Below are 118,210 nucleotides of genomic sequence, written 5' to 3'. Positions count from 1 at the left end.
GGGTTAAAGAGGTTCTGTCCCGTCTCCGTGTCAATCATCTCTATTGCAAATTAGAAAAATGCGTCTTTGAAGTCAAGTCCATTCCGTTTCTAGGGTACATTGTGTCCGGTTCCGGACTAGAGATGGATCCTGAGAAACTACAAGCAATCCAAAATTGGCCGGTACCCTTAACCCTCAAAGGGGTCCAGAGGTTCTTAGGGTTCGCCAACTATTACCGAAAGTTTATACGAGACTTTTCCACCATTGTGGCGCCTATTACTGCTTTCACTAAGAAGGGTGCTAACCCGTCCAAGTGGTCTGAAGAAGCCATGCAAGCATTTCATCTTTTAAAACAAAGGTTCATCTCTGCGCCTGTTCTGAAACAGCCTGACATCGACTCTCCTTTCATCTTAGAGGTGGATGCCTCCTCCGTTGGAGTAGGAGCGGTGTTATCTCAGAGGGCTAAAGATGGCCATTTACACCCTTGCAGTTTCTTTTCCCGGAAGTTCTCCCCAGCTGAGCGCAACTATGCCATTGGCGACCAGGAGTTGCTAGCCATCAAGCTCGCTCTAGAAGAGTGGAGGTATCTGTTGGAGGGAGCTTCTCATTCAATCACCATACTTACAGACCACAAGAACCTTTTATACCTGAAGGGCGCACAATGTCTCAACCCTCGTCAGGCCAGATGGGCACTTTTCTTTTCCAGGTTCGACTTTAAACTCCAGTTCTGTCCGGGCTCTCAGAATCGCAAGGCCGATGCCCTTTCCCGCTCATGGGAGCAAGAAAATGAGTCAGAGTCTTCAGACAAGCATCCTATTATAAATCCGTTGGCATTCTCCACGGTAGGGATGGACTCTACGCCCCCATCAGGGAAAAGTTTTGTGAAGCCGATGCTAAGGAAGAAGCTCATGCATTGGGCCCATGCTTCCCGTTTTGCCGGACATACAGGTATCCAAAAAACCCTGGAGTTTATCTCTAGGTCCTATTGGTGGCCAACTCTGAAAAAGGACGTCTTGGAGTTTATTGCATCTTGCCCAAAGTGTGCCCAACATAAAGTATCCCGCCAGTCGCCTGCGGGGCAACTGGTTCCACTATCCGTTCCCCGTCGACCATGGACCCACTTGTCGATGGATTTCATTACAGACTTACCCATGTGCAACAAGTTCAATACCATCTGGGTGGTAGTTGACCGGTTCACCAAGATGGCACACTTCATTCCTCTCACCGGTCTTCCGTCAGCTTCCAAGTTGGCTCAAGTATTCATACAAGAGATCTTCCGACTCCACGGTCTTCCTGAAGAAATTATCTCAGATCGAGGAGTTCAATTCACAGCCAAATTCTGGCGAAGTTTATGTCAAGTCCTCCAAGTCAAGCTAAAGTTTTCCACGGCTTACCATCCTCAGACCAATGGTCAAACCGAGAGGGTGAATCAGGACTTGGAGGCCTTCCTCCGCATCTATGTGTCCTCCTCTCAAGATGACTGGGTTCAATTACTTCCCTGGGCCGAGTTCTGTCATAACAACCAGTATCATTCTTCATCTGCTTCAACACCTTTCTTCACTAACTTTGGATTCCACCCTAAAGTCCCTGAGTTCCAACCGCTTCCAGCAACTTCTGTTCCCGCAGTGGATATCACCTTGCATCAGTTTGCCAATATCTGGAAGAGCGTACGATCAGCTCTGCTCAAGGCATCGTTCAGGTACAAGAAGTTTGCGGATAAGAAGCGTCGAGCAGTTCCTGCTCTCAAGGTGGGTGATCGGGTATGGTTATCCACGAAGAATTTGAGGTTAAGAGTTCCCAGTATGAAGTTTGCACCTCGCTATATCGGTCCTTTCAAGATTGAACAAGTCATCAATCCTGTTGCTTACAGACTCCAGTTGCCTCCCTTCTTAAAAATACCCAGGACATTCCATGTTTCCCTGTTGAAACCGCTGATCTTGAATCGGTTTCATTCCTCACTTCCTCCAACTCCGAAAGTCCAAACTCAACGAGGCGTTGAGTATGAAGTGGCCAAGATCCTGGACTCACGTCACCGTTACGGTCAACTACAATATCTTATTGACTGGAAGGGTTATGGTCCTGAGGAACGTTCATGGACCAATGCTTCTGATGTCCATGCTCCTGCCTTGGTCCGGAGATTCCATTCCAAGTTTCCTCAAAAGCCAAAGAAGTGTCCTGGGGCCACTCCTAAAGGGGGGGGTGCTGTCACGATCCGGGTATCTGGACGCCATTTCTTACCCATCAGATGCCTCCTAAGGCTGGCTCAGCGCTCCAGGACCGGATCCCATCTGTTATCCTGATGTGTACATTCCTGTATCCTCTCCTGTCACTCTGGGACGCTGTCACAGTAAACGCCATATTACACCTGGCATGGCGTCTCCCGCGGCCTCCGCCGCCGTCCCTGAACTTCTGCATGCAGAGTGTCTGAGTGGCGATTACGTCAGCCGCGGCCTCCGCTGTGTCCGCATGGTTGGATGTGCATCTGTCAGCCTGGCGCCTCCTGTCTCCGGTGGCCGGCGCCGCCATTACTGTTTTCATTACCACATGGATTACAAACCAAACTTCCCTCCAAGTGTCTGCATGGGCGCAGCCATCTTGGATTCTGTCAGCTGATCATTTCCACCAATCTGTTCTCAGTATTGATAATCTGCATAATTGCCTAGCCAATCCCTTCCTTGCTGCAGGTATAAATACACTGTGCCTGAGCAAGGAAGGCGTCAGTGCTTTGGTTGTCAAACCTAGTTCCTGTTTGTCTCTCTCCTGTGATTGTCTTCCAGGTTCCAGCTCCTGTTTCAAGACTTCCACCATAGAGACCCGCACCAGCATTCCACCTGCGGTGTAGCCTGACTCTCCAATCCATTGTGGATTCATCTGTTTCCAGCTACAACATTACCTGCTTCCAGCTCAGCTTCCAGCAGAGTACAGCTTCCCTTAAAGGGCCGGTGTCCTTTCTACACTTTACCACTCTCCACCGGTATTATTATTTCTCCGCTCTCAAATTCTACATTTCAGTTCATATTTCATCGCTCCCAAGTTCATCTATTATTTAACTGGTTCCAGCCAGTATCCACTCCGTGCTAACAACAGTCTGATTCCAGCCAGTATCCACAGCAGCTGTTTTACCTTCAGCAACCCAGCTTTTCCTGGAACACCAGCTGGCGCAATCCTGGGTTATCTCCATTGCTACAGTCGGGCCTGGTAAGGACTTTCCATCTAGAAGATCATAAGAACTATCTCACACTACCAGTGCCCTGTGGCTCCTGCCATCCTGTAGTACCCAGGAACTGTATTTATTATTTGCTGACTTTTACGTTTTCTTTTACTGCTGCTGTGTTGCGGAGTTGTCATAATAAACATCATTGACTTTTATCCAAGTTGTCGTGGTCACACCTTCGGGCAGTTATTATTTATGTTACTTACATGTCCAGGGGTCTGATACAACCTCCCAGGTTCCGGTACATCTCAGCCCCTACAACTGAGGCTGCCTCCCGTCAGCTCAGGCCCTCAGTTGTGACACCTTGGCTTCGGCTAGGCCTGTGTCAGAGTTGGCGGCTTTGTCACATAAAAGCCCCTATCTGGTTTTCCATGCGGATAGAGCAGAATTGCGGACCCGTCCACAATTTCTGCCGAAAGTGGTTTCATCCTTTCATATAAACCAACCTATTGTGGTGCCTGTGGCTACTACTGACTTGGAGGATTCTGAGTTACTTGATGTGGTCAGGGCTTGGAAGGTTTATGTAGCCAGAACGGCTAGGGTCAGGAAAACAGAGTCTTTGTTTATCCTGTATGCTTCCAACAAGCTTGGTGCTCCTGCTTCAAAGCAAAGTATTGCTCGCTGGATCTGTAACACGATTCAGCAGGCTCATTCTGCGGCTGGATTGCCGCTGCCAAAATCAGTTAAGGCCCATTCCACAAGGAAGGTGGGCTCTTCTTGGGCGGCTGCCCGAGGGGTCTCGGCATTACAGCTTTGCCGAACGGCTACTTGGTCAGGTTCAAACACTTTTGCAAAGTTCTACAAGTTTGATACCCTGGCTGAGGAGGACCTTGTGTTTGCTCAATCGGTGCTACAGAGTCATCCGCACTCTCCTGCCCGTTTGGGAGCTTTGGTATAATCCCCATGGTCCTTACGGAGTCCCCAGCATCCACTAGGACGTTAGAGAAAATAAGATTTTACTTACCGGTAAATCTATTTCTTGTAGTCCGTAGTGGATGCTGGGCGCCCGTCCCAAGTGCGGAATTCTTCTGCAATACTTGTATATAGTTATTGCTTCAATAAGGGTTATGTTATTGTTTCATCAGGGTTGACCTGATGCTCTGTTGCTTATCATACTGTTAACTGGTTGTTTTCACTTGTTATACGGTGTGATTGGTGTGGCTGGTATGAATCTTGCCCTGGATTACCAAAATCCTTTCCTTGTACTGTCAGCTCTTCTAGGCACAGTTTCTCTAACTGAGGTCTGGAGGAGGGGCATAGAGGGAGGAGCCAGTGCACACCAGAACCTAAATTCTTTCTTAAAGTGCCCATGTCTCCTGCGGAGCCCGTCTATCCCCATGGTCCTTACGGAGTCCCCAGCATCCACTACGGACTACGAGAAATAGATTTACCGGTAAGTAAAATCTTATTTTTTTTAATTGTATTCAGCCCCATCGGCCCATGTGTTCAGCAATGGCTTTTTATCTGATGTCTTTTCTATATCTTATGGAACTAGGCAAGGCTGCCCCTTGTCCCCTTTAATTTTTGTTCTGGCTATTGAACCACTAGCAGTTAGGATCTGCAATGATAGTAGTTTTCCAGGAGTTGTGATAGGTGATTTATAGATGACATTCTTTTATTTGTCTCGAACCCTTCTTCTACCCTACCACATCTTCTTTTATTATTGGATGACTATAGTAAGGCTTCTTACTATAAGTTGAATACAACTAAAACGGGCGCCCTCCCTATAAATCTCACCAGTGTCTTGCCCTCCTTACAAGCCCGCTACTCGTATAATTGGCAGTCTGATTCAATAAAATATTTCGCCATTAATATTCCGGCAGTTACCTCCAAAGCTTTTGTGGCAAATTTCCCATCTCTTATCATGACCCTCCCTGACTAAATCCTGGGTAAATTATGAGATTTCCTGGTTGGGCCGCATGGCGGCATTCAAGATGTCCATATTACCAAAGTTAATGTACTTGTTCCGCACGATTCCGTACTCTGTCCCCACTACATACTTAACTGAGTGTAACCGTATTTTAGCTAAATACATCTGGCCGACTGGGCTCCGCAAACTTGCAAAATCTAAAATGATTCTACCCAAGGCTAAAGGAGGTCTCAATCTCCCAGATCTGACCTTGTACCATGAAGCCTGTATTCTGGCTCAACTTAAGTTCTACTATGCTACAGATTCGGGTGTAGGTTGGGTTATTCTGGAAAAAGCAGCATGCATAAACTTTCCGCTAACAGATGCTAAGCGCATACCTAGATCTTTAAGACCGTCCTCCTCTTCTTTACTGCCTTCTACACAGTTATCGTTAAAGATTTGGGATAAATTAGCTGAAAAAATTACATATTTTATTGCTGACTCTTTCACACATCACTTTGAAGTTTCTATCTAAACTTATGCCTAACTTGAGCCTTGTGAAGTGGGTCTCCTGTGGTGTGAAAATGCTTGCCGATCTGTTAAACGGCCCATCATTGTTACCGTTCTCCACGTTACAACATATATTTCGAATCCCTGTCACAGAATTACTGACTTATTTCCAAATTCACCATTGATGGAAAAATTTACTTAAACCGTTTAGTTCTACTAATTCTTTGACACCCTCAATTTTAGCACGTATTTCTCAGTCCCAATCCAAGGGTGATATCTCTTTTTGGTTAAGATTCTTATAGATTTAGCTCCTATTCCTGAATATAAAGTTCAAAAATAGTGGAAGGAGGATTTAGGAACGGCATTGTCTGAGGCTCAATGGAGTAAAATTTTTGCTTCTTTTTAAAATTTCCAGGTGTTTGAATCACACTGAGATGCATGTAAAACTGCTTTACAGGTTGTATCTAACATCAGATAGGCTACATACTATTTGGCCCACCTGTTTTAAGTATTGCAAATATAGGACATATTTTTCATTTATTCTGGTCAGGGGTGTATCTAGGGGTCTAAACACCCCTGGCAAAGTAAGGGACTGGCGCCCCCTCCCTTTATATTTGAAATAGGAAAGAAGCGCGTGTAAAAAAAAAGGGGTGTAGCCAAATGGGCATGGCCACACAATAGTACCCCTAATGCAAATAACGGCATACAGTAGTGCCCCTTATTAATGTTACGCTATACAGTAGTGCCCCTTAGGGACATTAGGAAACACAGTAATGCCCCTTACACATTATGCCACACAGTACTGGTGCTTCTTACATATTTTGCCCACACACAGTAGTAGTGCTCCAACCTAATTTTGCCCACACACAGTAGAAGTGCTCCTTACATATTATGCCAACAGTGGCAGTGCCTCTTACACATTATGCCCACACAGTAGTAGTGGGCCTAACACATTATGTCCACAGTAGTAGTTCCCCTAACACATTATGTCCACACAGTAGTAGTGTCATGATGTATCACTCTGCAAACACTGCAGGAGCCAGGGGGAAGTGGAGCACAAGACAATCACGGCCTGCTGCAATGCATATCAATACTAGTGGTGCGACAGGCAGATTAGGAGCTGGGCGCACTGTTATTAATATGCTTGTAGCGGGTGATAGGCAGTTAGAAATTGTGGCAGCAGCTGGTTCCACCCATAGGGCATCTGTGCTCTGTGTGACATCACAGGCCACACCACCCTAGTTAAGGCCCTGATCTGGCTGCTCAGCCTGAATTGAAGAGAAATTTCACCATCCATCCTATGAAAATGGGAGTAAGCCCAGAAGTATTTATAGCAAGTTACAGAAACAAACATATAGCCTGTTTGTAATAGAGTAAGTTATGTTTTATACATAAACATATACCATATATATGAAATAACACTACACAGCTGCCCCCTGTATATATAACAATACATAGCAGCCCCTTCCCTGTACATATAACACTACACAGGTGCCCCCCCTGTACATATACCACTACACAGCTAACCCCCTCTGTACATATAACACTATACACCTGTCTTCACCCCCCATACATATAACACTATACACCTGTCTTCACCCCCATACATATAACACTATACACCTGTCTTCACCCCCTCCCCCATACATTTAACACTATACACCTGTCTTCACCCCCCCCCCATACATGTAACACTATACACCTGTCTTCACCCCCCCATACATATAACACTATACACCTGTCTTCACCCCCCCATACATATAACACTATACACGTGTCTTCACACCCCAATACATATAACACTATACACCTGTCTTCACACCCCAATACATATAACACTATACATCTGTCTTCACCCCCCCATACATATAACACTATACACCTGTCTTCACACCCCATACATATAACACTATACACCTGTCTTCACCCCACTCCCATCTGTTATGCACACCAGTGCCAGCAGGAATGTACTGGTGTCTGAAAGGTGAGGGATGCAAAACAAATGAACTCACAGACAGACTGGGGAATATGACATTACATACACAGAAGATGATAGGGTAACAAAATAAACACAAAATGAACAGAGAAGCCCAAAGGCTAAGAAACTGGGTGTCTCCCTAGTATTAGGAATGCTCAGATGGAAAGAAGCGAGATGTAGTGATTTAATACGTAGAGAACCCGAAATGCTGTTGCTAAGGGCAACAGCAAAAACCCTAAAGGGTTACCAACGGGTGTGGCAGTAAACTCCTTGGTCAGAGATGAAATAATAGACACAAGGAGAGTCTCCACAATCCTAGTCCTCACTTGCAGTGCACTGGTTCAGCTTACTGCCACTAAACTGACACCTGAACACCTTGCACAGTGAGAAAGGATTTTGGCAGGCAAGTCTGAGAATACAGCCGCAAACTTGCTAGGTTCACAGAGTAGCAAAAGAACCCCAGCAGGTTAAACGACTGACTCCAGTCTTACTGCTAGGTCTGGATTGGCAGAGTGTAATACCAAATCCCAAGGCCTATTTGCAGTAAGCAACAAACAAATACAAAGTTTACACAGTACTAGCTAGCTTTCAGGAACTGACTAACCAACAAAGATTCAGCAGCATCTGCCTAACCTGAGAAGAGGGTTTATATAGCAGATGCTGTCCACGCCCCACTCAGACCTCACAGACTGTGAGCACAAAAACCAGCACCGGATCCCCTGCCGTGCACAGAGCCTGTAACCACTGCACAGCAAAAGAACCGAACCGGAGTATCAGCTACGCTCAGGTTACTCCGCTAGCACTTATCTCCCGGTTGCCATGACGACGTGGCAGCACAGAGCAGGAGACCCTAACAGTACCCCCCCTCTGACGAGGGGTCAAAGAACCCCTACCACCGGGTTTATCGGGGAACTGCGAGAAGAAAGAGCGTAACAGTCTGGGGGCATGAAGATCACAACTGCGCACCCACGACTGCTCCTCCGGGCCATACCCCTTCCAGTGCACCAAAAATGACAGCCGACCCCGAACCATCTTGGAGTCAAGAATCCTTTCAACAACAAACTCCCTCTGGCCACGTATCAGAAGAGGGGAAGGTCTTCCACTGGAAGAAGGATTACTAATCGCCCGTTTTAAAAGGGAACAATGAAATGTTTTATTGATACCCAAAGAACGGGGTAGATCTAACTGAAATGCCACCGGATTGATAACCCTAGTGATCTTATAAGGACCGATGAACCGGGGGCCTAACTTATGAGATGGCTGTCTCAACTTCAAATTCTTGGTAGACAACCAGACGAAGTCTCCTAATTTGAAGCTGCAGGGTCTTTTCCGCTTATCAAAAACCCTTTTGGTCACTAATGACACAGACACAAGGGCTTTCTTCACTTTCCTCCAAATACCTCTAAGGACCGAAACCACAGAGGAACCACCAGGCGTGGAGTCCAGGGGGTCAAAAGAATTGGCCTTAGGATGATGCCCATACACACAAAGGAAGGGAGAGATCCCTGTAGCAGAGTGAGCCGCGTTGTTATAGGCAAACTCCGCCATGGACAGATGAGCCACCCAGTCAGTCTGACACTTGGAGACATAACACCTGAGGAACTGCTCCAAGGACTGGTTCACCCTTTCAGTCTGCCCATTAGACTGCGGATGGTAGCCTGACGACAAGCTGACAGAAATCTGGAGATCGGAACAAAATGCCCTCCAGAATTTGGCCACAAACTGGGATCCGCAGTCAGAGACCACATCAAGTGGCAACCCGTGGAGGCGCACAACATGCAGCATAAATAATTCAGACAGGCGTCTGGCCGATGGCAGCCCAAGCAATGGAACGAAGTGCGCCATCTTCGAAAACCTGTCAACGACAACCCAGATGGCTGTCATCCCCGAGGATTTGGGCAAGTCCACCACAAAATCCATTGAAATGTGGATCCATGGCTTAGATGGAATAGAGAGTGGATGTAATGGGCCAACAGGAACCCCTCTAGGAGTCTTATTTCGGGCACAGATGTCACATGCCCGAACCCACTGATCCACATCCCTAGCCACCGAGGGCCACCACACCGCTCTAGATAGCAACTCCCGAGTTCTGGCAATACCCGGGTGACCTGCCGACTTCTTGGCATGGAATTCCAGGAACACTCGCTGTCTTAACCTAGGAGGCACAAACAAAAGACCTACCGGAAGGTCTGGAGGAGCCTGCTCCTGTGCTCTAAGGACTAATGACAAGAGGTCCTGGGTAATGCCCACTTTAATACATGATGGGGACACAATGGGCAATGGCTCCTCGGTGGTCTCCTGGATTGGAGCAAAACTCAGCGAGAGCGCATCAGCCTTGATGTTTTTTGACCCAGGGCGATATGTTATCAAAAAATTAAAGCGAGAAAAAAACAAAGCCCATCGTGCCTGCCTGGCATTGAGGCGCTTCGCTGACTCTAAATATGCCAAATTCTTATGGTCGGTGAGAATTGAGACCACAAACTTAGCCCCCTCAAGCCAGTGTCTCCACTCCTCGAGTGCATCCTTAATAGCCAACAATTCCCGGATACACACGTCATAATTCATCTCGGCAGGCGAAAATTTACGGGAAAAGTAAGTACAGGGATGAAGGCGATTATCAGACACCCCCATCTGAGAGAGCACTGCCCCAATACCCATCTCAGAGGCATCCACCTCCACCACAAAAGGACGCTCTGGATCTGGGTGACGCAGCACCTTGGCTGAGACAAATGCCCTTTTGAGACGGGCAAAAGCCGCTTTGGCCTCACAAGACCAGTGAGCAACATCCGCCCCTTTCTTAGTGAGTGCCACCAAGGGCGCCACTATAGACGAAAATCCAGCGATAAATCGTCTATAAAAATTCGCAAAGCCCAGAAAACGCTGAAGCGCCTTCAAACTAGTGGGCTGCACCCAATCCAAGACTGCCTGTACCTTGGAACCCTCCATTTAGAAACCTTCTGGGGAGATAATATATCCTAGAAATGCGATTTGCTGAACTTCAAATTCGCACTTCTCCAGCTTCGCCCCCAGCCGGTGGTCTCTGAGTTTCTGGAGGACTAAGCGTACATGCTTCCGATGTTCCTCCAGGGAATGGGAGAAGATTAGGATGTCATCTAAGTATACAACTAAGAATCTATCCAAATATTCCCTGAGCACATCGTTCATGAAGTCCTGGAAGACTGCCGAGGCATTACAGAGCCCAAAAGGCATCACCAAATATTCATAATGCCCTGAGTGGGTATTAAAGGCAGTCTTCCATTCATCCCCCTCTCTTATTCGGATTAGATTGTACGCGTAGGTCAATCTTAGAAAAAATGGTGGCATTACGAAGCTGGTCAAACAAGACCGAAATTAGAGGCAGTGGGTATGAGTTTTTAATCGTGATACGGTTCAATTCCCTGAAGTCGATGCAGGGTCGCAACGAACCGTCCTTTTTACCCACGAAGAAGAACCCCGACCCAACTGGAGACTGTGAAGGTCTGATAAATCCCTTAGCCAAGTTCTGCTGAATGTACTCTGCCATAGCCTGAGTCTCAGGACGTGACAGGGAGTACAACCTGCTCTTGGGAAGCTTAGCATTCGGCAACAAATCAATGGCACAGTCATAGGGGCGATGGGGAGGTAGTACCTCTGCAACTCTTTTGGAGAACACGTCCGCAAAATCTGCATAACATCCTGGCAATCCTGGCAAACTTAGCTGCGAAAGCCTGACTGGAAGGCTCAAGCAACTCCTGAAACAATCAGTACCCCAACTAAGAATCTCCCCAGAGACCCAGTCAAATTGAGGATTGTGGGCCCTTAACCAGGGTAACCCCAACACCAATGGGGCAAAAGTACAGACAGTCACATAAAAGGACAATTTTTCAGAGTGTGTGGCTCCAATAAACAAAGAAATCTGGCTAGTGCAAGAGGTAATTTTACCCTGGGATAATGGTTCCCCGTTTAACCCACAAATCTCAATTTCCGATGCCAAGGGTACTAAGGGAACAGAGTGTTTCAGGGCGAATTGGCGGTCCATAAAAACCCCGTCGGCCCCACTGTCCACAAAGGCCTCAGTCTTGACAGTTTGACCGAGGATCTTCAAGGTCACCGGAATGATAAAAGTCTTCTTGGGAAATTCTGACTTCTGGCCTGACAGGATATTTCCCATCACCCTCAGGCCCTGAAGTTTTCCGGCTTTTCTGGGCATGATACTACCACATGACCTTTATTCCCACAGTACAAACATAACCCCTGCTGTCTCCTCCACGTCTTCTCACGCGAGGAGAGGCGGGTAGCCCCAATCTGCATAGGCTCCTCGGAAAATTCCTCAGAGTCTGAGGTTCCCTTGGGAAAGAAGGAAACCTCGGTCTCCCTTTCAAGCCTGCGCTCTCTCAGCCGTCTATCCACCCGAATGGATAACTGCATGAGCTTATCCAAGCTATCAGGCAAGGGATATTGTACCAGTTGGTCTTTTAACTGGTTAGAAAGACCTCTTCAGTACTGGTGTCTCAGGGCTGGGTCATTCCACTGGGTATCATGGGCCAACCTCCGAAACTCCGTACAATAAACCTCAACTGGCCTTCGCCCTTGCTTAAGGATCGAAATCTGAGCCTCGGCTGAGGCCGTCTTGTCAGGGTCATCATACAACATGCCCAGTGCCGTAAAAAAAGCATCAACACTTTTAAGCGACGGACAGTCAGGCTGCAACCCATATGCCCAGACCTGTGGGTCTCCTTGTAGCAAGGAAATCACTATGCCCACCCGCTGAATCTCCGACCCAGAAGACTGAGGCCTAAGCTGGAAATATAGCTTGCAGCTCTCCTTGAAACAAAAGAACTGCGAGTGATCTCCAGAAAAACGATCCGGGAGATTTACTTTCGGCTCCTTAACCCCTGAAGGTACTGCTGCTGCGGGAGCTCCGCCAGCGGCCTGTGAGGTGTGCATTTTAATGGACAAATCATTAAATTGTCGAGTCAGGACCTGCACCTGATCGACCACCTGTTGCAAAGTATTTTGAGGGGTATGCTCCATATTCCCACAAAATTTCAACAGGAGTATTGGGCTGCTGAATATGTTATGCACACCAGTGCCAGCAGGAATGTACTGGTGTCTGAACGGTGAGGGATGCAAAACAAATGAACTCACAGACAGACTGGGGAATATGACATTACATACACAGAAGGTGATAGGGTAACAAAATAAACACAAAGTGAACAGAGAAGCCCAAAGGCTAAGAAACTGGGTGTCTCCCTAGTATTAGGAATGCTCAGATGGAAAGAAGCGAGATGTAGTGATTTAATACGTAGAGAACCCGAAATGCTGTTGCTAAGGGCAACAGCAAAACCCTAAAGGGTTACCAACGGGTGTGGCAGTAAACTCCTTGGTCAGAGATGGAATAATAGACACAAGGAGAGTCTCCACAATCCTAGTCCTCACTTGCAGTGCACTGGTTCAGCTTACTGCCACTAAACTGACACCTGAACACCTTGCACAGTGAGAAAGGATTTTGGCAGGCAAGTCTGAGAATACAGCCGCAAACTTGCTAGGTTCACAGAGTAGCAAAAGAACCCCAGCAGGTTAAACGACTGACTCCAGTCTTACTGCTAGGTCTGGATTGGCAGAGTGTAATACCAAATCCCAAGGCCTATTTGCAGTAAGCAACAAACAAATACAAAGTTTACACAGTACTAGCTAGCTTTCAGGAACTGACTAACCAACAAAGATTCAGCAGCATCTGCCTAACCTGAGAAGAGGGTTTATATAGCAGGTGCTGTCCACGCCCCACTCAGACCTCACAGACTGTGAGCACAAAAAACAGCACCGGATCCCCTGCCGTGCACAGAGCCTGTAACCACTGCACAGCAAAAGACCCGAACCGGAGTATCAGCTACGCTCAGGTTACTCCGCTAGCACTTGTCTCCCGGTTGTCATGACGACGTGGCAGCACAGAGCAGGAGACCCTAACACACACAGCCAGCAGGAGATTCCGAATATGGGATTGGATTGTTCTGATGACAGATGCCAGCCTTAGAGGTTGGGGTGCAGTGGTATTGGATTTGCAGTTTCAGGGTTGTTGTTCGACTCAGGAATTTCAGTTACCGATAAATGTCGAGCAGCAATGCAGGAAGTTGCACGGATTCTACGCTGGGCCAAATGCAATGGTGTCATTCTTTCTGCTGTGTTTATTGCGGGCGTGGACAACTGGGAAGCCGACTACTTCAGTCACCAGGATCTTCATCCGGGAGAATAGTCTCTACACCCAGAAGTTTTCGGATCTCTAGTGCGACCGTCTGGTTGCCAGCAGGTGGACCTCATGGCGTCCAGACTGAATCTTCAACTTCCACGGTACGTGTCCGGAACAAGGGATCCTCAGGCAGAAGCCGCAGACGCTCTAATGGTTCCTTGGCCATACGACCTTGTTTACTTGTTTCCTCCATTTTCACTGCTTCCTCGAGTTCTCAAGAAGATCAAGCGAGAATTGGCCATGGTGATTCTGGTGGCACTAGATTGACCTCAGAGGGCTTGGTTCTCCGACCTGCGCTCCCATCTGGTGGACGATCTGTGACCACTGCCTCAATGTCAAGATCTGTTACAACAGGGTCCTTTCGTTCACCCCGATTTACCGTCACTGCGTTTAACGGGGTGGCTATTGAGGCTGATATCTTCAACTGTCATGGGATTCCGGATGCTGTGACTCCCACAATGTTGTGGGCTAGAAAACCAGTTACAGCAGCCCAGTACCATTACATATGGTGTGCTTATGTGGCTTGGTGCAAACATAACAGTTTTCTAACTGGGTCCTTTCGTCTGTCCCGGTTTTTGTTTTTTCTTCAAGCAGGATTAGATTCCGGCCTCCGTCTGGGATCTCTGAAGGTTCAAGTTTCTACTTTGTCAATATTCTTCCAGCGCAGATTGGCGCTCCTCCCAGAAGTTTAGACTTTTTTGCAAGGAGTTCTAAGGGTACAGTCTCCGTTTGTGCCGCCCATGGCACCGTGGGACTTGAATCTCATGCTTGATTTCCTCCAATCTAGTTTCTTTAAGCCTCTAGAAGAGGTGGACCTGAAATACCTAATATGAAAGACATTCTTTTTACTAGCAGCTCAGAGAGTTTCCGAGTTGAGTGCTTTGTCATGCAAACCACCTTCCACAAGGACAGAGCTGAATTGAGGACACATTTGTCTTTTCTTCCAAAGGTCATTTCAGCTTTCCATATTAATCAGCCAATTGTGGTACCATCATTACGGGATGATTCTGGTACACCTTTAACTCTGGATGTGGCCCGGACAGCACCCTTAGGGAAGTCGGATGCTTTGTTTATTCTTTTTGATGCACCCTGCCGAGGGTGGCCTGCTACGAAGCAGACTTTGGCACGATGGATTCATATGACGATTCATCAGGCTTATCTTCACAAGGCTCAACGGCCTCTGGTGTCCATTTCTGCTCACTCCACACGTTCTGTAGGGGTGTAATGGGCTGCTAGTCGTGGAGCCACCACAACTCAACTCTGCCGGGTGGCAACTTGGTCTCATATTCATAAAATGGGATTTTGGTACTTACTGATAAATCCTTTTCTCTGAAGCCACAGAGGACACTGGACGGGGGATAGAGGGGGAGGAGCTTTCACACTTGTTAAAAAAAAATGAAAGTGCCAGGTTCCCTAAGCCACCCATCTATACCCCAGTGTCAGCATGTTCCAGTGTCCCCTGTGGCTTTAGAGAAAAGGATTTATTGGTAAGTACCAAAATCCCATTTTAAATTACCTGCTTGTTGCCAGGGATTTCATGCTCTGGGTTCCATGTTTGTTGCCAGGGGTTTTTTCATGTTGTCAGTGGCATGCTCATTGTCAGGGGTGTGTAATGCTCGTTGTCGGGGATTTTCATGCTTAGTGTCATGCTCGTTGTCAGGGGTGTAAGGCTGCCGCCAGGGGCATAACTAGAAAATAAGAATTTACTTACCGATAATTCTATTTCTCATAGTCCGTAGTGGATGCTGGGGACTCCGAAAGGACCATGGGGAATAGCGGCTCCGCAGGAGACTGGGCACAAAGTAAAAGCTTTAGGACTAGCTGGTGTGCACTGGCTCCTCCCCCTATGACCCTCCTCCAAGCCTCAGTTAGGATACTGTGCCCGGACGAGCGTACACAATAAGGAAGGATTTTGAATCCCGGGTAAGACTCATACCAGCCACACCAATCACACCGTACAACTTGTGATCTGAACCCAGTTAACAGCATGATAACAGAAGGAGCCTCTGAAAAGATGGCTCACAACAACAATAACCCGATTTTTGTAACAATAACTATGTACAAGTAATGCAGACAATCCGCACTTGGGATGGGCGCCCAGCATCCACTACGGACTATGAGAAATAGAATTATCGGTAAGTAAATTCTTATTTTCTCTAACGTCCTAGTGGATGCTGGGGACTCCGAAAGGACCATGGGGATTATACCAAAGCTCCCAAACGGGCGGGAGAGTGCGGATGACTCTGCAGCACCGAATGAGAGAACACCAGGTCCTCCTCAGCCAGGGTATCAAATTTGTAGAATTTAGCAAACGTGTTTGCCCCTGACCAAGTAGCTGCTCGGCAAAGTTGTAAAGCCGAGACCCCTCGGGCAGCCGCCCAAGATGAGCCCACTTTCCGTGTGGAATGGGCTTTTACAGATTTTGGCTGTGGCAGGCCTGCCACAGAATGTGCAAGCTGAATTGTACTACAAATCCAACGAGCAATCGTCTGCTTAGAAGCAGGAGCACCCAGCTTGCTGGGTGCATACAGGATAAACAGCGAATCAGATTTTCTGACTCCAGCCGTCCTGGAAACATATATTTTCAGGGCCCTGACTACGTCCAGCAACTTGGAATCCTCCAAGTCCCTAGTAGCCGCAGGCACCACAATAGGCTGGTTTAAGTGAAATGCTGAAACCACCTTAGGAAGAAATTGAGGACGAGTCCTCAATTCTGCCCTGTCCGTATGAAAAATTAGGTAAGGGCTTTTATAGGATAAAGCCGCCAATTCTGAGACACGCCTGGCTGAAGCCAGGGCTAACAGCATTACCACTTTCCATGTGAGATATTTTAAGTCCACAGTGGTGAGTGGTTCAAACCAATGTGATTTTAGGAATCCCAAAACTACATTGAGATCCCAAGGTGCCACTGGAGGCACAAAAGGAGGCTGTATATGCAGTACTCCCTTGACAAACGTCTGAACTTCAGGAACAGAAGCCAGTTCTTTTTGGAAGAATATTGACAGGGCCGAAATTTGAACCTTAATGGACCCTAATTTGAGGCCCATAGACAGTCCTGTTTGCAGGAAGTGCAGGAAACGACCCAGTTGAAATTCCTCTGTAGGGGCCTTCCTGGCCTCGCACCACGCAACATATTTACGCCAAATACGGTGATAATGTTGTATGGTTACATCCTTCCTGGCTTTGATCAGGGTAGGGATGACTTCATCCGGAATGCCTTTTTCCTTCAGGATCCGGCGTTCAACCGCCATGCCGTCAAACGCAGCCGCGGTAAGTCTTGGAACAGACATGGTCCCTGCTGGAGCAGGTCCTTTCTTAGAGGTAGAGGCCACGGGTTTTCCGTGAGCATCTCTTGAATTTCCGGGTACCAAGTCCTTCTTGGCCAATCCGGAGCCACGAGTATAGTCTTTACTCCTCTCCTTCTTATGATTCTCAGTACTTTTGGTATGAGAGGAAGAGGAGGGAACACATACACTGACTGGTACACCCACGGTGTTACCAGAGCGTCCACAGCTATTGCCTGAGGGTCCCTTGACCTGGCGCAATATCTGTCCAGTTTTTTGTTGAGGCGGGACGCCATCATGTCCACCTTTGGTTTTTCCCAACGGTTCACAATCATGTGGAAGACTTCTGGGTGAAGTCCCCACTCCCCTGGGTGAAGATCGTGTCTGCTGAGGAAGTCTGCTTCCCAGTTGTCCACTCCCGGAATGAACACTGCTGACAGTGCTATCACATGATTCTCCGCCCAGCGAAGAATCCTTGCCACTTCCATCATTGCCCTCCTGCTTCTTGTGCCGCCCTGTCTGTTTACGTGGGCGACTGCCGTGATGTTGTCCGACTGGATCAACACCGGCTGACCCTGAAGCAGAGGTCTTGCCTGACTTAGGGCATTGTAAATGGCCCTTAGTTCCAGGATATTTATGTGAAGTGACGTTTCCATGCTTGACCACAAGCCCTGGAAATTTCTTCCCTGTGTGACTGCTCCCCAGCCTCTCAGGCTGGCATCCGTGGTCACCAGGACCCAATCCTGAATGCCGAATCTGCGGCCCTCTAGGAGATGAGCACTCTGTAACCACCACAGGAGAGACACCCTTGTCCTTGGAGACAGGGTTATCCGCTGATGCATTTGAAGATGCGATCCGGACCATTTGTCCAGCAGATCCCACTGAAAAGTTCCTGCGTGGAATCTGCCGAATGGAATCGCTTCGTAAGAAGCCACCATCTTTCCCAGGACCCTTGTGCATTGATGTACTGACACTTGGCCTGGTCTTAGGAGGTTCCTGACTAGGTCGGATAACTCCTTGGCTTTCTCCTCCGGGAGAAACACCTTTTTCTGTACTGTGTCCAGAATCATCCCTAGGAACAGCAGACGTGTCGTCGGAATCAGCTGCGATTTTGGAATATTTAGAATCCATCCGTGCTGTCGTAGTACTACTTGAGATAGTGCTACTCCGACCTCTAACTGTTCTCTGGACCTTGCCCTTATCAGGAGATCGTCCAAGTAAGGGATAATTAAGACGCCTTTTCTTCGAAGAAGAATCATAATTTCGGCCATTACCTTGGTAAAGACCCGGGGTGCCGTGGACAATCCAAACGGCAGCGTCTGAAACTGATAGTGACAGTTCTGTACCACAAACCTGAGGTACCCTTGGTGAGAAGGGCAAATTGGGACATGGAGGTAAGCATCCTTGATGTCCAGAGACACCATATAGTCCCCTTCTTCCAGGTTCGCTATCACTGCTCTGAGTGACTCCATCTTGAACTTGAACCTTTTTATGTAAGTGTTCAAGGATTTCAGATTTAAAATGGGTCTCACCGAGCCATCCGGCTTCGGTACCACAAACAGCGTGGAATAATACCCCTTTCCCTGTTGTAGGAGGGGTACCTTGATTATCACCTGCTGGGAATACAGCTTGTGAATGGCTTCCAATACCGCCTCCCTGTCGGGGGGAGACGTTGGTAAAGCAGACTTCAGGAACCGGCGAGGGGGAGACGTCTCGAATTCCAATTTGTACCCCTGAGATACTACCTGCAGGATCCAGGGGTCCACTTGCGAGTGTGCCCACTGCGCGCTGAAATTCTTGAGACGGGCCCCCACCGTGCCTGAGTCCGCTTGTAAGGCCCCAGCGTCATGCTGAGGACTTGGCAGAAGCGGGGGAGGGCTTCTGTTCGTGGGAAGAGGCTGTTTGCTGCAGTCTTTTTCCCCTTCCTCTGCCCCGGGGCAGATATGAGTGGCCTTTTGCCCGCTTGCCCTTATGGGGACGAAAGGACTGAGCCTGAAAAGACGGTATATTTTTCTGCTGCGAGGTGACTTGGGGTAAAAAGGTGGATTTTCCAGCTGTTGCCGTGGCCACCAGGTCCGATAGACCGACCCCAAATAACTCCTCCCCTTTATACGGCAATACTTCCATATGTCGTTTGGAATCCGCATCCCCTGACCACTGTCGCGTCCATAATCCTCTTCTGGCAGAAATGGACATCGCACTTACTCTTGATGCCAGAGTGCAAATATCCCTCTGTGCATCTCGCATATATAGAAATGCATCCTTTAAATGCTCTATAGTCAATAATATATTCTCCCTGTCCAGGGTATCAATATTTTCAGTCAGGGAATCCGACCAAGCCACCCCAGCACTGCACATCCAGGCTGAGGCGATTGCTGGTCGCAGTATAATACCAGTATGTGTGTATATACTTTTAAGGATATTTTCCAGCTTCCTATCAGCTGGTTCCTTGAGGGCGGCCGTATCAGGAGACGGTAACGCCACTTGTTTTGATAAGCGTGTGAGCGCCTTATCTACGCTAGGGGGTGTTTCCCAACGCGCCCTAACCTCTGGCGGGAAAGGGTATAATGCCAATAATTTTTTAGAAATTAGCAGTTTTTTATCGGGGGAAACCCACGCTTCATCACACACCTCATTTAATTCATCTGATTCAGGAAAAACTACGGGTAGTTTTTTCACACCCCACATAATACCCTTTTTTGTGGTACTTGTAGTATCAGAAATGTTCAAAACCTCCTTCATTGCCGTGATCATGTAACGTGTGGCCCTACTGGAAAATACGTTTGTTTCCTCACCGTCGACACTGGAGTCAGTGTCAGTGTCTGTATCGACCTGAGGTAACGGGCGTTTTATAGCCCCTGACGGTGTTTGAGACGCCTGTACAGGTATTAACTGATTTGCCGGCTGTCTCATGTCGTCAACAGTCTTTTGTAAAGTGCCGACACTATCACGTAATTCTTTCCATAAGACCATCCAGTCAGGTGTCGACTCCCTAGGGGGTGACATCACTAACACAGGCAATTGCTCTGCCTCCACACCATTTTCCTCCTCATACATGTCGACACAGCGTACCGACACACAGCACACACACAGGGAATGCTCTGATAGAGGACAGGACCCCACTAGCCCTTTGGGGAGACAGAGGGAGAGTTTGCCAGCACACACCAGAGCGCTATATATATATATAGGGATAACCTTATATAAGTGTTTTTCCCTAATATAGCTGCTGTATATATTAATATGCCAATTTAGTGCCCCCCCTCTCTTGTTTTACCCTGTTTCTGTAGTGCAGGACTGCAGGGGAGAGTCAGGGAGCCTTCCTCCAACGGAGCTGTGAGGAAAAAATGGCGCTTGTGTGCTGAGGAGATAGGCTCCGCCCCTTTTTCGGCAGCCTTTCTCCCGCTTTTTTGTGGAAAACTGGCAGGGGTTAAATACATCCATATAGCCCAGGAGCTATATGTGATGTATTTTTAGCCATTTAAGGTATTTTCATTGCGTCCCAGGGCGCCCCCCCCCAGCGCCCTGCACCCTCAGTGACCGGAGTGTGAAGTGTGCTGAGAGCAATGGCGCACAGCTGCGGTGCTGTGCGCTACCTTATTGAAGACAGGACGTCTTCTGCCGCCGATTTTCCGGACCTCTTCACTCTTCTGGCTCTGTAAGGGGGCCGGCGGCGCGGCTCCGGGACCCATCCATGGCTGGGCCTGTGATCGTCCCTCTGGAGCTAATGTCCAGTAGCCTAAGAAGCCCAATCCACTCTGCACGCAGGTGAGTTCGCTTCTTCTCCCCTTAGTCCCTCGATGCAGTGAGCCTGTTGCCAGCAGGTCTCACTGAAAATAAAAAAAACTATTTAAACTTTTACTCTAAGCAGCTCAGGAGAGCCACCTAGATTGCACCCTTCTCGTTCGGGCACAAAATCTTAACTGAGGCTTGGAGGAGGGTCATAGGGGGAGGAGCCAGTGCACACCAGCTAGTCCTAAAGCTTTTACTTTGTGCCCAGTCTCCTGCGGAGCCGCTATTCCCCATGGTCCTTTCGGAGTCCCCAGCATCCACTAGGACGTTAGAGAAATTTGTAGGCCCCATAGCAAAATGTTGAAAGGGCATTCCCCATGTTCCAGAAATGAACGTAGAGAGGTCTATATGTTTCCATTTGTGCCTAGACCGGTATGATTTTGAAGGCCGCTGTGTTACAGTACCTCCTGTAGATTCTGGCAGCCTAGCCAAGTTGATAACATTACTCACTGCAGAGACCAGGGCTGCCAGCCAAAGTCTCCAGAAAAGGTAGCTGATAACTCTGTAAGCATGGGGGCAGGAGAGGGGAATGCTGAGTAATGCACGCACAGCTGCACTCATAATTACATACCACCCCACCATCTGACACACTGCTCCCCTAAACACATAATTACAAACCACCCCACCCCGTACCCACTGCTGTCCAGCGAGCATTAGTATTACATACCATTTCTTTTCCATGCATATACTGTACATTAATAAACATAAAATGATCAATATATGAACTATACATATAATGTACTAGCTGAATACCCGTGCTTCGCTACGGGATGAGGATGGTAAATTAGAATTATAGTTGTTCGTTAATTGACGTTGGTTGTAGATCTAGTTTATAGGCATATCTTGCTTCCCTGACCAACTTTGTGTAGCGGCCGAACCCCTTTTTGATCCCCCAAGGGACCCTGCTCTTCCCACTGTACAACTCTCAGTCTGTGGCTTCTTGCTGCCTCCATTCCCCTCCTCACATGTCAGTGTCCCTGTGAAATTTATTTATTTAGTTTTTATATAGCGCAGCACATTATGCATCTCCTGATATACTGTGTGCTGCTTGGGGACCCTGCTACTTCCACTATATAACTCAGTGTGTGGGTTCGTGCTACCTCCATTCCCCTCCTGACATCAAGTCACTGCCCCTGTCACATGCAGCCCTGTCCTACCTGACATATCATGCATCTCCTAATATACTCTTGTGCTGCTGGGGACCCTGCTCTTCCCACTACATGACTTGCAGCATGTGGCTTCCTGCTAACTCCATTCCCCTCCCCACATCATGTCACTGCCATTGTCACATGAAGCCCTGTCATCACTGACATATCATGCTTGTCCTGATATAGTCTGTGCTGCTGGCCTACCCCTAGGGGTGCTAGAGGTGTGTTACTACCCCCACAGTGTTTGTTCACAGATTGTAAGTCATATGTGTACCAAGTTTGGTGTAAATTGCACCAGGCATTCCAGAGTTATGCTGTCGGCTGAAATACTCTCTGCTGCCGCCTCACCCCTAGGGGTGTCTTACCCACACAGTGTTTATTCCCCGGTTGTAAGTCATATGTGTAGCAAGTTTGTTGTAAATTGGTCCAGGCATTCTGGAGTTATGCTGTTTCCTGAAATACTCTGTGCTGCTGCCTCACCCCTAGGGGTGCCAGGGGTGTGTTACCCCCACAGTGTTTGTTCCCAGATTGTAAGTCATATGTGTACCAAGTTTGGTGTAAATTGCTGCAGGCATTCCAGAGTTATGCTGTTTACTGAAGTACTGTGCTGCTGCCTCACCCCTAGGGCTGCCAGGGGTGTGTTACCCCCCACAGTGTTTGTTCCCAGAGTGTAAGTCATATATGTACCAAGTTTGGTGTAAATTGCACCAGGCATTCCAGAGTTATGCTGTCTGCTGAAATACTCTGTGCTGCTGCCTCACCCCTAGGGGTGTCTTACACACACAGTGTTTATTCCCCCGGTTGTTTCCTGAAATACTCTGTGCTGCTGCCTCACCCCTAGGGGTGCCAGGGGTGTGTTACCCCCACAGTGTTTGTTCCCAGATTGTAAGTCATATGTGTACCAAGTTTGGTGTAAATTGCTGCAGGCATTCCAGAGTTATGCTGTCGGCTGAAATACTCTGTGTTGCTGCCACACCCCTAGGGGTGCTAGAGGTGTGTTACCCGCACAATGTTTGTTCCCAGATTGTAAGTCATATATGTACCAAGTTTGGTATAAATTGCTCCAGGCATTCCAGAGTTATGCTGTCTGCAGAAATACTCTGTGCTGCTGCCTCACCCCTAGGGGTGCCAGGGGTGTGTTACCCCCCACAGTATCTGTTCCCAGATTGTAAGTCATATGTGTACTAAGGCCCTCATTCCGAGTTGTTCGCTCTGTAAAAATCTTCGCATCGCAGCGATTTTCCGCTTAATGCGCATGCGCAATGTTCGCACTGCGACTGCGCCAAGTAAATTTGCTATGCACTTAGTAATTTTACTCACGGCTTTTTCATCGTTCTGGCGATCGTACTGTGATTGACAGGAAATGGGTGTTACTGGGCGGAAACAGGCCGTTTTATGGGCGTGTGGGAAAAAACGCTACCGTTTCCGGAAAAAACGCAGGAGTGGCCGGAGAAACGGAGGAGTGTCTGGGCGAACGCTGGGTGTGTTTGTGACGTCAAACCAGGAACGACAAGCAGTGAAATGATCGCAGATGCCGAGTAAGTCTGGAGCTACTCAGAAACTGCTACGAGGTGTGTAATCGCAATATTGCGAATACATCGTTCGCAATTTTAAGATGCTAAGATTCACTCCCAGTAGGCGGCGGCTTAGCATGAGCAAATCTGCTAAAATCCGCTTGCGAGCGAACAACTCGGAATGACCTCCTAAGTTTGGTGTAAATTGCTGCCGGCATTCCAGAGTTATGCTGGAACATACATATACACATACATACATACATACATACATACATACACACATCCATTTTTGGCGTTTTCTTTGGCTGGGCAGTGACATTGGTAAAACCGGTTCTTAGCAAGCAACTGGGACCTAAGGAGAAGCTACCTGCCAAGTTTCAAGATTGTAGGCCTTGTGGTTTAAGAGATTTCGTGATGAGTCAATTAGTGAGTCAATCTCCTTTTTTGCCTTTTATATATAAAGATGTGTGTACACACACTTCATTATATGATAGGGTAACACACACACAAACACACTTCTTACTTTATTGCCATATGCTCCCCCTCTCACTATGCCCCCTCTGTCTCTTCCCATGCCCCTCTCTCTCCTCCGTTGCCCCTCTCCCCATATGCCTCTCTTGCTCTCTCCTCATGCTCCTCTCTCTTTCCCCGTGGCTCTCTCTAACTCTCCCTATGCCCCTCAATCCTCCCTTTCCTCTCTCTCACCATACCCCCTCTCTACCCCAATGCCTCCCTCTCTCTCCACCATGCCTCCATCTCCCCCCCCCCATATCTCTATCCATACCCCCGCGCCTCTCTCGCTCTGATATAGATATAGATATATATATATATATATATAGATGCACACATATATTTATATATCTACGTACACATATATATGTGTGTATGTGTGCGTATGTATATATCTATATATATATATACACACACACACACACACACACACACAGGGTGATTCAAAAGTCGCAGTTACACCCTTTTGTTTCAAAAGCTGTGCAGGAAATGGGAAAACTGAATACTCCAGTAAGCTATGGGTGAGGTGGGCTATCTTTTAGGGTATGTGCCAGACATGGGTGGCATCTTGAATCTAAGTCAGTTTTCCCATTTTCTGCACAGTTTTTGAAACAAAAAGGTGTACTGCGACTTTTGAATCACCCTATATATACGTGTGTGTGTATGTGTGAGAGAGAGAGACATATGGGGTCAGTAGACTGTGCATGCACACGACTGCTCATGTGCTCTTCACTCCAAATGTGGTCTTGGTCGGTAATATTGCGCCTAGATCGCACTGAAAAAGTGACTATTCATAAATGAGCCCCTAAAGGCCGTGAAAGGCATATATATATATATATATATATATATATATATATATATATATATATAAAAATATGTATATTTTTGCCTCAGTTATACAAATTCACAAGAAGGAATAACCTTGAATAATATGGGGTATATGCAATTGCGGTCGAATCCCGGCTGGAATTCGACCGTTTTTAAATTCAACAAAATTCGACAGTCACATACCCTCCCGCCGGGACCCGAATTCGACATATTCAATAAAAAATGGATTCGACAGTCCCGCTGTCGAAAAACGGACCAATTGACGGATATGTGCGTCCTGGATTCGACTTTTTGGACGGCACAAAAATTATTAAAAAACCCAGAAAAAAATAGCGTGGGGTCCCCCCTCCTAAGCATAACCAGCCTCGGGCTCTTTGAGCCGGTCCTGGTTGTAAAAATACGGGGAAAAATTGACAGGGGATCCCCCGTATTTTCACAACCAGCACCGGGCTCTGCGTCCGGTCCTGGTGCAAAAAATACGGGGCACAAAAAGCGTAGGGGTCCCCCGTATTTTTAACACCAGCACCGGGCTCCACTAATCAGAGAGATAATGCCACAGCCGGGGGACACTTTTATATCAGTCCCTGCGGCCGTGGCATTAAATCACTAACTAGTCACCCCTGGCCGGGGTACCCTGGAGGAGTGGGGACCCCTTAAATCAAGGGGTCCCCCCCCTCCAGCCACCCAAGGGCCAGGGGTGAAGCCCGAGGCTGTCCCCCCCATCCAATGGCTGCGGATGGGGGGCTGATAGCCAAGTGACAAAATAAAGAGTATTGTTTTTTTGTAGCAGAACTACAAATCCCAGCAAGCCTCCCCCGCAAGCTGGTACTTGGAGAACCACAAGTACCAGCATGCGGGGGGGAAACGGGCCTGCTGGTACCTGTAGTTCTACTACAAAAAAATACCCAAATAAAAACAGTACACGCACACCGTGAAAGTAAAACTGTATTACATACATGCCGACACACACATACTTACCTATGTTGACACGAGGTTCGGTCCACTTCTCCAAGTAGAATCCACGGTGTACCTGAAAATAAAATTATACTCACCAAAATCCAGTGTAGATCGGTCCTCTTCTGTTTTGTAATCCACGTACTTGGCAAAAAAACAACCCGCATTTACCCGGACCACGCACTGAAAGGGGTCCCATGTGGACCCCCTGTGACTCCTGTCACAGAGGGTCCCTTCAGCCAATCAGGGAGCGCCACGTCAGCGGTGAGGTTACTCGCGGTCAGTAACCTCACCGCTGACCGCAAAGTTCCCACCATTGAAGATAATGTAGCGGCTGTGCGATGTGCCGTCTGACAGCTCAGACGCGCACAGCCAATCAGGAGAGTGCCACGACGTGGCGCTCCCTGATTGGCTGAAGGGACCCTCTGTGACAGGAGTCACAGGGGGTCTCGGCAGTCGGGGAAAGGGGTCCCATGTGTAAACATGGGGCCCCTTTCAGTGCGTGGATCGGGTAATGCGGTTTGTTTTTTTGCCAAGTACGTGGATTACAAAACAGAAGAGGACAGATCTACACTGGATTTTGGTGAGTATAATTTTATTTTCAGGTACACCGTGGATTCTACATGGAGAAGTGGACCGAACCTCGTGTCAACATAGGTAAGTATGTGTGTGTCGGCATGTATGTAATAAAGTTTTACTTTCACGGTGTGCGTGTACTGTTTTTATTTGGGTATTTTTTTTGTAGTAGAACTACAGGTACCAGCGGGCCCGTCCCCCCCCCCCCCCCCCGCATGCTGGTACTTGTGGTTCTCCAAGTACCAGCTTTCTGGGGAGGCTTGCTGGGACTTGTAGTTCTGCTACAAAAAAAAAAATTCTTTCTTTGTGTCACTTGGCTATCAGCCTCCCATCCGCAGCCCATGGATGGGGGGGGGGGAGACAGCCTCGGGCTTCACCCCTGGCCCTTGGGTGGCTGGAGGGGGGGGTCCCCACTCCTCCAGGGTACCTCGGCCAGGGGTGACTAGTTAGTGATTTAATGCCACGGCCGCAGGGACCGATATAAAAGTGTCTCCCGGCTGTGGCATTATCTCTCTGACTAGTGGAGCCCGCTGCTGGTGTTAAAAATATGAGGGACCCCTACGCATTTTGTCCCCCGTATTTTTGGCACCAGGACCGGACGCAGAGCCCGATGCTGGTTGTGAAAATACGGGGGATCCCCTGTCATTCCCCCCCCCCCCCCCGTATTTTTATAACCAGGACCGGCTCAAAGAGCCCGAGGCTGGTTATGCTTAGGAGGAGGGACCCCACACATTTTTTTTTCTGGATTTTAACCCATTCCCACAAGTGGCGTGCGGTGAGATCCGTGGCTGGTGAGGCACTACAGCCATAATGTCCGCCGAATCTGCCGATGACCCCTACCGCCACCGAGCCAATGCCCGCTACTGCCCCTGAGTCGATGCCCGCTGCCACCGCCACCGGCTTACAAACTCGGCCACCATAAACTGACCCATCCCTCCGCCACTAATTTGTATCTCACTCCGATGCCGCCAATGCCCGCTGCCTGCCTGCTCATCATACTTGTAATATATTGTACATTTTGTTTGGGACTGGGAAGGGAGTGGGAGGAGGACATGAATGCAATTCTGTTGTCCAGGGCTTCCATTAACTTAATGGAGAAGGGTCTGAATGGGTTAAAAAAATGTAAAAAAAAAATGCGTGAGGTCCCCCCTCCTAAGTATAACCAGCCTCGGGCTCTTTGAGCCGGTCCTGGTTGTTTAAATACTGGGGAAAAATTGGACAGGGGTTCCCCGTATTTAGACAACCAGCACCGGGCTCTTAGTCCGGTCCTGGTTCCAAAAATACGGGGGACAAAAGATGTAGGGGTCCCCCGTATTTTTAAAACCAGCACCGGGCTCCACTAGCCAGGGACATAATGCCACAGCCGGGGGACACATTTACGTAGGTCCCTGCGGCCGTGGCATTACCCCCCCAACTAGTCACCCCTGGCCGGGCACCCCCTCCAGGCACCCAAGGGCCAGGGGTGAAGCCCGAGGCTGTCCCCAGCACCCCTGGGCAGTGGGTGCCAGGCTGATAGTCATGAGTGTTAAAAAAAGAATATTGTTTTTTGTCGTGAAACTACAAGGCCCAGAAAGCCTCCCCTGCTTGCTGGTACTTGGAGAACCTCAAGTACCAGCATTCGGGGAAATAACGGGCTCGCTGGTACTTGTAGTTCTACAACAACAAAAATACCCAAATAAAAACACAACACACACACCGTGAAAGTAAAATTTTATTATAACACACTTACACACTCACACATACTTACCTACATCCCACGCTGAGAATCACGTCCACTTGTCCAGTAGAATCCTATAGCGGACCTGTAAAAATGAGAGATTACTTACCTACATCCCACGCCGAGAATCACGTCCACTTGTCCAGTAGAATCCAATAGTGGGACCTGTAAAAGTGAATGAAAATAAGGAGTTACAGAGGGGGAAAAGGAGAGAGAGAGAGAGAGAGAGACAGAAAAAAAAATACCTGCGTGCTGTTGTATGCGGACGGAGCAGCCGCCCGGAGAGAGCCGCACAGAGTACAAGCAGTCAGCGGGAGGGGAGGACGGAGCCGACGGACTCTGGCAGCTGTCAGCTGCCCACAGGAAAGACGTCTGGTGCCTGTGTGCGGGAGGGGGGGACGGAGCCAGCGGAGCATGACAGGGGAGAGCAGCAGTCACTGCAGACCCACCGCTGCTGCTGCTCCCGTCCCAACTTCTGCCTCCCGCCGCGTCTTGGTGATTGGACAGCGGATCCAGTGCTGGATCCGCAGTCCAATCACAGCTGCCTCGCTGACATGGGGGTGGTGTCCCTGTCAGCGAGGCACTTTTTTCAGTGCCGCTTTGCCACTGTATTTCAATGGGCTTTTACAGCCCGATGCTAGGCTCCGCCCCCCGCTCTCTCCCCGTTCCTATTCTGTATGGGAGGCACTGCTAACAGTGCCTCCCAAAGTAATTTCACCCCCAAAAAAATATGCCATTACATAAGGAAGATACTTATGACATAGAATATGTGTCATAAGTATCTTCTATGTATTCTTTTACTAATTAATCACAGGGGAGGCACTGCCTCCACTGACTGCACGTCCCTGATTCCCACCCCTTCCCACTGAAAACCATGCTCTGATCTCTCCATATTATTTTAGTCAGTTAAAAAAATAATATTCTTTTAAAAAATATATAAATAATACTTGTGTCTCCTAATAGACAAACCAAGTAGATAATCCCTTCTAATATAAATAGATATGCTATTAGCAATAACAAAACACTAAAAAAAAACATGTTTTTAAAATTTTGTATTAGATTCCGCCAGCAAAGTGAGGCGGAATGAAATTGACGAAATTACTGTCGAAAAGCACTGTTGTCGAATCGACATTCTTCAATTGAATATACTTTTGTCGAAAAGCCGCATTTTGACCATTGCAGACATGTCGAATTTTGAAAATGTCGATTTGAAAAAAGTCGAATCTGAAACGGCAGGTATTTTGACGAAAAGTACTGTATTGCATTGTCGAATCCAATTCGACAGATTTTTTTTGTCGAAAATGCCCCGTTTTTCGACTTTTGCGGCAATTCGACCGCAATTGCATATACCCCTATGTCCAGTTACATTTACTATTTACTTTTGTTTCCTATTCAGGGTGTTACAATTTTGAAACTGCATTTATTTTTATTTTTACTTGAATTACATGTATACTTTAATGCAGTGATTCAAATTAGAACCTAATTTAAGGTTCTTTTCACTATGTAGGTGTGGGCATATAAATGTATATATATATATATATATATATATATATCTATCTCTATCTATAGAGAAATATATATATATATATATATATATATATATATATATATATATATGTATAGTTTTGATAGTTCATTACATATTTTTCTAACCACATATCTGTTAAAAGCTATTTTTTAATACTATAGACTGCCCCCACCAAGGGTTTTCGTTCCTCCTCTTTTATCTCTTACACAAAATATTATTTTTTAATATTTCACCCAGTCCACCATGGCAAGGGGGCCAGTGCTGAGAAGACGGGTAGGGACCCCCATCTTAAGTGCCCCGGGCCCACCGAAGTCTTAATTTAGCCTTGGCTGGACCCTTATACTTATTTTGCTAAGGACCCAGTAATGCAAATAAACAAAAATAAACAAAAAAACTGATCTAGGTGACTAGTGCTGTAAGGAACTAGGTGACTAGTACTGTAAGGAACCCTTTATAAAAATTGCTTTTTATTATGTACTGTATTTGTGCCTATTTATTTTTAATGTAACTACTTTTACACTTTCAAAAAAATGTCTCTTCATCATTTGTCCTTATGGATAGAAAGGGCAGAAAAACAAGAGGACTCTAGACAAGGAAGCCCAAGCACCAAAGAGTCAGCAGCGTCGCAGTGAGATGCAAGAGCAGAGTTGTAGTAGTGAGGTGTGTGAGCAGCGCTGTAGTAGTGATTTCAGGAGCAACGCTGTAGTAGTGAGGTGCAGGAGCAGCGCTGTAGTAGTGAGGCGCAGGAGCAGCGCTGTAGTAGTGAGGTGTATGAGCAGCGCTGTAGTAGTGAGGTGCAGGAGCAACGATGTAGTAGTGGGGTTAATGAGCAGCTCTGTAGTAGTGAAGTGCAGAAGCAGTGCTGTAGTAGTGAGGTGTATGAGTTGCGTTAAGGTGCAAGAGCAGCACTAGTAGTGAGGTTCAGTAGCAGCGATCATAGGCAAACACAGGGGGGGTTTCTGGTTGCCAGAAACCCCCTTCCTCTTGGCAAGTGGCTCAAATTATGACAACAATAGCAATGGTATATAACAGGATTACTAGAGCTGCCGCCACATCAAGCCGTTTAAGAGACATAGCAGAGCTGCTGCACATGCCCAGTGGTATCAGATTCTTCTACCAAGTTTGCTGTGTGTGTGGTTCGGAGCCCTCAATCAGTGCTCTGGACCAGAGAGTAGCTGCCAGGAAGAAGAGACAGGAGCCTTACCATGAGGTGGGGGAATGTGTGCTAGGGGTGGCCATCGACCATCGATGATTCCTAATCATTGATGGTTTATGTCCAATGTCGAATAGTTTTGCCATCGATGGGAGAGAACCAGATGGTTTCTCTCAATCGATGGCTTTGCCTAAACGATTAGTTTTTCTTTTTTTTAAATGCTGGGACACGGAGCATAGCTCTGCCCCCAGCACCCGTGAAGCCACGCCCCGAGCCTGTGATTGGCCCACGGGTCATTCACAGAACTAACAAGAGTGGCCATCGATGAGTGAAACCATTGATGGTCTTCCATAGCATAGTTAGTGACCATCGATGGTCACTCACAGTTTCGCCATTGATGGGAACCATTGATGGTGAACACACTGATAGCCACCCTTAATGTGTGCTTAGAAAGTGCGGTACTGGTTCTATTCGTTTTTGTATTTATAATAGTATGTTTAATCTTTTCCTGACCACTTATTTATGTTATGTAAATATGTTTAATATAGCATATACCAGGCATGTCCAAACTGCGGCCCTCCAGCTGTTGTGAAACTACACATCCCAGCATGACCTGACACAGCTTTAGCATTTTCTGACAGCAAAACTGTGTCAGGGCATGCTGGGATATGTAGTTTCACAACAGCTGGAGGTCCACAGTTTGGACATGCCTGGCCTATACCATAGACCATTTGTAGTGCTAAATATTAATACTGCATTCCATACAGTACCCAGTATATAAAAAGACAATATTTACATTAATGTCCAGGGTCGTTACTAGGTTCTTCTACCGCTCCCCAGACTCCAGCACTTCCTCCAATGTTCTGCAGAGTGGAAAGTTGTGGACTGCATTTGGAAACCCCCCTCTAGAAATCCTGCGTTTGTCACTGGCAGCGCTGTAGTAGTGAGGTGCAGGAGCAGCGCTTTAGTAGTGAGGTGCAGGAGCAGCGTTGTACAGTGAGGTGCAGGAGCAGCGTTGGAGCAATGAGGTGTATGAGTAGTGCTGTAGAAGTGAGGTGCAGGAGCAGCGCTCTAGTAGTGAGGTGCAGGAGCAGCGTTTTAGTAGTGAGGTGCAGGAGCAGCATTGTAGAGTGAGGTGCAGGAGCAGCGTTGGAGCAGTGAGGTGTATGAGTAGCGCTGTAGAAGTGAGGTGCAGGAGCAGCGTGGTAGTAGTGAGGTGCAGGAGCAGCGCTCTAGTAGTGAGGTGCAGGAGCAGCGCTTTAGTAGTGAGGTGCAGGAACAGCATTGTAGCAGTGAGGTGCAGGAGCAGCGTTGGAGCAGTGAGGTGTATGAGTAGCGCTATAGAAGTGAGGTGCAGGAGCAGCGTGGTAGTAGTGAGGTGCAGGAGCAGCGTTGCAGATGCAGTAGTGAGGTGTATAAGTAGCTCTGTAGCAGTGAGGTGCAAGAGCAGCCTTGTAGTAGTGAGGTGTATGAGTAGTGCCGGAGCAGCGCTGTAGTAGTGAGGTGTAGTAGGCTGCTCCTGCACCTCACTCCTACAGAGCTACTTATACACCTCACTACAGCAACGCTGCTCCTGCACCTCACGTGCAGGAGCAGCGTTGCAGGAGTGAGGTGTATAAGTAGCTCTGTAGGAGTGAGGTGCATAAGTAGCTCTGTAGGAGTGAGGTGCATAAGTAGCTCTGCCTCTGTAGGAGTGAGGTGCAGGAGCAGCCTTTTAGTAGTGAGGTGTATGAGTAGCGTTGAACGTTACTCATACACCTTCCTACTACAACGCTGCTCATACATCTCACTACCACACCCTCTGCTCTTGCACCTCACTACTACAAGCCCAGTCCCGGGATGCATGGCCCCGCCCACTTCCCGGGAGCAGCAGCGCCTCCTCCCCACCCTCACCCTGTTCCCAGGTCGGACTCCGAGTGACGTCTGCTCGCGGCCAGTGATCTTTGTTGGAGCAGCCAGGTGAGAGACGGGAGCGCAGTGAGCTCACACATACAGCACTGCAGCAGCATGTTACCCTCCGTGCTGAGAAGGTGGCTGAATAGACCAAAGGTAGGAAGCTTCGTACACCTGGCTGCCCAGTACACCACCCTATGCTTCAGCCACATACTGCTCATCTCTCGCATTAGTTTCCCTTCACTTTATGACTGCTGTGCTCCTGTATATCCTGCCCACCTGGTGACCTGAGGTGTTGCCCATGTTACTGTATAAGTTGTAGGGTTAGAGATGTGATGTGTGTTGCGGTGGTATGGAATAGGAAGTGTTAATGTAGTACCTGATAAACCTGTTCAAGGGCTGTGAGCCTGTGTGGAAATACACCCATGGAGAAGAATAACAGAGGGCTGGCTCAGCAGCAGGTATGTGCCCTGCCAGTCTTGCTTTGTTCCCCTTCACATCACCCGGGTGTGGAGGAATCTCTCCAGAAATAAAGGCTTCTATCCACAGCTCTGTAGCCTGTGTGATTTCTATGTAGAGAGTGCTCCATGAGTAAAGTGTCTTTTCTTTAGTGCATTAAGTAATAATACTGACAAATTCTTCACCTGAGTAAACTTGTAAAGTTTGTCAAAACTGTGAAAACCAACAGTAACCTGTAAATACATAGGGGTCTGTTCGTGAAGCGGTGAACAGTGTGGAGAAGTGAGCCTGTGGAGAAGTTGCCTATGACAACCAATCAGCTGATACGTACAATTTTATAGAAGACGCTTTATACATGTTACCTCAACACTGGTTGTTATGGGAAACTTCTCCACTCCTTTTACTGCTCCGTGAATAGACCCCAGAGTATTGCTCCTGAATATAAATCTTGTTGTTTCACCTTAAGGCTACTTGGGTGGGATCAGTACAAGAACCCGGCGGTCTGAATGCCGACACCGGGATACCGACAGGTGGTGAGCACAACGCACACTAATTTATTCTCCCTCTATGGGTGTCGTGGACACCCACAGAGGGAGAATATGTCTGGATTGTACCGGTCGGGATTCTGACCGGCGGGATCTTGACCGGATCCCACTTGGGTACATCATGTGGTCTCCATGTGTGAGACTGCACCACCTACATCCCATATTCTGTGTTTTATTCCTCATCGTTTATTCTATGGGGTATGTTCAGTCATACGCAAGGCTTCATTCGTTCTCATATTCAGGAAGTACAGCTTTGCTTCCTTTTGCTTGTGCGCCATAGAGCTGCAAATTATGCAGTGTGTTTCCCCTCAGAATGGTGCGCAGCCATGCATTATTTGGACATCTTGCAGATAGTTGAATCTGCCCCATGTTTTGTAATTAAACAGTATAAAAGTTGGGGGAACCCAGGTGGCAAATCCACTTCAGTTGTGTGACATTGGTGTACATATAATTCTAACATCTTTTAAAACATAAGATCAAATATATATTGTAAAGAGAACATCTACAGCAGGCCTGGCCAACCGGTGGCTCTTCAGCTGTTGTGGAACTACCCGTCCCAGCATGCCCTGCCACAGTTTTAGCATTCCCTAATAACAAAACTGTGGTAGGGCATGCTGGGATTTGTGGTTTCACAGCAGCTGGAGAGCCACAGATTGGCCAGGCCTGATCTACAGTATGCTCATGGGTATTGGGGGATGTGTGTTATCACTATTATTTGGTTTCATAGCCTGTCCTTTGTTGTACTTAATTACATATTCATATTATGCTGGTTGTCATTTAGATGGGTGTGGATCATTGGGTCGACCAGTAAAAGGTCAACAGTGTATGTCGATATGCACAAGGTTGACACAGGAAAAGGTCAACATGAGGTTTTTCTTTTGTGTTTACTCCGTAAAATGATTGGGAACCCCAATTAGTGCACCCCTTCCCCTGCATGGGTCACTTCGCTTGCCATGCTGCGAGCAACGTGCCTTGCTCCGCTACTGCTGCACTCGGCGTAGGTTACTATAACCAATCGTAGTCCACGTGGATGGTCAAGTATGAAAAAGTTGAAAATGGGGAAAAATAAATTGTAATAAAAACTCATATCGACCATATGCTATATGCTTTTGACAAGGTCTACCTTTTGACCATATTGACCTAATGCATGCCGACCAATAGTGGTCGACCTATTGACTGTCGACCTATTATCCGGATACCATTTAGATATATTTGAATCGGATAGCATTGTAGATGGTAGCATTTGGGGCAACATCCCCTCCTTTCCTTTATATTTGATCCACCCCTACAAAGTAGTTGTGGTCTCCCACTCCTAGGTATCTGTGCCACACTGTTTAAAGGGCAGTAGAGGACATGTTTTCTAATGCTTGGTGACACTTTGACATTCAGGATATTTAAACTTCCTGGGTGGAATTCAAATGTTTTGTCCGCTGGCAGCCACTAGATGGCACTCAGCGGAGCTATTCATTTGTAGCTCCGTTCGGGCGCAAATTATAGGCGCAATGGCTGCCGGCATCTGTATTTCATTTAGCACCCCCCAGGGGTGGCAAGCTGAAATGCGTGAAAACTGACCTGTTTGGGCACCCAAATGGCACTTTTTGCGATCGCGCCCAGCACTTTGGTCGTGTTTAGCTGCTTTATGCGGCTAAACCTGACCTCTACCTACTCGTGGTCTTATTTAGGTTGGAACGCGTAACAGTTTCCATGTGCAGAACGGGTCCTGTGATCGCATCTCAGATATGCCATCGCCTCTGCCTGATTGATGGGGCAGGGATGGCTTGGAAACAGGAGCATGTCGCCCCCATTTTCAGGTATTGGCAAGGCCATGGATAGTATTTCGGTGATGCAGTTTCCTTGGCCTCGCAAGCTGCCCTGAGATGGCAATGCTGCGCAATCTCAGGCTTATTCAGCCTGCAGTTGAAGATGAACATCATGACCGATGTTAATCCAGAAACGCGATGCTGTCGCATTTGCATTGCTAAGGATTGCCTTTGAAAAGTTGCTGCAAATTTCGATTGAATGATTCCATAAACTTGCAACCAAACACCTGCGTTACGCTAATGGTTTAATCACACAAACGGATTCTCAAGCAGGACTCCATCCCCCCCCCCCCCCCCCCCCAAGAAAAAAAACAAAACACCAAAAACCCAAAACATATGTAGACATAGAAATGCAGCTGTAGGTGTGTTGACCTTTCTACCCTCCTTCCACATGAACAATTTGTTTTATGCCGCTGCCTCTAAACCATGGGTCTTCAACCTGTGACCCTCCAGCTGCTGTGGAACTACACATCCCAGCATGCCCTGCCACAGTTTTGCTATTGAGGCATGCTAAAACTGAGCAGGGCATGCTGGGATGTGTAGTTCCACAACTGCTGGAGGGCCACAGGTTTTTTAAGACCCATGCTCTAAACCAGGGGTGGCCAACGAGTCAGAAACAAAGAGCCAAAAAATCTTGTTAGGCACATCAAAGAGCCGACATCAAGCCACAGGCGCACATGCAAAAATGGGGTGTGGCCTTGTGCCTGTTAGGCCACGCCTCTGGTATAAAATACATTTAAAAAGCCAGATCCATATAAAATAAATTTTTAAAGCCAGAACCAACATAAAATGCATTTAAAAAGCCACTTCCACATACGCTACTGTTTCACTTCAGCCAGCTACCTCATGTGTCACTCCTGCTAGCACACTCCTACAGTATATCACTACAGCCAGCTCCCCCATGAGTCACTCCTGCCAGCACTCTCCTGTGTCACTCCTGCCGGGACCCTCATGTGTCACTACAGCCCCCCCCTACCCCCCCCCCCCCCCTCCAAAAATACACCTTGTGCCATTGCAGCAGCCCCTTATGTGTCCTCTGTTTGCCAGTGGGTGTCTCACCTCTAGTATCTGGCTCTCTCTCAGTTCTCAGTCTCTGTAGTGCTGCTGCTGCCTGTCTGGCTGGAGTGCATCAGTTTCCGGATCTGTTGTGGTCACGTGACTGAGTGTCGGGAGCCACATTTGAATAAAGAAAGAGCCGCATGAGGCTCAAGAGCCACAGGTTGGCCACCGCTGCTCTAAACCATATTCAGCACTGATCATGTGGTAAACAGAGATTGTGCTGTGTTACTGTGGTCAGTGTTTCCAGAATTCATATTCTTTATCAGGTAGATTTCTAAAATTTCTCTCTACACTTGAGAATATTAAATGACACCCTAACTCATATTTACTGTAGGTGGAAACAAAATATATATTTTTTTTCTTGTCTCTCACTAATCCTTCAACTTGCTCCCTCTCATGTGCAAACATGTACTGTAGACACGGCATGTCATCAGCTTTTTTTCTTATTTGGCTCCATATGCCTGTTGTGCCAAAAGTACATAGATATGTGTACCCGAATAGTAATGCCTGAAAGTAGTATATCTTATACAAGAGGATCAGTGAGTTTTTACCTAATGTGGGCTGGATGCCCTTGTGCTATTGGTGTTCTACCCATATGCAAAAATAGGATTTGTTAGATGAGAAATGTAATGAAATACATTGTATATGCTAGGGGTACTTTTACTGGGGTGTTACATGGTTAGTTGTGTGGCGGGCTGAGAACATTTCTCCCTGTAATAGGATTTGGTTGTTGTACTTCCCTAGAGGTGATGCCTCAAATCACAGCATTTTTCAGAGAGGTTATAGCTTTGTATCTTGCAGAAAGTATCTTTCAAACTCCATCCACAAATATGAAAAAAAAAAAAAAAAATAACATTAAAATGACAATTAAAATTAAAATTCAATTAAAATTAAAATTGAGGACTGAGTACATTTCTTGTAAGAGCTGTTACATATCCCGTGTAACTATTTAAAAAGTGTTACATTAGAAATTACAATATATAATGTTTGCAATACTTTATGGGCTGAACGTGATGGCTTTGTATTTTATAATGGAGTTTCTTTATCTTTTATAAATTTGACAATATTTGGTCAATACGTTTTTTATACTTAAATAAAATCAAATCAGAAAACAGCCAAGCACTTTGGCCTTCCCAATAAAGGAGTTTCCATCTAAATAGTTTCCCATGTGACTATTTGCAGAACAACAGAGGAACTTTATAGTACACATGGAAGTGGTGGATGGAAGCAAACACTGGAAAAGTGGCAACATTTGAATCGTTTCATCCATTTATAGGCGATCTTGAACTTTGTGACAGCTGCAAACTATGGACGTTCTTGTTATGGCTACTGACCCTATGAACCATGTAAATTAGCACAGCAGTAAAGATTGCCCATAGAGGGGGCATGAGTCCATGTGTTAGCCAATACACAGATCTAAACTCTATATTTCTATTTGTACTTTGATAATATTTGCAGCCTGCTGATTAGGACTGTGTTCTGATCTCCTTTTGATCCTGGATTTTAAACTTTGGTCACATAACAGAAGTTTGCTCACTGCTCACAAAATCTAATCTGCAATGGAGGTTACTGGTCTGGCTAGAATGTTATAATATCATATTTCTCTGACGTCCTAGTGGATGCTGGGAACTCCGTAAGGACCATGGGGATAGCGGGCTCCGAAGGAGGCTGGGCACTCTAGAAAGATTTATGACTACCTGGTGTGCACTGGCTCCTCCCACTATGACCCTCCTCCAAGCCTCAGTTAGATTTTGTGCCCGGCCGAGGTTGGATGCACACTAGGGGCTCTCCTGAGCCTTTAGAAAGAAAGATAGAAATTAGGTTTTTTATTTTCAGTGAGACCTGCTGGCAACAGGCTCACTGCAGCGAGGGACTAAGGGGAGAAGAAGCGAACCTGCCTGCTTGCAGCCAGCTTGGGCTTCTTAGGCTACTGGACACCATTAGCTCCAGAGGGATCGACCGCAGGCCCAGTCCTTGGTGTTCGGTCACGGAGCCGCGCCGCCGTCCCCCTTACAGAGCCAGAAGCAAGAAGAGGTCCGGAAAATCGGCGGCAGAAGACATCAGTCTTCACCAAGGTAGCGCACAGCACTGCAGCTGTGCGCCATTGCTCCTCACACACACTTCACACTCCGGTCACTGAGGGTGCAGGGCGCTGGGGGGGGGGGCGCCCTGAGAAGCAATAATAACACCTTGGCTGGCAAAAATACCACAATATATAGCCCCAGAGGCTATATATGTGGAAAATACCCCTGCCAGAATATAGGAAAAAGCGGGAGAATAGTCCGCGGAAAAGGGGCGGAGCTATCTCCCTCAGCACACTGGCGCCATTTCTCCATCACAGATCCGCTGGAAGGAAGCTCCCTGGCTCTCCCCTGCAGTCTACACTACAGAAAAGGGTAAAAAAGAGATGGGGGGGCACTAAATTTAGGCGCAGTATACAATTATATAGAAAAAGCAGCTATAGGGGACATAACTCAGTTAGTCCCTGCATTATATAGCGATCTGGTGTGTGCTGGCATACTCTCACTCTGTCCCCCCAAAGGGCTTTTGTGGGTCCTGTCCTCTGTTGGAGCATTCCCTGTGTGTGTGCGGTGTGTCGGTACGGCTGTGTCGACATGTTTGATGAGGATAATGATGTGGAGACGGAGCAGATGCCTTTAGAAGGGATGTCACCCCCTGCGGGGCAGACACCTGAGTGGTTGAGCTTATGGAAAGAAATGAGTGCACGTATAGACTCCTTACATAAGAAATTTGACGACATGCCAAATGTGGGACAGCCGACTTCTCAGCTCGTGCCTGTCCAGGCGTCGCACAGGTCATCAGGGGCTCTAAAACGCCCGCTACCTCAGACCGCAGACCCAGATGTCGACACTGATACTGACACCAGTGTCGACGACGATGAGTCTAACCTGATGCCCACTAAGGCCATTCACTGCATGATTGAGGCAATGAAAGAGGTGTTACACATTTCTGATATAAATACAGGTACCACTAAAAAGGGTATTATGTTTGGGGAGAAAAAACTACCCGTAGTTTTCCCCCCATCAGATGAATTAAATGAAGTATGTGAAGAAGCGTGGGCTTTCCCTGATAAAAAAAAAATTGGTAATTCCTAAGAAGGTACTAATGGCGTTCCCTTTCCCGCCAGAGGATAGGTCACGTTGGGAAACACCTCCTAAGGTGGATAAAGCGCTCACACGTTTGTCTAAAAAGGTGGCACTACCATCTCCGGATACGGCCGCCCTCAAGGAACCTGCTGATAGAAAGCAGGAGGCGATCCTGAAGTCTGTATATACACACTCAGGCATTATACTTAGGCCAGCTATTGCGTCAGCTTGGATGTGCAGTGCTGTCGCTGCGTGGTTAGATAAACTGTCAGAAAATATTGACACATTAGACAGGGACACGATCCTGCTAACCATAGACCATATCAAAGACTCAGTCTTATATATGAGAGATGCACAGAGGGAAATCTGCCGACTGGCATCTAAAGTAAGTGCATTGTCCATTTCTGCTAGGAGAGGCTTATGGACTCGCCAGTGGACAGGAGATGCAGATTCTAAAAGGCACATGGAAGTGTTGCCATATAAGGGTGAGGAATTATTTGGGGATGGTCTCTCGGACCTAGTTTCCACAGCAACGTCTGGTAAGTCAGCATTTTTACCCCATGTCCCCTCACAGCATAAGAAGGCGCCGTTTTATCAGGTTCAGTCCTTTCGGACCCAGAAAAACAGGCGTGGAAAAGGCGGGTCTTTTCTGTCCAGAGGCAGAGGTAGGGGGAAAAAGGCTGCAACAAACAGCAGGTTCCCAGGAGCAAAAGTCCTCCCCCGCTCTTCTTCCAAGTCCGCCGCATGACGGTGGGGCTCCACAGGCGGAGCCAGGTACGGTGGGGGGCCGCCTCAAGAATTTCAGCGATCAGTGGGCTCGCTCACAGGTGGATCCCTGGATCCTTCAAATAGTATCTCAGGGGTACAAACTGGAATTCGAGGCGTCTCCACCCCACCGGTTCCTAAAATCTGCCTTGCCGATTGCTCCCTCAGACAGGGAGGCGGTGCTAGCGGCAATTCACAAGCTGTATTCCCAGCAGGTGATAATCAAGGTACCCCTACTTCAACAAGGCCGGGGTTACTATTCCACACTATTTGTGGTACCGAAACCGGACGGTTCGGTGAGACCCATTTTAAATTTTAAATCCTTGAGCACATACAGAAAAAAATTCAAGTTCAAGATGGAATCGCTCAGGGCGGTTATTGCAAGCCTGGACGAGGGGGATTACATGGTATCCCTGGACATCAAGGATGCTTACTTGCATGTCCCCATTTACCATCCTCACCAGGAGTACCTCAGATTTGTGGTACAGGATTGCCATTACCAATTCCAGACGCTGCCGTTTGGACTGTCCACGGCACTGAGGGTATTTACCAAGGTTATGGCGGAAATGATGATACTCCTTCGAAAAAAGGGAGTTTTAATTATCCCGTACTTGGACGATCTCCTAATTAAAGCGAGGTCCAAGGAACAGTTGTTGGTGGGAGTAGCACTATCTCAGGAGGTGCTGCACCAGCACGGCTGGATTCTGAATATCCCAAAGTCACAGCTGGTTCCGACGACACGGCTACTGTTCCTGGGTATGATTCTGGATACAGTCCAGAAAAAAGTGTTTCTCCCGGAGGAGAAAGCCAGGGAGTTGTCATCTCTAGTCAGAGACCTCCTGAAACCAAAACAGGTATCAGTGCATCGCTGCACGCGGGTCCTGGGAAAGATGGTGGCTGTTTACGAAGCAATTCCCTTCGGCAGGTTCCATGCCAGAATCTTTCAGTGGGACCTGTTGGACCAGTGGTCCGGATCGCATCTTCAGATGCATCGCTTAATAACCCTGTCTCCAAGAACCAGGGTGTCTCTACTGTGGTGGCTGCAGAGTGCCCATCTTCTATAGGGCCGCAGGTTCGGCATACAGGACTGGGTCCCGGTGACCACGGATGCCAGCCTTCGAGGCTGGGGGGCAGTCACAAAGGGAAGAAACTTCCAAGGACTATGGTCGAGTCAGGAGACTTCCCTTCACATAAATATTCTGGAACTAAGGGCCATCTACAATGCCCTAAGTCAAGCAAAATCCCTGCTCCTACACCAGCCGGTGCTGATCCAGTCAGACAACATCACGGCAGTCGCCCATGTAAATCGACAGGGCGGCACAAGAAGCAGCATGGCGATGGCAGAAGCCACAAGAATTCTCCGATGGGCGGAGAATCATGTACTAGCACTGTCAGCAGTGTTCATTCCGGGAGTGGACAACTGGGAAGCAGACTTCCTCAGCAGACACGACCTCCACCCGGGAGAGTGGGGACTTCATCCAGAAGTCTTCCAGATGCTGGTAAACCGTTGGGAAAAACCACAGGTGGACATGATGGCGTCCCGCCTCAACAAAAAGTTAAAAAGATATTGCGCCAGGTCAAGGGACCCTCAGGCGATAGCTGTGGACGCTCTAGTGACACCGTGGGTGTACCAGTCGGTTTATGTGTTCCCTCCTCTGCCTCTCATACCAAAGGTATTGAGAATAATAAGAAAGCGAGGAGTAAACACAATTCTCGTGGTTCCGGATTGGCCAAGACGAGCGTGGTACCCGGAACTTCAAGAGATGCTCTCAGAGGACCCGTGGCCTCTACCGCTCAGACAGGACCTGCTACAGCAGGGGCCCTGTCTGTTCCAAGACTTACCGCGGCTGCGTTTGACGGCATGGCGGTTGAACACCGGATCCTGAAGGAAAAGGGTATTCCGGAAGAAGTCATTCCTACGCTTATTAAGGCCAGGAAAGATGTTACGGCAAAGCATTATCACCGCATATGGCGGAAATATGTTGCATGGTGCGAGGCAAAAAAGGCCCCAACAGAGGAATTTCAGCTGGGTCGATTTCTGCATTTCCTGCAAGCAGGAGTGAATATGGGCCTAAAGCTAGGCTCCATTAAAGTACAGATCTCGGCTCTGTCGATTTTCTTTCAAAAAGAACTAGCTTCAGTACCTGAAGTTCAGACATTTGTGAAAGGAGTGCTGCATATTCAGCCCCCGTTTGTGCCCCCTGTGGCACCTTGGGATCTCAACGTGGTGTTGAGTTTCTTAAAATCACATTGGTTTGAGCCACTTAAAACCGTGGATCTAAAATATCTCACGTGGAAAGTGGTCATGTTATTGGCCTTGGCTTCAGCCAGGCGAGTGTCAGAATTGGCAGCTTTATCATGTAAAAGCCCTTATCTGATTTTCCATATGGATAGGGCAGAATTGAGGACTCGTCCCCAGTTTCTACCTAAGGTGGTGTCAGCGTTTCACCTGAACCAGCCTATTGTGGTGCCTGCGGCTACTAAGGATTTGGAGGACTCCAAGTTGCTAGACGTTGTCAGGGCCCTGAAAATATATGTTTCTCTATCGTCCTAGTGGATGCTGGGGTTCCTGAAAGGACCATGGGGATAGCGGCTCCGCAGGAGACAGGGCACAAAAAGTAAAGCTTTAGGATCAGGTGGTGTGCACTGGCTCCTCCCCCTATGACCCTCCTCCAAGCCAGTTAGATTTTGTGCCCGGCCGAGAAGGGTGCAATCTAGGTGGCTCTCCTAAAGAGCTGCTTAGGAAAGTTTAGCTTAGGTTTTTTATTTTACAGTGAGTCCTGCTGGCAACAGGATCACTGCAACGAGGGACTTAGGGGAGAAGAAGTGAACTCACCTGCGTGCAGGATGGATTGGCTTCTTGGCTACTGGACATCAGCTCCAGAGGGACGATCACAGGTACAGCCTGGATGGTCACCGGAGCCTTGCCGCCGGCCCCCTTGCAGATGCTGAAGTAAGAAGAGGTCCAGAATCGGCGGCAGAAGACTCCTCAGTCTTCTAAAGGTAGCGCACAGCACTGCAGCTGTGCGCCATTTTCCTCTCAGCACACTTCACACGGCAGTCACTGAGGGTGCAGGGCGCTGGGAGGGGGGCGCCCTGGGAGGCAAATGAATACCTATTTTGGCTAAAAATACCTCACATATAGCCTCCGGAGGCTATATGGAGATATTTAACCCCTGCCAGAATCCGTTAAGAGCGGGAGACGAGGCCGACGAAAAAGGGGCGGGGCCTATCTCCTCAGCACACAGCGCCATTTTCCCTCACAGAAAGGCTGGAGGGAAGGCTCCCAGGCTCTCCCCTGCACTGCACTACAGAAACAGGGTTAAAACAGAGAGGAGGGGCACTAATTTGGCGATATGCTTATATATATATTAAGATGCTATAAGGGAAAACACTTATATAAGGTTGTCCCTATATAATTATAGCGTTTTTGGTGTGTGCTGGCAAACTCTCCCTCTGTCTCTCCAAAGGGCTAGTGGGTCCTGTCCTCTATCAGAGCATTCCCTGTGTGTGTGCTGTGTGTCGGTACGTGTGTGTCGACAGGTAGGAGGACGATGTTGGTGAGGAGGCGGAGCAATTGCCTGTAATGGTGATGTCACTCTCTAGGGAGTCGACACCGGAATGGATGGCTTATTTAGGAAATTACGTGATAATGTCAACACGCTGCAAGGTCGGTTGACGACATGAGACGGCCGACAAACAATTAGTACGGTCCAGACGTCTCAAAAACACCGTCAAGGGTTTTAAAACGCCCGTTTACTTTAGTCGGTCGACACAGACACAGACAGGGACACTGAATCCAGTGTCGACGGTGAATAAACAAACGTATTCCTTATTAGGGCCACACGTTAAAGGCAATGAAGGAGGTGTTACGTATTTCTGATACTACAAGTACCACAAAAGAGGGTATTATGTGGGATGTGAAAAAACTACCATAGTTTTTCCTGAATCAGATAAATTAAATAAAGTGTGTGATGATGCGTGGGTTCCCCCCGATAGAAAATTATGGGCGGTATACCCTTTCCCGCCAGAAGTTAGGGCGCGTTGGGAAACACCCCTTAAGGTGGATAAGGCGCTCACACGCTTATCAAAACAAGTGGCGGTACCGTCTATAGATAGGGCCGTCCTCAAGGACCAGCTGACAAGGCTGGAAAATATAATAAAAAGTATATACACACATACTGGTGTTATACTGCGGCCAGCGATCGCCTCAGCCTGGATGTGCAGAGCTAGGGTGGCTTGGTCGGATTCCCTGACTAAAAATATTGATACCCTTGACAGGGACAGTATTTTATTGACTATAGAGCATTTCTATATATGCGAGATGCACAGAGGGATATTTGCACTCTGGCATCATGAATAAACGCGATGTCCATAACTGCCAGAAGATGTTATGGACACGACAGTGGTCAGGTGATGCAGATTCCAAACGGCACAGTATGGCCGTATAAAGGAAGAGGACTTGTTTGGGGTCGGTCCATCGGACCTGGTGGTCACGGCAACTGCTGGAAGATCCACCGTTTTTTACCCTAAGTCACATCTCTGCAGAAAAAGACACCGTCTTTTCAGCCTCAGTCCTCTCGTCCCTATAAGATCATATCTGCCCAGGGATAGAGGAAAGGGAAGAAGACTGCAACAGGCAGCCTATTCCCAGGAACAGAAGCGTTCCACCGCGTCTGACAAGTTCTCAGCATGGCGCTGAGACCGTACAGGACCCCTGGATCCTACAAGTAGTATCCCGGGGGTACAGATGGGAATGTCGAGACGTTTCCGCTTCGCAGTCTCCTGAAGTCTGCTTTACCAAGTCTCCCTCCGACAAGGAGGTAGTATGGGAAAAAATTCACAAGCTGTGTTCCCAGCAGGTGACAATTAAATTACCCCTCCTACTACAGAAAAGGGGTATTATTCCACACTATATTGTGGTACTGAAGCCAGAAGGCTAGGTGAGACTTATTCTAAAAAAAAAAAAAAAATTTTTTTTGAACACTTACAAAGGTTCAAATTAAGATGAAGTCACTCAGAGCAGTGATAACGAACCAGGAAGAAGGGGACTATATAGTGTCCCGGGACATCAGGGATGCTTACCTCTATGTCCCAAATTTGCCCTTCTCACTAAGGGTACCTCAGGTTCGTGGTGCAGAACTGTCACTATCAGTTTCAGACGCTGCCGTTTGGATTGTCCACGGCACCCCTGGGTCTTTACCAAGGTAATGGCCGAATTGATGATTCTTCTTCGAAGAAAAGGCGTCTTAATTATCCCTTACTTGGACGATCTCCTGATAGGGGCATAGTCCAGGGAACAGTTGGAGCTCGGAGTAGCACTATCTCGGATACTGCTACAATCAGCACGGGTGGATTCTAAATATTCCAAAATCGCAGCTGATCCCGACGACACGTCTGCTGTGCCTAGGGATGATTCTGGACACAGTCCAGAAAAAGGTGTTTCTCCCGAAAGAGAAAGCCAGGGAGTTATCCGAGCAAGTCAGGAACCTCCTAAAAACAGTGCATCATTGCACAAGGGTCCTGGTAAAAATGGTGGCTTCCTACGAAGCAATTCCATTCGGCAGATTTCACGTAAGAACTTTTCAGTGGGATCTGCTGGACAAATGGTCCGGATCGCATCTTCAGATGCATCAGCGGATAACCCAATATCCAAGGACAAGGGTGTCTCTCCTGTGGTGGTTATAGAGTGCTCATCTTCTAGAGGGCCGCAGATTCGGCATTCAGGATTGGATGCTGGTAACCACGGAGCCCAGCCTGAGAGGCTGGGGAGCAGTCACACAAGGGAAAAATTTCCAGGGAGTGTGATCAAGTATGGAGACTTTTCTCCACATAAATATACTGGAGCTAAGGGTAAATTTATAATGCTCTAAGCTTAGCAAGACCTCTGCTTCAAGGTCAGCCGGTATTGATCCAGTGGGAAAAACATCACGGCAGTCGCCCACGTAAACAGACAGGGCGACACAAGAAGCAGGAGGGCAATGGCAGAAACTGCAAGGACTTTTCGCTGGGCGGAAAATCATGTGATAACACTGTCAGCAGTTTTTCATCCCGGGAATGGAAACTGGGAAGCAGACTTCCTCAGCACGACCTCCACCCGGGAGAGTGGAAACTTCATTGAGAAGTTTTTTCCACATGATTGTAAACCGTTGGGAAATACCAAAGGTGGACATGATGGCGTCCCGTCTGAACAAAAAACGGGACAGGTATTGCGCCAGGTCAAGGGACCCTCAGGCAATAGATGTGGACGTTCTGGTAACACCGTGGGTGTACCAGTCGGTGTATGTGTTCCCTCCTCTGCTTCTCATACCTAAGGTGCTGAGAATTATAAGACGTAGAGGAGTAAGAACTATACTCATGGCTCCGGATTGGCCAAGAAGGACTTGGTACCCGGAACTTCAAGAGATGCTTACAGAGGTCTTATGGCCTCTGCCGCTAAGAAGGGACTTGCTTCAGCAAGTACCATGTCTGTTCCAAGACTTACCGCAGCTGCGTTTGTCGGCATGGCGATGGAAAGCCGGATCCTAAGGGAAAAAAGGCATTCCGGAAGAGGTCATTCCTACCCTGGTCAAAGCCAGAAAGGAGGTGACCGCACAACATTATCACCACGTGTGGCGAAAATTGTTGCGTGGTGTGAGGCCAGGAAGGCCCCACAAAGAAATTTCAACTCGGTCGTTTCCTGCATTTCCTGCAAACAGGAGTGTCTATGGGCCTCAAATTGGGGTCCATTAAGGTTCAAATTCGGCCCTGTAAATTTTCTTCCAGAAAGAATTGGCTTCAGTTCCTGAAGTCCAGAAGTTTGTCAAGGGAGTATTGCATATACAAACCCCTTTTTTGTGCCTCCAGTGGCACTGTGGGATCTCAACGTAGTTCTGGGATTTCTCAAATCACATTGGTTTAAAACCAGTCAAATATGTGGATTTGCAGCATCTCACATAAAAAGTGACCATGCTCTTGGCCCTGGCCTGGACCAGGCGAGTGTCAAATTGGTGTTTTTTTCTCAAAAAAGCCCATATCTGTTTGTCCATTCGGACAGGGCAGAGCTGCGGACTCGTCCCCAGTTCTCTCCCTAAGGTGGTGTCAGTGTTTCACCTGAACCAGCTTATTGTGGTGCCTTGCACCTACTAGGGACTTGGAGGACTCCAAGTTGCTAGAAGTTGTCAGGGCCCTGAAAATATATTCCAGGACAGCTGGAGTCAGAAAATCTGACTCGCTGTTTATACTGTATGCACCCAACAAGTTGGGTGCGCCTGCTTCTAAGCAGTCGATTGCTCGTTGGATTTGTAACACAATTCAACTTGCACATTCTGAGGCAGGCCTGCCACAGTCTAAATCGGTTAAGGCCCATTCCACAAGGAAGGTGGGCTCATCTTGGGCGGCTGCCCGAGAGGTCTCGGCATTACAACTCTGCCGAGCAGCTACGTGGTCAGGGGAGAACACGTTTGTAAAATTCTACAAATTTGATATCCTGGCAAAAGAGGACCTGGAGTTCTCTCATTCGGTGCTGCAGAGTCATCCGCACTCTCCCGCCCGTTTGGGAGCTTTGGTATAATCCCCATGGTCCTTTCAGGAACCCCAGCATCCACTAGGACGATAGAGAAAATAAGAATTTACTTACCGATAATTCTATTTCTCGGAGTCCGTAGTGGATGCTGGGCGCCCATCCCAAGTGCGGATTATCTGCAATACTTGTACATAGTTACAAAAATCGGGTTATTATTGTTGTGAGCCATCCTTTCAGAGGCTCCGCTGTTATCATACTGTTAACTGGGTTTAGATCACAAGTTGTACGGTGTGATTGGTGTGGCTGGTATGAGTCTTACCCGGGATTCAAAATTCCTCCCTTATTGTGTACGCTCGTCCGGGCACAGTACCTAACTGGCTTGGAGGAGGGTCATAGGGGGAGGAGCCAGTGCACACCACCTGATCCTAAAGCTTTACTTTTTGTGCCCTGTCTCCTGCGGAGCCGCTATCCCCATGGTCCTTTCAGGAACCCCAGCATCCACTACGGACTCCGAGAAATAGAATTATCGGTAAGTAAATTCTTATTTTCCAGGACGGCTGGAGTCAGAAAATCTGACTCGCTGTTTATCCTGTATGCACCCAACAAGCTGGGTGCTCCTGCTTCTAAGCAGACTATTGCTCGCTGGATTTGTAGTACAATTCAGCTTGCACATTCTGTGGCAGGCCTGCCACAGCCAAAATCTGTAAATGCCCATTCCACAAGGAAAGTGGGCTCATCTTGGGCGGCTGCCCGAGGGGTCTCGGCTTTACAACTTTGCCGAGCAGCTACTTGGTCAGGGGCAAACACGTTTGCTAAATTCTACAAATTTGATACCCTGGCTGAGGAGGACTTAGAGTTCTCTCATTCGGTGCTGCAGAGTCATCCGCACTCTCCCGCCCGTTTGGGAGCTTTGGTATAATCCCCATGGTCCTTACGGAGTTCCCAGCATCCACTAGGACGTCAGAGAAAATAAGAATTTACTCACCGGTAATTCTATTTCTCGTAGTCCGTAGTGGATGCTGGGCGCCCATCCCTAGTGCGGATTGTCTGCAATACTTGTAAATAGTTATTGTTAACTAAAGGGTTATTGTTGAGCCATCTGTTGAGAGGCTCAGTTGTTTTTCATACTGTCAAACTGGATATAGTATCATGAGTTGTACAGTGTGATTGGTGTGGCTGGTATGAGTCTTACCCGGGATTCAAAATCCTTCCTTATTATGTCAGCTCGTCCGGGCACAGTGTCCTAACTGAGGCTTGGAGGAGGGTCATAGTGGGAGGAGCCAGTGCACACCAGGTAGTCATAAATCTTTCTAGAGTGCCCAGCCTCCTTCGGAGCCCGCTACCCCCATGGTCCTTACGGAGTTCCCAGCATCCACTACGGACTACGAGAAATAGAATTACCGGTGAGTAAATTCTTATTTTCTGTATGATGACCCCACAGAATATTGCACAATGTTAAGGTGGTGATATATAAATGTAGTCTCCCTCTTCTTCTCTGAAGCCGTAAATGTATCCTCCTCCCATGTGCCAGGCAACACAGCCAGGAAGGACATCAGAACAAAGACAGGCAGTAGTGCAGAGTTGTTTGGTGCGAGTAACAAAAAAGAACCACGCTTAACGCGTTTCAGACTGCACCTAGTCCTTCATCAGAATATGCGCCATAATCTAATGAAACATAAAATTCAAATTGAATGAGCTCTTTTTCAGAACAGCATCCTATAATGGGTGCATCAGATGGAATAAGCAACAAAAAATCGCATGGGCGAAAAAGGACCCGGGCTATCTCACCATATGGCTGAAAGTCACTGGTAAAGGTTGTCACTGGTTCTCCTGCATGTAACATTGACGTGGCCATTGGGGGTGGCTGCAGAGGGCTGGTTTGGCTGGAGGGTATGCCCTTAGTCATGTGGACATGGGGGATGGTTGCCCGGGAGGATTAGTTGCTCATTATTGTGGGCATTGGGAGGTAGGGGGGGTCTGCTGCACAGCTATGTGGCTGCAGAGGGTGGATTTGCCTGGGGGTATGCCCTTAGTCATGTGGCAGTGAACGGGAGTTTTTTTTTTTTTTTTCTTTATTGTGGTGGTGGGTCTGACTCCTACACTTTTATTCTTGCCCCTAGATTATACAAAAATGTGTCAAGCCCTGAAATATATTGGGTGTTCTTTTAGGGGAAGTAAGCCCCTGTTACATTTTAATGCTATTGATTCAGTGTTGTTGCTGTTTGGGGAGTTACAGTGTTGTTTTGGCTTAGACCAGTGGTTCCCAAACTTTTTTTGAATCACAGCGCCCTAGAGGATCATTTTTTTTCACGGCACCCCTAGGCCAAAAGTTTCTTGAGAAATTTAGAAAGAAATATTAAATTAAGTAAATTGTGTTTTATATGTCATCCTTAGGTTCAAATGTGTGGTGAGGGGCAGGATTTGCTTCTGTTTGTCCACATAATTTATGATTGGCAGCCACCAGCATTGGTTTTGCCTATTACATTGACCATAAATAATTTGAATTAGTCCTTGACCACCAACCCAGGGCACCCCTGTAAGTGTCCTGAGGCACACAGTTTGAGAACCCCTGGCTTAGACAGTAATAGTCCACCAGAACAGCGGTCTATTACTCAGTTAGCTAGGACACACTTGGGTCAAATTGTCGCACGCTGCTAATGCACTATTTAGTTAGCACAGATGGCGCAGCTCTTCCTGGTCTGCGCCCCCTGACCCCACTTCTGCTATGCCCACTGTCCTCTACTGCTCCTATCCACATCCCCCTATTCTCTCTAACTGGGCACTACTCAGAGAAAATCATTGGGCCGGGTGGTGGGGAAGATGTTAAATTTTAATCTAAATTGCCTGGGGCTGGGACATCAAATGCTGATCAGATCGCTTGCTGTGATAGAAAGGTGTCAGAATACACAGGGCATTGCAACTCGCTGCGTAGCCTGGCCACAGTGCCCATGCTTACCCCTATCAACCCCCAAAAGTGCCTACGATGGCCATGTGAGCAACAGAACTGAACCATGGAGGTGTCACGCTCGGCGTAAGTTGGGGTTCCGACAACCGAGTTTTGGCTGAAGGGACAGCTACCTGTGAGGAGAGTAAACGAGGTGGCTGAATGTAATTCCTCCTTATGGGTTGGAAGCCAAACGAAGTGTTAACGTTGGCCAGAGGGCGTAAAGAAAAGGAGGACTTCGTAGGAAGTTAATTGTAGTTTTAATGAATAATCGGGCTGTACACGAATATTGGAGAAATTTAAGAAACTGGAAGAATTAGAGTCTATGGTTAAATGACTTGAAGAGTGAAGCTGAAGAACTCCGGTAAAAAAGAACTGACGACTGTGTTTTATGATAAAAAGACGAGGCTGAAGAACTTGGACTTTGAAGAAATGAAGATGTCTGCGGGAACCGCCGTTAGCACCTGGAGCTCCTCTACAACCTGGGACCCCGTGAGCGTTTCCACGAGTGGCAACGGACTTAGACAGCAGGACTGCAGCAGCGTTTAGGTAACCAATGGATTAGAGCAACCAGGACCAGGGAACCAGAAGTAACCTGGGAGCACAGAGCTGGAGAACCTTTCACAAGGAGGTAACTTGAAGCACTGGCACTCTCCCTCTGAGCCAGTCCCCTTTTGTAAGGGGAGAACACGCAGGATTGGCTGGACACAGATTGGGAACTTCATTGGTAATACTCTGGTCTCCAACATGGCTGCCCCCAGCACAGGAGACATACTTAGCTGTTAGCACACAGCTTTAGCCAGCTTCTCTGACACACTATACTGTGTCACCATCAGAGGACCTTACCTCAGCGATCCCCGCCGCAGCGCCCGGCTCTTCAGACCCTCGGCCCTTGGCATCCGCTCATCCGTCCAGGAGGACCCGCCGCCAGCAGCTCCCTGCAGCCGCTCCAACAAGCGGGACGGTAACCCGCGGGAGCACCCGCCGGAGGTAAGACTCCGGAGCCTGACAGGAGGAAGGTGACCTGGTCTGATGAATAATGTTTTCGTTTACATCATGCGGATGACTTGGTGCATGTGCTTTGTTTACCTGTGTAAGGGATTGCACCAGGATGCACTGTGGGAAGGAGGCAAACTGGCAGAGCATGTGTGATGCTGTGGGCAATGTACTGTTGGGACACTTTGGGTCCTGGCATTCATGTGGATTTTACTTTGAAACATGCCACATACCTAAACATTGTTGCAGACCAAGCATACATCTGGTAAGGGTATTCCCAGATGGCAGCGGCATCTTTCAGCAGGATAATGTGCCCTGCCACACTGCAAAAATTGTTCAGGAATGGTTTGAAGAACTTGACACAGAGTTCAGTGTGTTGAGTTGGCCTTCAAATTTCCAGATCTAAATCTGAGCTCGCATGTGTGGGATGTGCTGGAAAAAGAAGTCCAAGCCATGGAGGTATGGGATTTAAACTAGTGACAGAATCAATCTGAAGTTCTAAGACCTGCACTGTACCAACTAAGCCATCCAGTCCAAGCTATGGAGGACCCACCTTGCAATTGACATGACTTAAAGGGTCTGCAGATAATTTAATGGTGCCAGATACCACAGGACACCTTCAGATGTCCTGTGGTCCAGGGGAAGAACTGTTTTGGCAGCATGAGGTGGGTTTAATCTCATGGCTGATTGGTATGTATTTGGGGGTATAATATATAATACTGCTGTGAATTGTCATCAAGAGCCCCTGTCACTTCACAAGGGACATTAGAAGGATCCAGGAGAGTGGCCTGAAAAGAGTCAAGCGTTTTCTAAGAGTAGGCAAACGTGACCTCTAAAAGGACTTGGTTTATTTTTGTGTAATGTATAAATATCACTTTTTTTTATAGGATCCACGCACTGAAAGTTCATCCATAGCAACAAAATACATAATATACAAAAGCTATACAGTCTAATTTAAGTTTTTGAAATCACTACCATGCTTTATATTAAGCATGGCCATACACTATTCGATCAGTATAGACAACCTGGTGGATTGGTGAGGAGAGGCGTGAAGGTCCAATAAATCTGTGGGGTGTGGTATGGAAGGTAGATGGTAACTAGGTTGACAGTGTCTAGGTCGACCACTATTAGTCGACAGTAACTAGGTCGTCAGGGTCTTTAGGTCGACAGGTCAAAAGGTCGACATGAATTTTTTAATGTTTTTAAAAATTAAAAAATTTTTGGGTGTGGTTTTCTTCGTACAGTGAGCGGGAACTCCAATTAGTGCACTGTGTCCCCTCGCATGGCTCGCTTCGCTCACCAAGCTTCGGGCAAGGTGCCTCGCTCTGCTACCGCTTCGCTCGGCACAGATTACCGTTCCAGTCATAGTCCACGTGGATCGTTAAGTATGAAAAGGTTAAAAAAAAAAAAGAACAAAATTGTGAAAAACTCATGTCGACCAACAGGATTGGTGAGGTTTGATAACAAAAGGTATCAGACTGGTTTTTAGCTGTGTTCATGCTGGAAAAAAAGTATAATTTGTGTCCATACACTGAATGACATTCGTTCTAAACTGTTGTTTGGTTTGACTATCTTCATATAGATATTAGATAATTGCAGGCTTCTCTGAATCAGGGTTCAGAGGAGTTGTGAGGATGAACATGCTACTATATAAGATTATATATGTGTAATGCGTGCGTATAAATGCATTTTCAAGTACATATTACATGGCAACAGACTGCTAGAAGCATTATATCAAATAAGGTTTTAAAAAGTGCATTTATTCTTTAAAACAAAAAGGGACATTGTTTTAGATACAGGAAATGTGTAAACTAATACACATAAGAGAGACTCCTTTTTATGAGGATGTTTCCAGATTAGCCCATAGTTTTGCAATTAACATTATTCATTTGGATTCTATAAAAGCATCCAGCATTGTTCAGTACATAAGATGAGAGAACTCTGGTAATAATACAGGTATATGGGGAAGAGAATTGGTAGAATGATGGTAAAGCATAGTTATAAACTAAATCTAGAAGGACTGGACTAAAAGCTTAGTGATGCACAATAGTGCATATTATTAATAATTAATAATAATAATAATTAATATTATTATTATTATTATTACAGAACCGCATAGTAAGTTGCTGCAGAAAGACTGTAACAAAATGGCAAACTGGGTCATGACATGATAGATGGAATACAATTTTATTTATTAACACTTTCTTATATAGCACAGCATATTCTCTTGAGCTTTATAACTGGAATAAAAGTAATAGAACAAAACTGGGTAATAACAGACAGACAAAGCTTACAATCGATAAGGAAATAGGTATTGATACACAAGGATAAGTTCTGCCTATTGCATAATTGTCCAGCTTGTATGATATGGTCACCCAGCAATGTTTGCCAAGGGTCAGGAGGATGTGAAGAAAGACAAAATATGTGAAGATATAATTGTACTGTACAGACAAATGTAATTAGAGAGGGAAGCATTGAAGGTTATGTTGGTGGTTCCAGAATCTGATAAACTTTCCTGAAGAGGTGAGTTTTCAAGGAACGCTTGAAGGCTTGGAGACTAGGGGGGTCATTCCGAGTTTATCGCTAGCTGAATTTGTTCGCAGCGCAGTGATCAGGCTAAAAATCGGCAGTTCTGCGCATGCGGCGCAATTTGCATGCGTGATGTATGGGCATAACGAATTATGTAGTTTTGCACAGGGTCTGGCGATGCATTTCAGTCGCACTGCTTGCCGCAGAGTGATTGACATGAAGTGGGCGTTTCTGGGTGGCAACTGACCGTTTTCTAGGAGTGTGCGGAAAAACGCAGGTGTGCCAGGAAAAGCGCAGGCGTGGCTGCGCGAACGCTGGGCGGGTTTGTGACGTCAAATCCGGAACTGAATACTCTGAAGTGATCGCAAGCGCTGAGTAGGTTTTGAGCTACTCTGAAACTACACAAAAAATGTTTGTAGCCGCTCTGCGATACAACCGTTCGCACTTCTGCTAAGCTTAAATACACTCCCAGTGGGCAGCGGCATAGCGTTTGCACAGCTGCTAAAACTAACGAGCGATCAACTCGGAATGACCCCCTAGAAGAGGGTCTAATTGTGTGTGAGAGGGCATTCCACAGAGTGGAAATGTAGGGTTATACGCTTTAGCTGTGGTAATACATACATGGCCATTAAGTAAAAAACAAGCATGAAAACTAATGCTAGCTATACATCAGGAAGATATCGTTCCAACCAGCCAACTAGTTGGAACAATAATCTGGCAGTGTGTGGGAGCAAACGATTATCAGCAGTTTGCTCCCATATGCTAAAAAATGGTCAGAAACGGTTGGGCAAACTAGTTGGGAAAATCACAGTTGTTTGATTTTCCCAACTAATCGTTCAGGTGTAAGGGGACTTTCCCCCCAACTGAACGATAAGTAGGTGGACACTGGCCAGCAGTGTCCGCCCACTTCTTCACCATTATCTGAAATGGTGGCAGTGGCAGCAGCTGAGTGGCAATGCTGATCTGCACTGTCCCCTGCTAGCACAGCACATGCAAACACCCGGCTCCCCCGCGAGCACCACCAGTGTCCTCTGCCCACACACCGTGATCATCTGACACCTTATGAACACCCCCTGCCACGCTGTGAACACCACCTGCGAGAGCACCTGCAGTGTCCTCTGCCCGCACCACCTGGTGATCACCTATCCGTCCATACAGCAGGAGCTTATGCAGGGGTTGAGAGGGCAGCAACAGGTCTGCTCCCGACCCACTACCCAGGCCTGTACTCTCTCGTACAGCGGCCACTTCTGAAGATGGCAGAGGGAGAGGCAGCAGCAGCTTCACGTCCGACCCTCCCCCCACGCCCGTACATCTGCCACTGTGCACACCCCAAAAAAAACCTATACACCTCCACCTGGGACAGCAGGCACTGTCACCCCGGTTTCTGTGCCAGCAGCGGAGATAACAGCTGCTGCTGGTGAGTGATGTGCCGGCAGCAGTCACTGCGAGGGCAATGGATAGAAGCAGCAGCACCACAGCCCACACAACTACCCCACAGTGACAGCAGGCAACAACCACATACTCCCCCTGCAGTACAAATAGCGCTGCACTGCTGACTTACCACCCTCCTCATCCTCATGGTACAAGCGCCAATAGTACTGCACAAACACACACACAGTACAGATGCTACTCCAATTCCCACCTCACACCCATAGTACAGATGGCACTGCACCCTGCCTGCAGACCCGCACCCCACCCCCCTAGCACCCTAGCATAGTACAGGCGCACGTCCAGTACCTCCCAGGACATATGGCACCTGTGATCTCCCACAGTTCAAACAGCCACCAGCACACACAGCCCAGCGCAACTCTGATTATCACCCCACCCCCACAGTACTTGCAGGCGGCACCGCACCCCTGCACAATCCCTGACCCTCTCTAGTACAGTACAGACACACCTCCAACAACCCCTTACCCACCCCACCCCACTGGAAAACGATTGCCGGAAATTAATAGCTTTTCTCTGACGTCCTAAGTGGATGCTGGGGACTCCGTCAGGACCATGGGGAATAGCGGCTCCGCAGGAGACAGGGCACAAAATTTAAAAGTTTGACCACTAGGTGGTGTGCAGTGGCTCCTCCCCCTATGACCCTCCTCCAAGCCTCAGTTAGGTTTTTGTGCCCGTCCGAGCAGGGTGCAATCTAGGTGGCTCTCCTAAAGAGCTGCTTAGAAAAAGTTTTGTTAGGTTTTTTATTTTCAGTGAGTCCTGCTGGCAACAGGCTCACTGCAACGAGGGACTAAGGGGAGAAGAAGTGAACTCACCTGCGTGCAGGATGGATTGGCTTCTTAGGCTACTGGACACTAGCTCCAGAGGGACGATCACAGGTACAGCCTGGATGGGTCACCGGAGCCGCGCCGCCGACCCCCTTGCAGATGCCGAAAAGAGAAGAGGTCCAGAAACCGGCGGCTGAAGACTTCTCGGTCTTCATGAGGTAGCGCACAGCACTGCAGCTGTGCGCCATTGCTCTCGGCACACTTCACACCAACGGTCACTGAGGGTGCAGGGCGCTGGGGGGGGCGCCCTGGGCAGCAATGAAAAGTACCTATTCTGGCTAAAATACATCACATATAGCCCCTGGGGCTATATGGATGTATTTAACGCCTGCCAGGTTTTCAGAAAAACCGGGAGAAGAAGCCCGCCGAAAAGGGGGCGGGGCCTATTCTCCTCAGCACACAGCGCCATTTTCCTACACAGCTCCGCTGCTAGGAAGGCTCCCAGGCCTCTCCCCTGCACTGCACTACAGAAACAGGGTAAAAACAGAGAGGGGGGGCACTTATTTGGCGATATTAATAATATTTAAGCTGCTATAAGGGGAACACACTTATTTAAGGTTGTCCCTATATATTTATAGCGCTTGGGTGTGTGCTGGCAAACTCTCCCTCTGTCTCCCCAAAGGGCTAGTGGGGTCCTGTCTTCTATCAGAGCATTCCCTGTGTGTCTGCTGTGTGTCGGTACGCGTGTGTCGACATGTATGAGGACGATGTTGGCGTGGAGGCGGAGCAATTGCCTGTAATGGTGATGTCGCCCCCTAGGGAGTCGACACCGGAATGGATGGCTTTGTTTATGGAATTACGTGATAGTGTCAGCACGCTGCAAAAGTCGGTTGACGACATGAGACGGCCGGCAAACCAGTTAGTACCTGTCCAGGCGTCTCAAACACCGTCAGGGGCTGTAAAACGCCCTTTACCTCAGTCGGTCGACACAGACACGGACACCGAATCCAGTGTCGACGGTGAAGAAACAAACGTATTTTCCAGTAGGGCCACACGTTATATGATCACGGCAATGAAGGAGGCTTTGCATATCTCTGATACTGCAAGTACCACAAAAAGGGGTATTATGTGGGGTGTGAAAAAACTACCTGTAGTTTTTCCTGAATCAGAGGAGTTGAATGAAGTGTGTGATGAAGCGTGGGTTACCCCGATAGAAAACTGCTAATTTTCAAAGAAGTTATTGGCATTATACCCTTTCCCGCCAGAGGTTAGGGCGCGCTGGGAAACACCCCCTAGGGTAGATAAGGCGCTCACACGCTTATCAAAACAAGTGGCGTTACCGTCTCCAGAGACGGCCGCCCTCAAGGATCCAGCTGATAGGAGGCTGGAGAATACACTAAAAAGTATATACACACATACGGGTGTTATACTGCGACCAGCAATCGCCTCAGCCTGGATGTGCAGTGCTGGGGTGGCTTGGTCGGAGTCACTGACTGAAAATATTGATACCCTGGATAGGGACAGTATTTTATTGACTATAGAGCATTTAAAGGATGCATTTCTTTATATGCGAGATGCACAGAGAGATATTTGCACTCTGGCATCAAGAGTAAGTGCGATGTCCATATCTGCCAGAAGAAGTTTATGGACGCGACAGTGGTCAGGTGATGCGGATTCCAAACGGCATATGGAGTATTGCCGTATAAGGGGGAGGAATTATTTGGGGTCGGTCTATCGGATTTGGTGGCCACGGCAACAGCCGGGAAATCCACCTTTTTACCTCAGGTCACCTCCCAGCAGAAAAAGACACAGTCTTTTCAGCCGCAGTCCTTTCGTTCCTATAAGAACAAGCGGGCAAAAGGACATTCATATTTGCCCCGAGGCAAAGGAAAGGGTAAGAGACTGCAGCAAGCAGCTCCTTCCCAGGAGCAGAAGCCCTCCCCGGCTTCTGCAAAGGCCTCAGCATGACGCTGGGACCTTACAAGCGGACTCAGGGGCGGTGGGGGGTTGCCTCAAGAATTTCAGGGCACAGTGGGCTCACTCGAAGGTGGACCCCTGGATCCTCCAGGTAGTATCTCAGGGTTACAGGTTGGAATTCGAGAAGTCTCCCCCTCGCTGGTTCCTAAAGTCTGCTTTGCCAACGTCTCCCTCCGACAGGGCGACGGTATTGGAAGCCATTCACAAGCTGTATTCTCAGCAGGTGATAGTCAAGGTACCCCTTTTACAACAGGGAAAGGGGTATTACTCCACGCTATTTGTGGTACCGAAGCCGGACGGCTCGGTAAGACCTATTCTAAATCTGAAATCTCTGAACCTGTACATACAAAAATTCAAGTTCAAGATGGAGTCACTCAGAGCAGTGATAGCGAATCTGGAAGAAGGGGATTTTATGGTGTCCTTGGACATCAAGGATGCTTACCTTCATGTCCCAATTTGCCCTTCACACCAAGGGTACCTCAGGTTCGTGGTACAAAACTGTCATTATCAGTTTCAGACGCTGCCGTTTGGATTGTCCACGGCACCCCGGGTCTTTACCAAGGTAATGGCCGAAATGATGATCCTTCTTCGAAGAAAAGGCGTATTAATTATCCCTTACTTGGACGATCTCCTGATAAGGGCAAGGTCCAGAGAACAGCTGGAGGTCGGAGTAGCACTAACCCAAGTAGTGCTCCAACAGCACGGGTGGATTCTGAATTTTCCAAAATCCCAACTGATCCCGACGACACGTCTGCTGTTCCTAGGGATGATTCTGGACACTGTTCAGAAAAAGGTATTTCTTCCGGAGGAGAAAGCCAGGGAGTTATCCGAACTCGTCAGGAACCTCCTAAAACCAGGGAAAGTGTCTGTGCATCAATGCACAAGAGTCCTGGGAAAAATGGTGGCTTCTTACGAAGCGATTCCATTCGGCAGATTCCATGCACGAATTTTTCAGTGGGATCTACTGGACAAATGGTCCGGATCGCATCTGCAGATGCATCAGCGGATAAAATTGTCGACAAGGACAAGGGTGTCTCTGCTATGGTGGTTGCAGAGTGCTCATCTGTTAGAGGGCCGCAGATTCGGCATACAGAACTGGGTCCTAGTGACCACGGATGCCAGCCTGAGAGGCTGGGGAGCGGTCACACAGGGAAAAAACTTCCAGGGCTTGTGGTCAAGCCTGGAAACGTCTCTTCACATAAATATACTGGAACTAAGAGCAATTTACAATGCTCTAAGCCTGGCAAAACCTCTGCTTCAGGGTCAGCCGGTGTTGATCCAGTCGGACAACATCACGGCAGTCGCCCACGTAAACAGACAGGGCGGCACAAGAAGCAGGAGGGCAATGGCAGAAGCCGCAAGGATTCTTCGCTGGGCAGAAAATCATGTGATAGCACTGTCAGCAGTGTTCATCCCGGGAGTGGACAACTGGGAAGCAGACTTCCTCAGCAGACACGATCTTCACCCGGGAGAGTGGGGACTTCATCCAGAAGTCATCCACATGATTGTGGTCCATTGGGAAAGACCAATGGTGGACATGATGGCGTCCCGCCTCAACAAAAAACTGGACAGGTATTGCGCCAGGTCAAGAGACCCTCAGGCAATAGCTGTGGACGCTCTGGTAACACCATGGGTGTACCAGTCAGTGTATGTGTTCCCTCCTCTGCCTCTCATACCCAAGGTACTGAGAATTATACGGCAAAGGGGAGTAAGAACGATACTCGTGGCTCCGGACTGGCCAAGAAGGACTTGGTACCCGGAACTTCAGGAGATGCTCACGGAAGATCCGTGGCCTCTACCTCTAAGAAGGGACCTGCTTCAGCAGGGACCGTGTCTATTCCAAGACTTACCGCGGCTGCGTTTGACGGCATGGCGGTTGAACGCCGGATCCTAAGGGAAAAAGGCATTCCGGAAGAGGTCATCCCTACCCTGGTCAAAGCCAGGAAGGAGGTGACTGCACAGCATTATCACCGCATTTGGAGAAAATATGTTGCGTGGTGTGAGGCCAGGAGGGCCCCGACGGAGGAATTTCAACTCTGTCGATTCCTACATTTCCTGCAAACAGGATTGTCTATGGGCCTCAAATTGGGGTCCATTAAGGTTCAAATTTCGGCCCTGTCGATTTTCTTCCAGAAAGAATTGGCTTCAGTTCCTGAAGTCCAGACTTTTGTAAAAGGAGTACTACATATACAGCCCCCGATTGTGCCTCCAGTGGCACCGTGGGATCTCAATGTAGTTTTGGATTTTCTCAAATCCCATTGGTTTGAGCCACTCAAATCGGTGGATTTGAAATATCTTACATGGAAAGTAACCATGCTACTGGCCCTGGCTTCGGCCAGGAGAGTGTCAGAATTGGCGGCTTTATCGTACAAAAGCCCATATCTGATTTTCCATTCGGACAGGGCAGAACTGCGGACGCGTCCTCAGTTTCTCCCTAAGGTGGTATCAGCGTTTCACCTGAACCAACCTATTGTGGTGCCTGCGGCTACTAGCGATTTGGAGGACTCCAAGTTGCTGGACGTTGTCAGAGCATTAAAAATATATATTTCAAGGACGGCTGGAGTCAGGAAGTCTGACTCGCTGTTTTATACTGTATGCACCCAACAAGCTGGGTGCTCCTGCGTCTAAGCAGACGATTGCTCGTTGGATTTGTAGCACAATTCAACTTGCACATTCTGTGGCAGGCCTGCCACAGCCTAAATCTGTCAATGCCCACTCCACAAGGAAGGTGGGCTCATCTTGGGCGGCTGCCCGAGGGGTCTCGGCATTACAACTCTGCCGAGCAGCTACGTGGTCAGGGGAGAACACGTTTGTAAAATTCTACAAATTTGATACCCTGGCTAAGGAGGACCTGGAGTTCTCTCATTCGGTGCTGCAGAGTCATCCGCACTCTCCCGCCCGTTTGGGAGCTTTGGTATAATCCCCATGGTCCTGACGGAGTCCCCAGCATCCACTTAGGACGTCAGAGAAAATAAGAATTTACTCACCGGTAATTCTATTTCTCATAGTCCGTAATGGATGCTGGGCGCCCATCCCAAGTGCGGATTGTCTGCAATACTTGTACATAGTTATTGTTACAAAAATCGGGTTATTATTGTTGAGAGCCTTCGTTTAAGAGGCTCTTTTCGGTTATCATACTGTTAACTGGGTTCAGATCACAAGTTGTACAGTGTGATTGGTGTGGCTGGTATGAGTCTTACCCGGGATTCAAAATCCTTCCTTATTGTGTACGCTCGTCTGGGCACAGTATCCTAACTGAGGCTTGGAGGAGGGTCATAGGGGGAGGAGCCAGTGCACACCACCTAGTGGTCAAACTTTTAAATTTTGTGCCCTGTCTCCTGCGGAGCCGCTATTCCCCATGGTCCTGACGGAGTCCCCAGCATCCACTACGGACTACGAGAAATAGAATTACCGGTGAGTAAATTCTTATTTTATCTAGGAGCCGAGAGTACTGTGGTAGTATCTTACATGCACTGAATTTGTGGAGTATAATCTGTCTTGTACAATTGTGTTGTACACAGTAGCGGATCTTGCCACGGGCAAGCAGGACTTTTGCCCGGGGCGCCGCCTTCCGGAGGGCGCAGGGCGCCATCCGGAGGGCGCCGCACCAGGGCAAGATCCGCTGCTGCTGTGCCCCCCGCTGCCGCTGTGAAGAGAAACTAGACGCGTACGCGTCTAGTTTCCCTTCGTGGAGAGGTCCTTTACTGTGTGGTGCGCGATGACGTCATCGCGCACCGCACATCATTTCAGTCTGTACAGGGGGCGTAAATGACCACGCCCCTTGTACGTAGCCACGCCCCCTATTGTTGCCCGGGGCGCCCAAGAACCGGCCCTGGTTGTACAGCATGTCTTGGAAAAAGCACACCTTCTACATTGTGTTTTAGATAGATAGATTCAACATGTAGGCAGACACTGTCTGCCTGCTTCTGTGACATCGCAACCTGATAAGAGCTTACTGGTTCCTTGCTGTGTGAGGCCATCTAAATACATTTATAGGCACTGTGTGTGTAAGGGTCTCTACTGGAAGTAATGTGTAAAAGTTTCTCTAAACGGCATAATGCGTGTAAAGGGCTTTACCTTGCTACATGTGCGTAAGGGGCTGTGAACGGCGTAAAGTGTTTAAAGGCTGCACCTGGTGTAATGTGACAGACATGTGAGCAACTATGTATCACTTTATGTATCTGCTTATGTATGGTAGTTGTAACTTGTGTAAAAAAAAAAAAAAAAAAAGTATCTGTTACCTTCAATAAAGGTAAAATAATTCCGCTGTAATGCAATAGTTCAACAGTTCAGTCCTGTTCCTTAGATAACTGAAAACATGTCAATAGCATAAAAAAGCATATTGAAAAATATTTCTAAAAAAATTTATTAAAAACATGCAAAGTAGGCAGACACTGTCCGCCTACTTCTGTGACATCACGAGTTGGCTGGTTGGATGAAAAAGTTGGTTAGGTGTGTGGGGCTGGGGCAGCGTTTTAGTTGGTCAGACAAGTTGGACGGTTGGTCAGTTGGATGGTTGGAGGAAAGCTGATCTGATGTATGGCTAGCATAAGATGTAAGAGGATTTAGAAACACTATTTAAGAGAAGTATGATAATTAACTGAAAGTAGTAAGCAAATAACTAATGTATACCTTTTGATAACTTGGCACAAAAAATGCAATCTACATTGATTTGGGCAGGGAAAATACACAAACGTTGATATCCATTGTCTGTGCTTTACCTTGTTTTACAGCAAAAGTCATATTTTGGAACAGAACATATTTCACTTCAGAAACATTACTTCATTACTCTTAATCCCACTACTTTCCCAAATGAATTAAACAGGACTGAAATAAATATAGGCGCCTATTCAACTTCTGCTGCAGCAGAATTCATTGTTTATCGCAAACTGGCTTCACTCTGGTTATAATAAACTACATAGAACAAATCAGAATGAACCCAGGGTATTTGTAAATAATGACCATCTTAACTGGTTGTTTGCATCGGAGCTTCTCACAGGGCAAGTTGTGCATCCTCTGTGTGGAATGCTGGTCCTTGTGGTACTCCGTGGAAGCATGCTCTGGCAACTATTAAAATTGGCCATGACAGGGTTTGCTGGGACCTGTAGTTAAGCATAAAAAACACATTTATTCTGCTATTAATCACCCCCATTCCCAGTATAATACCTGAATACATGCAATATTCCCAGGATTGTATGACACATTCACTGTGACGTGCATGTAAAAGTATGAACACCCAGCCCTAAAGCTCTGAAACATGACACAAAACATGACACACAACATGACTTGTGTCCTGTGCTGACTTACATTCCCCCTGTTAGAGCTGGCTAGGAGTCTGATTCATGTTTTGTTTAAATTCCTGTGTTTATAATTTTCGAAATGTTATTTCCTCTTATATCAGGACACTAACATGACAAATAATCTATCCTGTAATCTTATAAAAACTAAAATATCAAATTAATATATTTGCTTTAACTTAAATGATCTGAAACTTGTGTACACACACCACTAATTATGTCTCTAGAAGTTAGTGTCCCAGGATCACCAGGGACATGCAAGAGCAGCATGGTTTGCTACTGGTCTGGGCTGGCAACCTTACACCAACCCCATAGCACCTTTTTTTCTGTGGAGAATACATATGTGTGTCCATACAACTTTGCTGCAGCCACACCAAACAGCCTCTCTGAGCACTAGATCACATAAGACTCTGCTAATATTGGGTGTCTTTTTATTTATTTTTTTGTGTTGGTTTTTGTTAAAAATGCATCTTAGTCACAACCTGATGCAGCTGGGGCGCAGCAGGAGACTGTGCTGATTAATTTCATATGAAACACTTGTATATCTGTGTGCGACTTAGTCTCTGAATCTGCACATGAAGTTCTACAATGTAGCAGCCGCAGCGTTTTCCAATACAAATTCTGTTGTGCTCCATATACAGACTCGGTTGCACACAGATATACAAGTGTCGAATATCAAATTAATCGTAACAGTCCCCTGGTGCGTCTGTCTCATTGCACTAAAACGCATTTTCTCACGCTCCATGACGTATTGAGGCTGGATGCATGAGGCCAGTCTGCTCACCACATTTTTCTGAGAGGGAATTTGAAACAACTGTGTGTGCCGCAGGTAAGCTATACTGTTCATATTCCTAATTGGTTATGTCTGCCCTTTCCACCCACGGTTTGTCATTTTAGCTAAAAATAATATATTTTATTTGTGGGGTCCACAGTGCCTTACATAGTACTTAAATAGAAGTAGTGCATACATGAAAAACAAAAAACAAGGGGCTTGACAAAACATGACATAACCTAAGATACAAGCTATATAACCACTGCTGTACATGCAGACATAACATCCACAAAATCAGTGGTGGCTGAACTCAGAGGTTAGGTGACTTTGTTGGCAACAGGAAGTGAGTGAAGGAAAAACACATGAGGGAAGAGTTCCCTGAAGGTGAGAGCTTACAATTTGGAGGGGAAGGGCAGACAGACAGGGGTGAGAGAGAGGAGACGCACTGGGTGGGGAGTGTAGAGCAGTGGGTTAGGTTAGGAGAGCCTGAAGGCCTTAATAAAGAAGTGGGTTTTGGGAGAGCTAATATATTTATTCTATAAAATGTATTTTGATAGTTTCCCCAAATATTTGTCTTTGTGTACAAACCTTCCACCATACTCCGTAGGCAGGAAAACGGTAATGGTGTGTACATAGGTGTGCGCAGGGGGGGGGCTGGTGCGCACAGGCACCCCCTAATGTCTGGCACCTCGATCTCACATGCCTGATGCAGCGATCGCCGAGCAGGCTGATTACTGTCCCCTCTGCGCTGCACCCTGTCAGGACTGCATTACTGACCAGACGCCTGGGTTAATCAAGGATGCCACCGCCCACCCGTCACACCCGCTACATGCCCACCTCTCTCCTTCTATGCTATGCCAACGCCAGACACTGATGAGGATCAGCATGCAGCCAGCATTCCTCCTAGGAAGACAAATTCAATACTGGCAGGCGGCCGGCAGCAGCATTGACATGTCACTCGTTTTTCCAGCAGCAGCAGTACTAGTCTGCGACTGTCAGTGTCAGTGAGTGACTGACTTGTAAGTAAGCTGCTGCAGCTTGCAGTGGAAAGAGGGGGGCAGCCAGACCAGGCTGAGGAGGAGCAGTGTAATTGCAGTGAGTGCCATCATGGGTGTTTGTTTGAAGCACACCACAACATCTGACAATGTATCTGCTTTATTAGGATTGGCACAAGGGTGGATATTTTATATTGCGTTGACGTCAATAGATGGTGCTAGACACGCCCAAAAGGCGGTGCTAGACACACCCCTCCGACAGTGCACCCCCTAATAAAATGTGCTGCGCACGCCTGTGGGTGTGTACACACGGTGAGATATTTCTTTGCGATTTTGACTATATAGTCAAAATCACAAAGAAAGTTAAGGCCCATACACACTTGCCGATAAAATGAGCAACGTCGCTCATTTTCCCCCTCCCTGAGCGACGTCGCTCATTTTAGCGGCAAGTGTGTATGCCGCCAGCGATGACCGATGATCGTTGCCGACCCGCGGGGCCGTGCATCGCTGTCTGCAGTGCATGCATGCAGGATCTGGACTGTCGTCCATGACCTGCATGCTGGGCTGGCGGAGGCGTGACATCACTGAGCGATATGAGCGGTCATATCGCTCAGTGTGTACAGTCGTCTGCCGACCGGCCGGCCCGGGAGGGGAAGCATTAGACGACGTTGCTCACAGAGCGACATCGTCTAATGTGTACGGACCTTTAGTGCAGATGGCAAGGTGAAGATCACCTTGCGATCCCGATGCGATACAGATGCGCGGTCGGTACTGCATGCCTAGATAGACTGTGCAGGCAAGTCAATTTTTATTATCTCGTAGAAAAGACAAAGCCAGTATCGTAAACACAGTCATTATATGCTTGCGATACCGACCTAGTCCCTGTCGCATAGTGACTATCGGGCATAGCCCGAATCTCACCGTGTGTATGCACCTTAAGAGCAGGACTCAAGCAATGATACTTTTTTTTCCAGGGGCCAGATTCAGTCATCGGCGAGCTGTCAATGTAATGGCTCCAGGCAGCTTTGCGGAATGTCTGTCTCTGCTTGCACCTTTTGGAAGTATGAACAGAAATTATGCAACTTTGACTGCATGTACGAGCACAGCGCTAGCTGCCACTGCACCTGTGGTAGAACCAGAGACTATTACAGAATGAAGCATAAAGTATGCTGTATATTAATGTAAAACCCACTTGCGCAGCATCGGATCACTTGCATAAACATCCGCTATCTGACTAACCCTCTGGTTACGCAGGCTATACACACTGCAAAGGCCCAGAAATCTGCATCTGAAGACTCAAACCCTGGCCTCACCTCTCCCAGAAAATGTTTTTGGGAACTCTAGACAACCATGCAGAACCATTTCTGCGTAGAATCCACACCATCAGAGAAAGTCCCTGTGGCTATTTTATTAAGGTCAGTGCCCATTAAAACATAAGGCCTGATTCAGAAATGTACACAAATTAATTCACCCTGTAATTGCGGAAATAATGCTAATGACTCAGATGTCTTGTGCATAGAGACTCCCACTGCCAGCATCTCACATTTGCTGCTTGGGTGAGCGAAGGTACTGGGGAAGAAGGCGCATGAGCGGCTTAAGGGAGAGGGGTGGCCTGCGGGCCAGTGGCGGGAAGAAAAGGGGGCTGGCAGGTATGCCCGTCCTTCCTTTCACACATGGGCTGCCGGTGGCCGGGAAGACTCAGAGATGCATAATAGAGAAGGAGCAGCGGTGGGAGGCAGGCTTTGTAGTAGCGAGAGCAGCGCTGTGAGTTTATGTACAAAAGCAGAAACATCGGATGAACATCGATAGGCCATCAGTGATTTGGAAAGTCTTCATGTTAAAAATCCCAGATTTCTGAAATCGATCTGAGACTTGTTTAATATTCTTGATTTCCCAACCCAGGCATTGTGGGATCAGGAAATAGCAACAATGTGTCGCAGATGTATGGGGGCACGAAGTTTATGCTGTCTCAGGCAGAGCGGCTCTCATAAGATGTCAGGGTCTCTGTGAGCGAATTTGCAGTGGCTTTGGACAGAAAATGGTCTCAACATGTCTGCATTTCTCTTGCCAAGTTCTTTGAATCGTAGCTAGCTACAATCAGGCACGTGATAACATGTAGTTTAACTTAAATATAAATATTTGGGGGGAGCACTAAGCCATGAAGAGTGATAAAGTGGACGAAGGTAAAGTAACAAATCAAGAAAGCTATGAGTGCGCAGTCAGCGGCAGCCAGTATAAGGGGGGGTCAGCCCCTTAATATAATGGAACAATAGTATAGGGATATACTGGCGCCGGCTGAAATGCCAATAAGGGACGAAAAAGGTATTTGCAATAAAATATCATAAAATTTTAATAAACATTAAGAAATAAAAAAATAATTAAAAATGTCACAGAAGTAAACGAAATGACTTTGTATATTCCCAATTGAGGGGATTAGGACCAACCCCTGCTGCTAATTGGATCCCTAACTGCCAAACTGAGATCCACGGGGATAATTTCCATAAGGACTGGGTAACTACCAAAATGTTAAATATTGAGGAGCGAGTCCTAACCAGAGACTGCACATATAATCATCACATAAGTGAGAACCTAGTGGTCCTAATCCCCTCAATTGGGAATATACAAAGTCATTTCGTTTACTTCTGTGACATTTTTAATTAATAATTTTTTTATTTCTTAATGTTTATTAAAATTATATGATATTTTATTGCAAATACCTTTTTCGTCCCTTATTGGCATTTCAGCCGGCGCCAGTATATCCCTATACGAAGGTAAAGTAACAGCCAATCCGATCCTAACTGCTATGTTACAAGCTGTGTTTGAAAAATGATAGTAGCTGATTGATTGGTAGTTTATCTCTCCACTTTATCACCCAACAAGGCTGAGTACATCTTCCCATCTGTCATATATACATGCGTCTACGTGATGGACAGTTTTTTTTTTTGTTTTTTTTTTTCCAATTACACGTGCTGAAATTTTGAAAATGAATTAGTCTAACACACAAATGAATACAAATCGTCGCATGTATGGGAACATAAAATGTCCTATTCAGTCTACACCTATTCAGAATTTTCTGTGTAGAATAAAAGATATGGGACTGATTCAGTTGTTTTATTCTCGGTACATTAGACAACATGCAAACTTGAGCTCCTGGATAAACGATATTGTACTTGCACGTTGAGCGATTTTACAAACGACCAAACAATATACATAAATCGACCAAACAATATATACATGCGTTGTCAGACACTACCAAATTGTTGGGTTTCAGCCTAACTTAAATTAGTCGTTGGTAGCTGGGAGTTTGGACGCCCAAAGCAGGACTATAGACTAGTTTAGCCGTTTTGCGCAACTCAACCGTGTCTGTTTGGGCACAACATGCACGATATGTATGTGTGCACAAACATTAATTGATTTGTTTGGGCGTCTAAATAGTCACGTTTAGGCTGAAAAATTAGACCACAAAAACAATTGATTCTGCCCCAAATGCTTTCAAAAATGATAGAGGGCCATAGGGTCAGGGCCGGCTCTACCATTAGGCAGCTTTAGGCGGCTGCCTAGGGGCGTCGACCGCTGGAGGGCACCACTGAATTCATCCAGCATAAAACTGAAGTATTTCTCTGTATGCAGGTCTGTAATAAATTTACAGATGGGGGAATGGAACACCATAAGGAGTATACAAATGTCTGTGTCTGTGCATATATACAGTATGTATGTATACTAGAGATGAGCGCCTGAAATTTTTCGGGTTTTGGTTTTGGGTTCGGTTCCGCGGCCGTGTTTTGGGTTCGAACGCGTTTTGGCAAAACCTCACCGAATTTTTTTTGTCGGATTCGGGTGTGTTTTGGATTCGGGTGTTTTTTTCAAAAAACACTAAAAAACAGCTTAAATCATAGAATTTGGGGGTCATTTTGATCCCAAAGTATTATTAACCTCAAAAACCATAATTTACACTCATTTTCAGTCTATTCTGAATACCTCACACCTCACAATATTATTTTTAGTCCTAAAATTTGCACCGAGGTCGCTGTGTGAGTAAGATAAGCGACCCTAGTGGCCGACACAAACACCGGGCCCATCTAGGAGTGGCACTGCAGTGTCACGCAGGATGTCCCTTCCAAAAAACCCTCCCCAAACAGCACATGACGCAAAGAAAAAAAGAGGCGCAATGAGGTAGCTGTGTGAGTAAGATTAGCGACCCTAGTGGCCGACACAAACACCGGGCCCATCTAGGAGTGGCACTGCAGTGTCACGCAGGATGGCCCTTCCAAAAAACCCTCCCCAAACAGCACATGACGCAAAGAAAAAAAGAGGCGCAATGAGGTAGCTGTGTGAGTAAGATTAGCGACCCTAGTGGCCGACACAAACACCGGGCCCATCTAGGAGTGGCACTGCAGTGTCACGCAGGATGTCCCTTCCAAAAAACCCTCCCCAAACAGCACATGACGCAAAGAAAAAAAGAGGCGCAATGAGGTAGCTGTGTGAGTAAGATTAGCGACCCTAGTGGCCGACACAAACACCGGGCCCATCTAGGAGTGGCACTGCAGTGTCACGCAGGATGTCCCTTCCAAAAAACCCTCCCCAAACAGCACATGACGCAAAGAAAAAAAGAGGCGCAATGAGGTAGCTGACTGTGTGAGTAAGATTAGCGACCCTAGTGGCCGACACAAACACCGGGCCCATCTAGGAGTGGCACTGCAGTGTCACGCAGGATGTCCCTTCCAAAAAACCCTCCCCAATCAGCACATGATGCAAAGAAAAAGAAAAGAAAAAAGAGGTGCAAGATGGAATTGTCCTTGGGCCCTCCCACCCACCCTTATGTTGTATAAACAAAACAGGACATGCACACTTTAACCAACCCATCATTTCAGTGACAGGGTCTGCCACACGACTGTGACTGATATGACGGGTTGGTTTGGACCCCCCCCAAAAAAGAAGCAATTAATCTCTCCTTGCACAAACTGGCTCTACAGAGGTAAGATGTCCACCTCATCTTCACCCTCCGATATATCACCGTGTACATCCCCCTCCTCACAGATTATCAATTCGTCCCCACTGGAATCCACCATCTCAGCTCCCTGTGTACTTTGTGGAGGCAATTGCTGCTGGTCAATGTCTCTGCGGAGGAATTGATTATAATTCATTTTAATGAACATCATCTTCTCCACATTTTCTGGATGTAACCTCGTACGCCGATTGCTGACAAGGTGAGCGGCGGCACTAAACACTCTTTCGGAGTACACACTTGTGGGAGGGCAACTTAGGTAGAATAAAGCCAGTTTGTGCAAGGGCCTCCAAATTGCCTCTTTTTCCTGCCAGTATAAGTACGGACTGTGTGACGTGCCTACTTGGATGCGGTCACTCATATAATCCTCCACCATTCTATCAATGTTGAGAGAATCATATGCAGTGACAGTAGACGACATGTCCGTAATCGTTGTCAGGTCCTTCAGTCCGGACCAGATGTCAGCATCAGCAGTCGCTCCAGACTGCCCTGCATCACCGCCAGCGGGTGGGCTCGGAATTCTGAGCCTTTTCCTCGCACCCCCAGTTGCGGGAGAATGTGAAGGAGGAGATGTTGACAGGTCGCGTTCCGCTTGACTTGACAATTTTGTCACCAGCAGGTCTTTCAACCCCAGCAGACTTGTGTCTGCCGGAAAGAGAGGTCCAAGGTAGGCTTTAAATCTAGGATCGAGCACGGTGGCCAAAATGTAGTGCTCTGATTTCAACAGATTGACCACCCGTGAATCCTTGTTAAGCGAATTAAGGGCTGCATCCACAAGTCCCACATGCCTAGCGGAATCGCTCCCTTTTAGCTCCTTCTTCAATGCCTCCAGCTTCTTCTGCAAAAGCCTGATGAGGGGAATGACCTGACTCAGGCTGGCAGTGTCTGAACTGACTTCACGTGTGGCAAGTTCAAAGGGCATCAGAACCTTGCACAACGTTGAAATCATTCTCCACTGCACTTGAGACAGGTGCATTCCACCTCCTATATCGTGCTCAATTGTATAGGCTTGAATGGCCTTTTGCTGCTCCTCCAACCTCTGAAGCATATAGAGGGTTGAATTCCACCTCGTTACCACTTCTTGCTTCAGATGATGGCAGGGCAGGTTCAGTAGTTTTTGGTGGTGCTCCAGTCTTCTGTACGTGGTGCCTGTACGCCGAAAGTGTCCCGCAATTCTTCTGGCCACCGACAGCATCTCTTGCACGCCCCTGTCGTTTTTTTAAAAATTCTGCACCACCAAATTTAAGGTATGTGCAAAACATGGGACGTGCTGGAATTTGCCCATATTTAATGCACACACAATATTGCTGGCGTTGTCCGATGCCACAAATCCACAGGAGATTCCAATTGGGGTAAGCCATTCCGCGATGATCTTCCTCAGTTGCCGTAAGAGATTTTCAGCTGTGTGCGTATTCTGGAAAGCGGTGATACAAAGCGTAGCCTGCCTAGGAAAGAGTTGGCGTTTGCGAGATGCTGCTACTGGTGCCGCCGCTGCTGTTCTTGCGGCGGGAGTCCATACATCTACCCAGTGGGCTGTCACAGTCATATAGTCCTGACCCTGCCCTGCTCCACTTGTCCACATGTCCGTGGTTAAGTGGACATTGGGTACAACTGCATTTTTTAGGACACTGGTGAGTCTTTTTCTGACGTCCGTGTACATTCTCGGTATCGCCTGCCTAGAGAAGTGGAACCTAGATGGTATTTGGTAACGGGGGCACACTGCCTCAATAAATTGTCTAGTTCCCTGTGAACTAACGGCGGATACCGGACGCACGTCTAACACCAACATAGTTGTCAAGGCCTCAGTTATCCGCTTTGCAGTAGGATGACTGCTGTGATATTTCATCTTCCTCGCAAAGGACTGTTGAACAGTCAATTGCTTACTGGAAGTAGTACAAGTGGGCTTACGACTTCCCCTCTGGGATGACCATCGACTCCCAGCGGCAACAACAGCAGCGCCAGCAGCAGTAGGCGTTACACGCAAGGATGCATCGGAGGAATCCCAGGCAGGAGAGGACTCGTCAGAATTGCCAGTGACATGGCCTGCAGGACTATTGGCATTCCTGGGGAAGGAGGAAATTGACACTGAGGGAGTTGGTGGGGTGGTTTGCGTGAGCTTGGTTACAAGAGGAAGGGATTTACTGGTCAGTGGACTGCTTCCGCTGTCACCCAAAGTTTTTGAACTTGTCACTGACTTATTATGAATGCGCTGCAGGTGACGTATAAGGGAGGATGTTCCGAGGTGGTTAACGTCCTTACCCCTACTTATTACAGCTTGACAAAGGGAACACACGGCTTGACACCTGTTGTCCGCATTTCTGGTGAAATACCTCCACACCGAAGAGCTGATTTTTTTGGTATTTTCACCTGGCATGTCAACGGCCATATTCCTCCCACGGACAACAGGTGTCTCCCCGGGTGCCTGACTTAAACAAACCACCTCACCATCAGAATCCTCCTGGTCAATTTCCTCCCCAGCGCCAGCAACACCCATATCCTCCTCATCCTGGTGTACTTCAACACTGACATCTTCAATCTGACTATCAGGAACTGGACTGCGGGTGCTCCTTCCAGCACTTGCAGGGGGCGTGCAAATGGTGGAAGGCGCATGCTCTTCACGTCCAGTGTTGGGAAGGTCAGGCATCGCAACCGACACAATTGGACTCTCCTTGTGGATTTGGGATTTCGAAGAATGCACAGTTCTTTGCTGTGCTGCTTTTGCCAGCTTGAGTCTTTTCATTTTTCTAGCGAGAGGCTGAGTGCTTCCATCCTCATGTGAAGCTGAACCACTAGCCATGAACATAGGCCAGGGCCTCAGCCGTTCCTTGCCACTCCGTGTGGTAAATGGCATATTGGCAAGTTTACGCTTCTCCTCCGACAATTTTATTTTAGGTTTTGGAGTCCTTTTTTTTCTGATATTTGGTGTTTTGGATTTGACATGCTCTGTACTATGACATTGGGCATCGGCCTTGGCAGACGACGTTGCTGGCATTTCATCGTCTCGGCCATGACTAGTGGCAGCAGCTTCAGCACGAGGTGGAAGTGGATCTTGATCTTTCCCTAATTTTGGAACCTCAACATTTTTGTTCTCCATATTTTAATAGGCACAACTAAAAGGCACCTCAGGTAAACAATGGAGATGGATACTAGTATACAATTATGGACTGCCTGCCGACTGCAGACACAGAGGTAGCCACAGCCGTGAACTACCGTACTGTACTGTGTCTGCAGCTAATATAGACTGGTTGATAAAGAGAAGATGTCTATGTAACTATGTATGTATAAAGAAGACTGAAAAAAATCCACGGTTAGGTGGTATACAATTATGGACGGACTGCCTGCCGAGTGCAGACACAGAGGTAGCCACAGCCGTGAACTACCGTACTGTACTGTGTCTGCAGCTAATATAGACTGGTTGATAAAGAGAAGATGTCTATGTAACTATGTATGTATAAAGAAGAATGAAAAAAAACCACGGTTAGGTGGTATACAATTATGGACGGACTGCCTGCCGAGTGCAGACACAGAGGTAGCCACAGCCGTGAACTACCGTACTGTACTGTGTCTGCAGCTAATATAGACTGGTTGATAAAGAGAAGATGTCTATGTAACTATGTATGTATAAAGAAGAATGAAAAAAATCCACGGTTAGGTGGTATTACAATTATGGACGGACTGCCTGCCGAGTGCAGAGACACAGAGGTAGCCACAGCCGTGAACTACCGTACTGTGTCTGCTGCGACTGGATGATAAATGATATAAAAAATATATATATATATCACTACTGCAGCCGGACAGGTATATATTATATATTATATAATGACGGACCTGCTGGACACTGTCTGTCAGCAGAATGAGTTTTATTTTTATAGAATAAAAAAAAAAAAAACACACAAGTGAAGTCACACGACGAGTGTTTAACTTTTTCAGGCAATCACAATATAAGTATACTACTAACTATACTGGTGGTCAGTGTGGTCAGGTCACTGGTCAGTCACACTGGCAGTGGCACTCCTGCAGCAAAAGTGTGCACTGTTTAATTTTAATATAATATGTACTCCTGGCTCCTGCTATAACCTATAACTGGCACTGCAGTAGTGCTCCCCAGTCTCCCCCACAATTATAAGCTGTGTGAGCTGAGCAGTCAGACAGATATATAATATATATAGATGATGCAGCACACTGGCCTGAGCCTGAGCAGTGCACACAGATATGGTATGTGACTGACTGAGTCACTGTGTGTATCGCTTTTTTCAGGCAGAGAACGGATATATTAAATAAACTGCACTGTGTGTCTGGTGGTCACTCACTATATAATATATTATGTACTCCTGGCTCCTGCTATAACCTATAACTGGCACTGCAGTAGTGCTCCCCAGTCTCCCCCACAATTATAAGCTGTGTGAGCTGAGCAGTCAGACAGATATATATAATATTATATATAGATAATAGATGATGCAGCACACTGGCCTGAGCCTGAGCAGTGCACACAGATATGGTATGTGACTGAGTCACTGTGTGCTGTGTATCGCTTTTTTCAGGCAGAGAACGGATTATAAAGTAAACTGCACTGTCCTCACTAGTAAACTCTCTCCACTCAGTCTCTACACTTCTACAGTAACAGTACTCCTCCTAGTCAGCTCCAGTAAATCTCTCTCAGTCTCTTATAATCTAAATGGAGAGGACGCCAGCCACGTCCTCTCCCTATCAATCTCAATGCACGTGTGAAAATGGCGGCGACGCGCGGCTCCTTATATAGAATCCGAGTCTCGCGATAGAATCCGAGCCTCGCGAGAATCCGACAGCGTCATGATGACGTTCGGGCGCGCTCGGGTTAACCGAGCAAGGCGGGAAGATCCGAGTCTGCTCGGACCCGTGAAAAAAACCATGAAGTTCTGGCGGGTTCGGATTCAGAGAAACCGAACCCGCTCATCTCTAATGTATACACATACAATTAAAGGGATGTTGGCATTCCAGCTTTCAGAATGCTGACGCTGGAATCCCGACAATCTGCATCCTGAATTTTAGTATGCTGGGGAGGGTTAGGCTGCGTGGAGGGAGGGTTAGTGTAAGGGGTAAAGTTAATTAATTTCATTCAAAATGTTGGTATTATGGTGATCGGGATGCCACTGTTGGTATTTTGACCGTGGCATCCCGTACCCAACCCCAATTTCTCTAACGTCCTAGTGGATGCTGGGGACTCCGTAAGGACCATGGGGAATAGACGGGCTCCGCAGGAGACAGGGCACTTTAAGAAAGAATTAGGAATACTGGTGTGCACTGGCTCCTCCCTCTATGTCCCTCCTCCAGACCTCAGTTTGAATCTGTGCCCAGACGAGCTGGGTGCACCTTAGTGAGCTCTCCTGAGCTTGATAAATAGAAAGTATTTTGTTAGGATTTTTTTTTATTTTCAGAGAGGTCTGCTGGTAACAGACTCTCTGCTACGTGGGACTGAGGGGAGAGAAGCAGCCCTACTCACTGTGGATAGGTCATGATTCTTAGGCTACTGGACACCATTAGCTCCAGAGGGATCGAACACAGGATGCACCCTTGGTCGTCCGATCCCAGAGCCGCGAGAAGACGTCAAAAGCGGCGGCAGAAGACTCCAGTCTTCATATGAGGTAGCGCACAGCACTGCAGCTGTGCGCCATTGCTCCCACATTAAACCCACACACTCCGGTCTCTGTAGTGCGCAGGGGGGGGGGGGGGGGCGGGCGCCCTGAGCAGCAATTAGAGACCTCTTGGCAAAGTGGCATATATACAGTTGGGCACTGTATATGTGCATGAGCCCCCGCCATTATTTTACACAAAATCGCGGGACAGAAGCCCGCCGCTGAGGGGGCGGGGCTTCTTCCTCAGCACTCACCAGCGCCATTTTTCTCCACAGCTCCGCTGAGAGGAAGCTCCCCAGGCTCTCCCCTGCAGATTCACGGTAGAAAGAGGGTAAAAAGAGAGGGGGGGGGGGGCACATAAATTTAGCGCAAAATCAGTATATACAGCAGCTACTGGGTAAACACTAAGTTACTGTGTAATTCCTGGGTCATATAGCGCTGGGGTGTGTGCTGGCATACTCTCTCTCTCTGTCTCTCCAAAAGGTCTTGTGGGGGTTCTGTCCTCAAATAGAGCATCCCCTGTGTGTGTGGTGTGTCGGTACGCTTGTGTCGGCATGTTTGACGAGGAAGGCTATGTGGAAGCAGAGCAGGTACAAATGAATGTGGGATCGCCGCCGACCCCCGATTGGATGGATATGTGGAAGGTTTTAAATTATAATGTTACTTCCTTGCATACAAGGTTGGATAAAGCTGAAGCCTTGGGACAGTCAGGGTCTCAACCCATGCCTGATCCTACAGCGCAGAGGCCGTCAGGGTCTCAGAAGCGCCCACTATCCCAAATTGTTGACAGATATCGACACGGATTCTGACTTCAGTGTCGATGGCGATGATGCAAAGTTGCAGCCTAAAATGGCTAAAGCCATCCGCTACATGATTATAGCAATGAAGGATGTATTGCACATCTCAGAGGAAAACCCAGTCCCTGACAAGAGGGTTTATGTGTTTGGGGAAAAAAGGCAAGAGGTGACCTTTCCCCCTTCACATGAGTTAAATGAGTTATGTGAAAAAGCTAGTGAATCTCCAGATAGAAAAATGCAGATTTCCAAACTGTTGCTTATGGCGTATCCTTTCCCGCCAGCGGACAGGTTACGCTGGGAATCCTCCCCTAGGGTAGACAAAGCTTTGACACGCTTATCTAAGAAGGTAGCCCTGCCGTCACAGGATACGGCCACCCTAAAAGATCCTGCGGATAGAAAGCAGGAAGGTATTCTGAAGTCCGTTTATACACATTCAGGTACCATACTAAGGCCGGCAATTGCGTCGGCCTGGATGTGTAGTGCTGTAGCAGCATGGACAGATACTTTATCTGAGGAACTTGATACCTTGGACAAGGATACTATATTACTGACCCTGGGGCATATAAAAGACGCTGTCCTATATATGAGAGATGCCCAGAGAGACATTAGCCTACTGGGCTCTAGAATAAATGCAATGTCGATTTCTGCCAGAAGGGTCCTGTGGACTCTGCAATGGACAGGTGATGCCGACTCAAAAAGGCACATGGAGGTTTTACCTTATAAGGGTGAGGAATTGTTTGGGGACGGTCTCTCGGACCTAGTTTCCACAGCTACGGCTGGGAAGTCAAATTTTTTGCCATATATTCCCTCACAACCTAAGAAAGCACCATATTACCAAATGCAGTCCTTTCGATCACAAAGAGGCAAGAAAGTCTGAGGTGCGTCCTTTCTTGCCAGAGGCAGGGGTAGAGGAAAGAAGCTGCACAATACAGCTAGTTCCCAGGAACAGAAGTCCTCCCCGGCTTCCACTATATCCACCGCATGACGCTGGGGCTCCACAGGTGGAGCCAGGATCGGTGGGGGCACGTCTCAGAAATTTCAGCCACCAGTGGGTTCGCTCACGGGTGGATCCCTGGGCTATACAGATTGTATCTCAGGGATACAAGCTGGAATTCGAAGTGATGCCCCCTCACCGTTACCTCAAATCGGCCCTGCCAGCTTCCCCCATAGAGAGGGAAATAGTGTTAGCGGCAATTCACAAATTATATCTCCAGCAGGTGGTGGTAAAGCTTCCCCTCCTTCAACAGGGAAGGGGTTACTATTCCACAATGTTTGTGGTACCGAAACCGGACGGTTCGGTCAGACCCATATTGAATTTAAAATCCCTGAACATTTACCTGAAAAGGTTCAAGTTCAAGATGGAATCGCTCAGAGCGGTCATTGCAAGCCTGGAAGAGGGGGATTTTATGGTGTCTCTGGACATAAAGGATGCTTACCTGCATGTCCCCATTTATCCACCTCATCAGGAGTACCTCAGATTTGTGGTACAGGACTGTCATTACCAATTCCAGACGTTGCCGTTTGGTCTGTCCACGGCACCGAGAATATTTACCAAGGTAATGGCAGAAATGATGGTGCTTCTGCGAAAGCAAGAAGTCACAATTATCCCATACTTGGATGATCGTCTCATAAAGGCGAGGTCCAGAGAGCAGTTGCTGATCAGCGTAGCACACTCTCGGGAAGTGTTGCAACAGCACGGATGGATTCTGAATATTCCAAAGTCGCAGCTGATTCCTACGACGCGTCTGCCATTCCTGGGCATGATTCTGGACACAGACCAGAAGAAGGTTTTTCTCCCGGTGGAGAAGGCTCAGGAGCTCGTAACTCTGGTCAGAGACCTCTTAAAACCAAAACAGGTGTCGGTGCATCAATGCACGCGAGTCCTGGGAAAGATGGTGGCGTCATACGAAGCCATTCCCTTCGGCAGGTTCCATGCGAGGACCTTTCAGTGGGATCTGTTGGACAAGTGGTCCGGATCGCATCTTCAGATGCAGCGGCTGATCACCCTATCCCCCAGGGCCAGGGTGTCTCTTCTGTGGTGGCTGCAGAGTGCTCACCTTCTCGAGGGTCGCAGGTTCGGCATTCAGGACTGGGTCCTGGTGACCACGGATGCAAGCCTCCGAGGGTGGGGGGCAGTCACACAGGGAAGAAATTTCCAGGGTCTGTGGTCAAGTCAGGAGACTTGTCTGCACATCAATATCCTGGAACTAAGGGCCATATACAACGCCCTAAGTCAAGCGGAGCCTCTGATTCGCAACCAACCGGTGCTGATTCAGTCAGACAACATCACCGCAGTGGCTCATGTAAACCGCCAAGGCGGCACAAGGAGCAGGGTGGCGATGGCGGAAGCCACCAGAATTCTTCGCTGGGCGGAGAATCACGTAAAAGCACTGTCAGCAGTGTTCATTCCGGGAGTGGACAACTGGGAAGCAGACTTCCTCAGCAGGCACGACCTCCACCCGGGAGAGTGGGGACTTCATCAAGAAGTCTTCACACAGATTACAAGTCGTTGGGAACTGCCACAGGTGGACATGATGGCATCCCGCCTCAACAAAAAGCTACAAATGTATTGCGCCAGGTCAAGAGACCCTCAGGCGATAGCTGTGGACGCACTAGTGACACCGTGGGTGTTCCAGTCGGTTTATGTGTTTCCTCCTCTTCCTTTCATACCCAAGGTGCTGAGAATCGTAAGAAAAAGAGGAGTGAGAACAATACTCATTGTTCCGGATTGGCCAAGAAAGACTTGGTATCCGGAACTGCAAGAAATGCTCACAGAGGACCCATGGCCTCTGCCTCTCAGACAGGATCTGTTGCAACAGGGGCCCTGTCTGTTCCAAGACTTACCGCGGCTGCGTTTGACGGCATGGCGGTTGAACGCCGGATCCTAGCAGAAAAAGGCATTCCGGATGAGGTTATTCCTACGCTAATAAAGGCTAGGAAGGACGTGACTGCTAAACATTATCACCGTATATGGCGAAAATATGTTGCTTGGTGTGAGGCCAGGAATGCCCCTACAGAGGAATTCCAGCTGGGCCGTTTCCTTCACTTCCTACAGTCGGGAGTGACTTTGGGCCTAAAATTGGGGTCCATTAAGGTCCAGATTTCGGCCCTATCCATTTTCTTTCAAAAAGAACTGGCTTCACTGCCTGAAGTTCAGACGTTTGTAAAGGGAGTGCTGCATATTCAGCCCCCGTTTGTGCCTCCAGTGGCACCTTGGGATCTTAACGTGGTGTTGAGTTTCCTGAAATCACACTGGTTTGAGCCACTTAAAACCGTGGAGTTAAAATATCTCACGTGGAAGGTGGTCATGCTATTAGCCTTGGCTTCGGCTAGGCGTGTGTCAGAATTGGCTGCTTTGTCACATAAAAGCCCCTATCTGGTTTTCCATATGGACAGGGCAGAATTGCGGACTCGTCCGCAATTTCTGCCAAAAGTGGTGTCCTCTTTTCATATGAACCAACCTATTGTGGTGCCTGTGGCTACTCGTGACTTGGAGGATTCCGAGTTACTAGATGTAGTCAGGGCTTTGAAGGTTTATGTAGCCAGAACGGCTAGAGTCAGGAAAACTGAGTCGCTGTTTGTCCTGTATGCATCCAACAAGCTGGGTGCTCCTGCTTCAAAGCAAAGTATTGCTCGCTGGATCTGTAACAGGATTCAGCAGGCTCATTCTGCGGCTGGATTGCCGCTTCCAAAATCAGTAAAAGCCCACTCCATAAGAAAGGTGGGCTCTTCTTGGGCGGCTGCCCGAGGGGTCTCGGCATTACAGCTTTGCCGAGCGGCTACTTGGTCAGGTTCAAACACTTTTGCAAAGTTCTACAAGTTTGATACCCTGGCTGAGGAGGACCTTGTGTTTGCTCATTCGGTGCTGCAGAGTCATCCGCACTCTCCCGCCCGTTTGGGAGCTTTGGTATAATCCCCATGGTCCTTACGGAGTCCCCAGCATCCACTAGGACGTTAGAGAAAATAAGATTTTACTTACCGGTAAATCTATTTCCCGTAGTCCGTAGTGGATGGTGGGCGCCCGTCCCAAGTGCGGACTTCTTCTGCAATACTTGTATATAGTTATTGCTTAAATAAGGGTTATGTTATGGTTGCATCAGGTTTATCTGATGCTCTGTTGTTGTTCATACTGTTAACTGGGTAAGTTTATCACGAGTTATACGGTGTGATTGGTGTGGCTGGTATGAGTCTTACCCTGGATTCCAAAATCCTTTCCTTGGACTGTCAGCTCTTCCGGGCACAGTTTCCTTAACTGAGGTCTGGAGGAGGGACATAGAGGGAGGAGCCAGTGCACACCAGTAGTACTAAATCTTTCTTAGAGTGCCCAGTCTCCTGCGGAGCCCGTCTATTCCCTATGGTCCTTACGGAGTCCCCAGCATCCACTACGGACTACGAGAAATAGATTTACCGGTGAGTAAAATCTTATTTAAATATACCCACCAGACCCCATATACAGTATTATACAGTATATGAAGAATAGACTGCACCCAAGGACTTTTGAAATTATATATATATATATATATATATATATATATATATATATATATATATATATATATATAATGTATGTGTGTTTTGTGAATCTAGTATTCACATTAAACATGATCTCCAAGCTTAACCCAGCCTTATTTCTTTGCAGAAATCAGATCCACGGCTGCTGGCAAAGTTCTTTTACATTGATGAAGAGGTGAGCGCAGTTGTGCATGAGTTACAATGCCTGGATGTGCAAAAGGATCCACAGAATTATTTGGTGCTGCTCAGTCAGTTGCACAACAGCCAGGTAATGAAGTTCCTGTACATGATCTGTACCTGATGACGTGCAGTGTTTATGCTTGCTACACATTCACATATCTGGAGGAGATAATGGCTCCCTGCACTTAGCAACAGAGCACATGGATATTCAGTAAACAGCCAGCAACTCTTAGAACAGGCGGTATGTGTGTAGTCATGTTCCGCCTCCTGCCCCTCGGTATGGAGTCACACAGCTTGCGCCTCTTTCTAGTCGAGAGTTGTAATTATTCAGTCATTTTATTATTGTTCTCACACTTGCAGTTAACGCCTCTTTAATAGCATGATTTTTTTTGTGTGAATATTTATAGCATTTTAAAATTGTGTTTTAAAATGTTTATCTAAATAAATCTGTATATTTTAGTCATACCAGAATCCACTATTAGATTTTAGCTATAGGTCAGCACAACCCACTTTTTCATGATTGTTTTTGTTTAGTATCGTTGTAGGAGATACAGAAGCCTCTTTTAAGTGAGTGCTGCTGCCTACTCCTAATTCACAGTTAGGGGGAGATGTACTAAGCAGTGAAAAGACTGGGGAAGTGAGCCAGTGGAGAAGTTTCTCATGGCAACCAATCAGCATTGAAGTAACATTTATAAGTTACATACTATAAAATTATACAGAGCAACTGATTGCCATGGGTAACTTCTCCACTGGCTCACTTCTCCACTCTTATCACTGCTTAGTACATCTGCCCCTTAGACCTTTATTCATTTAGTTTATCAACTGACATCATCGGATCTATATAATTTTTCATTAGTACACAAGCCTGATGTATGAACAAAATGGCGTATAGGGAAGTCAATTGAACTGCGCAGCCTCCAGTTCCCCAGTCTGTGCCTAACTTTTGTTGTGTGAAGTAGAGAATACTAGAGTGAATTCTGACACACATTAACAAATGCAGCATTTGTTACCAGGCCAATAAGTGCCCGACCCCCTCCTCTCCTTTTCCCCCAAATAAAGTTTCTGGGTCAGACAACCATGCACATAACATTGCAAATTACCCCTGCAACTTGTGGTGTGTGTGTGTGTTTATTTAAAATGTAGTTTATAAATGAAAAGCATTGGCCACGAGTTGCCCGTGTTTGGTCCGTTGTCCCCTCAACTTGCACCGCAATCATCCTATTCCTTTGCTGCCCATAGAGGTGCACTGGAAAATCTGCAATGTTTTTTTCTGTTGTCGGTCTCTGTAATGTGTGCCATTGCCTTCTTACATTGCAGTGTAATTCTCAAGGTTTACTAAATACAGTTATTGCAAATGTGAGCGCAACGAATCCCCTTGTGGACTTGCTGCACTCGCCACAGGATCTATTCCCACTCTATGGGTGTTATGGACACCAACGAGTAGGAATAGTCCCTGTTGGTCGGCATGCCGCCGGTCAGATAATTGTATCCCCCATTTACATGCCGCCATTTTGAGCTATACTTCATTGATTTGGCACTTAGACTTAACAGGGCTGCTTCAAAGTGGGGAGCAAAGCCACAAAATGGAGTAACTTTACACCTTGGCAAATTGAAGTTGCACTTCGGGGGGGATTTAAGAGGGGCGTGTTGAAACTGAAATCTAAATAGCAGTGTGAATACAAAACTATCCACCAATTTGCTTTGCTCCCCAATCTGCTGAATCAGCCCCAGCATGAGCGTTCCTTCTCAGGAGAGACCGCTCATGCAAATGAAATGTGGTTTTGTGTTGTGCTGGGAGAAACTTCTCAAGGCGGAGGTGTGACTTCTTCTGTCATCAGACTTTAGTGCAAAGTATTCCTAAAATAACCCTCTGGGCCAGCTTATCTTGCAATATTTTATTTTGCCTGCAGGATCGCATGCTGTCTCTATTGGAACAGATTCTGGAACAGTGTGTACCTAAGAAAAGGAGGCAGAGGGACTACCATCTTAAATTCCCTGATGATGTTGTGAATGATACCATGACCACTCACCTGTTATTTGCTGCAGAGGTATGGCTGTGTGTAAAACAAGTGATGAAAATCTGTGCATTCTAAACATTTGCTATTTCCCGTATTTTAACTATTTGAATTGATTTTTAAGCTTATGGTAGGTGGCACATATGTTGAAGTGGAGGAGACAGATGGCGTTTTACTTCGACCTCTGGCACAAAAGCTACTGCATAGCCTGGAAGACTTGCGGCGAGTGCTGAGGGAACAAAGCCTCGAGGATCCCGGCATATATCCAGAAACCGCCCACAAGGCGCTGCTAGAGTATGATGACCTTTGTGCGGAGTTTGAGCTAAGGTGTGTATCTGATGATGTTGAGGTCCTTTTTTTTTATGGTACATGGTTCCCTTTGCCTTGTTTCCTAATTAAGTCTACTGGATGTAAAAGCTGGCAAAAGGGGTTAAAATAAGGACTGACTGATGATGTTACGGATATCTCCTGGATTTATTTATTTTAATGTAAAGCTGTTTAGTGCATGACCACTTAACTGGCATGGTCAGATTTCATGCAACTGTGCCGTCCCACCCTGTCCCCCAGTTTTTGACGAGGAGAGACGTTCTGCAGATGTGCATAATATAATGTTTAAATATTATTTTTAAAAATACTTTTTCAACTTTATTAAATAAAATAAATTTTAAAAAACAATGTTGTTAACGCTTTTGAAGGGAAAAATCGTCAGTTAAGTGGTTAATCTTACTAGCTAACAGGGAATGTGAATATTAAAAATATTTTACACGTGTTCAATCCTGCGCTACTCTGCTTTAACCATGTGCAAGTAAATTACCAAAATGTGCCTATATACAAACAGAGAATAGTGCAATAAAAGTATATGCATGCAAAGCACCACATCCAAATTAAATATAACGTTACTGAGCTTTTATAATTGGGTGGATCTCGAGTTTCTGCAATACTGCTTCTTACAACATATTGAAGACGATATAATCCAGAAGTTTCTGTAATCAGAATAAAAGTGCTTTTATTCTGATTACAGAAACGTTATATTTAATTTGGATGTGGTGCTTTGCATGCATATACTTTTATTGCACTATTCTCTGTTTGTATATAGGCACATTTTGGTAATTTACTTGCACATGGTTAAAGCAGAGTAGCGCAGGATTGAACACGTGTAAAATATTTTTAATATTCAGTTTCCTTGAGTATTGGATGAATGCTCTATTCACGTGTTCCTGCTGCATAATTCTGTTTTTGCGCATATTTGTAACATTCATAGATTTTCCACTAACAGGGAATGTGGCAATAGTTTGCTGTAACTGTTCCTTTTATTTAGTACTGTTATAAAAAATGGGATGAACTTCATTGTAGGTTTCCTACTTTTTTTTTTATTTTTTATTGGTACATACTGTTTGTAGAGGGCATTCCCCATTACACTGCATATGGAGTTCTTGGACCACTTCTATCTATTTTGTTGTGTGTATGTGGGAGGGAGGGGAGGTAGTGGTGATGGGGTTCCACCTGCAGTTGGGTTGTCGCCCAGCAAGGCGGCACAGTAATAAATAAGATCTTCTGTGATTGCTGCTCATCCTCACAGTTGTAATTGGCGGCGATTGTTTACAATCTCTTGATTTAAAGACTTTTTGTTCTTGACTATTTTTTTATTTTTTTCTGTATACATTGTACTGTTGTCTTGGTATTGGCTACAGCCAATGTTTCTTACTCTTTTGTGTTCTATGGGCTAGCAGATGTTGGGAGGTATAATGGGGCAGATGTATTAAGCCTGGAGACGGCATAAGGAAGTGATAAACCAGTGGTAAGTGCAAGGTGATAAACACACCAGCCAATCAGCTCCTAACTGTTAATTTACATATTGGAGCTGATTGGCTGGTGCGTTTATCACCTTTCACCTATCACTGGTTTATCACTTCGGTATGCCTTCTCCAGGTTAATACATCTGCCCCATTATTTCTTAATTGTTATATTTCAACTTGAACATTTAAAAATAAATAATCTAAATTTAAAAACAAGACAAAAAAGCAGTAATTAAAGGGTCCCGTGGCAATGTGTAGCAGTCTGCTCAAAGTGACGCATCCTGCAGTTTGCACAGGGTATGAATGATTATTTTTGTTGCATCCTATGTCTCAAATGCTTCACTGTTTTTTCTTGTACACAATCCATTTCTCATATCATTTATTGAAAATGCTAATAATTCTATCCAATTTTTTGGCAGGTATATGACATTAGTGGCCAATGTGAAGACTCCAGAGGAAATCTATGAGCAGCAAGAGGTGGCAGTCCTTTTCTGTGAGACTGTTTCCAGGTGAGTACATACTCAGCTGGTCTCTGTTTGTTTGTTTTTTAATGGCCTTTCCAAACTGTCATTTTCAAGCCTTCACATGGTCTGCAGACTCTCTGTCAGGACTATAAACAGAAATGAAGGTGTAGTGGAATAATAGGGATGCGGTTAGTATTACGGCACTCAGGATGCCGGTGGTCATGTGACTAACGCAGGAATCCCGACACCACTCGATGGAACACCGACTGCAAATGATCTAGCAATGGTGGTCATTCCGAGTTGATCGCAGCCAGCAACTTTTTGCTGCTGCTGCGATCAACTAGTCCACGCCTATGGGGAGTGTATTTTAGCATAGCAGGGCTGCGATCACTTGTGCTAAGCTAAAAAAATTTTAAGCAGAAGTTGACTAGCCCTGGACATACTTACCCTGTGCGACGATGCTGGAGCTGGCTTTGACGTCAGACATCCGCCATCCGTTCTCCTGAAGACACCTGTGTTTTCTTGTCCACTCTCCAAAAAAGGCAGCCAACGGTCCGGATCCGCCCAGGAACGCCTTCTTTCTGTCAATTTTCTTGTGGTCGGCTCTGCGTCCGCTTTCTTCGTATAGCGCGACGTAACCAGGTGACCACTGTGCATGCGCATTCCAGACCCGTTCGCACCGCAGCGACAAACCGATGCGTGCGAACGGGTCGGAATGACCCCCAATGTTCATCTCCATGGATTAAAAATGTTTTTTTTATTTTTTTTTTACAAAATGTTTTTTTAATTTTTGGCTCATTACTTTTGTTTCACATATTACTAATAATTGAACCTCTCCACTACTTTGTAAACATGGTGGTGTATATTCATGATTCTCTGTATGCTTGCAATGTGGGATAATACATTTGTGTACTGAAATTCAGCCATTGTTATCAATCTGCCTTTTGAAACATTGTGACTAGTGTTGATATTATGACCAGGCATCTTGGCATTTAGTCTATTTTGATATTACAGTTGTTTTGTGTTCATGTAATCCTGCCTTGAGATAGTGTGACAAGGTAATCCTCCCAAACACAGTCCCCTCCTTTCTCTTTACCTATAGAGGGGCATTGTTGTTGTGATTAAGCATTGATGGCATACGAAAGATAAGACAGCAGAACCAGAATTGTTGGGATATTTTTACACCTATTTTTCTATCATGCAGACTCAACAGTGGCGCAGAAAGTTTTATACAATATTTCCTAAGATCTGGGAGTGGCTACATCAAGGAGCATGCTGTCGTTGACGATAGCTTCAGATCTTCCCTGCAGCAGGGAAGATCAGACACTCTGACCAATGACCAGTGGAACCTTGCATCATTATCGTTAAGACACTGGGGTTAATTCAGGGTTGATCTCAGCAGCAATTTTGTTAGCAGTTGGGCAAAATCATGTGCACTGTAGGTGTGGCAGATATAACATGTGCAGAGAGAGTTAGATTTGGGTGGGTTATATTGTTTCTGTGCAGGGTAAATACTGGCTGCTTTATTTTTACACTGGAATTTAGATTTCAGATTGAACACACTGCACCCAAATCTAACTCTCTCTGCACATGTTATATCTGCCCCCCTGCAGTGGACATGTGTATAAATATATATATATAAGATTCTAATTGTGAGGCGAAACAAACCGCCAGTGATCATGGTGGGAATTTACCTGGCTAGCAACTCGCTTACCTTCTTCCATATAATGTTCTCCACTAATTAAACATACCATCCAATACATTTCTATATTATGTAAAGGAACTTGCCATCACCAGTTTGTGTGCTAGATTACCTCCCCTGCACTGGATATGGCTTCTGAAACCATCAGATTTTCACTTTGCTAATTAGGTTTTTCCTGGGGTGAAAGTAGTATTTTAATTACCTGAAACAGTAAATCCTTTTCTCGTAGTCCGTAGAGGATACTGGGGTCCATATTAGTACCATGGGTATAGACGGGTCCACCAGGAGCCATTGGCACTTTAAGAGTTTAATAGTGTGGGCTGGCTCCTCCCTCTATGCCCCTCCCACCAGACTCAGTCTAGAAACTGTGCCCGAGGAGACGACATACTTTGAGAGAAGGAATTACACAGATAGTGGCGAGATTCATACCAGCTCAGACAAACATGAAAATCCGACCAACATGCCGGAACAACTCAGCAACAGCTGAAACCATAAGTAGAACTTACCTAGGAACCAGGTAACACTGAACCATAACCAATGCAGGAAAACGAAGCGCTGGGCGGGGCGCCCAGCATACTCTACGGACTATGAGAAAAGGATTTACCGTTTCAGGTAATTAAAATCCTATTTTCTCTTACGTCCTAGAGGATGCTGGGGTCCATATTAGTACCATGGGGATGTACCAAAGCTCTGTGTATGGGAGGGAGAGCGTGGAGGCTCCTGCAACACTGCTTGACCAAACTAGAGGTCATCAGAGGCCAAAGTATCGAACTTGTAAAACTTGGCAAACGTGTTCGACCCAGACCAAGTAGCTGCTCGGCAGAGTTGTATCGCCGAGACACCCGGGCAGCCGCCCAGGAAGAGCCCACTTTCCGAGTAGAGTGGGCCTTTACGGATTTCGGACACGGCAATCCTGCCGTGGAATAAGCATGCTGGATAGGGAACCTGATCCAGCGTGAAATCGACTGCTTAGAAGCAGGACATCCAATTTTCTTTGGATCATAGAGGACAAACAGGGAGTCACTTTTCCAGTGATAAGCCGTCCTCTTCACGTAAATCTTCAAAGTCTTCACTACATCCAAGGCCTTTGAAGTAATTTGAGGAGTCAGTAGCCACTGGCACCACAATAGGTTGGTTGATGTGGAAAGCCGACACAACCTTAGGTAGGAACTGTGGACGAGTCCTAAGTTCCGCCCTGTCCTCATGGAAGATCAGATAGGGGCTTTTACAAGATAAAGCCCCCAATTCGGACACCAGTCGTGCAGAAGCCAAGGCCAACAAGGTGACCGCTTTCCACGTGAGAAACTTGAGAACAGCCTCCTGTAGAGGCTCAAAGCAAGCAGATTGTAGGAACTGCAGCACCACATCAAGATCCCATGGAGCCGTAGGCGCCACAAAGGGAAGCTGGATGTGCAGAACCCCCTTCAAAAAGGTCTGAACCTCAGGAAGAACAGCCAATTGTTTTTGGAAGTTGATGGACAAAGCAGAGATCTGGACCTTGATGGAGCCCAGTCTCAGTCCCATATCCACCCCTGCTTGCAGGAAAGGGAAAAACGTCCCAGTTGAAACTCCACCGCCGGGAACTTCTTGGCCTCACACCAAGAAACTTATTTCTTCCAAATGCGATGGTAATGCTTAGACATTACCCCCTACCTTGCCTGTATCAGGGCAGTAATGACCCACTCGGGATACCCTTCCGAGCTAAGATCTGGCGTTCAACCGCCATGCCGTCAAAAGAAGCCGCGGTAAGTCTTGATAAGCGAACGGCCCCTGCAGAAGCAGATCCTCCCGAAGAGGCAAAGGCCGTGGATCTTCCAGTAGAAGATCCAGCAGATCCGCGTACCAAACCCTCCTTGGCCAGTCCGGAGCAATGAGGATTGCCAGAACCTTTTGTTCTTCTCATGAGTTGAAGAACCTTTGGTATCAGAGGAAGTGGAGGGAACACATACACTGACTTGAACACCCAAGGCGTTACCAGTGCGTCCACCGCCTGTGGGTCTCTTGACCTGGAACAGTACCTCCATAGCTTCTTCTTGAGGCAGGAGGCCATCATGTCTATGTGGGGAACCCCCCACCAACCGGTTACCTCCTCGAACACCTCCGGATGGAGGCCCCACTCCCCTGGATGGAGATTGTGTCTGCTGTGGAAGTCTGCTTCCCAGTTGTCTACGCCCGGAATGAAGATCGCTGACATCGCCACCGCGTGCCTTTCTGCCCAGATGTGGATTTTTGATACCTCTGCCATGGCAGCTCTGCTCTTCGTTCTGCCTTGTCGGTTTATGTAGGCAACTGTGGTCACGTTGTCCGACTGCACCTGAACAGCCCGATCCTGTAGAAGGTGTGCTGCTTGCAGAAGGACGTTGTAAACGGCCCTGAGTTCCAGGATGTTTATTGGGAGAAGTGACTCTTGATCCGACCATCGTCCTTGAAAGGTTTCCCCCAGAGCGACCGCTCCACAACCTCTTGGACTTGCATCTGTGGTCAGAAGGAATTCCGAACCTTCGCCCTTCCAGAGGAGTGAAATCTTTGCTTTTGGAGACAGGCGTATCCTCTTGTGCATGTGTAGGTGAGAGCCGGACCACTGGCCCAAGAGGTCCAGTTGAAAAGGTTGAGCATGAAACCTGCCGTACTGCAGAGCCTCTTAGGCGGCAACCATCTTCCCCAGATGGCGTATGCATTGATGAACGGATACCCGGGTAGGCCGTAGGACATCCCGGACCATTGTTTGAATCACCAACGCTTTCTCTGCCGGGAGAAATACCCTCTGCACTTCCATGTCGAGGATCATTCCCAGGAAAGACAGCCGCCTTGTCGGCTCCAGATGAGACTTAGGAAGGTTCAGAATACAACCGTGCTTCCTGAGCAGCTGTGTCGTGAGCGCGATGGACCGCAACAACCTCTCCCTGGATGACTCCTTGATCAGGAGATCGTCCAGATATGGAATTATGATCACCCCCTGTTTGCGGAGGAGAACCATCATCTCCGCCATCACCTTGGTGAAGATCCTTGGTGCTGTTGAGAGGCCAAACGGCAGCACCTGGAACTGATAGTAATCGTCCATCAGCGCAAACCTGAGATAAGCTTGATGCGGCGCCCAAATGGGAACATGGAGGTAAGCATTCTTGATGTCTAGGGACACCAGGAACTCCCCCTCTGACAGCCCTGAAGTGACAGCTCTCAGAGATTCCATCTTGAATTTTAACTCCTTAAGATAAGGGTTCAAAGACTTTAAATTTAGAATAGGCCGTACCAAACCATCTGGTTTCGGTACCACAAAAAGGTTCGAATAATAACCCTTGTTCCGTTGCTGAAGAGGGACCTGAACAATGACCTCTGACACCACCAATTTCCTGATGGCTTCCAGAAGAATTGTCCTGTCCGCCAGCAGCGCTGGTAAGCCTGACTTGCAGAAACGGTGAGGCGGGGGCTCTTGAAACTCCAGTCTGTACCCCCTGGACACTATATCCAGAACCCAGGGGTCCAGACCCGACGACACCCAGACGTGGCTGAACTGCCGGAGTCTCGCCCCCACCTGACCTTCCTCCAGGCCTAGCTGTCCACCGTCATGCGGACGACTTAGGGGTATCAGAAGCGGGCTTCTGGGTCTGGGAACCTGCGGGAGCGGGTTTCTTTCCTTTGGCACGACCACCTCTGAAGAAGGTGTTCGAAGGCTTATTCTTCCTAGGCCGCGCGTCCCGAAAAGACTGTAACATGTTAGATGAGAAGGGCTTTTTCGAAGCTGGTGTAGCTGAGGGGAGAAAAGGAGACTTACCCGCGGTAGCCGGGGCAATCCACGCATCCAGCGCCTCCCCAAATAGAGCCTGACCTTTACACGGAAGGCCCTCCACACACTTCCTGGATTCCACGTCTGCAGACCAGTTGCGCAGCCAGAGACCTCTTCGAGCTGAGACTGACATGGAGGAGATCCCCGCAGCCATGGAACCCAGGTCCTTCATGGAATCCACCAGGAACCCTGCAAAATCCTGAATATTACGCAAAAACAAATCAACGTCACCTTTGTCCAGCGTAGACGATTCCTCCTGCAGAGTGATCGACCACCTGGCAATAGCTTTAGCAATCCAAGCACAGGCTATAGTAGGCAGCAATATAGCCCCCGAAGCCGTGTAAATGGATTTCAGCGTAGCATCCACCTTGCGATCTGCCGGGTCCTTTAACGCGGTAGATCCCGGGACCGGTAAAACTACCTGTTTGGACAGCCTGGATACAGAGGCGTCGACTATCGGCGGGGACTCCCACCTCTTCCTATCTTCCTCTGGGAAGGGAAAAGCCACCAAGCCTCTCTTGGGAATCTGGAATCTTTTTTCCGGAGTTTCCCATGCCTTTCCAAAGATAGCATTCAATTCCTTGGATGCCGGGAAAGTGAGAGAGGGGGCTTCTTATTATCTGTGAAAAAGGCCTCCTCCACCTGTTCCGAAACTGTGTCTGAAATGTGTAAAACATCCCTAACAGCCTCAATCATCAACTGCACCTCCCTGGCAAGCGATGCCATCCCCCGCAAGACATCCCCATCACCGTCTGCAGTGTCGGAGTCGGTGTCCCTGTCATCCTGCATAATTGCATAGAGGACTGGAGGACCTGAGTGGCATGCTCAGTCCTAGCCACCTTATCAGAAATCTGAGAAATAGTCCCCCTCAGAGAGACTAACCATTCTGGCTCCCTAGCTGGGATCTGGGCTAAAACAGTGCAATCCTGATTACATGAAATGGAGTCTTCCTGGGAAGACAAATCCTCCGCAGCATATGAAACCGTGTCCCTAGACATGTTGAACAAACACCCCACAAACGCACGGTATTTTGAGGACAGAGTTTCCCCCCCAAGAATGGCAGAGAGACACAGAGATTGGAGCCAACCCACACACCGCGCTTTTCAGGCAAAGGGAGTCCCTTCCCAGCGCTGACTGTGTCCCTTAATAGGTGACACAGCCTTTAAGCAGCCTCCCCTCCCTTCTACAGCCCCCTGGTACCGTACAGACTGCTGGAGAAAGCTCTGGAGGGACCTGGATCCAGTGAACCATGGCTGCAGGCAGGAATTGCGCTGAATGCTGCTGGGTCCGCTCTTAGGATATGCTCCGCCCCCTTCAATGGCGCTGTCTTCCCGCTCACAAGATGATTATACTGGCCGGAGGAATATGCTAACCTGGGTCCGGAGCTGGCCCAGGGCGCTCCCTCCCAAGTGCCGCACCAAGGTACCGCTGAGCCTTCCAGGAGCGCGGGAACAACCGCGCTCCTGAGCCGTAGCCACCCTCTTCACACTGTCACCCCGCTTGCAAGGGCGGACAGTGACTGACTTGCCACACTTCAGCTTCTGAGGTGGTGGCGGCCTGCTGCCGGGGCGAGCGTTCCCCTGCGGCGGGGCGCGATCAGACCCCTCTGGAGCCACCGTCCAGTCAGCGGGAGCAGTGGCTCAAGACCCCACGGGGCAGACACTGCTCCCAGTCCCACGCTGCAGGGAGGCTGGCGCTAACAGCCTCCCTGTAAAATAAACAAACCTGAAAGAAAAAAATACTCTTTACCAGAAGAACTCCCCTAGCTGTGACCGGCTCCTCCGGGCACATTTTCTAAACTGAGTCTGGTAGGAGGGGCCTAGAGGGAGGGTCCAGCCCACACTATTAAACTCTTAAAGTGCCAATGGCTCCTGGTGGATCCGTCTATACACATGGTACTAATATGGACCCCAGCATCCTCTAGTACGTAAGAGAAATGAGAATTGTAAGTCCTATATGTATGATCAGCCACATTGACGGATCTCAGTTCTGCTAATGCATATGCCAGCATCCTGTATATGTGAAGATCACCAGGAGAGGGCGGGATTGGGGGACGGGCTGCTGTAACCTATAACATTGTATGAATAGATTACTTTCTGATTTTTTTTTTAAACAGAGCCTTGCAGCGAGGATACCTCACACAGGAAATGATTGACGACTGTGAGCCAGAGCTGATGATTTCCATCCCACGCTTGGCAATTATCAGGTGAGTGGAGATGCCATAAAAACAGTATATACTGTAGCACGTAATGTAAGGCTGGTGTAGCTCCAGTCTGTTGTTGGTTGCCCATTGTCTCCTATCTGCATGTAGCAGATCGAAAGCAAATTTGATCTGATGTATTGAAGACGTTTAGTATTTTCTTGCTACACCCAAGAATTTCAGCTAACAATTTAACACGATACAATATTAATTTTGGTTTGGTTTTGATGGGATGCAGATAAAATGCCAGCTGTCGGGATCCTGGCGTTCAGGAGACTGACACCGGAATACCAACAGCCGCAGCCGGTGAAATACCAACATACAAACTCCTGACCGCCGCCCAGTATACCACTGGGAATAGAACCTGTGGCAAGTGAAGTGAATCACCGGGCCCGAAGCGTGGCGCGCACAGCAAGCCCGCGAGAGGACTCACTCACCGGGATTCCGTCAGATGGGATGCCACTTTCTGTAAACTGACAGCTGGCATCCCGTCTGCCGGTAAATCATACTAAGCTCCTTTTGTTGAATATTGCATTGATCCTGTGCCTTGTCGATAGCATACAATGTTGCTCTGTTACAGTGGTCTGCTCATTTTTCCTGATGGACCCCTTAATCTGGAGAGAAGACCAGAGGAAATGTGTGAACTCTTCAGTCCATTTTATGGCTTGCTGAAAAAAATACGGTGACTGGAAATTAACAAAACTTTATTATTTAAAACAGTGATTGGTCTACACAATTATTTAACATAGTGGTTGGTTTACATACTCCAATAACTTTCCCTGCATGAGTTAGGTGGCACTGCCCTATTTATTATTGTCCAAATGACACCTGCTGGATTTGGGATTAGTTTGAGGCTCACTACTTTGATACAGAAGCAGAATGTGTAATAGGCCTCTATATCTTCACCTTGCTGTCTAACATAGTAAGATGTTAATTTCCTGGCCAACATTCACTAGTCATTCACTAGGCCCATGCTAAGAGAAGTGGTGCTGGCCAAAGAAACATTCAAATATATCTCTTTATGCCTCTCATGGATGCTCACATCCTAGTTACAGGGATTTTCAGGCTGAACCTGCTCTGTGGAATTCTCTCACTGTTGTTCTTCTTTAAAACCCTTCAAGCGTTGAGTAAAACCTTACCTCTGTTCAAGCATATCGAATGCCTTAACTATCTTCTAAAACTCCAGACTATTCCACCCAGTTCCCAACCCTCTACACTGTTCATGCACATTCATTCATTCTTATATGCTCCAAGAACCCTGTAAACCTAACATTGCTGAATGGATGGGTCATACAGACCCACTACAGATGTGTTCACATAGACCTGTACTCAAATCGCGCCAATTAGCCCTGTCTGATGTGCCATGAAAAATGTGCCTAAGCCACACCATGCGCCTTTTTGTGCTCAATAACTCTCTGCTACCAGTGCAGTGTAGCACTTAGCCTCATGTCTCTAACTCCTGTTTTTCTGTAGATTGTAAACTTGCCAGCAGGGCCCTCTTACCTCTCTTTTGATAGAATTATAGAATTATTCTGTTGATTATACTGGCATTATATAAATGTTTTTGTTTCTTTCAGGGAGCTCCTCCGCATACTGACAAAGAATGAGCTATTTTCCCTGGAGAGAGCACTGTGCTCTGCTTCCTCCGTAGACCCTTCTGTACACCTATCATCATGTCTGCCTATCTCTACGGATACCAGTTCCATGTCCTGTGGTGGACAAACTCTACATCGCGAGACCTCCGCTCCTAGGGAACAGAGTTCCCAAAGTACAGTTGCTGCAAACTCTATACAAGAATGTACTGATGCTTTTAGTCCTGCAATATTTGGCACAGACTTTACTTCTTGTCCACGTGTGCAGGACACCTCTGGGAGCCAGGGAGACAATGTGCCAGCTAGCTCTGAAGATGAACACTTTCTAAACCAGGATGTGAAATCACAGAATGATACAAGGAAACCAACAGAAATACTCCGGAATATGCACACCAGGTACACCATTAGGTATGGCTATAACAGACTCCGCTCCCTCCCTTCCATTAACAGACCAGGGTATTGGGTATGTTTGAGGGGACAATCTAAACGTGCCCGTAATAGCACGCTTACTCAGTTTCCTCCTATTGAGTTTAGTAGCAACACGGGCTGTTACTGCTGCTTTGCCCGGTGTCCAGTTTGGCCACATGATGATAACGTGTGAACCTTCTATCATGATATTACAATAGGTCACCTGCGGATAGTAGTTTATTTCCTAGTTTATATTTGCATTATTTCAGGGCATAACAAATATTTCATTCGCCAGGTCACCATGGCGACCAAGATTTACATCCTCACGACTAGGTCTTATAAGGTACTAATAAATCTAATGGGGGGGCTACTCTGCTCCGGAGGTAGTTATAGGAGAAGGCAGACATGCCTGCTGCACAATCAGTGTGGCCAGCCTCCTCCGTTTTGTAAGAGAGAGATTCTGCCAAGTGGGTGGTTGGAGTTCAGTCTGTCTCCTCACCACTGCAGAATGTTGGGAAGATGCACACTGCCAGAACAGGAGCAGCTTGTTTATTGGATCCCACAAAGAAGGGCCGCCTTATTATAACAAAACGTGATGTACAATGTTTGTCTGCTAAAACAGATTTTGCAAGTGTCACACAGTGCTTAATGGATCCTCAACTAAGTCCTCTAATGAGCTCAGAGTATGGCTGCCTTTGTGGTTTTGTCTGCACCCAGCTGCTGCTTAATGTGATGGGATGCTGGACTGTGTGGTAAGCTATGAATTTGGGGAATACTATATGGCATACTATGAATTTTGGATATATGATGTGGCATAATATAAATTGGGGCCTTACGGTGTGGCATAATATCAATTGGGGCCCTACGGTGAGGCATTATATCAATTGGGACCCCATGATGTGGCACAATATGAATTGGGGCCATGTGATGTGGCATAATATCAATTGGGACTCATCAGTGGGGCGTAATATGAATTGTCGGCAGGTATGGGTATGTAGCAGACTCTGATGACCATTGGGGCATGTGTGGTGGTCTATACAAGTGTTCATATATTTTGATTGTGAATGATGGTCTGGTTCATAGATTTTACAAAAAAGGGCAAGTCCTACATTATTTTACATATACCCATTGCCCTATTCTTTCCCCTGTATAACTGGGGCCTGTTCTGTGGTTGAATAGTTTTTGCTTGGTTGTTAAAATCTTCAAGTAAATTTCTGTAAAAAGGTAAATGCAGGACCTGCAAAAATGTGGTGGGAGCCCTTTTCATCCTTGTGCCCCTTTCACCCTTGGAGATTTGTCCTTGCTAGCTTTAGTTGAGTTGGAAAGCAGCTTCTCACACTGGGATTGTAGTGCTGGACTGTGACCGCACTCTCTGACATTGCAGAGCAGGTATACAACCACCCTACAGATGAAAAGTTACTGGCTACTTTTCCATGTCTGCCGCCAGAGCTCTGTGTTTGGACACCACAACTGTATGTCACTTATTGAGGGGGAGATGTATCAAACCATGGAGAGAGACAAGTTGAGAGCGATAAAGTACCAACCAATCAGCTCCTTTCATTTTTCAAACGCAGCCCGTAAAATGACAGCGAGAAGCCAATTTGTTGGTACTTTACCTCTCTCTCTCCAAGGTTTGATACATCTCCTCCTTAGTGTTTAGGCACACCCTAACAATTGGTGTCCTAAACGACTACCTAGATTTGCATAATAACAGTGCTGGCTGTGGGTAAATGAGTTGTAAATCTTTAAAACTGTTATGGTTCTGCTTAAGTATATTGCAGACTTTTACGATATTGTCCTATTGCTCTTTATTAAAATAGGGCTTACCATTCTAGCCATTGATAAAAGATGAAAAAATGGAATTAAAATAATGCCTATTTATTGGCCACAGATCAGATTTTAGTTGGATGCTTTCAGGGCTACTTTTGACTTTTTAAATGTATTTTATTTAATTCCTCTTACACTGTGGCCTCAGTCACACCAAACAGACCCTCTCAACGTCGAGGTCCCAGGTGACACACCCGCTCCAAGGGGATTTCTTTGCATAAATAAAACTGGAAGTGACAAAACTACTCTGCTAGATTACACTGATCAATTGGATGTGCAACATTTGTACATCTGTGTGCGAATCAGTCTGAGGAGTCAATTTAGTATAGGTTGGGTTTGCCGTCTTATTGAAACTGACTGGTATCAACGTTGGATTGCAGTCTAAGAGAACATTATTTACTATGCTTCGGGGGTTTTTTTCTTTTTTTTTTTCTTTCATATAAATGCAGACATCTATACCTGTAGGATTTCAAGCCCCTGTTCCATAGTATGTCCAACGGCAAACCCCGATGACAATCTGCTACAGAACGAAAGCACTGTACAGATCACTGAGATGTGTGCAAGCTTTGTTATAGTAAAAGGTGTATTAAGGGTTAAGAAAAAATGTGTGGGGTCCCCACAAATCCATAACCTATTGGCACTCTGTGCTGTTTACAATACCGGCCTAGGCTGGTATTGTAAAATATGTGGGAAAAATGGTGTGAGCTGGAGGTCCCCCCTAATCTCCAGTAACCAGCACTAGGCTGAGCCAGCCAGGAAATGGACACTATAGCAGGGATCCTCCTCCCATAAGGGCATCTAGCCCCAAACTGGTCAGAGATGGAATTCCTAGGGAAGTGGGGAACCCCCACCTTCTCGAAGGACAACCAGCCCTAAGATTAAAGCTCTTCTCCGCAATCCCTGGGCTTTGGGTGCAGTGGTAATAGTAATATTAAATAGTTAAATAATAATGTGTTTTACAGGTGGACTACAGGTCCCAGAAAGCCTGCCCAGGCATGATAGCACTTGTCAGTTTTCATGCTCTGACCAATCTGTGTGTTCCCATCCATTTCTATAGTGTGTGACAATGAGTGACTGCTCATTCGCTACCGGGCTTTGGGAGGAGCAGTAGCAACATTTTATTCTGCCAAGAATCTGAATGCTACATGACTCATTGCTGTGTTTGTAGACCATCTTACATGACATGCTTTGTGACATCGAGGTTGATGTCACCATCTGTATTGGTCCGTTTGACTAAATACCTTTCTGCCATTTTATTTTGGATGTAATTTCGCCGCATCAAACTTAATTTTTCCAAACAGAATGAATATATTTCCATCAGCCAGTAATAGTTGCCAACTGGTATCTCTATCACTGTTGATACTCAACAATCAATCATACCTCACAATCTCACTGCATAGGTGTTATTCTTGACTCTGAACTGGCCTTTGTTCCCAACATTCAATCTGTCTCAAATCATGTAACATACATCTAAGAAACATATCCAAAATATGACCTTATCTTACACAGACACTGCAAAAACTGTAACCCATGCTCTCATTAACTCCCACATTGATTATTGAACAGTCTCCTTACTGGTCTTCCTAAAAATAGGCTCTCACCACTACAATCCATTTTGAATACAGCTGCGATGCTGGTTTTCCTTGCTAAATGTTCATAGTCTGCTGACCCACTCTGTCAGTGCCAACATTGGGTACCTGTATTCTACCATATTCAATATAAAATACTTCTATTTACGTACAAGGCTATTAACCAAACTGCACCAATATATGTCTCTTCACTCCTCTCAAAATATCTCCCTACAAGACCTCTCCGCTCTGCACCTGTGTCTTTCATCCACACTCATTACTCTCTCCCACTCAAAATTACAGGACTTTATCCTGGATGCACCCACTTTGTGAAATGCCCTCCCACTCACAATAAGAGACCCTCTAGTCTCCAAACCTTCAAGCGTTCCCTGAAATCTAAACTCTTCAGGGTAGCTTATAAAATTCCGGACCCACCCACATAACCTCCAATGCCTCCCTACCTAATTACATACCCTCTGTACAGTCCACACACAAGCTCACATAGTTTGTTCTCACTTTCACACCCTCCTGACCCTTGGCCAACATTGCTGAGTGACCATATCATACAGTCCATTAAGAACTTTTGCAATCTGGCAGGACCATTATGCAAAAGTAGCACCTATCCTTGTGTACCAGTGCCTATTTCCCTATAGAGTGTAAGCTTGTGAGGAGGGCCTTCCTTCCAATTGTAAAGTGCAAAGGAATATGCTGTGCCATATAAATAATAAATGTATCCAGCAGTGAAGAGTGAAAAAGTGGACCATTGGAGTAGTTGCCCATAACACACTTTCTTTTTCTAACTTCATGGCAGCCCTACCATGGGTTAATGATCCATTCTCCTAATGTAGACAGGAGTTTTTTCTTCTTCTAAGATCCGCCCACCTTTGGTACATATCTGCGTCCCTCCTCTTCTGCCCTGTCTTTTTGTCCTGTCTCCTAGGTAGCTAGACAGTGGTAGGTTTCTTATTTTTTCAGTAGGGCTTACCTCCTGTATCTGCAGTATAGCCACTGGGATCTGCATTCTGCATGAGGGTCAGGTTCCCTGGAGCAGGTGTGCGGCCAGTCTGGGAATGAGCCGGCAGTCACTGCCATAGTTCTGCTGTTCCCGCAGTATGTTTTTAAAGCCGCGTCACGTCTGAGGTCTCAGGAGCGATGGTGAGCGGGCGGTCATTTGCCGGGAGCTCATGGCATCAGCGCGGCTTCCGGGAGGGTCACGTGATCCGGAAGTCGTATTCCCCGGAAGTCTGTTGCGGCGTCACCCTGCGCTTGTGCCCAGCCGGTCATGGGCAAAAGGCATTTAAAAATGGCACCACACACCGGAATGGACACACAACGGCAGTTGTGTTTAAGGCGCAGTGTTGTTGGACAAGCACCATGGATGAGACTTCTCCCCAAAAACCTGAGAAAGTACAGCCGAGGTAAGTCCTCATAGAAGGCTGGTTATATTCAATTTGGCCTAGCATAGGGGTAATTCTGAGTTGATCGCAGCAGCAAGTTTGTTAGCAATTGGGCAAAACCATGTGCACTGCAGGGCGGGGGGGCAGATATAACATTTGCAGAGAGAGTTAGATTTGGGTGTGTTATATTGTTTCTGTGCAGGGTAAATACTGGCTGCTCTATTTTAACACTGCAATTTAGATTTCAGATAGAACACACCCCACCCAAATCTAACGCTCTCTGTATATGTTATATCTGCCCCCCCTGCAGTGCACATGGTTTTGCCCAACTGCTAACAAATTTGCTGCTGCGATCAACTCAGAATTAGGCCCATAGTTAGATAGTAATTAGGTGTTAAATGTAATTGCAGTGTGTCTGATCTACCTAAGAAGAGGATCTGCAAGAAAAGGAATTTGTCTAAGAATTGTCCTGCATGTGATTAATCATTTGCTGGGAATCAGGATGACCGTTTTTGCAGTGATTGTGTTAAGGAGTCTGTATCTTCGGCTAAATCCTCTCATCAGCGTTTGGAGTTTATGGAATGGATGAAGAAATCTTTTGTGTCCAAGGAGTAATTTATGCAAGGATTTAAGAGATTGAGGTCTCAATCCAGCTTGGATTATGAGTTTGAAGTTTCATCCCCAGGGTTTTTGTCTCAGGAAGATTATGATGATGAGTTCAGTGCAGAATCAGGCGAAATTCTGGAAGAAGATATATCTTTTAATACTGGTTGACGATAACATTTCTAGGGATTATATTTAAAAAAGTTTGAGTATTATTCAGAGAGCGGTGGACTATTTATGTGAAGCCTCTCTTGATGTGCTAGATTTCTCAACTAAGTCTATGACTTCAGGGATCATGGCTAGAAGAGCTCTGTGGTTACGTTCATGGGCTGCGGACACTCACTCCAAGAACAGATTAGTCACGCTTCCCTATGAGGGTTTACTTTTGTTTGATAATAAATTGGAGTCCATGATTCATAGGATGACTTGTGGCAAATCTGTGAGGCTGCCTCAGGATAAGCGTGGCAGATATCCAGTTTCATCTACAAGACTGCAATTTAGACAAGCCAGATCATATAAACCAGGACACCCTTTGGAGATAGATTTGGACATCCTTATGAGGATAGGTATGGTGCTGGCATGTCACGTCAATCATTTCGTAGAGGTCATAGAAGAGGTAATCCGAGGCAATGATGGTGCTAGTCCTCCTACGTTAACACTTGTAGGGGGCAGGATTTCCGAATTCCCTGTGCAATGGGAGAAAATAATGTGCAAGACAGATGGGTGCTGGATATTGTGTCAAAAGGATATCAGCCGGAGTTTATAAGAAGGCCAAAGATGGACAGATTTGTGGAGTCAAAAATGCAGCGTCTGAATCAGGTGATAATAGCTTTAATGGAAAGTTTGGAAGCTCTATTCTCTTCAAAGGCAGTAGAAGTAGTTACATTTTTATAGAGGAAAAAAAGGGTTTATTTTTCTTGTCTTTTCCTAGTGAAGAAGTCCTCCGGCGGGTTCAGGACTATACTAGATTTAAGGGATTCTGCTGCTGCTTCACGAATACCTGGTACTGTGGGGGGCAATGTATAGCTGGTACTGTGGGGGGGCAATGTATACCTGGTACTGTGGGGGGCAATGTATACCTGGCACTGTGGGGGGCAATGTATACCTGGCACTGTGGGGGGCAATGTATATCTGGCACTGTGGGGGGCAATGTATATCTGGCACTGTGGGGGGCAATGTATACCTGGCACTGGGGGGGGCAATGTATACCTGGCACTGTGGGGGGCAATGTATACCTGGCACTGTGGGGGGCAATGTATATCTGGCACTGTGGCGGGCAATGTATATCTGGCACTGTGGCGGGCAATGTATGTCTGGCACTGTGGCGGGCAATGTATGTCTGGCACTGTGGCGGGCAATGTATGTCTGGCACTGTGGGGGCATTCGTGTATCTGGCACTGTGGGGGTCATGTGTATCTGCCTCTCCCCCATATGTGTATCATGGCCACATTTTCATTGGCCACGCCCCATATGGCATTTGGCCACACCCATTTTCGGACACGCGCACACACAGTACCTGTAAGACATTTTTTCTACTTGCACCACTGGTCTTACATCCTCCCCAAGGGTTTTTACAAAGGTCCTTGAACTCTGATAGGCTGCCTCTGAGAAAAAGGAGTGGCTGTTTGGGCTTATCTCGACGATCTGCTTATTGCAGGAGAGTCAGAAGAGATAAGGGGGGTACACACGGAGCAACGTTTACTTAATTTCTAAGCAATCTGACTAGATTGCTTAGAAATTAAGATCACATCGCTCCGTGTGTAGGGGTGCCGGCGACAGGTGTTAGATTGGCCTGAATGCCGGTGCTAGGTTGGCCTGCATGCAGGCACCATCTAGCAGGATGCTCATTTTGCCGCTCGATGAAATGAGCAGCCCCCCCATGTCTTCCCCCCTTCCCCCTCCTCCTCGCTCAGTACATCGCGCTGTGCTGAGCGGGCCACTTCTCCCATCTGTTCGGCCCTTTAGTACTAGGAATGTTGAACGACGCCTTAACTTTCATACAATTGCAGTTGGTTGATTAATTGGAAATTTCTAGGCATTCACATATATACCCTGCAGTATATTGTCATGCTCTCAAAAGAAAGGCGTGAAAAGATTTGGGATCTTGTCTTTTTGTCCCAAAGGAAGAACAAGGTGCCATTGCGACTTTTGGGGATGATGTCATCCACGATAGAGGTGGTTCCATGGGCAAGGTGGAGAATTAGAATCCTGCAATGGGATCACCTGAAATATTCAAGGAGAAAAATACCTTTACATTATCAAGTGAGGCTGACAAAAGAGACCATGGAATCCCTGTCCTGGTGGAAGAACAATCCAATATACGAGCAGGGGATATCATCAACAGATGCAAGTCTGACTGGTTGGGGTGCACACCTTATGCAGCAAAGTTGTCAAAGAAAATGATCACCAAGGGAAACAGTATTCGTCAAACAAAGTGTTTTTCCAACAACGTTGCATTAGTGGCTTATTTAAACAGCCAAGGAGGCACAAGAAGTCAGGCCATAATTAAGTAGATGTCTTATATCATGCACTGGGCAGAGGAACATTTAAAATCTCTAACAGCCTTGCACGTTCCTGGCAAAGACAATGTATTGGCAGATTATCTAAGCAGAAATAAAGTACATTCTGGACAATGGGTATTGAACATACAAGTGTTCCAAGACATAGTAAAAAAAATTCGGACAACCAGAAATAAATCTCATGGCAACCAATCGGAATGTGAAGGTACCTCTGTTCTTTTCCAGGTATTATCTTCCAATGTCAGAGGAAGTGGATGCACTATCCCTGAAGTGGGAATTCAAACTGGGATATGTATTCCCACCATTTCCGCTGATAGCCAGAACATTGAAGATCAGAGAAGAAAGAATGGAGGCGATTATAGTAATCCCTTATTGGCCGAGAAGAACTTTGTTCCCAAAAGTTCAGAGAATGGCGATCGGAAAGATGTGGAGATTACCAGTGATACCGGAGCAGCTTCATCTGGGACCTCTGTGGTACCTGAATCCGCAGAATTTTCAATTTACGGCGTGGAAAATGAGCGTGGATTACGGAGACAGAAAGGTTTGTCCGAATCGGTGATTCAACTTCTGCTGCAAGCCAGAAAGAACATTTCTTCAAACATATATTACAGAATATTCAAGAATTTTATTGCTTGGACGAAGAATAGATTTGATGTGTTGAAGGCAGAAATGGCTCAAGTTCTACAGTTTCTTCATGATGGTTTTGTTAAGGGTTTGGCAGTCTCAACCCTGAAGGTGCAGATATTGGCTTTGAGTGTTCTGTTGGATAGAAAATTATTTGAGGATGATCTGGTACCGAAATTCTGTCAGGCTATATGAAGAATAAGACCACGAGCTAGACAAATCGTTCCTCCCTGGGATTTAAATATAATTTTGAATGCATTTATGAAACATCCGTTTGAGCCATTACAAGAAATAATTGTGAAATAACTGACCTGGAAAGTAGTTTTTCTTACGGCTGTTACATCTGCAAGAAGAGTTGGGGGAATTGCAAGCATTATAGGCTGAGGAGCAGTATTTAAACATTTTGGCTGATAGGATTGTTCTAAGGACAATCCATCCATTTTACCAAAAGTAGTGTCAACTTTTCATGTTAGTCAAGAAATAATTTTGCCATAATTTTTTCCTCACCCGAAGAATGAAGAACAAGAAAGGTTACATACGTTGTATCTTGTGAGAGCAATTTCTATCTATCTGGATAGAGTTAGGGTGTGTACACACGGTGAGTTCCTTGCTATGCCCGATTTTCACTTGCAATTTCCCTTGAACTCCCCGGAGCCCAGCACGCCGATTTTGACTAACGTTTCTTGAGATATGGACTATGTGTGCTTACGATTTTGGCTTATGTGAGATGAACTAGATAGTACACCGATCTAGCAAGGATTGACTTGCCTGCACAGTCTATCTTTTCTTGCGATGGCGACCTGGCGGGACCGCGCATCGGGATACTAACTTTTCTTGTGATTTTTACTATACAGTCAAAATCGAAAGAAAAAATATCTCACCGTGTGTACACACCCTTAGAGTTCAGGAAGACGAAAAATCTGTTCATAGTTCCTGTAGGCGCTCGGAAAGGTTATACACCAACGAAACAGACCATTGCAAGATGGATTAGGGAAGTAATTTTGTTTCGTGTATCAAGAAGATGGCCGGGAAGCTCCAGAGAATATTAAGGCACACTCGACTAGGGCAGTGTTGATCTCATGGGCTAGGAAGGCAAAGGTGGCAGTCAAGGACATTTGTGCAGCAGCTACGTGGTCATCTTTTTAAGGAAAAAAGCTGCCCCCAATTCTGAATAAATTCCACACACTCTCTTATTTGGAAAAACATTTTCAGACTATCATGGCACTGACTTATTAGATTACAGAACTAGTGGTGGTTTTTTCTTTTCCTTTCTTTTTCCTTTTTCCTCTCTTTTCCTCCATCTTAGGCCCACTGCCATACTACCCTGAATACGCCCGATCTTGTCCGATCTCGGAAGCTAAGCAGGCATGGCCTGGCCAGTATCAGGACGGGCAACTTCCTGAGAATACCAGGTGCAGTGGGCCCCCACTCTCTGTCCAAACCCAACCCCCTCCCCCTTTTTCTCTCCTTGTCTTTTCTCCCCCCCTCCTCTCATCAAGGGAAGTCTAAATACTCTTTCCGCCCCATTCTCATTACATCCATCCTGAGTTCTATTTTGATAAACCTTATCAATTCTGCATATATCTTCTATCATTGATATCCATAATTTAGGCATGCACAGTGATTTCTTGGATACCCAGGACCTTAAGAAACAATTTGGTATCCTCTACTTTCCCTTTGATATTTTCACCTTTTCAATTATCTTGTACCTCATTTGTTAAAAAGGTTAAATAAGATTTTTTTTTACACATTAATCACAACAGATACGAGTCCCAACTTCTTGTCCAAAAGTTTTTTTATTCAAGGATTGATTAAAGGTTATGTTTTAATATCTTTCACTATACATATTATTTCTAATACAACAAATGAGTGCTCCCAAAAGGGTTTTTTGTCTTTTTCTCCTTCTTTTCCAAATGTGGTCATCTATACATACTTTTTCTAAACATTATGCTTTGGACTTTGTTAAAGCCCACTTTGGGAACCAGGTCTTGGAATAGGCCTTGGTATAAATAAATACTTAAGCATCAACTTATTTGTTGTGGTTGTTTCCCTCCCATGTTTCAGCTTTGGTATATCCCATAGTAGGGCTGCCATGAAGTAAGAAAAGAAAACCGCTAATTATACTTAAAATAATTCCATTTCTTTGAAGTACTTCTTGGCAGCCCATGAATTGCCCACCCTGTTGTGAGTGTTTCTCATTCTCAGGTTGTTGTGGAGACACTCAAAAAGACAGGGTGGAAAAGGAGGGATGCAGTTATGTACCCAAGGTGGGTGGATGTTAGAAGAAAAAAAACCTCCTGTCTACATTAGGAGAATGGGTCATTAACCCATAGTAGGGCTGCCATGAAGTACTTCAAAGAAATTGAATTATCTTAAGTATAATTAGTTGTTTTTCACTGCATAAAACATCTACCCCGCGGTGCATTATTGTGCTGGAAGCAGGTCATTAGAAGACGAATGGACTGGTCATAAAGGTAATGCTCATAGTAGTCAACAATACTTGAGAAGGCTGTGGTTTGGTCACTTGGTATTGAGGCTTTGAAAATGTGCTCTGATTGAGGGTCAAACATGTCAGAGGTTGCTTCCAGACTTGCCTACTGACCTGTTTTATGAGGACTTGCTTTAAGTGGTGCTGGGCACCACTACTATTGCATACCTCCCAACATGACCCTCTTCAGGAGGGACAGGATCGCTTAGTCACACCGGGAGTGCTCGTGTGATGGAGCTGCACTAGATGTGTGTGGCGCCATCTGTATATACGCCTGCTGCATTCATTATTAAGACGGGAATTGAGCGCACCACCACAGCGGTGAGTTTATGAAGGACGGACAGTCAGTCTGCAGGCTCTCCCCGCTGGCTTTTAATTCTCACACAGTGCACTTATTGCCCATCACAGGGACACCTACCTCCCAATAACTCTGATACAGCTTGTTAGGGGAACTTTTGTTTGAATAACTTTATTTGCACATAGGTCCAGTACATCACCTGTCTATTCTGGGACTTGCAGGTCTACAAGGCTGATTCCCGATCATAACTTTGCGGGATAGATAGATTTTATATATATATATATATATATATATATATATATATATATATATATATATATATATTCTAATATATATATATATATATATATATATATTCTAATATATATATATATATATATATATATATATATATATATATATTCTAATATATATATATATATATATATATATATATATATATATATATATATATATATTCTAATATATGTTCCACTAAGATTAATGTGACGTTTTACTGTATCATTGATGTTTATTGCAGAGGTTATATTTTTTTACTATGACTACAGATATTACCTATGCCGATTCTTTAGCGAATTCATTAATATGTATTCGTATTTATTAATTGTCTTGGCTTACCATACCTGTGGTATTTATCGCTGTTCCGTTGGATAGAGATTGGATGAAATATTGTGGATGAATTGTGTCACCAATTCAACACTTAGGAACTAGCGGCTTATGAGTTTTTCATCTACAATAATTTGGTATTAATTATAAAATCACATATTGGGGCCTTTTGTATTCCCTTTATTAGCGCTGAGGAATTCTTTGGTTCTAAGGGGGAATTGTAGCAAAGCTTCTGAAGACAAAAAAAGAAGTTGTCCATAGCAACCAATCAGATTCTACCTAGAATTTTATAGAATATATTCGATAAACTAGAAGCTTATTGGTTGCTATGGAAACTTTCCCACTTGTTCTCTTTAGAAGATTTGATATATCTCCACATAAGAGTCCTAATGTGGGCTAAGAAAACATTTCCCACACTGACAGCTGCAGCCTGAACCTTTGATACAATCCAGGATGGTGTCGTGTTCACGTCTAGTGTTGTTTTTAAGCTGAGTACACATTTGACGATTTTTTTTTAAACTATTTTCCCGTTTCCGGTGACTTAGAAAGACAAATTGTTAAAATCGTCCAGTGTGTGCCCATTATGTCACTGATGATGTGCGCTCCAGCGGGTCATCAGTGACATTGCCTCTCGGCCCAGCATGCAGCTCAATCTATCGATATCGCTAGTCAGGGCCATGCTGCATGACTCCCGCTGTTGGCATCAGCAAGTGTGTATGCACTTGCCGATGCTGGCTCCCCGGTCTCCCACTGGATCCACATCATCTAATGTGTACCCAGGTTAACAGTCTTCAGTTGTCCAGGTTTGGTGTGCCTGTGCCCACTGCAGCAGTCTTTCTTTCTTTGTTTATATGACAGGAGTGGATCCTTGTGTGATTTTCTGTTTGCACTGACCAAACAACAACCTCTTTACCGTGTTTTTATGTATTGTTGGTTGGCTGATTAGACAGTTGCATTGACAAGCATGCGGAGTGACCACTGAGTATATATCTTTAGAATGTAGATGAGAAAGGTAGAAGCATGCACTGTTTTGTTTCATGTGGAAATATATAGCTTGAAATATTTATTTTGTAAGGCATAACTGATTCTTTTTATACTTGAATGTGTTGGTAAAATGCAAATTTAAAAAAAAAATCTATATCATAATATAATTGTATATACTGAAGCTTACTTGCAGATTACACACTATGGAGTGTCCAATAATGATCCTATTCACTTCACCTAGGCGTTCAAAGTTCCAAGAAGTGCGATCCCGGTACCGCAGTGATAATGATATGCTGCATCGGCTCTTTGTATGCATCGCTGGTGAGTCTTGCTCTGATAGTGCCTGAGATCTGTTGCAGCCATGACCCCATATCTGACTTCACACGTATTGTTCTCTAGGCGTTGCTGACCAACTGCAGACTAACTTTGCAAGTGACTTGCGTGTCATTCTGAAAACTGTATTTGAAGCTGTGAGCTCCAGGCAACAAGAGGAAACAGAAAGTAAGCTTAGTTCAGTCCCTGTTTTATCAATGGCTAGCTAGTGCATGTAGGCAAATGCTAATGCTTTATATAGCAAGTAAAGCACTTTGTGACATTTTACATGAAATAACTGGGGGTATATTTACTAAGGTCCTGATTTAATTAGAGTTTGTATTTTTCTTCTAAGTGTGATCTCGGGAATTTACTAAACACAAATCTCGGCAGTGTTGGGGCTGTTCGTATTGTTTTTCCAGGCAGAGTTCACAAATACGAATAGATAGACCATCGGTCAAATACGGCTGTTATTTTATACAACTCTGTAATTTACTAAGAATTTGTGTTCTCAATCACTGCCGACAAAAAAAAGGGTCAGAAATAGTTAAAAATGTAAAAAAAGAAATACAATTGCGTGGGGTCCCCCCTCCTAAGCATAACCAGCCTCGGGCTCTTTGAGCCGGTCCTGGTTGTTTAAATATCGGTGGGAATTTGACTGGGGTTGCCCCGTATTTAGACAACCAGCACCGGCTCTTGAGCCGGCCCTGGTTCCAAAAATACGGGGGACAAAAGACGTAGGGGTCCCCTCTATCTTTAAAACCAGCACCAGGCTCCACTAGCCGAGAAGATTATGCCACAGCCGGGGGACACTTTTATACTGGTCCCTGCAACCGTGGCATTACCCCCCCCCCCCAACTAGTCACTCCTGGCCCGGGGTACCCTGGAGGAGTGGGGATCCCTTAAATCAAGGGGTTCCCCCCTCCAGGTACCCAAAGGCCAGGGGTGAAGCCCGAGGCTGTACCCAGCACCTCTGGGCATGGGTGCCGGGCTGATTTTTATGTGTACAAAAAAATAAAAAATATTGTCTTTTGTTTTAGAACTACAAGTTCCAGCAAGCCTCCCCCGCTTGCTGGTACTTGGAGAACCACAAGTATCAGCATGCGGGGAAATAACGGGCCCGCTGGTAGCTGTAGTTCTACAACAAAAGAAATACCCAAATAAAGCCAGGAGACACGCACACTATGACCATGCAAATTTATTAAAACACTTACACACTCATACATACTTACCTACATCCCACACTGCCCAATCATGTCCCCTTCTCCAGTAGCATCTAATCGTGTACCTGTAAATCCAAGATTCCAATATACTCGCCTATTATTCAGTGATGATCTGTCCTCTTCTTTCCTGAAGTAATCCACGGCCTTGCAAAAAATAAAAAAACTCGGGCCACGCCACTAAAGGGGTTCCATGTTTACACATGGAACCCCTTTCCCCGAATGCCGGGAACCCCCGTGATTCCTGTCACTGGAGATCCCAGCAGCCAATTGGGGAGCGCCACGTCATGGCGCTCTCCTGATTGGCTGTGTGCTACTAGCTTGTCAATCAGGAGTAGAGCACTAGCTAGAATGGAGGATCGCGCTCCACCATTCTAGCCTGTGTTGGGAACTTTGTGGTCTGCGGTTAACCGCAAAGTTAATTGGGGTCAACCACAAGAGTGACCCCAATTAACTTTACGGTTAACCGCAGACTGCAAAGTTCCCATCATAAGCTAGAATGGAGGAGCGCGATCCTCCATTCTAGCTGGTGCGCTACTCCTGATTGACAGGCTAGTAGCGCACAGCCAATCAGGAGAGCGCGATGACGTGGAGCTCCCTGATTGGCTGCTGGGATCTCCAGTGACGAGGCTATCAGCTCGGCACCCACCGCCCAGGGGTGCTGGGGACAGCCTCGGACTTCACCCCTGGCCCTTGGGTGCCTGGAGGGGGGACCCCTTGATTTAAGGGGTCCCCACTCCTCCAGGGTACCCCGGCCAGGAGTGACTATTTGTTGGGGTAATACTACGGCCGCAGGGACTAGTATAAAAGTGTCCCCCAGCTGTTGCATTATCTTCTCGACTAGTGGAGCCCGGTGCTGGTTTTAAAATACAGGGGACCCCTACGTCTTTTGTCCCCCATATTTTTGGAACCAGGGCCGGCCCAAGAGCCCATTGCTGGTTGTCTAAATACTGGGGGACCCCAGTAAATTTCCCCCCAGTATTTAAACAACCAGGACCGGCTCAAATAGCCCGAGGCTGGATATACATATATATTTTTTTTTACACTTTTAACTCTTTTAATACTGTGCACAATGAAGCCCTGCATGGATCTCACTGATCCGGCTGGGCTTCATTGTGTTATGTCCGACAGTGTTTTACTCATCACTCCCGTAAAAAATAAAATAAAAAAAGATGGTGGCCTCTGCATGGCTGCACAATGAAGCATATGACATGTGGAGATGGCTGATCTGGGTGATCCGTTGCAGAGTTTTGGTTAGGTGTTCAGCTATACATTTAAAAAGGGGAAAAAAATAAAAATGTAATGTGACTAGATAACTTAATTGAGTGGTGAAAACTGTAAGGCATCTTTTTGGAGAGGGAGGGCGTTTCTTGATTTACTGGGGGATGCACAACATTTTCTTCCTTGCAAAATAACTTGTACAGGTGCTGCAGAGGTCCTGTAATCGAGAGTTGTCTTATGCCACATCACATTACCTGGAAGATGCAATGGGCCGTCTACCAGAAGCACTGTTCTAGGTGCACTTGACCAATGTAATAGAAACATACAACTGAGGCTTTAATGAAATCTTATTCTCTCAGGAGTAATATATACCAGTATAAATGTTTTAGGAAAAAAATGTCTAGTTTACGTTTTTGAAGGTAGTGGACCTAAAGTGCTGGAAGGCAGCACGTCCAAATGTTTTTTTTCCCCATGCACATTTCTAGTTAGATGCTTCTTATCACACAACCTTTTGTGAGAATTGTTTTTCCAGAGCAGTTCCAAACAGCAGTATGTGGGTGTGCATCTATGAATGTGCTAGGAATAGATTTTCACATAGTGGAACTTTATGTGCCAGAGATATGTGAGGAGAGTCTGCATTCTGTAATGAAATGGTGAGGGAATGCAATGTCAGGTTAAAACTGATAAATGAAATTTGAAGATATGAACCAATTTTAGATATGACTGAGTACCATCCGAAGCAGGAGGACATGGGTTTTGAACAGAAAACCCTAGATTGTACTCAACAGATTTAATCCAGGTATTTTATAAAGACAAAGTTATGTTGCGTCATTGGGATTGGATGGGTCTATAAAGGCCCATATAGGCGGGCCGATGTGGGAGAGATGTGTGCTGAACGAACCGATCAGCACACATCTCTCCCGCCGCTCAGCACAGCGCGATGTGTGCTGAGCGTGCGTGGGGAGACGGGGGGGCTGCTCACTTCACCCAGCGGGTGAAGTGAGCGACCCGCTAGATTGGCCTGCATGCAGGCCAATCTAGCAGCAGCAGCGATAGCGATGCGCGGGGCTTCACATTGCTATCGCTGTAAGGGCTACACACGGAGCGATCAGGCTTGAATTCTAAGCAATCTAGTCAGATTGCTTAGAATATCGCTCCGTGAGTACCCCCCTTAACAACTTCCTGAGACCTTTCTTCACCCAGTGGATGTTTTGCATTCATTCAATCCTTCACCCTGTTCTTCCACCATAAAGTATGGGTATTGCCCGGGCTGCCATCAGAAACTGGGGCATGGGACTGACGAAATAGACACGGCCCCCCCTTAAAATAAAGAAATAAACATAAATTAGATATATATAACCTCTTGGCTTGCATAAAAGCAAATATGTCTTTATATGTTAATGCTTCCTTTTATCTTTGTTTTCATAGGAGCTGCTGAAAATTTTCTCCGTTTACCCGATTGTTTACTTTGTCAGAACCAAGAACATCAGATCAAAGCAGTTGATGGTATGTCAGACCTTCTCTTAAGCAAATGATATGGCATTGGCATTAGTAGCTCCCTATGGGGTATATGCAATTGCGGTCGAATTCCCGAAATTGTCGAATTTTGGGTCATTTTCGACCAAAAAAAAAAAATCGCCTATGCAATTCAGTGCTTTCCGACCAAAAAACGGACTTTCAAAATTCGACTTTTTGAAATTCGAATTTTTGCAAATTCGACTTTTCTGCAATGATACAAGTGCTGCAATTCGACCAAAGCATATTCAATTCAAGTTTGGAAATTCGACAGCAGTGCTTTTAGACAGCAAATTCGTCATTTTCAATCCGCCACACTTTGGAGGGTGAAAACAAATAAAAAAATTTTAAACATGTTTTTTTTTGTGTTTTTTTTGTGGGGAATAGCAGATCTATTTATATTAGAAGGGATTAGGTACTTTTTTTTTTTTTTTTGGAGGCACAAATATTATTTATATATTTTTTAAAATATTATTTTTATTTTTAATTTTTTTTTATGCTGGAACGGTGAAATCATAAAAAAAAATGGCGTGGGGTCCCCCCTCCAAAGCATAACCAGCCTCGGGCTCTTCGAGCTGGTCCTGGTTCTAAAAATGCGGGGGAAAAATTGACAGGGGATCCCCCGTATTTTTAAAACCAGCACCGGGCTCTGCGCCTGGTGCTGGTGCCAAAAATACGGGGGACAAAAAGAGTAGGGGTCCCCCGTATTTTTAACACCAGCATCGGGCTCCACTAGCTGGACAGATAATGCCACAGCCGGGGGTCACTTTTATGCCGTGCCCTGCGGCCGTGGCATTAAATATCCAACTAGTCACCCCTGGCCGGGGTACCCTGGGGGAGTGGGGACCCCTTCAATCAAGGGGTCCCCCCCCCCCATCCAATGGGCTGCGGATGGGGGGGCTGATAGCCTTTTGTGATAATAAAAAGATATTGTTTTTTCCAGTAGTACTACAAGTCCCAGCAAGCCTCCCCCGCAAGCTGGTACTTGGAGAACCACAAGTACCAGCATGCGGGAGAAAAACGGGCCCGCTGGTACCTGTAGTACTACTGGGAAAAAAATACCCAAATAAAAACAGGACACACACACCGTCGACAGTAAAACTTTATTTCATACGTCGACACACACATACTTACCTATGTTCACACGCCGACATCGGTCCTCTTCTCCATGTAGAATCCACGGATACCTGAAAAGAAAAGATCAATATACTCACCTCAGCCATGGTCCAGAGATAAATCCACGTACTTGGCAAAAAAACAAACCGAACACCCGCTCCATGCCGGACTGAAAGGGGTCCCATGCTGACACATAGGACACCTTTCCACGAATGAGACCTGTCAGTGACAGCTGTCACAGAAAGGTCTCTAAGCCAATCAGGAAGCGCAACTTCGTTGCGCTCACCTGATTGGCTGTGCGCTGTCTGTACTGTGACAGCACATCGCAAAGCCGCTCCATTACTTTCAATGATGGGAACTTAGCGGCTAGCGGTAAGGTCACCCGCCGGTCAGCGGCTGACCGGCGGGTGACCCCACCGCTACCCGCAAAGTTCCCACCATTGAAAGTAATGGAGCGGCTTTGCGATGTGCTGTCACAGTACAGACAGCGCACAGCCAATCAGGTGAGCGCCACGGAAGTAGCGCTTCCTGATTGGCTGAAGGGACTTCAGTGACAGGAGTCACGTGATGTCCCGGCATTCGGGAGAAAGGGGTCTGATGTGAAAGCATTGGACCCCTTTCTAGTCCGGTATGGAGCGGGTATTTGCGTTTTCTTTTTTTTTTTACAAGTACGTGGATTTATCTCTCTGGACGTGGATTTATCTCTGGACGCTGGAAGGTGAGTATCATTTTTTCACAGGTACCCTCGGATCGTCGGAGACCGTGGCAGTCGGCGTGTCAACATAGGTAAGTATGTGTGTGTCGGTAGTGTGTAATAAAGTTTTACTGTCACGGTGTGTGTGTCCTGTTTTTTTTGGGGTATTTTTTCCCCAGTAGTACTACAGGTACCAGCGGGCCCGTTTTTCTCCCGCATGCTGGTACTTGTGGTTCTCCAAGTACCAGCTTGCGGGGGAGGCTTGCTGGGACTTGTAGTACTACTGGAAAAAACAATATCTTTTTATTATCACAAAAGGCTATCAGCCCCCCCATCCGCAGCCCATTGGATGGGGGGGGACAGCCTCGGGCTTCACCCCTGGCCCTTGGGTGGCTGGGGGGGGGGGACCCCTTGATTGAAGGGGTCCCCACTCCCCCAGGGTACCCCGGCCAGGGGTGACTAGTTGGATATTTAATGCCACGGCCGCAGGGCACGGCATAAAAGTGACCCCCGGCTGTGGCATTATCTGTCCAGCTAGTGGAGCCCGATGCTGGTGTTAAAAATACGGGGGACCCCTAGTCTTTTTGTCACCCGTATTTTTGGCACCAGCACCAGGCGCAGAGCCCGGTGCTGGTTTTAAAAATACGGGGGATCCCTGGCCAATTTTTCCCCGGATTTTTAGAACCAGGACCAGCTCGATGAGCCCGAGGCTGGTTATGCTTTGGAGGGGGGACCCCACGCCATTTTTTTTTCCGGGTTTTTCCCGTTTTTTACAGTTTTTTAAAATCGCGGCAAAATCCGCCAAATCGGCCGATTTTCGCCCGCGACTCTGGCGAATCCGTTTTTCATTGAATATGGTGAATTCCGGAAGCCACCTTCCGGAATTCACCTGGCGAATTTAGTAGAATTAAAAAACGGCGAAAAATTGCCGTGAATTGCATATACCCCTATATATCATTAAACAAAAGAAATCAAACATAAATATTTTTGTTGCTTAGTATAAATAAAGGATCTAATTTTCCCATCAGAACAAGTCCTGTTCTAGCTGGTTTAGGCTTAATTGAATCTGTACTTAACTTTATATATTTATAATTATTTTTTTTATCTATTAGTGACCCCAGCATGGGTACCTGATAGTGCCAGTTCTCTATGCATGAGCTGCTGTGCGCCATTTACTCTTTTACGAAGGCGGCATCACTGTCGTAGCTGTGGAAAGGTAGGGGATGTATTGTTTCCTCTCATGTCTTTTCTTTTTACTAGTTTTGGTTAAACTATGATGAATAATCATTTGTTGCTCACGCCCATATTTTTCCTACCTCCTTTTCCCCTTATAGATCTTTTGTTCCAGGTGTTCCAGCTACACAACCTCTGTGCCTCATGTTCATAACTCCCAGCCTGTTCGAGTATGTTCTCATTGCTTTCATGTGCACTGCAGTCCTCAAGATCAAGCTAAAGAGCAGACTGCCAGCCACCTGCCTTGAAATCACCAGGAAGAAAGTGCAATAAAGTGGTTGTAAAAGACATTTCATTATTCCCACCACTATCCTGTCAAAGTGCCAACTCTGCTGGCACCATGTGACCAGTGACTTTCACATAGATCTATGTGGTGGACCCCAATTGCTCATATAATGCTGCTACATCCAGGCTCGGGCACACTATAGAAAGTGGTTTGTTTAAAAGTGGACAGGCAACAGCCTGTTTCTGGTAGATCAAACTTATAATAGTGTTCTACGTAGGCTGCTCATTTTTATAAAAACGTTGAGGCCCCACAGCCTAGCTGGTTTACTTTCAGAAGAGTAAAATCCTTTTTTACAGACCCGTTATGGCAGGATTCTCCATAGTGGTATTATGCTTACAAGTAAACCACTTGGTAATACTATGTAGTAACAAGTTTTCAAAAAACTTTTAGAATTTTTATATTTTTTATTGAAAGAGTGTATTACGGTATCTTTTTGGCTGTAGATGCATGGCACTTTTGTGCTGTATGGTGTATTTCCCCCACCCCATCCCCATTAGTATCAGGAATAAATGTATACAGGATCCCACACAGATTTGTTGGGATGAGACAAAGAAGCAAAGAATGTTTGCAAATATTAAAAATATGGTCCTGAAATGGATAATTATCTGTTATCTACCAATCATCTGAATTGTAAGGTACCAAGCAACCCATGTACCCTACACATTACGCCTGAATAGGATGGAACTGGTCCGTTAGCTGTCAGATTCCTAGGCATTAATAGATCTACAAATATGGGAAGAAGGTAGATACTTCCCATAGGTGCCACTCCACCAACACGCATTGGAGTTGCTAAATACCAAGAAATTGTTTCTTTTAGATATTTGCATTCTTGCAATATAAATGCATTTGTTTATAAAGTTGTTTTACCAGAACTTTGTACTTTTTTAGAAAGGTTATTGCTCAGGACTATGGTAGAGAACAGATATCAGAGGCTGTGCAGGGCGCGCCATTTTACTTTTGTTATTGAAATAGCAAATCAAATAAAACATTTTATTATGCTGAACGGTAATGATGGAGAAGTAGTGTTTTTGAAAAGGGACAATTGGTACAGATGATTGGAAGAATTCTTGACTGGAAACCAATCAGTTTTTTTTCTTCTTGTCTTCAGTTGGTCACTTAAGCATCAATCCCATTATTCAGATTATGTATTCAAATGGTAACCGATTCAGTTATTTGCCACTTGGGTTGTGCAACCAGATCACATAGTTTGGGGGATGAGGGGCTTAATTGTGGTCACCAGGTTTATAGGCATACATGAAAATATTGTAATTAATTAGTATTACAATTTGTGTTTTTATTTTTCCAGCTATCTCTTTCACTTGCTGTTAAAGAACCATTTGTCAGTATAGCTGCATGCGTTTCCAGCTTTAAACATGATTTTCCGTTTTTTTTTATTTATTATACATCCTGAGCTGCTGATGACTAACAACCTTTTGCTTGTTGGCTGATTGATATCACTAGTGTGACTGCTATATTTTGAGGGAATACATATGGGTAATTGGTGGTCATACGGCCAACAGCCATTTTCCGACGGGTTCTGTAAGTATACTTACCTGCCCCTCCTACCCTCCCTTCCTGCAGGCTAACCCTGACCCCCCACCCCCCTGCCTAACTCTAGCACCCAGTGGTGCTTAAAACTAACCCCACCCCTGTAACTTTAATCTTATCCTACGCAGCCTAACCCTAACGACTCCCAGTGCCTATACCCTAGCTCCCCCTCCCCCCACAGCCTAGCCCTAACAGTTGCTGGCATACTTAATATCGGGATGCCAGCTGTCTGGATTCCAGCATCACCATTTTGGGATTCTGGCACTGGAATTTTGACTGCCGGCATCCTGAACACATACCATTATGAGAACACAGGCATCTACAGATGTGTCCATGTCTTTGCTGCAGTCACATCAAAACAGTCCCTGTCGGTGCACCACGGGGCATCTTTTTTTGCGGGGTTTTTTTCCGATGAAAATGCATCTTAGTCTCAACATGAAGTGAGTGGTATG

The 118,210-nt window shown here is 46.6% G+C and overlaps 1 protein-coding gene and 1 pseudogene across 4 annotated transcripts; both read left to right on the top strand.

The window, feature by feature from the left end:
* Window positions 1-32,530: 32,530 nt before the first annotated feature.
* On the top strand, window positions 32,531-117,219 carry LOC134933026 (lateral signaling target protein 2 homolog). Of its 4 annotated transcripts, none has more exons than XM_063927963.1 (13): window positions 32,531-32,806; window positions 81,686-81,733; window positions 83,649-83,786; window positions 83,878-84,080; window positions 85,969-86,058; window positions 93,616-93,705; window positions 94,280-94,381; window positions 95,277-95,699; window positions 108,855-108,934; window positions 109,013-109,114; window positions 112,795-112,872; window positions 115,804-115,907; window positions 116,026-117,219. In XM_063927963.1, the coding sequence occupies exons 1-13, from the start codon at window positions 32,765-32,767 to the stop codon at window positions 116,170-116,172; spliced, it is 1,647 nt and encodes a 548-aa protein (XP_063784033.1). In that variant the 5' UTR covers window positions 32,531-32,764; the 3' UTR covers window positions 116,173-117,219. The 4 variants fall into 4 exon arrangements, with proteins under 4 accessions (XP_063784033.1, XP_063784032.1, XP_063784031.1 ...); XM_063927962.1 differs by having other exon boundaries at window positions 32,533-32,806; window positions 81,686-81,826; window positions 95,277-95,687; XM_063927961.1 differs by having other exon boundaries at window positions 32,533-32,806; window positions 81,686-81,826.
* LOC134937121 (5S ribosomal RNA) lies at window positions 105,544-105,661 on the top strand (annotated as a pseudogene).
* Window positions 117,220-118,210: the final 991 nt, after the last annotated feature.

The sequence above is a fragment of the Pseudophryne corroboree genome, chromosome 6, assembly GCF_028390025.1.
Source record: "Pseudophryne corroboree isolate aPseCor3 chromosome 6, aPseCor3.hap2, whole genome shotgun sequence".
Lineage (NCBI taxonomy): Eukaryota > Metazoa > Chordata > Amphibia > Anura > Myobatrachidae > Pseudophryne > Pseudophryne corroboree.
The sequence above is the reverse complement of the archived record's forward strand: the minus strand, read 5'-3'. Positions and strand labels throughout refer to the sequence as shown.

Bases quoted from the DNA above. Each gene is read 5' to 3' on its own strand.
- LOC134933026 (XM_063927961.1), top strand. From the start codon at position 32,765: ATGTTACCCTCCGTGCTGAGAAGGTGGCTGAATAGACCAAAG. The intron at 32,807-81,685 runs GTAGGAAGCTTC...ATTTCTTTGCAG, and splicing joins GGTGGCTGAATAGACCAAAG to AAATCAGATCCACGGCTGCT. The intron at 94,382-95,276 runs GTGACTGGAAAT...TGTTTCTTTCAG, and splicing joins GGCTTGCTGAAAAAAATACG to GGAGCTCCTCCGCATACTGA.